This window comes from Phragmites australis, chromosome 14, assembly GCF_958298935.1.
Source record: "Phragmites australis chromosome 14, lpPhrAust1.1, whole genome shotgun sequence".
NCBI classification, from domain to species: Eukaryota; Viridiplantae; Streptophyta; class Magnoliopsida; order Poales; family Poaceae; genus Phragmites; species Phragmites australis.
This window is the reverse complement of record NC_084934.1, coordinates 2,550,901-2,691,954: the sequence shown is the minus strand read 5'-3', so window position 1 is coordinate 2,691,954 and position 141,054 is coordinate 2,550,901. Positions and strand designations below refer to the sequence as shown.

The 141,054-nt window shown below is 40.7% G+C and overlaps 11 protein-coding genes, 2 non-coding genes and 1 pseudogene across 26 annotated transcripts; 10 read left to right on the top strand and 4 right to left on the bottom strand.

The window, feature by feature from the left end:
* Positions 1–14,494: 14,494 nt before the first annotated feature.
* Positions 14,495–19,002, top strand: LOC133890472 (CBL-interacting protein kinase 23). The gene is made up of 14 exons (XM_062330851.1): positions 14,495–15,011; positions 16,277–16,339; positions 16,586–16,657; positions 16,742–16,849; positions 16,936–17,016; positions 17,209–17,262; positions 17,354–17,479; positions 17,563–17,652; positions 17,753–17,872; positions 17,955–18,071; positions 18,179–18,295; positions 18,388–18,444; positions 18,536–18,610; positions 18,721–19,002. The coding sequence occupies exons 1-14, from the start codon at positions 14,841–14,843 to the stop codon at positions 18,817–18,819; spliced, it is 1,350 nt and encodes a 449-aa protein (XP_062186835.1). The 5' UTR covers positions 14,495–14,840; the 3' UTR covers positions 18,820–19,002.
* An 11,884-nt stretch (positions 19,003–30,886) lies between these two features.
* On the top strand, positions 30,887–38,070 carry LOC133890471 (uncharacterized). 2 transcript variants are annotated; one of them, XM_062330849.1, is made up of 7 exons: positions 30,887–31,068; positions 32,110–32,356; positions 33,328–33,451; positions 34,914–35,257; positions 35,366–37,076; positions 37,424–37,674; positions 37,776–38,070. In XM_062330849.1, exons 1-7 carry the CDS (start codon positions 30,980–30,982, stop codon positions 37,824–37,826), a joined length of 2,817 nt encoding a protein of 938 aa, XP_062186833.1. In that variant the 5' UTR covers positions 30,887–30,979; the 3' UTR covers positions 37,827–38,070. The 2 variants fall into 2 exon arrangements, with proteins under 2 accessions (XP_062186833.1, XP_062186834.1); XM_062330850.1 differs by lacking the exons at positions 30,887–31,068; positions 32,110–32,356 and adding an exon at positions 33,572–33,632.
* An 8,071-nt stretch (positions 38,071–46,141) lies between these two features.
* On the top strand, positions 46,142–50,736 carry LOC133890887 (CSC1-like protein ERD4). 2 transcript variants are annotated; one of them, XR_009904119.1, is made up of 7 exons: positions 46,142–46,632; positions 47,167–47,324; positions 47,962–48,237; positions 48,384–49,228; positions 49,336–49,591; positions 49,939–50,390; positions 50,547–50,736. XR_009904119.1 is itself a non-coding variant. In XM_062331512.1 (6 exons), the coding sequence occupies exons 1-6, from the start codon at positions 46,359–46,361 to the stop codon at positions 50,317–50,319; spliced, it is 2,190 nt and encodes a 729-aa protein (XP_062187496.1). In that variant the 5' UTR covers positions 46,142–46,358; the 3' UTR covers positions 50,320–50,736. The 2 variants fall into 2 exon arrangements, 1 of the variants encoding a protein (XP_062187496.1); XM_062331512.1 differs by having other exon boundaries at positions 49,939–50,736.
* A 131-nt stretch (positions 50,737–50,867) lies between these two features.
* LOC133890888 (pentatricopeptide repeat-containing protein At4g21065-like) lies at positions 50,868–52,860 on the top strand (annotated as a pseudogene).
* Positions 52,861–53,000: 140 nt separating this feature from the next.
* On the top strand, positions 53,001–56,743 carry LOC133890889 (major pollen allergen Ole e 10-like). The gene is made up of 4 exons (XM_062331513.1): positions 53,001–55,566; positions 55,887–56,222; positions 56,323–56,353; positions 56,429–56,743. Exons 1-4 carry the CDS (start codon positions 55,512–55,514, stop codon positions 56,523–56,525), a joined length of 519 nt encoding a protein of 172 aa, XP_062187497.1. The 5' UTR covers positions 53,001–55,511; the 3' UTR covers positions 56,526–56,743.
* Positions 56,744–56,946: 203 nt separating this feature from the next.
* On the top strand, positions 56,947–57,049 carry LOC133891807 (U6 spliceosomal RNA). The gene has a single exon (XR_009904268.1). It is a non-coding gene; the product is annotated as a U6 spliceosomal RNA (small nuclear RNA).
* A 2,002-nt stretch (positions 57,050–59,051) lies between these two features.
* Positions 59,052–59,138, top strand: LOC133891845 (small nucleolar RNA U31b). Its single transcript, XR_009904300.1, has one exon. It is a non-coding gene; the product is annotated as a small nucleolar RNA U31b (small nucleolar RNA).
* Positions 59,139–60,584: 1,446 nt separating this feature from the next.
* Positions 60,585–61,338, bottom strand: LOC133891634 (photosystem I reaction center subunit psaK, chloroplastic). Its single transcript, XM_062332366.1, has 2 exons — positions 61,104–61,338; positions 60,585–60,987 (listed from the first exon to the last, which is right to left on the bottom strand). Exons 1-2 carry the CDS (start codon positions 61,269–61,271, stop codon positions 60,745–60,747), a joined length of 411 nt encoding a protein of 136 aa, XP_062188350.1. The 5' UTR covers positions 61,272–61,338; the 3' UTR covers positions 60,585–60,744.
* Positions 61,339–62,133: 795 nt separating this feature from the next.
* On the bottom strand, positions 62,134–77,416 carry LOC133891690 (187-kDa microtubule-associated protein AIR9-like). Its single transcript, XM_062332427.1, has 39 exons — positions 77,276–77,416; positions 75,802–76,579; positions 75,636–75,701; positions 75,359–75,424; positions 75,155–75,226; positions 75,013–75,078; positions 74,857–74,919; positions 74,714–74,779; positions 74,164–74,263; positions 73,629–73,730; positions 72,984–73,207; positions 72,008–72,122; positions 71,625–71,745; positions 71,318–71,493; positions 70,636–70,768; positions 69,825–69,925; positions 69,683–69,730; positions 69,387–69,571; positions 69,150–69,267; positions 68,464–68,591; positions 67,938–68,106; positions 67,613–67,731; positions 67,333–67,501; positions 67,069–67,153; positions 66,917–66,990; positions 66,686–66,805; positions 66,224–66,410; positions 66,012–66,133; positions 65,717–65,924; positions 65,179–65,252; positions 64,953–65,091; positions 64,700–64,881; positions 64,083–64,238; positions 63,790–63,921; positions 63,563–63,621; positions 63,209–63,241; positions 62,982–63,113; positions 62,702–62,887; positions 62,134–62,605 (listed from the first exon to the last, which is right to left on the bottom strand). The coding sequence occupies exons 2-38, from the start codon at positions 76,483–76,485 to the stop codon at positions 62,711–62,713; spliced, it is 4,971 nt and encodes a 1,656-aa protein (XP_062188411.1). The 5' UTR covers positions 76,486–76,579; positions 77,276–77,416; the 3' UTR covers positions 62,134–62,605; positions 62,702–62,710.
* Positions 77,417–97,699: 20,283 nt separating this feature from the next.
* LOC133891493 (WPP domain-associated protein-like) lies at positions 97,700–108,543 on the top strand. 10 transcript variants are annotated; one of them, XM_062332221.1, is made up of 10 exons: positions 97,700–97,962; positions 99,403–101,384; positions 101,795–101,921; positions 102,549–102,650; positions 102,926–103,023; positions 105,532–105,610; positions 105,754–105,909; positions 107,269–107,627; positions 107,821–107,899; positions 107,993–108,543. In XM_062332221.1, exons 1-5 carry the CDS (start codon positions 97,945–97,947, stop codon positions 103,007–103,009), a joined length of 2,313 nt encoding a protein of 770 aa, XP_062188205.1. In that variant the 5' UTR covers positions 97,700–97,944; the 3' UTR covers positions 103,010–103,023; positions 105,532–105,610; positions 105,754–105,909; positions 107,269–107,627; positions 107,821–107,899; positions 107,993–108,543. The 10 variants fall into 10 exon arrangements, with proteins under 10 accessions (XP_062188205.1, XP_062188204.1, XP_062188201.1 ...); XM_062332220.1 differs by having other exon boundaries at positions 105,750–105,909; XM_062332217.1 differs by having other exon boundaries at positions 105,461–105,610; positions 105,750–105,909.
* On the bottom strand, positions 104,928–107,510 carry LOC133891495 (uncharacterized). Its single transcript, XM_062332222.1, has 7 exons — positions 107,312–107,510; positions 107,021–107,168; positions 106,674–106,865; positions 106,407–106,535; positions 105,780–105,949; positions 105,442–105,572; positions 104,928–105,179 (listed from the first exon to the last, which is right to left on the bottom strand). Exons 1-7 carry the CDS (start codon positions 107,508–107,510, stop codon positions 105,096–105,098), a joined length of 1,053 nt encoding a protein of 350 aa, XP_062188206.1. The 3' UTR covers positions 104,928–105,095.
* Positions 108,544–118,895: 10,352 nt separating the features above from the next.
* LOC133891597 (probable receptor-like protein kinase At1g30570) lies at positions 118,896–122,758 on the top strand. Of its 3 annotated transcripts, none has more exons than XM_062332324.1 (3): positions 118,896–119,220; positions 119,417–122,090; positions 122,575–122,758. In XM_062332324.1, exon 2 carries the CDS (start codon positions 119,497–119,499, stop codon positions 122,047–122,049), a length of 2,553 nt encoding a protein of 850 aa, XP_062188308.1. In that variant the 5' UTR covers positions 118,896–119,220; positions 119,417–119,496; the 3' UTR covers positions 122,050–122,090; positions 122,575–122,758. The 3 variants fall into 3 exon arrangements, with proteins under 3 accessions (XP_062188308.1, XP_062188307.1, XP_062188306.1); XM_062332323.1 differs by having other exon boundaries at positions 122,571–122,758; XM_062332322.1 differs by lacking the exon at positions 122,575–122,758 and having other exon boundaries at positions 119,417–122,193.
* LOC133891598 (photosystem II 10 kDa polypeptide, chloroplastic-like) lies at positions 122,664–123,896 on the bottom strand. Its single transcript, XM_062332325.1, has 4 exons — positions 123,614–123,896; positions 123,259–123,316; positions 123,122–123,177; positions 122,664–122,824 (listed from the first exon to the last, which is right to left on the bottom strand). The coding sequence occupies exons 1-4, from the start codon at positions 123,654–123,656 to the stop codon at positions 122,664–122,666; spliced, it is 318 nt and encodes a 105-aa protein (XP_062188309.1). The 5' UTR covers positions 123,657–123,896.
* Positions 123,897–133,836: 9,940 nt separating this feature from the next.
* LOC133891557 (LRR receptor-like serine/threonine-protein kinase GHR1) lies at positions 133,837–139,938 on the top strand. The gene is made up of 4 exons (XM_062332281.1): positions 133,837–134,149; positions 134,515–135,800; positions 137,452–138,996; positions 139,237–139,938. Exons 2-4 carry the CDS (start codon positions 134,735–134,737, stop codon positions 139,818–139,820), a joined length of 3,195 nt encoding a protein of 1,064 aa, XP_062188265.1. The 5' UTR covers positions 133,837–134,149; positions 134,515–134,734; the 3' UTR covers positions 139,821–139,938.
* The last annotated feature ends 1,116 nt before the right edge of the window (positions 139,939–141,054 follow it).

Here is a 141,054-nt window from a genome sequence, read left to right as displayed (position 1 = left end):
GTTACAATTTTGTTGTTGAAGATGTGTGGCTTCCACTAAACATAACTTTATGTCTTTCTGAAACTCTGCCAATGAATCATGCATCTCGATTGTCAACTAGCTCTCAATGGATTGGTGGTTGTGCAGCGCGATCGAGTTGGCCAGTTTGAGGATGAAGATGCGCACCTTGGATCTTTGCATTATGGTCATGTTAATTACTCACACATTGCGCTGTTGCTTCGAGAACATTTCAAAAGAATATCATATTTTATGTGCAATGATTGCTGCAATTTGGTACTAATACTGGTTGGAAGAGAAGACCGTCGCTAGCTAGCCTTACTCATGAACTGTATTGGGTACAAACATACTAATGGTGCATCGTTACACTGGGACTGATCAAAGGTACACGTATATTTGTACGCTAGCTTATTTTTTGTGGAAACACATGTATTGCAGGGTTAGTTATTTGCATTGCTCGACGAACCGGTGTAAAGTTCAATTCCAGTCATTCTTGTTCTCGTTGTTTATCACAATTTCCTCGATCGAAATAATACGTGGGTAACCTTTTAAAAATATTTGGCCATAAATTCAAGTCTTTCCAAGCAGGTATATTCGTATTTTGAAGATAAGGAGTGCGGAAATGAGTGCGGTTGATTTCGAGTTCTCAAGGAGTCAAAGTATATGCTAGGCACAACTTAGGCCATGTTTGTTTCCACTTAAGATTATAATAAACAGCTTATAGATAGTGGATTATAATAAGTTGGATTATGGTAAGTTGGAGGAAAATAAGCTGTGAGCTGTTTGGCAACTTAGATTATTTAGAGTCTGGATTGTTGGTAAAAATCTGCAATGCTCTCAATAGGGAGCGAGTGATTCGAGTGTGGGGTGGGAGGAGTGATATTGGTGGGTAATTTCCTCTAAATTCAATGAGTAGTATAGTAAAAAATCGAAATAAACTGAAATAAGCTTCTCCTCCACAGCTTATGAGATTATTATAATCTGGACATCAGCTTATAATAATCTGAACAAATAATCTATTTGTTTGTTTCCACTTTGCACAAATAAACTAACTTATTATAATCTTAAGTGGAAACAAACAGGGCCTTAGTTCGCCTTTACGCACACTTTAAGTTACAATCTCAAAAATAATATAGTACGATCTACAAGATATATCAGTTACTATAAATATATAGTCATAATTTGGTACTTTCTCTAGTCATAATTATGTACTTCTATCATGTGATCGTAACTTGCTCACAATGCGCATACCCCCAGTTACAATCCTAAAAATAATATAATTACGATCTATAAGATATGTCAGTTACTACAAATATATATGGTCGTCTCAGTATTTTTTTCTTGTTGTAATTATGTATTTTTTGTCATATGATCGTAACTTATTCACCTCTGCACACATACCTAGTTACGATCCAAAAACAGTACGTATAGTTACGATCGTAACTGACTTTTTATCATATGATCGTAACTTAACTATATATACCATCGTAACTAACTATTTTCTTGTTGTAACTAGAGTGACACAACAGTAAACTACAGTTAGCTTAGACGCAAAATATATTTACCATGAATATATATATGTGTGTGTATACAGTAACTAATAATAAGCACAAGTTAGCTCGATTACATTATCTGCGCTTCTTTTGTCCTACAAAGTGTGTACATACATATATACATACACCACATAAATAAAACTGAAAATTCTTTTATCACTATAAGTATACTTATATACTTATTCTAAGATACTTCAATGTAAACTACATGAAAATATTAAAAAAGTTTATCAATTTTAATAAATTTTGATAATATATTTATATTTATACATAAAATGTATTATACTAAAAATGTGTGCAAACCATAAAAAATATACATACTACCCGAATAATTATAAGTTACAAGCTCATATAAAATCCCTACGGTATGATGAGGTACGGTCGTACGGATGCGAGAGTAATGAAGTGGATGATTAAAGAAGAATAAGTAGTAGCGTGCTCCAGTTAATTAGTTATAGCTATCTGGTCATTCCAACACAAAATTGGATAATATAATACAGCTTGAGAATCGATCGCCATGGATTTGCTAATCGCTAATTGGATAATAATTTGGTCGACCAGGTTGTACACGGAGGAGCCATCATCGTGTGTAGGGTTCGTTGGATAATGTATTTTGGCAGCTGCAGTAGCTCTTGACTTCTCTCGATCTCTACATCTCTCTGATCGTCACCGGCGGCGGGATGAAGTGGCCGATGCGGTGATGCCCTGACCATGTCCAATTGGTTGCGCGCGCGTACGTGTATATATATATTCGTGAATTTGTATGTATACATATATATGTGGGATGTTTTTTTTATGTCTAATTTTTTAGTGATAGTTGTGAGCCTTTAGATGTCACAATTGTCTTTAACCTCATACCGCATGTGTCTCGCGCCCAACACCGTCCAACACCGCATGTGTCTCGCGCCCAACACCGTCCGCCCTCCTCCGACCGTCTCCACCATTCGCTCGCTCCACCTTTGGCCGTCTCCACCATTCGCTTGCTCCCCCTCCTCTGGCCCTCTCCAGCGACGGCCTCGCCTTCGGATACGCGGCCGTTGCCCTCCCTCGCTAACCTATCATTTCCACTCGCCCCCGCCTTGGCTTGACCCATCGGTCGCCCTCCGCCGCTCGCAACCAGCGGTGGAACTTGTCGTATCGCAGCCCTACCTCGCCTCCACCTCCTCCACCGGGCCAACCGGCCTCTCTCGGATCTCTCTAAACCTGCCGCTGCTGGGAACCCAAATCCTAACCCTTCGTCGCCTAAAAACACAAGCAAATTTTACGCATATGCAATTTAGAAAATGTATGTATATATATACATGTATATATGCCCTTGAACTGCAAATGCAAGTACTTATTGTAGTACATCGGCTTAGAAGTCAGAAAGATTTAGACGCCAAGTTGGGAATCCATGAATATTCAGTCAAATACAACTTAAGCTATTTCTAACAAATACTCTAAACATTTATCATCTATAACACTATTATAACATCCACTAATATTATTATACTCTATATGTTTTCATCTCAGCAACTAACATATTTACTATTTTCTATCTCTCTTTAAACTCACAATTATCTTATATGAAAAGTGATATAGATCGGAAACAATACACTAAATATAGAGTAACTAGCCTCTATGCTGCATCACTGAAGCAATAGAAGAGTCCGTTAGAGACGTTTTGTGGGACAAAATGGGTGGATACCGAGTCAGCTGGAAATAGCCTTACGAACGCACGCACGACAAGTGGCAACTGTTGAGGTCGACGCATGCATGTCGCTGCACGTACAGTTGCATGCGCCTTGCATTGCATCTCGCAGAAATCAATCTCATCAGTCGATCGGCAGACGTCGCGCGCAGCGCAACCACCGACTCTGAAGCTACCATCATGGATCCGTACGTATATATTCAGTACTCATCCGTAGCTCAATTTCGTTTCCCGTCGTACTTTTCAAGCCTTATCGCCGTGTAAGTTTAAAACACGTTGACGAACTTGATTTTGGATTGATGAGATAGATGATCGATGCCTAGTTTTTTTTTTTTTTTTTTTGGTCGCCGGTTAAGGATGACGTATGCAGGCATGCGTATAAGTTTACAAGTGCGAGGTTTCCAAGAAATGGAGTGCAAATCAAACAACTACTCCAAGATTATTATTCATGATAAATATACGATTAGTTGGAATTGAATAGACCAAAGGAAGGAATCATCTTAGGTCACTAGATTGGTAGATAGCAGCCACTTGTCGGCACAGTGATCGGTCTATGATTTTTTTTAACGAAGTGAATACCTACCGAGTACCGACAGATTCAGCTCTCAAAAATCTATGAACCCAACATATATATATACACACGTTGAAAACCAAGTAGATGTCCTTTTTCCAAGAGTGAAAACCAAGAACATGTCCTTCGAGATGAAAACAAGAACAAGGATGGTCCCGAGTTGGTGCTAATGCTATTAGTCTAGCTGATCAGGATGTAGGAGATGACTTCTTCTAACATTATGATGTGCGTGGTTTGTTCGTAATGAAATCACACATTCGAATCGAAAGGTCTCTACGCTCAGTTCTATGCAGTTCTTGGAGAATTATTGGGACACATTGCTTGTCGTCCATCAACAGGCACTGCTACAAAAATAGTCATCAGTATCGGCTAAAAAACGTTTTCAATGTCGTTTTTTAATCGACACTGATAATGAGTGATAAGAGTATTAGTGCTGATCATAGTTACCAACCGGCACTGAAAACGTTCACAAGAGGCAAAAAGTAAACGAGTCGGCTCGACCGTTGCCGCCTTTGTCCCAATCCGAGAGTCAACGACCAAATCACAGAAGGGAACAAGAACACACAAATGTAAAGGTCGAGAAAGACAAGAGCTGCGCGAGCATAAGCTCTCGGGGGGGGGGGGCACAACGGAGCTCATCTCTCTCTGACGCATATTGGGTGCAGCAGCGCTGAAGCTTGTCGTCGGTGCCGAGCTTCTTAGCAGCGGTCAGCTGAGACCGGCGAGGAAGGAAATGGTGGGTGCGACATGTTCTATCTAGGGAACTAACGAATATGGGTCAAGATGATGTACTAGCTGAATGGAAACACCTAGACACAATGAATCGATGAGTAACTCATCGTGCTCCATGGATTTTGGAGTGGACTCGAGCTCAATGTGGCCGGCCATGGTGAAGACGAACTGCTCTCTCAGGTTCGGTTGCAAGAGAGGAGTGGACGGAGCCTACAAAGGAGCACCTGGAGGTCCCAATATGGCAGATCTGGACGAGCGAGAGGGCTCAGATCAGCCATAGCGGGTTGTCTTGCTCTGACTGAGATGGAAATGGGGATAGATGGGGCGACGACATGCTGCTCTGGGTAATGGGAATGCCAGCAAATTGGTGGAACCGAAGAGACAGGAGGGAGCAACTGAAGAGATAAGGGAGAGAGAGGAACCGAGCGGTAAGAGAGAGAGAGAGAGAGAGAGATTGAGAGCCGGATCTCAACAAACGATTTAAAACCAGAGTGAATCTAAATTTCAGGTCCGATCCAATATTCAATGTCGACCCTTCACATGAACCGGCATTGATAAAAAGTAGCATTGCCGATTCATGGTTACCAGCTGGCAGCAATTTTTTCAAGTTGTCGTGTACTCATTGATTAATCGATGATTACTCATCGTGTCAGTACCCCTGGACACTGAATTGATTTCTCGACTCGACCAGAGTCCTAGTCGACCGACTAGGACGACTAGGCATCGTCTAATCGCGACTAGGCATCTGTTTCTGATCGTCCAAGTCACGCAGAACATTGGCCCTTTTGAGCCCACTGCAACGTTGCAGCCTAGCCCATGTTTTCACTACCACTGGCTCATAATACACCCCTATTTTACTGTAACCCTAGCCAGTTTCACTAGCCGCCTCTAGCACGAGCGGGAGGGGAAATTTTTCTCCCGTCCAAGCTTAGTCCTCTCTGGTGATTGGTCACCACCGCCAGATCTTTGGTGTCGTCATCCTCCCTCCCTAGTCCTCCCTCTTCTGGCCGGCCTCTACCTTCTACGGCTCCGCCAGCTCGCCACCCTCCTCTAAGCCTGCTAGTCTACTACTCTGTTGTTGCTGGCTAGTGGCTACTGCTACTCTGTTGCTGCAGCCAAGAACAAAGATGATGAGCAGATCCTCCTCCTCCAATGGTGAGTGTTCGATTACAGGCCCTATAATCCTCCAATTGATGTGATATGCAAATACTCCCTCCGATTGTAAATGTAGATCGCTTTAGACTTGTGCACAAGGATTAAGAAAGTAGATCAAATGACCTTGTTGCCCTTCATTTATTCTGCATTGGAAAAGATAACTCATTCATTTGTGAGAGTGGTAGCATTTATTAAATAAGGATAAGATGGGAACAAAAGAGAAAAAAATGTATAGAAGTTTGAGAATGACTTATATTTAGAGAATAGTTGAGGAGGCTAAAACAACCTACATTTGCAACCAGAGGGAGTATGTGTTATGCTTTGTAAATTGCAATTGTGCTATGATGAATCAGTGAATATGATGAAAAAAAATTGATTCATTTGTGATCTCATCTGTGCTATACTGCTATGTGATGGCAATCAACTACCCATGTAGTCATGTTTAATGATGTGCTAAAGCCTTCATGTGTGGAATTTGTGCTCTGCTAATGTGCTTCTAGCCTGCTGCTAATCTACCACTTGCCGATTCATGTTGTAGGCTATTTCATGCTCTACTAGTCTGCTACTTGCTAGTTGCTTGCTTGTTCATATATTCTGAAATATGAATTCTTGACCATAGGTACTCGTGCTAGAAGAGGTAGCGTGGTAGAAGTCGAAGTGGAACGACAAGATGCAGCTACCGATGCTGCTACTGTTGATGCCTCTAAAGTTCCATCTGATGCTGCAACTTTTGTTGTTGTTGCCCTAGCTAAGCTGCTACCATATGTCAGATCCCTAGCCAAGGACCCAAAGAGGAAGGCCTTTTCAAAAGACCCAGGATGAAAGTATAGTTTCTAACTAAATATAGGGAAGAAGGACTATATAGAATGTATATTCTGTAGCGAAAGAAACCATGGTGGAATTAAGAGATTCAAGCAGCACCTTGCCGATGGTTATGGTGATGTGGTGAAGTGTGAAAAGGCACCTACACTAATTAGGAGTGAGATGCAAAACTACTTGGTCAGAAATTCAAGGAAGCATCATATTCCCATGGAAGAGGGTGGGGGAGGATGAAGAAGTTGAAGCCGATAATGCAATAGTTCATCCAAGTTCTGGGACAGCTACAAAGAGAAAGGCTCAATCATCGATAGCATCTTTTGTGATTAAATGGCACCCACAAAATCACATCAAGACAGTGGCTTCCATGCTTTGCAAGACAACTGAAGAAGTTGTTGCTGAGCGGCATAGCTCCAAGACTACTCAACCTACTATTTTGCACTGCACAAAGAAGAGTAAGGAAGCCAAACAGATTGTTGATGATCATGTTGTTAATTTCTTCTATGAGAATGGCATACCATTGAGTAGCATTAATTCAAGAAGCTGGCAGATCATGCTTGAGTCCATATGACAATATGATCCTGGATACCGATCACCTTCTTACCATGAGATAAGGAATCCATTGCTTGATAGGCAATGAATAAGACAATAGAATTGAAAGAAAAGCATGAGAAGACTTGAAAAGAATATTGTTGCACACTCATGTCCGATGGGTGGACTAACACAAGTCACTGCCATTTGATCAACTTTTCTGTAAACAGTCCAGCAGATACTTTCTTCCTAGGCTCAGTGGACGCTTCAAGCTGGATAGCTGATGCACACATGATAGTAGAGTTGTTGGAGGAACAAATCGATAAGGTTGGGAAGGAATATGTGTTGAAAGTCATAACAGACAATGGATCTAACTTCAAGGCAGCATGAAGAATTTTAATGGAGAACATCCTAACTTTGTTTTGGACCCCTTGTTCTGCCCACTGCTTAGATTTGATGTTGGAAGGCATTGGGAAGATTGATAGTTTCAATAGTTGCATCGATAAAGCAAAGGTGGTGAGCAAATCTATCTACATCATGGTAGGATTCTTGATGCAATGATAGCCAAAATGGGTGGGGATCTTGTGAGGCCTATTGTAACTCACTTTGCTACATCATTCCTCACCTTGGTAAGTATGTACAAGTGCAAGCAAGGTCTAAGAAGTCTATTTGTTAGTGAAGAGTGGCATGAGAACATATTGTCTACACAAATTAAAGGTAAAAGACTTGAAAAGTTTATACTTTCAGTGGACTTTTGGACAGATATGGAAATTTTTTTAAGAACTTGACAACCACTTCTTATTGCTCCAAGGTTAGCTAACGGTGATGAGAGGCCGGTAGTTGCTGAGATTAGTGCAACCATGGATACCACAAAGAATAGTATAAAGGAAGCTTTGGAACATAAATCGGGATTACTCAAACAGATGCTAGGCTACTTTGGCAAGATGTGGGAGAACCAAATGGAGCAAAATTTATAGGGGGGCAACATTGTTCTTGAACCTAGGGAGGTTTTTTGCAATTAGGGAAAACAACAAAAGAGAAGCTTCAAGGTTTAGGTCAATGTTCAATGATGTGCTATGGAAGATAGGGCCCAATGATGACAGACAAAGCAAGATAAGTAAGCAAGCGGATGATTATGAGATGTCATAAGGTGATTCCTTCTAAAAGCCAACGATAATAAAAGACCAGGAGAGGAAGAGTCCTAGTAAGTAAACATAATTGAGCATGTTACCTTTAGCAATTTTTTTTCTTTGTTCTCTATGTGATGCTAATTATGTTTTCTAGTTCTTTGGTGGAGTGCATATGGTGGTCTTGCATTTGAGCTCCAAAGTTTAGCAAAAAAGAATAATTAGTCTTTGTTGTTCGGCATCAGGATGTGAGCACGATTGGAGCATATTTGCTCATGTAAGTAACTCAATCTTTAGTTGGAGCCTATATTTTGCTTGCGGCCTCTTTTGCAATGTCAATTTGCATTTTTTTTTTCCTTTGCAGATCCATACCAAAAAGAGGAACCAATTAGAGCACAAAAGGTTGAACAAGTTGGTGTTCGTTAGCTACAACCGAAAGATGGCAAATAGATTTCAGAAGTTGTGCGAACTTGGTTCAAAAGGCAAAACATATAACCCGCTGCTCCTAGAAGAATTTCAATGCGAGAATGAGTGGGTGGACATCAATTGTGACCTAGTTCATCAAGGTCATGCAAGTGCTGCCCCTGCCACTGATAATATAACTTGGGCTGAAGTTGATCGAGTTATGGGTGCATCACAGAGTTTGAGAGGTTGTAATGTTCCTAGGGCAGCTCGTGGTGATGTGATCAAGTCCACCTCTACCAACCAGCAAACGAAAATCACTTATGCAAAATGGAAGAAGAGGTCAAGGGTTGCAACTAGAGATGAAGACAACAATGAACATGATGATGATGGTGGAAATGACCCCCCTTTTCTGGCTAAAGCTGAACTACATGATGAAGATGAAGAAATGGATGACCATGAGGAGGAGAAGGATGAAGCTACAACTGCCTTTGCAAGTTCTGAATAGGGAGGGGTCCAGGGGGATTTCAGTTGGATGATGCACTGGATGTCTGAAATCTGAAAGCTAATGTTTAGCTAATATGACTTAGGATGTTATTTTACTACTCTAGTCTATCTTAATTTAGCAGTTAATCTTCATGGCATTTGAGCTATCTATTTGAGAACTTGTTTATTTAAATTGTGAACTGTAATGGGTAGCACACATGTAGTCATGTATGACTGCTAAGTGCTATGCCTAATTGACTATGCGACATGCTAGTATGCTTGCGGCTTGCTTAATGGTTGCCAAGTGGGTTATTTATGTGCTGATGTGAGTTGTCTTCATATTTTCTATTTCTCTTCAACTTGTTTGATTGTTTCACATATTCCTCTTAAAGTCTTGTTCAACAGTTCAGTCATTAACTTTCTTTATTTTTTGTCTTGCAGAATGCATATTGTTGCTTTCCGACTGCAAGAAGTTCAACAAGATATCAAGATGCCAGCAACAATTACATGTTCTGAGGGCTCAAAGCAAGTAAGTTACTATTATCCAACCTATGAAATTATTTGTGTAATTGTGTTCCATTGATCCCTCGTCCAGCATTGTTTTGAAATTGCAAAAAAAAAAATTACATAAATAGTACCTATATAGACTATATATGGTATGCCTAGTATACATCATCTGGTCAGTACAGACCTACACCGAGTAGCATTGACTAGCGACTGGCTATCGACTAGTCGTGATTAATCCACAATTAGTCGTCCAAATCGATTACTTGGTGGCCAGCAATTCGATTCAACTTTTTGTCGTAAAAAACATTGCTGGCACTGAAGTATCAGTGCCGATTTGTGCCAATAGCCGATAGTATCAGTGTTGGTTCACCTAAGCTCAATCATTGATCAAGCGCAGGATATTACAAACCGGCACTGATACTTCATCAATGCCGATTTTGGCCTAGTCGGCACTGATGACCCGGCGCAGATGACCACTTCTGTTGTAGTGAGGATCCGACGAGGCGTAAGGGGAAGAGTATAGTAGGCAGATTAAGGGCCCGTCTAGCCCCTAATCAGGCAAAGCGATTAATGTGTAGTTTGTCGGAGGAGGGTTGGATCAAAATTAATGTGGATGGTGCATTCTCGTAACATTGTGGTAAGGTAGGGGTTGGTATTATTAGAGACCACACTAGGAAGGTGATCATGTCTGACTGGCGTGTCCTATTCCATGCTAGCAATGCAAAGGAGGTGGAGGCTATGGCTTGCAGGGAAGGTCTAGCGTTTGCAACATAGTGGAATCTTGCTCAAACAATTATGGAGTCTGACTATAGCTCGGTGATTAATACTATGTGAAAAAACTCATTAGTGACGAATGATAACCGTATTAGTGACGGGTCCCGTACCCGTCACTCTTATCACGTTACTAATGATAGGTTATTAGTGACGGGTTATTACCGTGACCCGTCACTAATGTTCAGTTATTAGTGACGGGTCGTAACAGTGACTCGTCACTATTGACTGAACATTAGTGACATGTTGTAATCTTGACCCGTCATTAATGACCGATGAACATTTTTCATATTTTTTGGATAAAAAAGTCAAAAAAAAAATTTACCCAAACCATCCCAACACAGGCCCATCCATATGCATCACAAGCCACGCTTTTTTTTACATTGTTTTCAAGTTTGCATTCTATGACAATCGAACACGCGACCTCCTCCTCACGTGTGTAGCCACCTTACCACCTCTGCTATCACGTAGTTGTGATAGAAATTGGATATTTTATCTTTTTAACCTTTTTACCGAAGATCATTAGTGACGCGTCATAACCATAACCCGTCACTAATGACTAATTTTGCCAAATTTCGTCGAGGATTATAATTTGATAGGTGATACGTACTGCATTCGGTAAAACGGGCATAACTTTTGTATATAGACTCCGATTTCGACGTTTTTTTTACTTTACGGACATCTAAAAAAAGTTATATCCGTTTCTCCCCCACTTCGTCGGGTTTAAAGAACTTTTTGAGGCCAAAAACGGCTTGGAAGATTAAGTTCTCACTCTCAGAAGTTTATGCACCGTTTACAGAACGTGCATTTGAGTCCATAGCCGTCATACTTTACATCAAACTTGAGCAAAAATATATAATAGTTCATATTCTAGTGCTGCTGAGGTGGAAAAAATAAGAAAAAAATAAAATAAAAATAAAAAATATTTGCGAATACAGTCATTAGTGACTGGAGTTGGTCATTAGTGATGGATTACAAGTTGACCCGTCACCAATGACTGATCTAAGATTACTCATCACTAGTGACCTTATCATTAGTGACAGGTCACAACTTGACTCATCACTAATGACTGGCCTAGGACAACCCGTCCCTAATGATCTTATCATTAGTAACATCACTAATAACCGACATAGAACGACATGTCACTGATGAACTAATTATTAGTGACGGGTCACAACTTGATCTGTCACTATTTTATCAGTGACAGGTCATATATCGGGCCCCGATTAAAAGGGACATTAGTGACTCACTAATGAACTCTTATTAGTGACGGGTCTATATCGGATCCCGATTAAAAGGGACATTAGTGACGCGTCTTTATTAAACCCGTCACTAATAGAAAGTGACGCGTGTTGAGCAACCGTCACTAATATAGTATCTGTTTTACTGATTTCTTATTTAGTGTAAACATCTTTCAATGGGAAAGATTCAGAGACACACAATTTTTTTTCATCATACATGAGACATTAGAAGAGGCAAGTTGTCTTCCTAAGATCATTATGAGGCATGTTAAGAGGGTCAGAATCTAGTAGCCTATGAACTCGTTCAGCTAGTAAAACATTTATACCACAGTATAGTATGCCGTGAACGGCCGCTGTTGTGTTATAAAGCATCTAGTTGCTTATGATTATAATTAAATTTTGAATAATTAATAAAGAACCCTCTTGATTTGAAAAAAAAAACCAAGAACAACCATGCTAGAGACTTAGCGGCGAAGAATTCAGAGAGACAAGGACATGACCTAACATGGTCCATATACGATGGACCGAACAGATTCCAGATCGGCTGGCTCCTATCGATTGACCTATCGATCTACCCATGCGTAAACAAAAATATCAATCAGATGCCAAAATTTTTTATGATGATAATTAACAGTATCATTAATCCAATGCAAGTTCTAATGAGGTAGCTAATTAGATACTAGTAGATTCTTTGCTCGAATAATCTATTGATATTTAGTACTCTACTCCAGAAGAAGTCGTTGGAGTTATTCCGCTGGAATTTGGAGCATCTCAAACGTGCACGTGTCCGCCAAAAGTCCATCCTGCGGATTTGTCCACCTCAAGTGCAATTTGCTATGGGTACCCAGGCTGGGAACAACTTTGCAATGGGCTACAAAGTTATCGACTTCGACTTCTCGAGGGGTCCAATCAGCAAAGCCAATATGTGGATCAAATAATTGTAGTACATATGCTAACGTAACTTGATGTGATATGTATATAGTACCTAAACTTTTTTATATTACATTGCTTTATATTGGTATGGGGTGATGGGTTATATGTGTTAGCTCTAGTGGTCAAAATCTCACTTTGATTTTTCTTATAGTGTTGAAAGTTGTCTTCTTCTAGAATTTCAATATATTCTTTTCACGTTTTCCCATGAAAAGTCCAAAAAATAATGTAATTATTGAAAATAACATCCTTGCTTATAGACAAAGGAAGTAGAATTTAGAGACATCGTGTACATACAAGTGCATGAATCAGGAGTCTTTTTGACAAAAGAGCGGTGCAACATGTCTAGAAGGAATAAATTCAAATACAGCTGGAACACCAACAAGCACACATATGCCATATTTGTTCTATTTGTTTTTACACATCAATGCCAATTATAAAAACTAACACAAATTAAAATGAAAAAACGTCATGCAGAAAACTGAAGAAAATAAGCCACTAACTTCTAAAACGAACCAAACATCACGTATCACAAAAGAATAGCAATGCCAACATAATGGACAGATAGCTTAGACGCCACGTAAAGATTTCAAAACAATCTAAAAAATGACGCATCACCTTTTTTGTTAGCAATCATACTCAATGCGCAAAAACCAAATGTGGATGGAGCACCGAAGAACCATCCGTATATGTTCAATATTTGGTGTACTCGTTTTTATAGCTGATATCATGTATATAAGTTAAGATAAGTTAAAAAAAACCAATAAACATCACTGGCATATAAAACCAAGTGCGCATCATATTACCACTCACCAATATTAAATAAAGCGGGAAACAAGAAAAACAATAGAAAAGCCTACCCTAGTCTAGCACTGATATATCACCAAAATTTCATTTTCAAAAGTAGGTGGGAGCAGCACATCCTCAGACACCTCCCTACATAAATGACATTTCACCTATGGAAATTCACTACCTAACTATGATTTTGTGTTATCTAAACATAACAAAGATTTTCTATTTTATTTTAATACGAGTAGGATCGATCAAGGTGAAGGTGAAGTAGACGCAGTGAGAAATGAGGAACCAACCGGGGCACTTCTGCGGTGTCCCCAATATTTTACTCCTCCCGGGCCCACGTCATCACCATCAGCCGATCGCTACTGCGCAAGACTCCAAATTAAGGATTACACACGCATTGAACGCAGCATTAGCATTAAACAAATATAGTGAGTTAAATTAAGGATTAAACACGCATTGAACGCAGCATTAGCCTTAAACAAATATAGTGAGTTGCCCTCATATTTGTTAATATTATAAGAAAAAAATATAAAAGTACTAGAAATATATTTACTTTTACGGTATATTACTTATCACAGTTGAGCCCTTACTCATGTACTACAAGGAAAAATAACAACCTTTCTTTGAAATTTAAAGGACAATGTTTTACTATGACCGATGATATATTGAATGGTTCGACAAAAGAGATTAACATTGATTAGTTCTAGTAAAAGAAGGTCTCTCACTGTACTGGTTTCTTAGATACTCCATATTGATCAATTAGATGTTCAACTAAAAAAACTAATATGATCGAAGTACTGTGAGACCATACTTAAGTATATTTCTTTCAATTTTTTCCCTTTCTGATTCCCTTCTTCGTTCTCGTTTTTTATTTTATTGTTATTTCTAACAATTTCTCTTCGAAAAAATTCGTGAAAAAAAATAACAGAGAATCCGAGAATAATTTTGAGAATCTTTTCGTGACAAGAACCGTAAAGAAAAACAGTTAAAACGTTAAAAAGAACGAAAATATTTTCGTGATAAAATTCTCTTCCATAATGGGACTACTTTGGATGGTCTAATTTTGGTTACCATTAACCGATGGGTAATCACACGATTTACGAGGAAGCAGGAAGTGAAAGAGAAGGCTCGACGAAGCCGCCGCGCCTGCCTCCGTCGCACCGCATCGGTCGTCACGCTTTCCTCCTCCTCCTCCCTCCCGCGCCTCGGATCCGGATCCTCTCGGCGCCTGCCTATACATACCGCCCTCCCCTCTCCTCCCCAACTCCCCTACCCGCCAGCCATGAACCGCCTCTGCACCACCGCTCGCCTCGGCTAACTAGTCGCTGTTTCCTCCGGTTCCATGCGCCGCGTTGAGTGAGTGAGAGCAGAGCACCAGGCCTGATGCGGCAGCGGCAGCAAGGGGAGGAGCACCAGGAGCTGTTCGTGCAGTGGAGGTCCTGCGACAAGAAGAGGTCTTAGGTCCGCCGCCGCGCAGATAGGTGGACAAATCCATTCGGATCCAGATTCCATCGATCGGGATCGGAAGAGAAGATGAGCGTCTCCGTGGGGCGGACGCGGGTGGGGAGGTACGAGCTGGGGCGGACGCTCGGGGAGGGCACCTTCGCCAAGGTCAAGTTCGCGAGGAACGTCGAGACCGCCGAGAATGTCGCCATCAAGATCCTCGACAAGGAGAAGGTCCTCAAGCACAAGATGATCGCGCAGGTATGTACCGCCGCAGCGCCAAATCCGACCCAATCTCTCTCACATACACACACCGCTCTTGTTCTTGTTCTCTGTTTTTTTTCCCTGCTCTATTCATTTCTTCTTCTTCTGCGGAGTTCAGGATTGGAGCCAAGGCGAAATTTTTCTCTCTGTAATCTCGATGCGTTTGTTTTTTTCCATTCGCGAATCCTTTCCGGTGCAGAAGGTGGCCTCGATTTGTCGCTTTGTTCGTGCATCTTTTGATTACACGATGTTCCTCATCTGGTTCTTGATCTTTACTGATCTCGCCAAGTCTGTGATAGGATGAAAAGGGAAATCTTTTGTTCCTTTCCGCTGTTTTTCCGCATCCTAAACTTTTCTTTGCTCGTCAACTTCTTCAAAAACTTATTTTCTTCCAGATGGTCTATGTAACTTTTCTCTAATCCACGCGAGATCATGTGAAAAAGGGGGGAATTCAGGAAACAGCACCATTCCTGGCGGTGCTCAGGAAATAGCACTCCAAATCGAGCAATTCACAAAACAGTACCTGAGTCATCCAATGAATTCACGAAATAGCACTTCCTCTCATTTTCCCTCTATTCTATCTTTTCCACCGTTTCCTCAAAAAACAAATAACCGATTTGCCCATCGCTAGTTATTGAGTCGTTCTCATAGGTTCCCCACGAGTCGATTTTTTTACACTTGCCGCTGTAAAAAATAGCAAGTGACTAGGAAGTTTTGCTTTCATGCTTTAGCTTTCATATAAAAGGAGAAAAATATTGGTATGAAGTAAATTTTGGTTTCAAGTTACTACCACCTTAAAAACAGGATCAGGGAGAAAACGAAAGAACATATTTAAGGCAAGCTATGATTCTATGAATCTATAAGAACGACTCGATAAGCAAGTCGGTCATTTGTTTTGGAGGGAAACGGTGGAAAAAATAGAATAGGAGAAAATAAGAGGAAATGCTATTTCGTGAATGTATTTGATAGCTCAGTGCTGCTTCGTGAATTGCTCGATTTGGAATGCTATTTTCTGAACACCGCAGGGAAGAGGTGCTGTTTCCTGAATTCCCTCTTAAAAGAGCTAATAGTATTCATTGGTGGCGTTCTTTTTCTGCCACCAATGAATACGACGCCTGGGGAGACAGGCAGGCGAGCACGGGCGTCTCAATCTCGTCAGTGTTCGTTGGAACGTGTGCGTCTTTTTGTTGGGATGGTCAAATTTGTTCTCTGACTTGGAGGATAGTTTCTGCTTTTTTATGCGCGTGATGTTGCTATTGCAGATAAAGCGCGAGATCTCGACAATGAAGCTCATCAGGCACCCCAACGTCATCCGGATGCGCGAGGTGCGCGTTTTCCCAAGCATTAATCCTATATTACTCTGCAGAAAATCGATAGATAAATGGATTTGCGACTTGTGCAATCTGAAACTAGGAAAGCGGAGTACTGGGAATGAATTCATGATAACTTTGAACTAGTGCTCGAAAAAAATTGATAACTTTGGACTAAACTATGTCTTCTTTGTCCTAATTATTTGTCTCTGTCAAGCCTTTGTGTCCATGTCCACTTACTGGGTGCTTCTTCTCATGAAGGTGATGGCCAGCAAGACAAAGATTTACATAGTGATGGATCTTGTCACGGGCGGGGAACTTTTCGACAAGATTGTGAGTGATAGGTCTTTTCATCCATATCTGAATCATGCTTTCAGCTGTGGGCATGTCATCAATTTTCTACGATTCTTGGCGCAGGCTTCGCGTGGGAGGCTGAAAGAGGACGATGCAAGGAAGTATTTCCAGCAGCTGATCAATGCTGTCGATTACTGCCATAGCAGAGGCGTGTATCACCGTGATCTGAAGGTGAGTGCTGCTTTAGTGTTTATACATATGGTATGCAGGTGAAGCAGAAAATTGTGCTTAATAACGTTTTTGATTTTTTTTTTCAGCCTGAAAATCTTCTGCTTGATGCTAGTGGCACTCTCAAGGTGTCGGATTTCGGATTGAGTGCACTATCGCAACAAGTCCGTGTAAGTAAACTGATGTTGTGTATATTCAGGTTGACTAAAACAATTGCAATGAAAATTGTAGTGTTTTACAGCGTCTTGTGTTGGTTCCATGTTTTGCTCTCTCTCTCTCTCTCCCCCTCCCTTTTGACAGTGGTAACCAAGATTGTTTCAAATCAGCTGATTATTTTTCCATATCTTTTTGTGAACTTGAAGGAGGACGGTCTGCTGCACACAACCTGTGGAACTCCCAATTATGTTGCTCCCGAGGTCCGTCGTGACATCCATGCGTTAAATTACACGCTTATCTTCATCCGAGTGAATATTTTGTTCTCATGTTACAATTCTCTTGGATGCACAGGTTATCAATAAAAAAGGATATGATGGAGCCAAGGCTGATCTTTGGTCATGTGGAGTGATTCTCTTTGTCCTCATGGCGGGGTACCTCCCGTTTGAAGATTCGAACCTCATGTCACTTTACAAGAAGGTTGGTCACTCTACCATGACAAAAATTGCTTGATTTTCTTTTTCTGAATGAGTGCTTGAAATCTAGTCTGACCGTTCATGCAGATCTTCAAAGCCGACTTCAGTTGCCCATCTTGGTTCTCCACAAGCGCAAAGAAGCTCATCAAGAAAATACTAGATCCTAATCCTAGCACTGTATGTTATGCTGTTCGTTGCCATCATTCCAGCATCTATTTTAAGCAACATCTATTCTATGTGATAGATAGCTCATGACATTTTTTATGGCCTTGTGCAGAGAATAACTATTGCAGAACTTATAAAGAATGAGTGGTTCAAGAAGGGGTATCAGCCTCCTAGGTTTGAGACAGCAGATGTTAATCTGGATGATGTGAACTCTATTTTTAACGAATCTGGTGTAAGTTTTTGCACCATACAATTCATATCGTGCCTCACAACGCGGTGTTTGGGCATGGTTAAAAAAATTGCTTCCAATGCAGGACCCAGCACAGCTTGTTGTCGAGAGGCGAGAAGAAAGACCGTCGGTGATGAATGCTTTTGAGTTGATTTCTACATCTCAGGGCCTCAATCTCGGCACACTCTTTGAGAAGCAAATGGTACGATTATGTAAATTGGTTACGCTGAACTAAAGATGATGAGAAAAATTGACAGAACTACAACCATGATACTTTTACCTAACTGAATGTCTCGGGATGCTTACTAGGGTTCTGTTAAGCGAGAAACAAGATTTGCATCAAGGCTTCCTGCAAATGAGATACTGTCAAAAATTGAAGCAGCAGCGGGACCCATGGGCTTCAATGTACAGAAGCGCAACTATAAGGTATAAGAGTTCATATGCGGCACCTTGTTTACATAATGCCATTTGATCTGAGCATTATTCTGACGACAATTTCCTGGTATGAACTAAATCAGCTGAAGCTGCAAGGAGAGAATCCTGGTAGGAAAGGTCAGCTGGCCATAGCAACAGAGGTACTTCATGATTGTCTTTGCTTTGCTGAATGGTCTGTTCTACTGTTCTTGTCTTCAACATAGACTGAAAAGTAGCCACTTCGTAACTAAGGTTTTCGAAGTCACGCCTTCGCTGTACATGGTTGAGCTCCGCAAGTCTAATGGCGACACCCTCGAATTCCACAAGGTAATGTGCATGATTCTATAGCCCGCACTCCACTGGAATCACTCCAGAAATGAATAACAGTCCATCCTGGGATCCAACTGATTTGGTCATATATCCATCGCATTGCGCAGTTCTACCACAACATCTCAAATGGCCTCAAGGACGTGATGTGGAAGCCGGAGGGTAGCATCCTCGAAGGCGATGAGGCGCGGTACCAGAGGTCGCCGTGATTAGCGTCAAAGTTTTAGAAGTAGCAGATAACCAGACAAGGAGCTGATGAAATGAGAAGCTTGGACTGTTTTTTTTTTCAATCTTCTTTTCAAGACTTTATCTAGCTAGAGATGCTTGTAAACCAAAGTATGGTGAATGTGAATGAAGGATGTGCTGGGTTGCTTCGTTAATTCAGCAGCAAATTAACATTGCCATGCTCTTGAATTGTTACCTGCGTAACAGTACAGGTGAAGATTGTGTTACCCTGTCATAGACCTGCTCTCGCCTATGGGTATCTATGCATTCACTCTAGTTTAACTTAATCAACTAACTTAGACAACAAAAACTGTTTAGTGATTAACTAACTACAGGTGAAGAGTGGATCAATGGTCGATCCATGCCCATCCCTTGCTTGTATGGCTGCCAGGTGGCAATTACCGAGTCATGACGAACTTAAAATCCAACTGAACCAGGTTAATCCCAGAAGAAAAATTACCGCATGCAAACCTGAAATCACAATCATTAATGAAGAAACAAAATGATTCAGATGTTGTGTACCTGGGGCATGTGCTGAGATAATGCAACAGAAGATTGCTCATGCAAGTAGCTATTGCCCTCATGGTTTGTGTACTCTTGAGGGTTGTGTTGGACTGTTGGTCACAAAATTATTTCCCACTTGCAAATTTTACAGAAAGACCCTATCGCCTAACCAACTGGTGACATTTGCGAAAATCAAGAAAATATTGGCTGATTTATTAGGCGACATTTGCGAAAATCACAACCACAAAACACCATCAAATTATTCTAAAAATTTGATGATGTAGATTGTAGAGGATAACACTTATAGTGCTCCACAAAATTTCAGCTTAAATAATGGCTTGTACAATGAGAAAAAAAAAGGCTAGATTCTATTTCCCTGACATTTGTCTTTTCTGCTTATGATTGGACAAGTCATATCTTGGGCTCAAATTTTGCCAAGTGCTTTAAAACAGCATACTATACACTACCAAATGTTTTCCAATTTTTCCCTAACTATTTGGATTGTGTTTTAATGGTTGAGAGCAAAGGAACCTATTTTTTTTCAAAAATAGCCTAGTGGTAGGGCAATTAGGCCTTGTAGTCCGGGGGTAGGCGGCATGGGTATGGATCGATCATAGATACCTATAAATCTATTTTAGTTTAATTTAATCAACTAACTAGATAAGAATGGATTAGTAGGTCGATCCATATCCATCATAGACTGCCGGGTGGCAATTACCGAGTCATGATGAACTTAAAATACAACTGATCGAGGTTAATCCCAGAAGAAAAGTTATCCCAGGCAAAGCTGACATCACAATCATGATTGAAGAAACAAAAGAATTCACAGTAGGTGGGCATGTGCTGAGATAATGCAATGGAAGATTGCTCCTGCAACTAGTTGTTGCGTTTGTGTACTCTGGACGGTTGTGTTGGGCTGCTTGGTCACAAAATTAGGCCCGCTTGCAAATTTTACAGAAAAAACCCTATGTCCAACCAACAGGTAATAAAATCTAGTTGCCCGACCACGGATTTTTTTTTTAGCAAAAAGTCAAAACGTTGGCCTATTTATTGGGCAAGATTTGCGAAAAATCAAGAAAATACTGTGTTCCTTTCGCTCAGAACCATCGAAACACCATTGAAACAGTAAAAAAATTCTGAAAAAATTTGGTGACGTAGAGGATATTACCTTACAGTGCTACACAAAATTTCAGCCCAAATAATGTCTTGTACAACTAGAAGAAAAAAAGACATATTTTGAATAATATTATTTTATTAGAAAATTGTAAATTGTATGAATAGATACATGTCAATACGCGAAGTAGCAATAGGTCACCTGTCACTACTCCGAATACCGATATCCTACGTGGCACTTAGTCCAGGGACCAGTCGACACGCGAAAAGCTCTACTCCAAATACCGACATCCTACGTGGCACTTGACTCAGGGACCTGTCGGCACGTGAAAAGTTGACAGGTGGTGGGCTCAGCTAAAGGGGTGTCACGTAGGCATTTCATGCAGCGTAGTGGCCTGTCTGCATTCCACGTGCTGACAGGTGACAGTTCAGACCTGTCGGCATGCGGAATACCGACAATTCTATAATAATTAGGTGGCCACTGATTTCCCTCTCGGTGTTCCGTCTTCCCCCCACACATGCGGGCGCACGAGGCAGTGAGGTGGCGTGTAGTGGCAATGAGCTACAATGTGGTGGCGGGAGAGGGAGCAGCGGCTCGTAAGGGAGGAACCGGTGGCGCCATACATCTACATTCGTCGGTATATTTTTTCTTTTTTTCTTTTGTATTTAGATTAGAATAGGAATAGTAGTAGGTAAAATTGAGATAAATTCGGGTAGATCAAAATTAGGTTAGAGATATAGTTGTGTAGAATAATAGATAGAAAATTTAGAGTGTGATATTTAGAGTGGTTAGAAATTCTAGTGTAGGATTTTTGCGGTGTGGATAGAAAATTTAGAGTAGAATTTCCGCAATATATGTTTATAGTTGAATGTTAAGAATATTTAGACTAGAAATTGTAGGTAGAATATGTATAATTTTTTAGTAGAATATTTAGAATTTTGCAGTACATGTAGAATAGGAAATAGTGTAGGTCTATAATTTATGAAATTTTGGTATATTCAGAGTAGAAATATTTAAGATTGGTAAGAGTTGATACAATGTAAATTAGGTATATTTATTTAAAAGATTTTAGGAGAAATTTGGTAGTGTTTGATAAAACATTTTTTAGGCATATTATTGATTAGGTGCCGCTTATTATTAATTTATAATTTTGGTTAGATTTGGTACTTTTATGTAGTAATATTCTAGAATGCGACGTCAATGTTCATCGATATATTATTAATTTATAGGTTTGGTTAGAATAGGAAATGTATATACAAAATTTAGGATTATAGAAATTTAGATACAAACATATTAATAGAGACATAGACTTATAGTAGAGGAAATGTAGAATATGTAAAGTAAAAGAGTTGCAATGGAGTATGTTTAAAATGTTGAAATTATTTAGAATATATTATGTAGTAGTACTTCATTTCAATTTAGTACAAATCTAGGATTACAATATTTAGGAAAATTTAGAAAACTAGAGGAGAATGTTTGCAATAGGTACTAGATGTTGGTGAACATTATAGGTGTAGAATATAGAGAGTATATAGGAATATGCGGTATGTTTAAAATCGATTTGTCGGTTGGAATATTTAGGTAGCTGGACATAATATTTTTTAGCATTTTATATTTATTTTAGTATAATGGGTAAGGTAATTAGAGTTAATTTAGTTGACGGAATACTGATATTGTATATTGAATCAGTGATGTCGATCGTAGTGGGGTTTAGGGTTTTTTACGACACTGGATATGTTATGCATTGTGACAATATGGTGGATTTGAGTAACTTTCAGTATGTGGACACATAATTAAATAGTTCGGAAGAGTTGTGGTGGACCCAAGTGTTAAGTTGATTGTATAATCTGCTACAACTTAGTTCGGCACATCAGCGGTTGACGGTGAAGATTCTGATTCCTAGACGTCGAGAAACCGACTGACAGTGGGAGCTCTAAGAGTTTACATGTTCGAAGCAATCGCAGCAATTTGTGTCACTGGGGTTAAGACGAGGTTTTTCTCACTGCATGCTTGTAGAAGCGAGCGATGTTGGTTTGATAGAAGCCGGGCCTAGCACTGTAGAAGTTGTAGGTAAAAATGGTTTCCATGAAGAGGAGCAGGAGAGTGTGGTTGTGGAGGAAGCCCTGCGGACTAGTGCACCGGTTGAGATACATACAGCAAAAGAAGAACATAACGATGGGGAAGATAATCATGCCGCGATGTGTGCTGATCTGGGAGAGCGGAGCGAGGCACTTATGGACTAGATGGAGGCAGATGACGATGAGTTCCGCACATTTGAGGATTCAGGTGTAGGAATCTCGAAGGAATGTTCGATTTTTGCATTAGAGAAGTTGACGGTGAACGATTGACACAAGTCGGTATGAGAGTATGATTCCATCATGGTGACCAAAGGCCAGGTGTTTCATGACAAGGTCTATTTGCAACATGCAGTGAAGAGATGGTGTTTCTCAGAGCAAAGGGGGTTCAAGGTGGTAATTTCCAATCATCGGACATACGACGTGAAATGTTTAGGTGAAGTTTGCACATGGCGAGTCCATGGATTCTTGCCGATGTCTGGCACTATATGGGTAACATCAATTGTTGAGCCGCATACTTGCAACTTGAGACGACCTCTGCGCACATAGGAACATGATCATTAATTATGTTGCAAAGGATATGTACCAAGAGATTGTGAAGAAGACTAGTATGTCCCCATTTGGAATTATGAATGCTATCGATAATAGATTTGGGTATGAGATTTCGTATGACATGGCATAGAGAGCGAAACAGAAGGTGTTAGAGAAGAGATTTGACACATATAAGGACTCATACCACAATATACCTTTATTGCTAAAGATTATTTAGGGGAGGAACCCAAGCACCTGTATTGCTACTCACAATTTCGTGAATCAAGATAGAGATTGAGTCCTTCAACGTGCGTTCTGGTCATTCGGTTGTATGATCAAGGTAATCCGACATTGTTGGCTGGTGATATTCATGGACGGGACATTCCTCACATGCAAATACAGGGGTTAGATACTCACAACTACCGGGGTAGATGGTGAGAACCAGATCCTGCCTTTGGCTTTTGCATTTGTCGAACACGAGTCTATGGATAGTTGGATGTGGTTCTTGCAGTGGGTAAAGATAGGAGTTGTTGGCAACAGGCCTAACGTGTGTGTCCTCCACAATCGCTATGCAGACTTGCTGAATGCTATCAACACATTGCAGAGTTGTGTGAGTGAGGTATTGCCGTGGCCAAATTTGTATAACCATTGGTACATGTGGCATCTCAGAGCAAACTTCTACAAGCAATTCAGGAGCAAGAAGTTGATGGATCTTTTTAAGAAGCTATGCAAACATAACCAAAGGAGTAAGTTCGATGCTTTGTGGGAAGAGCTGGATAAACTAACTGGTAAGCACATGGACGAAGTTTTGAAGAAGCCAGTTACCAAGGGAGGAGAAGCCCGAGGGCCTAGAGCCTTTACCACTTGAGCTGCAGAGTGTGACCAGGAGAAGGAAGGGTGGAAGGAGGGTTAAGTATTTCTCCGACTGGATTAGACATGAACCATTGGAGAAATGAGCACTGATTGCGGGCACTGATGTTCACGTTATGGGATTATGACAATTAACCTTGTCGAGGTTTACAATTGGATAATGAAGGGGAATAGATCACTGCCATTTGTAGCAATTTATTTATTGAGTCACTCGTAGGACGCAACGTTATCTTCGAAAGCATTTCAGTAAGGTCACGCTACATATGGGGAACTCACAAAGGGTGCACACGGATAAGATAATATCTTACATGGAAGAGAAGAGCAGGAAGGGAAAATCCCATATAGTTCATGTTGTTGGTAATCGTCAGCACGTCTTCGATGTGATATTATGTGACAAGGGTAGACTAGGTATCGGAAGGCAGGAAATTACAATGTAATGCTGGTTATGGCCAGCAGACAACAAGTGTCAGGACCTTGATCTCGAGTTTCCCTGTGCCTCCTGTATCAATCTCTGGATCAAGTAGCCGATACGCACAAAATTCAATAGAATGAATCAAATACATACTTCAAATAGAATAAGGAAAAATAATTACCTGAAAGGCGCAAAAGATGGTCTGGTGGACAAGGATCCACAACAGACCAGCCAAGCAAAAGAGACTACAGCATAGTAGAGCAAAACGAATGATGCAACCTAATGCCACAAGCAACTTGGGTGCGGACACGATCTTAGACTTGTTCTCTTTGACTTCAACTGGATTGAGGTTGATATCCATCTCAATAATCCGAAAGTAACAAGACTGAGTACGAAAAGTACTCAACAAGTCCTATACTACTTCAAGGGGTTGATAGATGCATAATGGGTGTTTCCAAGGATAAGACTTTATGGTATAGTTTTAAGCGTAAAGCAGGTTTTATGCAGGTATCCAGTTATATTCTGTATTGTTATTCTTTTGAAACAAAGGTAACCTGGTAAAAAAGCTTTTAAAATAATTTAAAACAAGGTAACTTGGTAACAACAAAGCTTTTGAAACAATTTAAAACAAGGTAACCCAGTAACAAAGCTTGGAAGACTGAATAATTGAATTATATATTTGAGCTGGATTGGAAGAATGAATTTCACGGATTGATTTGGAAAAGGAAATTACCGAAAGGAACTAAAACGGATTCGAATTTTGAATCACCACAAAAGAACCATAAGAACAATTAAACCAAAATACATATGACCAATTTATTGCAATGATTAATTTAGAAATTAATTTAGTGATCTCTGGAATACTTAGCCAATATAATATTATTGAATGCACACATATAAGTATATACATATTCAAATATATTTTTTCTTGATTTTATACTTGTTTAATAATTAGAAAATTTTTAATTTAGAGTGAATTTTACTATTTTTCTAAAATACTAAAACTCAAGGTGTTACAACAAGTGACAGTGCACTTGCAACAAGCTATCATTGATGCATTTGCCTTATCTCATGTGCTTGCTTGTTGTGCGAAGGGCAACATAGAGCCGGAGTTTTTCATGTCACTGTACTACCATAAGGAAGCCGTAGAAAGTATTTGGGCTAGCAAATTTCTTGGGTGGCGGACAGTAAAAGATTTCATGAACCCACCTAAAAATGGTGTGTGTTGGATTCTAGATCCAAATAGCAAGGTCGACATAAAGGGGCGACGCAAGACTTGGCATATCAGGAATGATATGGATGATGCTGAGGGAGCGTGACCTCGCAAGGAGTGCCTGGTATGCGAAGGTCCGCATTCGAGGGGGCATTACGATAAGTATCTGGTGGATACTCTGGCGTCAAGCGAGGAGGTTAGGCGTGTCCCGATATACAAGGCGAAGAAGAAGAAGAACCCTTTGAACGAGACTATTATTTGAAGCAAGGGATCACTGTTTTATGTTGCATTAATAATTTGATGGTGCCTTATGTTTGTAATACTTGGAGAATGTTGTATTATGTGCTATTTGAAATTAATGGACGACCTGAGTATATGATGTTATATTTTGACCATGTTATATTATGTATTATGCGTAGTACCTAGCAACATTAGTATTTGGTGTAATGTTTGGACCATATTGTAATATTTAGACCACTTGGGTATGTTATATTCGTACTACCTGGCTGTTTGTTATAATATTGTGAACTTTTGGAAGTAATTATAATTTGTTGTACATAATTTATTTTACTATATGATGTTTTCAAGCAACCTGCTATGTTTCTCCTCATATCATGTTTCATTTATGTATTAATTATTTATGTTTTATTTCTCTTGAGTTCCATTTTTGTTTTGCATATTCGCATTGCATTACTATATACTTATCGTATTCATTATGTCATGCAGTACAATATTTTTTGCTTCTAGGTATGGAGACATCGATCTGATGATTGATGCGACGCATCAGACACACTTGGACAGCACCCAGCTATACCCCGCCTTACGTTTACGTACTCTAGACCACTTCTGGAGGTTTGACCAGCGTTGGATCCCGAGGTAATAAGTTCATTCATTATATGTTTGTTGTTCAAAATAATCTGATAATTTACTCTAATTACTTAATTTCCATAGGTTGAGGTCATTGGGTCTCCTTCCGGTGGCGCGTCTCCTCGACCCGACTAGGGATCAAGCCACCCGGATGTCCCTTGACTGGGCATTGCTTACTGCACTGGTCGACATAGAGGCCAGAGACACATACATTTTACCTGCCCATAGGTGAGATGACTATCACCCCGCAGGACGTCTCCATGCTACATTTCCCATAGAGGTGACTGTAGTGTTTGGCCTGGACTTGCACGCCAAGTGAAGGGACGAGCTCCTTGCTACGTTCAACGGAGTCATCCCTGAGGGTTAGCAGCTGTGAGGAACCGATCAAATAGTATTCCAATTAATCATCAGGATGATTATTTGCTTAACAACGACATGATGATTAACCAGAATATCATCTTGGTAGTCCCGGCATGTATTTCATGCTCAAGATCAGAACACATGTATTTTCAACATATAATATCATAACAAAGCTTAAGAAAGAGCGAATAATTAAATTATATTATAAGTTTTAAAGCATTTAACCATTTACATAATTTACAACAAAAGGAAGCTCGGAGGATAAAGAACAGTTCACCTGCTAAACAAAATAGAAACTACGCAGCAAAAAATTAACATCTATGAACCAACAAAAGCTAGGTGAAACCATATGCCCTTAGGCTCCACCCAAAAGCCTCGCCACACGAGTACTTTGCACTACTCATTCCCACCACCTGCATTGGCGGGCGTGAAGTAGCCAAACATGAGCTCCTCTTCACCGGTAGAACCTGAAAGAGCAGCGTGAGTACGAAGATACTCGCAAGACTTAATTCGTAATGGGTGCATATAATAGCTCAACTTTAAGGATGATGCATTGAGCCATTAGCAAGGAGTATGCCACAAGGTTAAGTAAATTCATATGCGTAAGCAACCTTAACACATGTGTGTGAGCACCTAAATTTAACCATATATATCTTTCTACTCTGTAACAATTGACTTACATATAAATGTAAATAGAACCATCTCATGAACATAACTGTAAAACAAATCTTCTCAAACCCATCTCATCCAACCATAACACACATCCCACATTCACAACTCTACGACTGCTGCAAATAGACAGAACATACTCATGACCAAGAACGCGACAATTTGAATTTTTCTTACACCATGCAAGGGTATAACTTTACCCACACGACTCGAGGGTCATACAGCTTGAGTGACCACACAGGTCCACCCAAGAGGGTACTCATGTCAACCTTTCTCAATTAGCCCTAACCATTTAAATCAGGCATCGCTCGGTGCGGAGCCCATTTAGGTTAACTCCCAGAGAAACCACAAGTGTCTTTACAACCAGGCCTCCTCACACCGTCGATGTGCAAGCCCAAATGATCACAACTACATAGGTATTCAGCTTATCTTATCATTAGATCAACATGTGGTTAGTACGGAAAGTGCTAGAGCCAACTGCAACAACGGACGATGCTTAAACGATGCAAGCAGTCTATGGTATCCGGGTTCCTCTCTTGAACTACACTGAGGAACTCATCCGATGCAGAACGTACCCTTAACACTGCCCACATCTCGCATCATTCTCACATGTCATACAACCCACATCGTTGCCATTGTATTTGTAAACATCAAGTAGGCCCTAAGCTCGTGAACAATAGTTGCACCATCGCTCAACTTCTACTAGGGACCTATGCATTACTAAGTATTTTTGTATAAATCTTAAGTTAGATATCAACAATGTTCTCAAGGCTATAAGGATATGGATAATCAACAACTCAGGGTAGAGGTAATGCAATTCATCAACATAGGTTTTGTAGAGAAAATGACTCTATTAGTCCATGATTGTAATTTTGATGATTAATGACAACATAGTCATTAGGACTAATATGTTTGTTAAGGATATATGTTAGTAGGTCTCATGGATGCAATACATCAAAAAGCTATTGTAGTCGGGACAAAGTTTGGTTGAATTGAAGAAGTTCTAAGAAGATTTATCTCACCAGATAGTCTGGTGCAGAGAAGTTTGCACTCAATGGAGCATTGTGTTCAGTGGTTGTTAGCTCACTGGGTGCTCTGTGTGTTGAACTCATCGGAGCTTTCATGTAACAAAGTTACCTTGGGGCAGAAAGATTTGAAGACACCGGATAGTCCTGTGATGAATGGTATAAAGTATCAGAGCATTTCTTGTAGAGGCGATTCCAAGTGCTGAAGAATGAAGAATAACTTATCAGATAGTCCGGTGATTACAGAGATAGTTGCACTGGAGCATTTTTAGGGAAAAGAAGAGAAGCTTTAACTCACTGGATGGTCCGGTATGGATGGAATAAACACAAGATGAATGCACTAGAGCATTTTACACAGAGAGGCTACAAATGCTCTGATGGCTCAAGATAACTCACCGGAAGATCCGTGATAGATTTAAATGTACATGCCATTATAACTTGTCATAGATTGTGTACTACATGTGATGTACATTACTTTCATCAATGAAATGGTAGAGATTTATAATTCTACCAACACGCTTTTTCTAAGCACGATGCTTGCATATGATTCCCTACCTTCTATGCTGTGGCAACAATAATTTCTTGCTGAACTTTTTAATAATAAAATGACTACACCAAGCAACGGCTTTCACAAGGAATCTTTTACAAGCATCAATGTCACAACTTTTTTAGCTTTCATAGGGAATTTTAGGTCATTTATCCTTATGCACAATACTCACATGTTCCAACCCCTAGCCATACTCATGCACTCAGTCCACACACAAGTTCCCAGTCACCATAAATAACCTCACTCTCAACCATGGATAGATCACTCAATCCCCAGCTCTCTCAACTACAATGTCTTCCTTAGCTCCACCATGCCCGCCCAAGAAACATTAATGGATTTTCATCCCTTAGGAGGTTAAACCACCGATGTGCTTCTGTGGCGACCCTTGTAGGCTTCACGAGTCCCAGAATATCTCATACACCTATGACAAATGCTTCTTCATATGTACCAACTACCAGTACGACCCGCCTCGATATGTACCGTATGAGTACCCACCAATATAGCGACATAGATCACTCATATGGCACATTTCATACGATACCATGCACTGTCTTACTAATCTCTCCTCTTATTTCATTTCTCCAGTTTTCTCCACCTATCCGTGACTTCATGGGATGGCTGGACATGGAGTAAGCTGAGGACCAAAAAGCGGTGGATCGACATAAGTATGCAGTGGAGGAGGCAAGCTTACGAACGCTAGGAGTACGAGTAACAACAGGACAAACTACGGCTCAAGCGTCATGAAGAGGAGCACACGAGGAAGACAGCGAAAGAGCGCGCTGCGGTTGAAGCACGCGAAGCAGAGAGGGAATGAAAGCGGGAGATGACATGTCGCGCTAAGGCGAAGGCCCCCGATGCCCTGCAAAAGGGCAAATATCATAGTTGTATTCAGTAGAGAGCATCTATTGTGTTCCGGTCTATTTTTATTCCCTTAGGCATGTTACGTTTAGCAGCGACACACTATTAGATTAGTCTTTAAGCGTATCATACGTACCAACGTTTGTTGTCCTCATCCGTGCCATATGTAACATTTGTGCCGGATTCTACGATAATTGTGCTTCATTACTACTATTGTTCATGATACCGTTTAGACCACTATTTGTATAACAAATATTTTCGATCGTTCAACATCTGTGCGCCTTATTGAATTAGTCTCCGTGTAGCCGTAGTTGATATTTTCGATAGAGTTTGATTTCTTTTATATGATGTACACTGAGTTCTGGCAGTATCTCAATAATAATTACATGATATTTCTTAAAACGGTGTTGTTGTTATACGTCGTGTCAACGGGCCTATCGGCTGTCAGCAAATGTGACACCCTTATCGGTGTTTAGCCGTGGGCTTATCGGTACACGGAATGCTGACAGACCTTTTATCCGTATACCGCATGCCGACAGGTCTCGAGGTCAGTGTCGACATGTAACTATTCTTTCAAATTTGTAAATTTAGCTATTATTTTTAATTTTTTAATAAAATAATATTATTAAAAAAATTCAAAAAGACAAGCTCCTATTTCCCTGACATTTATCTTTTCCGCTTATGATTGGAGAAGTCATATTTTGGGCTCAAAATTTTCCGGGTGCTTTAAAATAGCATACTATACACTACCAAATGTTTTCCAATTTTTTCGCAACTATTTGGATTGTGTTTTAATGGTTCAGAGCAAAGGAACAAATTATTTTTCTTTTTTCTTTAAAAAATAGCCCGGTTGTCGGGCGATTAGGCCTTGTCGTCGCGACATGGGTCTATTTATGTAAAATTTATTAACAGGAGTATAGTTTTGTAATATTTATTTAAAAAATAAACATATTTTAAAAAATTCAAGTCCTTTTTGTGGCCCTGAAATCCTAGCAACGAGAAAAAAAAATCGCGGTCGCATCGCACACCACACCAGACGGCGCCTGCTCTGCCCGGCCTTGACCCGACCCGACCCGACCTTTCCCCGAGGGCGAGCGCGATGCGCGAGGAGGTGCGGAGCTCGTCGGCGGCGCCCCCCGACCCGCCGCCCGCGAGGTCGGCCTCGCCGCCACCCACCCCGGTCGCCAGGTACGCCGCTCCCCTCCGCCCTGCGCGGGCGGCGACCTCGCTTGCCGCTGGGTCTGTGTGGCTCGGCTGTGACCCATGGGCGCTGGTGAGGGTTTGGCCACCGGATCGGGGTTAGCGCGGGTTGGACCGGCTGTGCAGTGATTCGGGCCTGGAGGGCTTTGAATTTTTGTTTCGGGTTCGTGGCCCTGGTAATTCATGCTAGGTGTGTAGGTCAGATTAGGGCGTTTGTTAAACCCTATGGATGATACTTATTCATCAAAGAGCGATTTTTTTTTTGCTGCACAACTTGGGAATTGGATTGCAGATGGTAGTATAAGCTACTCTAATGGGGGAATCAGTCTTCTTTACTTCGGTGTGCAGTGTGTGACGCTCTCGTGACCTTATCTAGTTCTTGCTGGATTGGCGAATTCATGTTGTTTCTGTTGGGCTGTATTGGGCGTTTACTTGCTATCCTTGCACCAAGTATGCAGCTTTTGTATATTGTTTTATTTACACTGATGGTATAACTCTAGCTGGTTTTTGCGCAAAAATATGCGTTTTTGGCATGTTGTTTGGACAATTTCACCTTGGTAGCTAGTTAGATAGACAACAAAGGAACTAATCTGGACTTCTGGGTTTGGTTTGATGTTTTGTTGTCATGATTGCTACCAAATCCCCAAATATGAAAATTGATGACTTCTTTGTGTTCTTGGTCTACCATACTTTATGGCTCGTGATGTGCTATCTAACATGATTAGCACTACTTTAATCGTCAATTCTCTGGTTTTCCTTTTTCATTCTGCACCATAAAAAATGCCACAAAGTGGCCAATAGATCCGTTTGTTATTTATCTTGCAGTAAGTATATTCGTATCCTAAGCAAATGGAATCAGGTCTATTTTTCAATGATTAGGAGAGCTGGAGGGAACACAAACTATTATCGAAGATGAACTAAAGTGGAATCACATAATGCTCTGCTACTCCATGTTTTAAATGTAAAATACTGATATATCATTCTATTTTCTGCTTGCACTGAAGCTCCTTTTTTCGCCCCCCTTCCCAGTTCTGCTGGTGCTTCATCACCTCCTGGACAAACTAATGTAGCTAGCATAGATTGGTTGGGTGGCGATCAAGTGTCCAAAGTTGGATCATCTCATGTTGTTCCACATGCTTCTCAGCCTTGTCTTAGTACTAATGCTGCTGGAACTGCTGCGGATTTCTGTCAACCATCATGTAGACCGTGGGAACGAGGCGACTTGCTTCGTCGACTTGCCACATTTAAGCCTTCAACATGGGCTTCTAAACCAAAGGTCATTTATTCTCTTATTGAACTCATGGTGGCTTGTGACATTGTAATTAACCATCCATTAACTGTTGATTGCTAGTGTGGTGTTTGTCTTGCTTTTTATTGCATGCGTATTGGTTTAGAATTTATCTTCCTTAAGGACGATTTAGAATAACCGAATTATGAGAACTGTAAGGAACTTGGTCTAATGTTCGTTTCTGGCAATTGCAACCGAATTCATACAATTTTTTGTTGGAATAGTTGTTACAATGTTACTATCCTTGTTCTTTTCTGTTAGATGATTTGGAATTGTGCACAACTGCACACTTGCACGAGGTGAACACACACCCAATTATATTTGTGTCTCTCTTTACCTCATTGAATTGGTTTGTCTCCTAAACCCATCCACTGTGACCCATGAACAAATAGATTGAGTATTATAAAAATGTAACACATTCAAATGAGTCAGGGGCACTTTAGATAATTGGAGGTATGTCAAAGAGAAAAAATAACACTTTTTCAATCCTAGAACATCAAATGGTGGAGGGAGCAATATTGTCTCACGTATGTTCAGACTTGCTTGGAACTAAGACTTTGTTGTTGTTGTTGTTGTTGTTGTTTTTGTATGTTCAGACTTGAAAAGGTGCTATTGTTCGCCATATTTCTTTTTTTTTTCTTCATCAAGGCATTATCAAATATATTTTTTCTTCTTAAGCAGCTGGCTACATGGATAGTTATGATATGTGTATGTATATAAATGCCTCTAAATGTAATTTATTTCACAATAGAAACCTAGTTAATCAGAACAGACATGTATTAGATAATTGTTGAAACCTGGGCATCTCCTTTGACACGTCCAACTTTGATACTAGTAACCATATAGAAATTCTTCTGCATTTCTGAGTTCTAAAAATTCAAAGAGGATAAAGCAGACACATAAAAATAAAAAATGGCAACCCCAAATTTTAAAGAACACTATTAACTTAAGTTTTACAGGCTGCTAGTTCGCTTGCTTGTGCTCAAAGAGGCTGGGTGAACATTGACATGGACAAAATTGAGTGTGAGTCGTGTGGTGCACATCTTATATTTACGGCATTGACATCCTGGTCCCCTGCTGAAGGTATGTCCCGAGTCAATAAGTTTTGTTGTACATTTTTTTTCCAATTTGAAACTCGCCAGTATTTCTACTTTAGATCTGATTTGTGGAATCATAATTCATAATTTTGATTTTTTCTTACAGTGATAGGTTTTGTACCTTTCTGAAGTGGCAAGAACACTTTTGCAGATGTTTTTCACACTATGTGAGAAACCAATCTTGTTTATTTGTGACTAGCCTTTTGTATACCTCTTGCTATTCCTATTTATCGAGTCCTTGGGTCAGATGATCAGCTCGGAGCTTTAAATTTACTGATTCCTTTGTGATTGGCATAATTTGGCAGTTAGTACTGCAAAAGTGTTGTTATAAACTGTGCAGACTAATCAGAATTAGTGAATCTTGCAAATTGGGGAACTGTTGCTTGTTGTAATTAAGTCCCGCTTTTGTTATATGATCTGTTGCATAGTCAACCTTTTTCTTTTGGTGACTGTCGCATGCTTCTTTTCTCTGAAATAGACAAAATGCCAGTAACCCGATTTGTCATTTACCTTTACCAATTTAGTAGAAGTGATATGATATTTTGTGTTACCTCAGTTGAACCCTCATGTTGCAAGGAATGCATTTAGGTGCCAATGGTGCCATTCCTGTTGGTTGCAAGTTGGAGCAATCAAACTTGTTGTTAGGATTTGGGGGATTATGGTTCAGTCTGGTTTTGTATGATAAAGCTGGATCCCCTCCATGTACCTGGATCTTCTCTGTTTTACTGTAATACTTTGTTTTCAATGGAAGAAGGGTAGGCTTCCTTCAGTCCGAAAAGATTTTGTGGAAGAAGGGAGCATTTGCCAGATTTTATTTGTTAATGACAAGAACATGCATCAATGCAGAACTCATAAATGCATCGGATGGTTTAAATGCATGGTTGTACTCGAATTGTTCTCAAATGGTTGTACGCGAAGCATTTCCCCAAAGGAATACTGACTGCTTAATCAGCTTGTCCATTTTTAGTGTATGTTGGGTATTTTTCCCAGCAGGAAGAAAATCCCGTGATATTGTTGCTGCATTAGGTCCTGTTTGTGTGGGCTGGGGGTGCTACATTCGTGAAAATTATGCATCAGAGGGCACTGTGTCTATTTCCTTGTGTGGATATCTTCTCCTGACTTCTAAATTAAATGAGTTTAGTTTGAAAACTGCAGTAGTTGATATTGGCTGAATTTTTTCCTACCTTTTTTTTTGCATACTCAACTAGATAAATGCTACTCTTTCACGGAATGGTAATAGAAGTTATTTCAGGTTCTCACTGCTGCTTAAAAAAAATAAGTTATTGATGGAATATCTATGCTGCAATTTTTGCATTTCTGTCTGGTGTTATGTTTTTACTGCTTAGTTAAGCTTGTCATGTATCGCTAGCATCTCTGTTTACAAATTGAAACATTGTTCAGCTGTGGGACCTAACTTCCCTTGTTGGGATCTTTTTGTTATGTTGTAGTTGCAAATGCGGGGGAAGCCTTTGCTGAGCAGCTTGATGCAGCACACCAGGATGATTGCCCCTGGAGAGGGAATAGTTGTGCTGCTAGCCTAGTCCAGTTCCACCTTACTCCATCAGCTCTTGTTGGTGGTTTTAAAGATCGCTGTGATGGATTGTTGCAGTTTATATCTCTTCCCGTTATTGCCTCATATGCAATCGAGAGTATGAAGCTCACTAGAAGTGTGGAAATTGATCGCATCTTATCCCAGTCAGTTACTATTTTGTCTGGGGAGCTGGGCTACAAGACAGACAGTACAACAGGAATTGATATCAATCATCAAGATGAGACCTGTGGCTACTCTCAAGTATATCTCTTATCATTGATGCCTTCTTCTTGTTTTTTTCGTTGCTATAGTTATTATCAGAACTTGTAGCTTTATTTAATCTAGGCCACTCCCATCTGATTGATATAGGCGCAGAAGCTTATTAGCCTTTGTGGATGGGAGCCTAGATGGCTTCCAAATGTTCAAGACTGGGAGGAAAATTCAACACGCTCTGCCAGAAATGCATGCTCAGCTGAACCAAACGATCAGTTTCATTCCCAATTTTCTGAGCATCATCAAAATTCGTGCTCTGCATCAGTTAAGAAAGAGAAGGGAAAAGGAAAAATGCGTGTCAAAGATACTGGATGCAGCATGAGATCACCTTTGCTGGATTGCAGCTTATGTGGAGCTACAGCGAGAATCTGGGATTTCAGATCTGTGCCACGCCCTTCTCATTTTAGTCTCAATAACATTGATGTGCCTGACACAGGAAGGAATCCTGTGTTGACACGTGGAATTAGTGCTACAAGTGGGATCATTGGAGGGCTTGCTGAAGGAGTAGAGCGAGATAGTGTTGAAGGACGTGATGAGGCAGGTACCGATGAGGAAAAGTCTCTTTCAAATGCTCAGGTTGACCTAAGTCTGACAATGGCAGGAGGGTTACCATCAAAACATTCTGCAATGCCTCCAATGCCTGAACATCTCAAGTATGGAGGGATGGGAAGAGATCTGATGATTGGGCAACCTACAGGAATTGAGCATGGTGGCCATGCAGCCTCATTTGAGTCTCGAGGTCCCAGTTCGACGAAGCGTAACCTGGAGGAAGGTGGGAGCACAACTGATAAGGCAGTAAACATTCTTCAGCCTGCTGACAGCATAGAAGGAACCGTCATTGATCGTGATGGTGATGAAGTCGATGCTGTGGCACAAGATTCTGGTACTCGGAACAAAAGGCATCGTGGTTTCAATCTTTTTGATGTCAATCGCCCATCTTCTTCTGGAGCTGGTCCCGGCAGAAATTTAAGTTTTGATCTGGATATAGATGTCAATAGGTTTGATACATCTAAAGCTGAAGGTCCATCTGCCCTTCAGAATCCATCTGTAAGGGACTCTATGAGGGCATCTTCTGTTATTGCGATGGATACTGTTCACAGTGTGGAGGAAAATTCAATGGAGAGCGTGGAATACCATCCATGTGATGGTGATGATGTTAATAAGCCTTCTAGTGCACTCGGGAGTGGTGGAATGAACGACACATTGGATCTCAATTATAGCAACCAAGCATTGCAAAGCAGTTTTGTACAGCCTGCTGCTGAAAGTAATGCAATAGAGATAGGAGGGAGTAGTCTGAATGGAGGGGAAGAAGTCCTCAATGCAGAAACGATTCCTGCTTTTGCTAGAGACCAGCTTAGCCTGGGAGTTAGTGGTGGGAGCGTTGGGATGGGTGCTAGTCATGAAGCTGAAATTCATGGCATTGATGTTTCTGAGCATAAAACTAGCAGTGTTGTTGGAGATGCAGATCCAATTCCTGAGCTCATCGAGACTATGGGTCACACTGATGAGTCTGCCCCTGGACCTGGGTCGATGGATGAATTTGCCCCTGAAGAAGTTGGTCGAGAAGATCCTAATGGTGATAGCCAAGATATGGCGTCTCGGTTAGCAGTTCGAGCTGACAGTGGTTCAACTAGAGCTGATTCTGTCAAGAGTGGAGAGAAGATGAGCCATGCCCTAGGTCAAGAAAATAGTGCACATCCTTCCCTTTCTTGTAATGCAAGAGTTTATTCTGGCATTGATGCGTCTAAAGAGGAGGTTACTGGTATAATGCTCACCGATGATGACTATGATCCAGGAAATGGTCTAGGTACTTCTGCATCTAACTGTTTGCTACCGTAGTCTTTACTGTTATTTTTTTGCTTACATGTTGCATATGCCTGCTTCTGTTGAAATATATTCCATGTAGAAAATTCCTTAGTGTTAAAAGACAAAATTACCTCTTTTATCAACTAAAAGTAATATGATCAAGACTCAACAATGTTGACCTCCACAGTAGCAATTTGGCATCCCATACCTCAATGGAGTAGCTGCCAGGCTGTAAGTCCTATGTGAATATATCTTGCATGATCAAAACATGTCTTTATATTATGGTATTCGGATGACTTTTTAAATTTGGATATGTCAATTTTTTTTCTTCTTACATTTGATTGCCAGGAGCAACAAACAGAGAAAATGACTATGAAACAGATCTTCCAGAATTTGATCCAATAAAGCATCACAACGATTATTGTCCATGGGTAAATGGAAATGTTGCTGCCGCATGCTGTATTAACACTAGTTCCAGCACTAGCAGTACAGCGTTTTCTGGCTGGCAGCTCACAGTAGATGCTATCGAGACCTTACAGTCTCTTGGTCAAGCTCAAAATCAAACAATGCAGTCGGATTCCGCCGCTTCATTGTATAAGGTAAAGATTGGAGCGTCATTCTGGTTATCGTTTGATTTTATGGATGTCTTGCTGTTTATCATCTAATACCAGTCCACTACATTGTTTTCCACATTTTGCAGGATGATCACGTAGGTAAGCTGCTAAAAAGGGCAAACCACAGCAAGTGCTGATGGATCTGGTTATATAAGGTTGTCAGATTGATTGTATTATCTATTGTTCCAAAGGATGATTTCAGCTCCAGGAATCTTCTTGTCTTCCTCCTCTCATACACAATCTCTCTCTCCCCATGTGTTGGATGAATCGCCCGTTCCCCCTGATTCTGAATTCTGAAAGATTGTATTATCTATTGTTAAGCATAATCTAGATTAACTGCACCTTCTTGGAATTATATGCGCATTTTCAGATGCATGAACACACAGTTTGCAGTAGTTTGACATACATTTTCACATGTTTCACGTTACTGTAGGAACGTGGTAGTGTTTTATGCGCCTTGAGAGGCGAATTTCGGCTGTCATTATTTCATAAGTTGCTAAGCCGGTACTCATTCAAAATGAATCGCACAAAAAAGAACCACATGAACAAGTACGATAAAGCGTAACCATAATTTAGCAAAATTAAAACAAGAGAAAAAAGGCAATGTTGTGTGTTATGTGTCTATCAAAGAAACCTGACACTACAAGATACAAATCGTAGAACCGTAGCAGCTAAAAGATAATTCGTTTCCAAGTACATGACCTTATCAGTATAAACCTGACCGGGATCGCACAAAGGCTAGAGCAGATAGTATGTAACACTGACCTTCACTAGTATATCAGCTGTTTAGCATGCTAGTCTTTGAGTAGGAAGAACAAACAGTAACATAATCTGATCTTTCCATCATACGGTTTATCCTTATGGTTAACATCAATAGCTCTAGAAGCCATCACACACTGGATTTGCAGCTGCAAACTACCTCACCAAATCCTTAGCAAGTTTCTACACTGTTCAAAGTTCAAACAATTGGCGAATGAAAGTACTGAGCACGCTGCTAACATGTTTTGCAAGAATATTAACCAGTACCGTGGACCATACACTTGTACCTGTCAGAAAAACAAGCACACATTTTAGGATAGAAGCTGCAAAGATTGGCGGGGAAATAAATAAATCAAGAAGTAAGGTGTGCTATACCATTACTCTTTCGGGATCCAATTGATGCCATCGTTGCAGATGAGTCGAAAGAAGTAGATAGCAAGGCTGTGAAATAATGTACAATAAGTTGAATTGGGAAATTGCATTTGTAGCATTCATCAACTGAAATCAGAATGATCATAGTGACCTTGAATCTTCATAGAAGGACAATCCCTATCACAATCAGACTCAACTTGACAGAAAGCAAAGCAACGTAGCCTTTTTTACATTTAAGCCAAGCAAACTTCAAAGACAAACTGGTTGGCTCCATAATTATTCAGGTTAACGTAATGTGCACACCAGGTAATAGCAAATCCAGAACCTAGTTGTCGCATCAATACAATGAAACTGCAGCATACAACGAACCAGTTGCAGATTTACAACTCAATTTTTGTTTATCTAAACTTATGTCTGACTGAACTTTACTGAACTCATGCTTCTATTTATACTCTTCTAATGTACAAGGAAGGTTTCTGGAAGTTCTCGTCGTCAAAGATTATTTGGTTCTGCAACTACTTTTACAAGTTCTTATAGAATACTACTTGACAAAAAAAGCATGAGCAGTGTCCGATATCATGGTCATAATTTAACATGTGCGCATAAGTTACCTCTGATTAATTGTCTAGTATCCTAAATATTTAGTCCTTGAGCCATTAACTCTAAATATTTTCCAAAATTTCATCGGATGAACACAAAACAACAGAGCAACCACGGTTCTTGCAAAGAGCAGATGGATCAATCACGGTTCTTGTTGTTCATGCAAAGGCCACATACACTGTCACGAGACTGTTCAAAGTAACATAACACATAAATTATCCCAAAAAACCTACAGAGTGACTCATAACAGACTTCAAATCAATAGACTAGTGAGTACCCATATTTCGCTGGCACCAACCGCATGCCTAGGCAAAATCTTGCTACCAATGTACCCAAATATTTGATCCATTACATTCGTCATGGCCTCCTTGGTCTTCTCATCTCCAGAGAGGGCGTGCGTCTTCTCCATGGCCGGTAAATGAAATGCCGTAAACTGATAAGAAACTGGAGGGCTTAATGCGATAGCATCATAACCTAATCAACATGAACACCTAAACTAATTGCGGAATTAAGAGGACTAACCCATGCGTGTTGATGTCGTTGTGCCGGTCAAGACGCTTGGGGAAGAGCTGCAACATGGTTCGGTCTTGACCTTCTAGCCGCTACCGTGCTTGTACCCGACGATGGGTTTCGGTTTGGGTCACCCTTTTTTATCATTAGGAGTCGTGACCCATCTTTATAGCACGAGCGCTAAGAAAACAAGCCAACGAAACAGAGTGGTGGCACTTCTGATCATGCGCGTGTAAGTGGGCGTGAACCCTTGTTTTCTCGGTCAAAATTGTTAGCCCGAGATCACCGTACCAACATTCTCCCACTTGATCGAAAATCTGATATCATAAGCTCCATACTCAATAAAAACTGTTAGCCTAAGATCACCGTACCAACATTCTCTCACTTGATAAAAAAAAATCTAACATCATAAACTCCATACTCAATAAAACATCATACTAAGATACAATGTTACGACAGTTGATAATGACACTACTGAACCACAGCATCTGTAGCATATTACTCTATCTCAATAGGATATACACTTATACTTATTTGGAAGATGGCTTATACACTTATGGTCCTTCTGTGTAGTTTATTTTCATTTATCATTATGTGCAACATTGAAAAGGAAGAACGAACTTTATAGTTTTAGAATCAAAATTTGAGATCTCAATTATCCCAGTACTATATGCTTCAATTATTCTTATGCTGATAACATTTTGAGACAAGCCTTTAGTGAGGGAATCAGTAAGCTTAGACATGATATCTAATTCTTATAGGTTGAACATCAGAATGTAAACTTAATTTATTTAAAACATAATCTTAATACTTATGTATTGAACATCAATTATTTAATTCTGGATTCCATCTTTCACAACATAATATTGAAGTAATTGGCATCATCATTTGACTTGTTGTTACACGAAGGGAAAGTTGCACTCTTGTATAATAAGCCCCAGGATAAATTCTTAAGCCAAAATAATTTCTTGTTCTTAAACCACAATAGCTTGATGTGGATTTTTGTTATCCAAACAACCTTACAATATACCACAACTTAGCTTACATCGTTAATGATGCTTTAAGAGATCGATTAGTCATTCCACAATATGGCTCTTCTCGCAAGGGTGAAGATTTGACTTAATGTGGATATTCTTAATATCAAAACACCTTGCATAATCAGCATCTGAATAATTCATAATTTTATGGTTATCAGACTTCTTATGTGAGCATGTAATCATTAGCACCTTGCGTATGATGCATAGCTATCTTTAGTAGTTTTCTAGTAGTCAAGTCCTGGATCTATAGCTGCCAAGTATCCCGGTTATAAACATTAAGTTAGAGCACATACAAACTTAGGTATACATAATGCTCATTACAGCGGTAGCGTAAGGAAAACTTTATTATCGTTAACAATAGGAGTTATATAACAAACTCTCTTAATCTTGGACCTATCTTGGTGAATCTTAATATTCAAAATATAAGAAGCATCACCAAGATAAACTTCATATCTATCAAAAAAAGAAATCTCTGAATTTAAACATTAACATCCCTATTAATGATTATCAACAAGATATTAACAGTTAAAACTATTAAAACTGAATTGCATAAAACTACAAAAATTGTGCTATTTGTCACACAAAACTACAAATATTGTGCCTAGTAACACAAAACTAAAAGTATTGTACACTCATTTCACATAAAACCCGATTTTAATTGAATTAATCCAAAATGGTCTTATATTTCTCCAAAAATCATAGATTTTTTTATACATGTTCCATAATTCATGTGCAACCCATTTTAATTGTATTCACTCAAAAATACTATGTATAATTTAAACTAAAATTATCCAAAAATGCTACTTTATAACTCCTAACAATTGTTAGGGACTCAAATAAAATCCCAAAAATCTAAAACAAAATCATTAATATTATTCTTATATGATGGAGTAATTTTTAAAATTATTTTCAGACCTAGTTTATATGGTTAAAAAGTGAGTTCCTTTGTAAGTATATAAATGGAGCATATAAATAGAGCTTACAAAGTATCTCACTTTTTCATCATATAATCTAGAGCCGGAAATAATTTTAGAAATTATTCCATCATATAAAAATAATATCAGTGAAATTTACCATATTTTTGAGATTTTATTTGAGACATTAACAATTATTAGGTGTTATAAAAGTAGCATTTTTGGATAATTTTAGTTTAAATTCTACACAGGTTTTTTTGGTGAATCCAATTAAAATAGATTTAACATAGATTATGGAACATGTAAAAAAGTTCTATAATTTTTGGAGAAATATAAGATTATTTTTTAGGTGAATCTAACTAAAATCGAGTTTTGTGTGAAATTAGTGCACAATATAAGACTATTTTTTGGGTGAATCTAATTAATATAAGCCTGCATGCTAGCTTATTTGCGAATTGCAAGCTCAAGCCCTATGTTTATCTCCGTGATACATATATGTTTATCTGTTTGTACAAAATTCTTGACGAGGTGTCACTTGTGTAGAAGAGTACTGAATTACTACTAATACATGTATGTTTGAACTTCTTACTGCTCTAGTTTATGTTTAAAGCGAACAACTTGGACAGACCTTAGAGTCCGTCAGCACCATATTTTGTGCTCCAATTTGAAAAACCCCTATCTGTACTGGTTTGTGTTGAACAGGTAAGAATGAATCGGCTGCTATGATCGCCATTTAATTTGGATGTTTTTTTGTCAGTTTTCTCCCTGAATTTTGCATGAAAGTGTAGCTTTGGTCAATGGGCATGCATGTTTATTACTGCAATATAATGCTGGTTTGTGTTGAAGTGGACAGGTTAGACAGACCTAAAGAGTCGATCGGCACCATGTTTTGTTTTGTGCTGCAATTTTTGCAATGGAGGTAATCATCCTGTCGTGGCTGTGTTCTTTTGTCGACGCATGCAATTGGCTGCATGATTTTTCCTTTTCCTTTTGTCCATGTGTACGTGTACACAGGTAGATCACAAGTGTTGCTCGATCAATTTTGAGGGAACATGTGAAGGAACAAGTTGGCAACCCAAAGAAATGGCAAAGACAGCTAAAGATCGAAACAAATCATCAAAGGTTCTTTTTTTAACTATCGGCAGAAGCTCTGCCAGATTATATTGATAATAAAGTAGAAATAATCGTCAATGGTTCCTTCCTGGAAGAGGAAATAAAGATTATGGGGCCGGCCAGGTCTACACATTTGCAAAGATATTATTTCCGCCATGAGTGGCCTTCAAATCAACAAGCACTTGGCCATTGCCCAATATAATTGAATTATATATATATCCCTAACCAATATAATTGAATTATATATATATCCCTAACCAACTCGTGAGCGATCTTTTTCGTCTAATTAATTTATTTAATTAAACGGCATTGTTGTTTTTTATTAATTGGCTGAAGAAAACGACATGATATCACGTCAGTAGTACAGTAGAAGAAAAGGATAGGTTGTTTTTCTTTCTTCCAGCGAAGCACGATCTTGAAGTGTGAAAGACTACTAGCCGCATTTTGCAAAGTCTGTCCCTACTTGAAAGGAAGACGATTAGCAGCTGATGCCTTGCTTTATTTATATTCTCCACGGTTTTTTCCCCCTCAACTTGCATGAAAAGGAGCATGATTATTGCTTTGTTGTCAATGAAGGAAGAAAAATATCTCCCTCATCTCAATTTTCGTAGTTCAGTTATACACACCATGTTTTTCCTTCCTGTTAATTATGAAACAGAAGCCGAGACGGACCCAGCTCAGAAATTAAGTGAGATCCATTAGCTACAGTAACATTAGAGCTGCAATAAAAAATATCTACAATCCAATAAACCAATAAAAATAAGTAAGAGCATGTGCCCCCACTCTTATAGTGTTGAATCTGCCCAAACTGCGTACAGAGTTGCTGTGTTAATTTATTCACCGTATGAGATTTACAAGGCTTAAGAAAGATACACATATTTTCGAAAGAAAATCTGAATTTAACGAATTTCTGCAGCTGACTGGTATAAAACCAAAGTGCTTACATACAGAAGATATAGCGGCATACATTCAAGATGCAATGTTTATGCACGAACGTTTTCGTCTTTCGTTCATAGAAAACAAAGTCATTCTGTTCGCAGGTGAAGCGTATCAAGCGAGCAGTAAAGTATTCTTATATGCCGCAAAATTTATAATTCATGTAGCTTGTGCAAACATTCTCTAGTTTTCCTCGTGTTGCAACGGGATTTTTTTTAATCTTTCCCTGATCCGTTAGTTAGTTGCCCATCACCTTCTCAGATCTCATTTATTTTTCTCTTGAAAGATCTTTCAAAAAAAAAGTTCACTTGAAAAGTCCAATTCGTTCTCTTACTACTCTATCTTCATTCCTCTAAAAGTAGGCGATATGTATTTAACAAGTTGTATAGCTAATGCTGAGCAAGACACATGTATTTCTGCTTTTTTTCCCATGACAACCACGTAGCGAAGCCTATAGTTCTGAAAAAAAAGTTTTTAAACTGTAAAATAGACCTTTTAGCATCCATCTCTTTCTCTCTGTTTTCTTACAACACCAGAGTCCTGACAAACATGTCCTAAAAATTTGCTTATGTCTCATTTATTTTTCTCTTGAAAGATCTTTTAAAAAAAAGTTTTTTAAATAGTAAAACTCATTTTTACTATTTTTTTAAGACAGGGACAAGCGAGACTGCTCCATCGCAAGAGCTCGAACACGAGCCGGCTCAAACGCTCATGCCATCCTCGCCATAAAAAAAACTAAGACCAATCCCACATCATCCTATTTTTCTCTCTCTGAATCTGCGTTTGATTTCAAGAAAAAACAGTAATGAATGAACACGATATGAGCACACGTAGGCAAAAATGACTGAGGGAAATCAGTGAGGCGCGACGAGCCCACCAGCGACGGCGACGGCGACGGCGATCGTGCGGACGCGGTGGTCGCACCTGGGCACGTGGGGCCGGGCCGGGCGGCGTGGGCAGCCCTGGGCGCTGCCGCGTAGAAACCGCTTCGCCCTCGTCGTCGGCAGCCTGTCTCCCACGTGGGGTGTCGGCAGCGCCGGCGAGGCGTCCCCTCCACGTGGCGCGCGGAGAAAGCGAAAGCAGCACTGCGACCCGGAAGCGAGGGTGGGCCCACACGCCAGCGCCTTATCCACTGGGCCTTTTCGGTCATTTTTTTTGTCGGACATAAATGACCCTGCGTGGTTTCGGGTGTCGGCTCGGCGATGTGACCAAACTGCCCCTGCCTGCAATCCGGCGAGGTGCAACGCCACGTGGGCCGGTGCACGGAAGCCTAGGATTCATCTCGCTTCTGTTTCTTTTTTTTTCATGCCAAGTTTGGCCGGCGTGATCATAGCTTTTTAAACAGGCATCGGGTTCGTGGATGGCAGCAGCATTTTTTAAACAGGCATCTGGATCTTGGATAGCCAACGTTTTACTTTGCCAGGGAATCACTTTGAACAACTAGCAGAGCTTAGAAAGGAATTATTGGCCGACACTATTTACTAGGTGGATTGGCGTGTTACGACGTGCCTATTTTTTTTTATTGCGTAGAGCATAATAAAAGAAAATTAAAAAAATTAAATTTATTAATTTTGTGTATCTCAATATTTATTTATAAATTTATCAATATTTAACATATTCATTTAATTATGAGAAAACAGTGGTACTTCATGCATGCATATAATTTTAACATGTAGACGGCAGTAATACGAATCTATTTTTTTTATTTTTTTTAGTTTTAGATATTTTCCTATGTATTTTATATTATTTCAGCGAATTTATCAATATAGCTATTATTCATTTTTCTATTTTTTAAAATTTCACAAAAAATTATGTATATATACATACGTCGATATTATGTACATATACATATATATACCTACTTATACATAGAACCACATAAACAGTACCTACAACACTTAACCCTTTAGAATTCCTCTAAATCTTGACCTTTTAATATATGTAATATATAGTCAATACAAATTGTGTTTAATTCCCCCCTAAGTTTTGTACTGCTCACGCACGTCTCCGGAGGAGACATCACACCTTTTGTCTGTTCCAAGAAAACATGCCTAGTTTCCTTTGCAAAAGCAAAAGTCTAGTACAGTATAAGCAACCAGGATTGAGCTAAAAAGAAAAATAAATAAATAAAAAGCCAGCAAGACTTTGAACTCAAAATAGAGGCATAGGGGTAATCCTGACATTTGCACACCTCCCTTGTCTCATCCCCTTCCTCCACGTCCTTAATTTGGCAACCTCCACCTCACCACCAATGCCTCCCCTCCCTTCCTTAGTGCCCCTCACTGGTTACTCCCGCCACCACTAAACCCCCTTCCTAACCCCGGCGCCAACCATAATCATCAGGGGTTTGAAGTCCGGAGAGCTCACCGCTTGAGGAAGCAGCCGCAGGAGCGGAAGGAGAAGGGACCTCGTCGTCGGCGGCGGCGAGATGGAGTTCACGTCGTTCGTGACGTCGCTGGTGACGTCGTTCGTGATCTTCCTGGTGTTGGTGCTATTGTTCACGTGGCTGTCGCGCCGCCCCGGTAACGCGCCGGTGTACTACCCGAGCCTCCTTCTGCGGGGTCTCGACCCGTGGGAGGGGCGCCGGCGCGGGACGCGCAGCCCCGTGGGGTGGATCCGCGACGCGGTCACCGTGTCAGAGGCCGACGTCGTCGCCGCCGGAGGGGTCGACGCCGCCGTCTACCTAGTTTTCCTCTCCTCCGGTACGGCACCACCTACTGGTTGCTCAATTTCTTTCTTTTTACAGGAATGTCTATTTTGCGCCCCATTGCTTGGGGCATTTTTTTTAGTAAAAGGATTTAACAGATGTCTTAGCTTTTCTGTAGTGGAAAGAATCTTTTTTTTGTTGCAAAATTTGTTTTTTTCCAAGTTATTTGTTCTTGTGTGATTTCGTCTTGTGATGTGCCCCTATACTGCTGAATCTTGTTCTGTTTCAAAGATGCCGTTGCTTTCCCCAATCTTGTATAGTTTTTTTCCTAAAAAATAATTTTTGTGTGTATGCACGTTGATGCATGTAGGATTGGTGGACTAATGTTGTTTGCAAGTTACAGGGTTTACTAGTTATGTTTATTCTGTAGATCGTCCTTGAAAAGTTTATTTTCAAGTAGACAAAGGTGGTTAAAAATAAAGAAGCAGGATGCATTTCGGTGGTTGGGGTTTGGTCGAGTACAAATTTTTGATGGGTTTGCAGCAATGATCAGTATTTGACTTTTTCTTTTTGGGCATTGGTGTTCCAGTGTTGTCGATCTTGGTGTACTCTGGGATCGTGCTGCTTCCGGTTCTCCTCCCGGTTGCTGGAACTGATCATGCCCTGGAAATTGCTGCTGGCGTACAAAATGGAAAATCGGCTCAGCACTTCTCGCCGATTGAAAAACTAGCAATGGGCAATGTTCAAGTAAGTATCATTAAATGATTAGTATTTGTTGCATAAATGAGTATAGGATGCTCCAATTACACAGCATTAATATTCTGGCCTTTTGAGACGGGCTCTTCCACCAAATCACCTCTGGAAGCATTTCTTTCAAATTCGAAGCATGAGACCATATAATCACTAGGTTCATAATCATGTATATCATAGCTATAATTATCAATACTAAATTGCATCGTTTGATGGAACACCCAAATTATTGTCGTAACAGAATCTTCTTGCTACTTACTCTTGTAAGTTTTGGTCGAGATGAATTCGAGCTGTGTGATTAGTATTCCTAAAATCAGTACCTGATCAGTTTCAGCTTGATGTGTTATTGATTGGCAGACCTCCTGCTCTTTCTTAAAAAAGAAAGTTATGCTTGCTTGAAAAAGAAGTTACAGCTTGATGGTCAATTGGCTTGTATCATTTTTTTTTAAAAAAAGTCACAAATTAACATTGTGGATTACTGATATGTGGAAACTCAAAGAAAAACTGGTGTTTTTAATTAAAAATGTCAATAAACACAGGCTTTCCATGTTCTGGTTAAGGCTATCATTAGGTGTCCTGAATGTAATATATTCACAATACAACTGAACTCTGCATGTCTTTACACTCTCTGCAGCAAGGAAGTATGAGGCTGTGGGCATTTCTGTTGTCAGTCTATTGGGTTTCCTTTGTCACCTATTTCATACTATGGAAATCCTACAAGCATGTGTCGAATATGAGAGCTACTGCAAGATCAACACCAGATGTTAAACCTGAGGAATTTGCGGTGTTGGTGAGAGATGTCCCTAGACCGCCTCCAGATCAAACTATCAAGGATTCTGTAGACTCATATTTCCGAGCACTTCACCCTGACACCTTCAGCAGATCAATGGTTGTGACAGATCACACAAAGGTATTTGTACTCTTGATGTCTATAGCGGATTGGTTGCCCCTTCACTATGTTCTCCATATGCTTGTGAGACATGTCTATATATAACTAGAGAGAGAGAGAGAAGAGAAATCTCTCTTCTGTTCTGATCACATCTCATTGCATTGCAGGCTGATAAAATTTACCAAGAGATTGAAGGTCACAAAAAGAAAATTGCTCGGGCTGAAGTTGTCTATGCAGAGTCGAAAACTGCAAATAAACCTGAGGGCACTAAGCCTACTCATAGGACTGGATTCCTAGGCCTTATTGGTAAAAAGGTTGACACAATTGAATATTGTAGTGAGCAGATTAAGGAATTACTGCCCAAACTGGAGGCGGAACAGAAGATTACCCTTCGTGAGAAACAGCAGCGGGCTGCTATTGTCTTCTTCAATAGCAGATCTGCCGCAGCTTCTGCATCTCAGACTCTCCATGCTCAGGTGTTTGATGAGTGGACAGTTATGGAAGCTCCTGAACCACGTCAGATAATATGGTCCAATCTTCAGAGGAAAATATACGAGAGGCAAATCAGACAGGCTGTGGTCTATGCCATTGTCTTTCTGATTGTGCTTTTCTATACTGTTCCTATTACTGCTATCTCTGCTGTTACAACTCTAGAAAACCTGAGGGAGAAGCTGCCCTTTCTGAAGGTGGTGGTGGACCAAAAAGAAATCAAGACTGTCTTGGAGGCTTACTTGCCGCAGATTGCACTCATTGTGTTTCTCGCCTTGCTGCCTACACTTCTTATGTTTCTCTCAAAAGCAGAGGGGATCCCTTCGCAGGGCCATGTAGTTAGGGCGGCATCAGGGAAATATTTCTACTTCATTATTTTCAATGTCTTCCTTGGCTATACAATCGGAAGCGCATTGCTCAACTCTTTGACAACCATTATCAATAACCCTCCTCAGATTGTGGATATGCTTGCTACGAGCCTGCCTAAAAGTGCAACATTCTTTCTCACATTCGTTGCACTGAAGTAATTCCTTTTTCTCTCACTTTTGCAATTACCTCCAAATTTCCAATCTGCACATGTAGTTTTGCTGCAGGTATAAAATATAACTCTTTGATTGTTGATGTTGACAGATTCTTTGTTGGTTATGGGCTTGAGCTATCTCGCTTGATTCCTCTCATCATTTTCCACCTGAAAAGGAAGTACCTATGCAAGACTGAGGATGAAGTGAAAGCAGCATGGGCTCCAGGAGACCTGGGATATAACACCAGGGTTCCAAATGACATGCTCATCGCAACAGTTGTGCTGTGCTACTCGGTCATTGCACCTTTGATTATTCCATTCGGTGTTGCATACTTCGCTCTTGGATGGCTTATAGCGAAAAATCAGGTGAGCCAGGTGTTATATAGTTTAACAGAAGTTCAGCATAGTGGGATCTAAAACGGTTATGATGTATTATCTCTTGGTTTATCCAAGTCTCTATAACCTAGGCAGGGCTTCTGAAAGCAAAATCCTGCCAATTATTGACTGGGAGGGATAGCAAAGGAGCTTGGGCTATTTGGCTAAAATGAAGAATAGATCCCTATCCTTTTGTTTATCATTCGAATCATCTGAATTGCTGTAATTTTTTGTGCTATCTGGGCGGATATTTTTTTTTCTACGATGGGGTCTCGTTTTGTTAAGAGGATGTCTGGTGAAGTTGGTGATTGATTTATCCTACTTTTCTTCCAATGCAGGTTTTGAGAGTTTATGTTCCTAGCTACGAGAGCAATGGGCGAATGTGGCCGCACATGCACACGAGGATCGTGGGAGCTCTGCTGGTTTACCAGACCACCATGATCGGCGTCATCCCCCTGAAAAAGTTCTACTATGCGCCTATTCTTGTGCCCCTCCTCCCAATGAGCTTCATCTTCGCCTACATCTGCCAGATGCGCTTCTACCCTTCCTTCTCCAGGACTCCTCTGGAGGTGGCGCAGCACGAGCTGAAGGAGACGCTGAACATAGATGCCATCTACACTGCATACATACCTCCATGCTTGAAGCCTGATAAACTCGAGGACTTGGATGTCTTCGAAGATGCTCAGTCACACACCACCTCCAGAGCCCCGTCCTTCTAGTTGTGGATTCCCATCCATCGCAAAAGCGCCGAACAAGATCTGGACATCTATCTGTTGTCAAATTTATGCAGGTTTCCGACGAATTTCCACGCTTGACGCTTCCACGTGAACCCTCTGAACTCGTTGTAGTGTTTCAGGATAGGAATGAAACTGATGTGAAGTGTGCAATTGTTCATAAGCGCTCGCCCTATTGCCTGCTGAACATGTGTGGTTTCTCTTCATTGTAGGTAGCTGCTGTGGATATTGGGATTTTAAGTTTCTCTTCGTTGTTACCCATGGGCGTGTGTGGTTTATTGTTAGACTATCTGCTGTGTTGCTGCGTAGCAAATCTGTGAGTCGATTTGCTTGACGCTCTGTAACATTTAACATAACTATTGCTGTGCTATTATTATTTGTTGCTGAAAGTTTACACTGTCAGGAACCGATCTAAGCTTAGTTTGTTGAGGGTGGGTGTGCGTCTACTTTCTAATTTTGAGTCTTTTTTAATATGAATTTAGATGTCTATTTCTTCTTAATATCAAAGCCACTAGTTCCACCTAGAATATCACATGAAATCTCTATTTCCCTCGAAGATAAGAAATTATACAGTATTTTGTGAGCCAAATTTAGTCAAAACTTGGTCAACCAATCAGGATTGTCCGCGGCAATTTTTGAAGTATAAACGTGAACCCGGAGCAACGCCTCACAGTTCCCTCCGGAACCGCACGGAGACGAGCGGTGCGGCGCGACGCCACCGTCCCATGCGCGACGCGGCCGGCGGGACAACGCCGTCCACGCACCCGGAGCTGCGGCACTGCGTCGCGCTCCTCCGCCTCCACCTCGCCGCGGCCAAGCAGATCGACGCGCGCGCGCTCCGCTCCGGGGTGCCGCCCGCCCACCCGCTCCTTGCCAAGCACCTCCTCTTCCACCTCGCCTCCCTCCGCGCTCCGCCGCTCCGCTACGCCGTCGCCGTCCTCACCTGCATCCTCCCCAGCCCGGACCCCTTCTCCCTCAACACTGTCCTCCGCATCGCCGCGTCCTCGCCCCGCCCGCGGATCGCGGATTCGCGGTCGCCCTCCACGCCCGCCGCCTCGCGCTGCCCAACATGCACACCTACCCTCCTCTGCTCCAGGCGTGCGCTCGCCTCCTCGCGCTCCTCGACGGGGAGCGCATCCACGCCGAGGCCGCCAAGAACGGCCTCTCCGAGCTCGTCTACGTCAAGAACTCGCTCGTCCACCTCTACGGCGCGTGCGGCCTCTTCGAGAGCGCGCACAGGGTGTTCGACGAAATACCCGTGCGTGAGCGCAACCTCGTCTCCTGGAACTCGATGCTCAACGGGTTCGCGGCAAATGGCCGCCCCAACGAGGTGCTAACCGTCTTCCTGGAGATGTTGGATGTGGACTTCGCGCCAGATGGATTCACTATGGTGAGTGTGTTGACAGCGTGTGCCGAGATTGGCGCGCTCGCTCTCGGGAGGAGGGTGCACGCGTATCTGACAAAGGTTGGGTTGGTGGGGAACTCGCATGTCGGCAATGCCCTGATTGATTGGTAAGCCAAATGTGGCGGCATTGAGGATGCAATGAGGGTGTTTGAGGAGATGGGGACGGGGCCGACCATTGTCTCATGGACGTCATTGATTGTGGGCTTGGCGGTGAATGGTTTTGGGAAGGAAGCACTTGAGCTGTTCAGTGTGATGGAGAGAGAGAAGCTTGTGCCAACTGAAGTCACGATGGTAGGAGTGCTGTATGCTTGCAGCCACTGTGGGCTGGTTGATGATGGATTTATGTTTTTTGATAGGATGAAAGAGGAGTATGGCATTGCACCGAGGATTGAGCATTTTGGATGTATGGTGGATCTGTTGGGGAGAGCTGGTAAAGTGGAGGAAGCTTATGATTATATTGTCACCATGCCGCTGGAGCCCAATGCCGTCGTGTGGAGGACCTTGTTGGGTGCTTGTGCAATGCACAAGAAGTTGGAACTTGGGGAGGCTGCTTGGGCACGCCTGGTTGAGCTTGACCCTGGGCATAGTGGAGACTATGTTCTCCTCTCGAACCTTTATGCTGCTGTTGGAAGGTGGGCAGATGTTCATGTGCTTAGGAAAACAATGGTTAAGGATGGAGTGAGGAAGAACCCTGGGCGCAGCCTTGTGGAACTCCGCAACTCTTTGTATGAGTTTGTTATGGGTGATAGGTCACATCCTGAGAGTGAACAGATATACCAAATGCTTGCAGAGATAGCTGAGAGATTGAGACGTGAAGGTTACATCCCTCGCACAAGCAATGTATTGGCAGATATAGAGGAGGAAGAGAAAGAGACTGCCTTGAACTATCATAGTGAGAGGCTGGCCATTGCATTTGCCTTGCTGAAGTCTCTTCCTGGTACTCCTATCAGGATAGTGAAGAACTTGAGGGTGTGTGGGGACTGTCATACGACAATTAAGCTAATATCAAAGATTTATGATCGGGAAATCGTCGTGAGGGATCGCAGTAGGTTCCACCATTTCAATGGCGGATCATGTTCATGTAAAGATTATTGGTAGTTGATTAGTGCATGGATTGACTATGTCCTATGATCAGATAAGTTATGCTGAATTCTGATTGCACAACAAATTCTGTCGAAGTTCAGCTGTGGCAAGTCATATATGGATTCAGCCACCACAGCCAATTTCTGCTGCACTGGAGGGGAAATGTTGAGGCAGCCTCATACGTTGTAGGTTCTATTCACATCCCCGCTCTTAAGTTTTTCAAATGAAAGGTGAAAAGAATGGATATTTCCTGATATAGCAAAAATGAGATCCAGAACTAGATTTGAAAAACTGCACGTCTCACAATACCATATTTCACTACCTTGTAAAATGGTAGATGTTAAAGTGCAAATAATAATTTTGACTCTGTTTGTATCCCTTTCACTTAACAAATAAATGTGGAATCTGACTGTTGCGATCCTGTTAATTCCAATTCTGATTCCAAAGAGGTACTTGCTAGCTTCCCTTGTGTAGATGAGCTATTGAATAAATGTTTGCACTCATGTCCACCGGTTTGATACAGATTTGAATCCTGATACCAGGTCTGCATGAAATGATCAAGCCATGCCTTTGTGACTTCCTTTCCAACAACATCAATGCAAGAACCTTACAACCTTCTAAAGCTTGTAGATACCAAGGTTAAAATATAATTGCTTTCTTCATGACACCACCAGAGGTTAACTTAATATTATACACTCTCTTTAACCTTGTTTAATGGATGTTGCTTTGTTTCCATATGTTTCAATTCATTGGGATTGCCACTGATATTTTCTGCAGTGATTTCTTTATCTCTTTTGGATGTTTTTGGGGGCACCATCAACACATCATTATTTTCCATCCTTCTATTCAGAATGCCAGTTTTGTTCCCGGTGCAGCTCAGGCAAAAATGTTAGCATTTTCTTTGTAATCCTGTTCATGGAACCACCTTCAGTAAGTATCGACGATTAATAAAGTTGATTATGCAAATACTTATTTAAAGTAGTGGTACATGTTCACTAATTATGTATATCAAAGAGGAGGACGCAAGATTTTATACAGGTTTAAGTCTCTCTTAGAATAATAGCCCTAAATCCTATTCTGCATTAATTAATTTCAAGAAAATACAATTATAATAGGGTGTGTTTAGATCTAACCCTGAGGATTTTGACGAGTTCTCTCGTGTTCTAAATCCTGAAGCTATTGTCGGAAAAATCTAATTGTGGCTTGAATTTGTTGTGGTTCTCAATGGGTTGTTTCTGCTTTTATATGACTAGGCTTGCTACATATTGTGTGTCTAGCTTCCAACCTCACATCCCTCGATCCCCATGGATGTACCCCTCCTCTCCTTATATAGTCGGGTCGGGAGACGTATTGTACTCGGAGTCTTTTAAGTGTAACATTTCCAATTCAATAGCTACAGTAACCTGATGACAGTTGTATTACTTCCGGATATCTAGATAACTTCTTCCTAACCGGGGGATGGTTTTCATGTGGAACACGATGAACTGCCTGAAATATTAGCACGTGCTTTATTTACCACATGATAGCTACAAAGCCTACTGTATCAGATGAATGACACATGTACGATGGTGATTTATCTTTAGGATATACCGTATTTCTAGTAAATCCTTAATTATTAATTATTAAATCCTCATCGGTAGACTTTAGTTTTATTAAATCCTCTTCCCTTACTGCACTACTTTCCTTTCTTTTAAAAAAATAAAATCGGAATATTTTCCAGCATCACCTCGGCTAGTCATTATTTTGCATCCTTCTATTTCAGAATTCTAGTTTTGTTCCCAGTGCAGCTCCGGTTAAATTCCTCAGCTTTTTCCTTGTAATCATGTTCACGAAATCCCCTTCATTAGGCTTCAGTCTTTGTAAAGCGAAGGTTCTTCCCTTAATACACAAGGAAAGCTCTTCCTCATTAATCTCCAACATATGGTACCATGAAACAACAAAGAAAAAGGAATGAGAACATGCACTTGGCCCCTTCAAATCTCATGGAATCTACTGCTTAAATTTCCTTTTGTCCCTTTAGAAATCATGCCCATGCATGCAAATCAGCAGCAGAATCCCATGGTTTCCTGGCCTTCAAGTCATTCTCCTCAATATTCTATTGTATTCATAAAGGTCCCTGTACTGGTTGTACAATCTAAGAACTGAGTGCAGATGCTGGTATAATCGTTTATAACCTACTTTGCTTCAAGCATGTTGAAATAATTGCAATACCACCTTGGTAAACAATCTGCATGCATGATTCTTAAGCATGCTAAAGTTCACTAATTTCTTTTTATTCAGTGGCATGAGTATCAAATGTCAGTAGTAAATTGTGTTAATTAGAACCAAGTTAGTCAAATTGAGACCATATGGCCAGATGATCCAGTAGTGTCCTCTGGTAAGTGCAAAACGCATCTCTAGCTAAACATTGGACCTTTGCGCCTCTTTCCTTGCCACCTCCTTGTCATGGCTATAAATATGAACCATAGTGAGCAGCACCCTGGGGGACTTTCTGGGTACACGTCTTGTTTAGTGATCCGGGTGAAATCGAGCCCTTTTTCCATGAACAGTGGCTGCTTTCCTGTCGATACGTCTGCTCTTCACTCATACTCTCGTTATATTCCCTAGACACTCGAACACGGGGGACGAGTGCTGAGTGATAAGCAGGAACTGTTTTATTCATCTGCAATCTCTCAGCTCTGTTTCAGTCATGAAGAGAAAGGAGCTGATCATGCACGGCCTTCTGATTATTGGATGGTTGATAGGTGAGCATTGCTTGTATTGATCTTGTTCTTTGCTCGTTCCTTTTTCAACCGTGTTTCTCATGTGTTGAAGTTTTTTCTTTTCTTTTGGAGTGTGTTTTATGCTGATCTGTCAGTAACCTATTACCGACAATGCAAACTATACATCTATGATCACAGAACTCTGCATATTGTATGGTTAGTGGTATCTATCAACAGCCTGAGTTTTTCCTCCATGGTGGTTTGGCATGCGTAGTGTAAATGTTTATGTAGTTCGATCACAGAGACAGAGTCATGTCCTGATTACATCTGACTCTGCCGCTTCCTGTGTGAATTGTGACCAGCCTCTGCTGCCGGCGTCGCACAAGAGAAGGCGGAGTCGGCGACGCCGATCCCGACACTGTCCCCGCCGGAAGGCAACACGACGTTCGTCAACGGCGTGACGTGGTGCGTGGCCCGGCCGGGCGCCTCCCAGGAGGACCTCCAGAATGCGCTGGACTGGGCGTGCGGCCTCGGCGGCGCCGACTGCTCCCAGCTGCAGCCGGGCGGCCGGTGCTACCAGCCGGACACGCTCCTCTCCCACGCCTCCTACGCCTTCAACATCTTCTACCAGCAGAACGGCAACTCCGACATCGCCTGCAACTTCGGCGGCGCCGGAGCCGTCGTCAAGAGGGACCCAAGTACGTGAAAAATCGAACCTTCCACTCCATCTATCAGTGCTAGCTTGTTCTGGTTCTCTCATTGTTCAGTGATCCGATGATATGTTCATGTTCTTGGCAGGCTTTGGGGCATGCAAGTTCCTGGCATCTGAGTAAGTGTTCTTCTTTTACCACTCACTTGTGGTAGATGATTTGTATGACGGGTAGATCTTGTTGCGATGGTGCAGGACCTCTGCTGCTTCCTCGCCGATGTTCGGAAGGACGTGGATGACCATCGTCGCTGCGTCTCTGATCGCTGAGATCTTAGAATTCTCGTTTCTGTGATTCTGCGTCTGATCGAGCAGTTGATGCTTCGGAAGAATGTGATGCAAACCAAAGATGAGTGTCACGGTGCTACTTTTTTCGTGTAAAATAAATTTCGTTGAAGAGCATGTATTACCTATGTTTAGAAATAAAAATCATAATAGTTAGCAAGAGGTCATCAGGATTTAATTCACATTTTCTCCTTTTGTTTGAGGAGATAATACTTTTTGCAAATCGTTGTTAAGATTGTCCGTAATTTATTTGCAAATCGTTGCCGCGTATGAGCCATATTGTGTCACAGAAAGGCCATGGAGAAAACGGCCCACGGCCCAATAGAAGGTACCGCGCTGATATTCTGGGTGGGAGAGCAACATTTAGTACCACCTCGGCCAGGCAACAAGAGAAACCACACGTTATATACCAAAACGCAGGAACTAGCGTTGTCTCTTCGGAGACATCCGATAAAATTGGAACGATACAGAGAAGATTAGCATGGCCCCTGCGCAAGGATGACACGCACAAATCGAGAAATGGTCCAAATTTTTTTGCGAATTTACGCGCTGGTCCCTGGCGTTGCAGATTTCCCTTACAGATATGCCCCCGTGACTATCTTTTTGGCCCTTCCGCACCAGTTTTCATCACGATTTAGTCCCCGAAGGTTTCTCACGGCTATAGCAAATTAGCAATAAGTTGATGTGTGCACTTAGACCCCTGTTGATGATTTTCTCTTACAGTTATACCCGTAAATCTTTCTCTTTGACCCCTTGACTTTTTTCTCTGTTCCCAGCCCGTTGGGTTTCCCTTACAGATGTGCCCTCGGGCATCTCAGTTTACCCCTTCATCTGTAGTTTTTTTGGAGATTTCGTCCTCGAATGCCTCTCTACAGTTTTAATCACTTGTTGCTCCTTGCACTTGGGCCCTTGGGTATGACTTTCTCTTACAATTATGCCCTCAAGACTTTCTTTCAACTTCCATTAGCTCCACTATTTCCTAGCAATCTTGTCCTATTGGCCTATCGGGTAAGGTTGGTTGTTTGTGCTCAAGTCCTCGATTAGTGTTGCCTTTGACCCATCATGTGATTTGATGCATCTAATTAAGCTCTTGCCTCTGCTCTGCCCCTCGTTTAGCGGCGAAGCTAAGATTTAAATTAAAAGAGCTTATTTACAAGTGCTAACATAAGACAACCGATCCGTCACTATACTCATAATATGTGCTTTCTGTTAGATAACCTTCATCTTCTTGCACCGAATTAGTTCATTTTTTCATCCATCTCAAGGTCTTAGCTGCGGCTTTACCAGATATCAAGCCCTACATCGTCACTGAACTATTTTTCCGTACTTGTCATTACCATTTTCTTGCAGTTATGAGCCGTTTTTTTTTTCTGTATTGCCGACGATGTCTTACAAGAAGGTTGCCTAATTTTTGTTTGCCTCATGCCGTCATGCGATTCTCAACACACTAATAAATTTTTTGTTCATTCTGTGAAAAAGGATACTAATGTGATCATTTAAGGTCTCCAGTGTAGACTTCGATTTTACCGGTTCGGGGTTCGATGCCGAACGTGCACCCCATTTAAAACCTCTAATATAGGTTTTGGAAATGGGATCTTGCTGTAAAAATATATATATGTAGATTTCGAGCAGGAAGGACCTAGCGTTTTTCAAGAGACTGAAGATTTTTTTTTAGGCTTGGGAGAGCACTGCGACCTTGGGTAAAGACGGATCGATCCTGACCGTTGGTAGCAGGATCCGGCGGCTGCCAACCACTCCAGCCGTTCCAGAGATCGACGATGCCTTGGTGGCATCCACGTCATCCTTCCTCCTAGAATGGGCGACATGGACCTTGGAAAGCTCCTGCGCCTCACACCCATTCAATAAAATTTGCAGAAATGTAGTGCATGTTTGGTTCAAGATCTTCTTCAGTCTCAGTTGGGGGAAAAGGTATAACTGTCAGAGAAAAACATGCTCCTTCGTTGATCGTTTCATACTTTTCAGGGGAATGAGTTAACGTCAAATTTACTGTAAATTCCACCCTTCTTCTCGTGTTTCGATTTCTTTGGTTTCTTGTGGTTTTTGTTTGATTTTGAGTTGGGGGCGTGACCATTTGACGACGATTTATCATGACCATATGACGCATGTACTGCTCATCAGGGATTACTATTTCGTCGAAATTCGGTGGAATTTCACAAATTTTAGGAATTTCGGAGAGAAACAGAATATCTAATTTTGGAATTTTCTTTCACTAGCATGTGGGACTCATAGAGCGGAGGACGAAAACTAACCAAAATTTTGATGAAATTTCACGAATTTCAGTTTTTTCACTGGTGAAAAAAATTGTAAAACAAAATTGAAATTCCTAATGCTGATTGCCAGTGTCCAGATCTGACTGTGTCACGCCCTGCCTTCTGGCCCTTCTTACTTTGTTCTTGATCAGCTGCTGTTCATGGTTTTCCTTCTCTTCTCCTTACCGGCTGGTTTTAGTTTTCGCAGCCTTTCCTTTTTGTCTCTCTGTTAAGATACAGAAACATTTTGGGAGTGAAGAGAGGGGGAGGATGATATGATAATCACACTGACGCCCAGTCTTATGTCCGTGTCGCTTGCGGATCGATGGCGACTGTCATTCCGTTTCTGACTCGTCACCTGCTTGTATGTTTTTTCAAGAACATCTTCGATCGATCACCTTGTATGTTGTATGACCCGTTTCTGTTCCTTCTGATTTTTGTATTCCTTCTTTCTTCTGGCTGGTGCCGTTTTTGTTCGCTTTGTGTGTTTATTATATTCGCTCTGATGGTAATCGTTTTTGGTTGTTGTTTCAGCAAATTTGTCCAGCCGAATAAACTAGCCAAACAAAGCTAGGCTCTATTTGCAACGCTGGAATAGTTCCCGAACTATATTAACTAGCTAAGTACTTGTAAGTTGTAATAAAAACATAAATATTAGACATAGTAATATCAAACAAAATTTAAGATACGAACATGTGAATGTGCTATGAGAGTGCCGTCGAACAAATATATTGGAAAAGATGTTGTAGTTTGATTTCAGATAGAATCTGAAAAAGAAGGAAACGATTATCCCCTATTTTTTTAATTTTTATTTATTTTTATTAATAAAATGATCTTATATTCGTAGCCGGTAAGAGACGAGGATGCTAGAGAATGAGAGTGAATGACAAACATGGTACATTATTTGAATTTTAAAGATTTTTATTAAATAGGGGAGAGTAGGGGAAGAGATAACATTGGAACCAACTCGTATTTTATATAGTAAAGATCGTAAGTAAATTGTTTTTTTTTTAATTCTTGCAGATTCTCAAAAAAAAAGAGTTAATTACACAAAACTACAAGTATTGTACTATTTGTAACATAAAACTACAAATATCGTACCTAGTAACACAAAACTATAAGTATTATGTACTAATTTCACATAAAACTTAATTTTAATTAGATTCACCTAAACATAATCCTATGTTTCTTGAAAAATTCTAGAATTTTTTGTACATGTTCCATAATCCATGTGCAACATTTTAATTAGATTTACCAAAAACCTTGTGTAGAATTTAAACTAATATTATCTAAAATACTACTTTTATAACCTAAAAATTGTTAGGGCCTCAAATAAAATCCCAAAAATATAGAAAAATTCATTAATATTCTTTTTATATGATGGGCTAATTTTTAAAATTATTTTTAGTCCTAGTTTATATGGTGAAAAAATGAATTACTTTATAAATATTTAAATAGAGCATTGCAAAGGAACTCAATTTTTATTGAATCTTCATGGAAGGAAAATCCCTATCACAATCAGACTCAACTTGACAGAAAGCAAAGCAACGTAGCCTTTTTACATTTAAGCCAATCAAACTTCAAAGACAAACAGGTTGGCTCCATAATTATTCAGGTTAACGTAATGTGCACACCAGGTAATAGCAAATCCAGAACCTAGTTTGTAGTTTCGTGTTACTAGCACAATACTTATAGTTTTGTGTTATTAATAATATAATACTTATAGTTTTGTGCAATTCACACTCTCAGCTCCAAAATTGTCATGGACTGAACCCAGGTAATGAGATAACTCGCCAACAAGATCAACAAGCTATGGGAAGTCCATTGGAACAAGATGCATGCACGCACGCACAAGCACAAGCAAAAGCAATGTACACACGTTACATAGGCACCGGCGGCGCGATCAGGGTTCTGAACCACTGGCGAATTGAATTGAAGCAGTTCGATCGGTTAATGGTTCTAGCCGATGATCTGGTCGAGAGCGCCGGTGTTCTTGAGGCCGAGGACGATGCCAACGCCGAGGATGTGGCCGACGGCGCCGCAGGCCAGCGTGTCAGCGAGCGTGAACCCGGCCGGGTCGCCCGTCTGCAGGCCGGAGTCGCGCGCCTCCAGCTTCAGCCCCGCCGTCGCCTTCCGGTTCGCCGACGGCGCCAACCCGAACCGCCCCGCGAACAGCATCAGCGTCGTCGTCGTCACCATGATCTGCCATAGGACGGGCATGCACGCATAGATCATCACCAGACTGCATGCGTGCACGTCGATAATGTGCGAGTCACACACAACACAGAGAGTATAGTGTACAGCATGTTCACACACACCAGGTTGGTGGCTGAGCCGATGTAGTCGCACCGGATGCCCTGCGATCTCTTCCTGCCCACCCTCACCGACGGCAGCGCCACCACGGACCTAGGCGAGGCGTAGCCCCGGAGGCCGTGGAACTGCGGCACGGCGGCCATGGCCGCGGCGGCGGAGAGCTGGGAAGCCATGGCGCCTGTCGTCTGTGCTGCGTATTCTCCCGGGTGCAGAATGCTATGGTGGTCGTGGAGAGCGTGTCTTAAAATTAAAGCTTGGCCATGCGAGATGTGGTCATGTGGATTGGGAGCCACAAGGGGAGCTTGTGGCTTGCAGTGGCCACTCAGGGATAGGTTCCAGATCCTCTCTGCTGACGTGGCGTCCCCTGGTTAGAATAGAGGCTGCCACTTGGGAACGGGATAAGATACTGCTGACTAGGGTTTTAAAATACGTCAGTAACCGCTCGATATTCATGGTTACCGACCAATTTGCTGCGGTTCGTATTCAGAAATCGACCGGTTTTCTTTTAAATTCAAATTCAAAAAATAAAAATAAAAATAAAAATTTGACGGAATTCGACTGACTTCTACCGAATTTCACCAAATTACTGTAAAAAACAACGAATATCGAAGAAATTGCCGGGGCTCGGTAATCAGTCTTGAATTGAATTTTGAAACCTTACTGCTGACTGCTCCCTTTGCCAGCTGATGAGATGCAGTGTGCCGTCGATGTTATGTTTTTTTTTTTCGAGTATAAGTTGGACACACACATACCATACTCACGTCTACGCATCTAAACCAAATTAGAGGCCTATCGTGCATGGTGAACAGGAAAAGGGATTAAACGGGACAGTAACTAGGAAAAAGAAACTCATCATTCATCCACATTAAAAAAATGACCTTTGCTCTGCAATGTATGCGAAATAAATCAGCCCAAATACGCGTCAAACATGACCTTTTTTTTCTCTCATTACCCTAAGAACAGATGACCTTATATTCACATCATAACAGAGATGGATTTGTAATCTCCTTTTTCGTATGCTTTTGATCTTTGACCAGATATACTTAATACAACGATATACAGCTCTCTTGAGTATTTCAGAAAAAAAAACAGAGACGGATTTGCGAGTGTGGATCTTTGTTGGTGCATCTTAGGGTTGCAAGTTGCAACCTTACATATATAATGGCAATAGAACTTCCTAGAGTACTCATAGTACTGACCAACTAAGTGGATAAGCAGTCAAACCGGGATTCGTCCAAATTTCTAGCTTCATGCGCCGAGGATCACGAGAAAAATAAAGCAAATACCTCATCAACAATATGACCTAATATCCTCGGCAAAAAGAAAAAAGTGACTTAATATGAGAATGACATACACCACTCTCTTTCTCACTCCGACACCCCTATGTACATTTCATGACTCTGAGTCAGGGGCAACCAGCTCCTGATTTGAGGAAAGAAACAGAAAAGTGTAATGTAACACGCTCAGCCATCCACACACATACACACCAGCTGCCACGCTACAAATCCTACAAAATATGCGCACGCTGATCACAATTAGAGCATTGGTATTGAAGAACTTCCCTAATTGGTTTTAAATTGTCAGGTATATCAGGTAGGTATACCTCGATCTTTCATGCCTCGATCTTGAGAAGCGTGTTGAGGGAGATGCTGTTGAACTTTTGGGCAAGACCTCTGATCACGAGAGTGATGACATCTCTCATATGCCGTGTTTGCACCATCAAGTCAGCTTCATTCTCACCGTCAACGACAATCTTGAAGCGGTGCTGATCATTGCGATACAGCTCAACCTGAAAGGTTCAATTCAATGTTATCTACATGTAAGAGCTTCGTAGTATTAACAGCAAATTCTATCCGACGGACGGATTCACAGGAAGATCTCACATGGAAGGGTGGAGCATATGTTCCTCGCACTTCAATAGTTGGGAATGATGTCTTGGATCCAGGCTTTACAACTTTAATCCTCTTTCTGTTGACCTCCAAAATTCTCCGCTCCAAATGTCCCATTACTTGTGCCTGTTATTTTTTTCCGAAAAGTAATCGTTAGTGCTTATTATGCTGATGAATTGCTAAGTCCAGGATGAGCAGGCCAGGCTGTGGTACGGGGGTACCTTTTTGGGTGTTCGATCCTTGTCACACAAAACCTGTTCAAGGTAAACAAAGAATAAAATGCATTGAACATAACAAAATGTATAGCATTACTGTGAAAATAGAATAAAATGGGCGTTATTAGGCTTGAAATTGCTGCTTGTGAAAGTAGTCACTCTGCTGTGGAATTTATCAGCACTCAGATTTGGAGGGGGAAATAGCCTACTAAGAAGCTTATTTCTCAGCAACAGCAGTGAAAGTAGCTACGAAAAACAAGATTCTTCCAGGTTCTAACAGTTTGATGAATTGAATATTAGCTCATCATGATGGTTCTAAAATAACAGCAAATAAACCATTCTGAATGAAATCAGTATCACCTCAAATTTGACTGAACCATCATCAAGCTTCTGTTTCACTTCCCTGTAAATTTCAGGCTCTGCATAAGATGGAAGCATCAGTTAGTACAACATGATGAAGGTTTTAAAATTATAGTGACAATAATGGCCAAGACAGCATCAATTAATGCTTAAACCAAAAAAGATTGCAGGGATCAACAATAAGAGCACATGAATAGGAAACAATAGGGTAGGTGATCTGACTGTACCAACTGCAATCGGCTCTGTTGAAACAGAAACAGGTCGTCCCTCAACTCCATCCTCTCTCACAGGTGTATAGATTGCAACAAGTCTATACCCTACATCATCAACATTAGCTTCATACAGTCTTTCAATTTCGCCTGCACAAGTGCACAAGAAGTTGGTACAGTTAAAAGATAAGTGCATGCATAGAAGCACCATAAATTGGGTAAACATTCATGTACATCAGAAGTTAAGCATTAAAGTATTGTTAAAAGTTTATACACATCACCAGTATTACAGATTAACGAAACAATCATACCAGGTATGGAGATAAGATCAGGGCTTCCGACCAACGATCTGAGCCACTGGATTTTACTCTTGCCTTCTTTGCCTCCACTGTAGGTACCCCCAACAGCATATAGGTTAGTGTGGAAACCTCTTCCTTCGATCTCCAATTTTTCAATTTTAGGTATTCCTGTTAAAATCAAATATCAAACTGTTTACAGACAGTGCATACTTCATCATTCTGCGTAAAAGTGGATAGTGGCACAATCATCAAGAGCTGCAATTTGATCTTCAAGTCAGAGTTCAACATTGCAGACATTAACCCAAGAGTATTTTCTTTAGTATGCACAAGAACAGCATTAAAGATGACAGAAGCATACATATGCTGAACTAACAAATCAAAGTGCAAACCAAACCCCAATGGGTAATCAAGGATGCAGTGGTATGAGCCTATAGAACAGATCCTATTTGGAATAGGTATACTTCTTTAAAATCCATATCATACTGATCTTAAAAAAATGAAACTCTTTTCTGGAAATACAAAGGTACAATGGTTTGCTGATTACTGAAATAACAATAACTTTCATGAATTATATATGCAAGTTAATTTGGTGTATTTTTAAAAATAGGCATAAGCAGAAGACAAAAAACCTGGCGCGATAGGAGCAGTCACAGCTGATACTAGTTCACTGGATCGTCCAAATAGATCAGTGACAAAGTATTCACATTTCAGGCAACGACCGATATCCTCAAAGCGTACTTTGTATGAGCGAGAGCACTGGGTAGCCAATGGTTCAAAAGACTGATCCACTCCTGATCCATCGGAAATAAACCTGCATCCAGAGATCCATTAAGTGCTACGTACATATTAACCAAAGTAACAAAAGATGTTCTCTTCTCTTACCATTGATATTTCATCTCTTTCTTATAGTTATTCCATATATGTTGTTGAATCTCATTGCTTGGAATTTGTTCAACAGCAATCAGTGTTTCTCTCTCAACCTGATTTCCCTTGAAAACGAGCGTCTCGATCCTGAGTAGCTCTGAAAGGAAAGTGAAAAGGAATACATGTGGTTACACAAAATTGCAAACATAAAGCAGTATGCAATGGGTTCAGAGTTACAACTTACCTGGAAAAATTACATCAGACGGTTCAGACAGCTTTTCTTCACCAATGATGCCATCTGAACGGACAGGAGTATATCTGCCAATGAAAAAATCATGTATCAAGCATCAAATAAGAACGCTCTACTAATTTGTGACCAAAATATTCATCAGATCGAGAACAATTTCAAGTATATCTATAATATATGTATTGTAGAACCCAAGAAGAATACTACAAAACAAGCAGCTACAGTTTGTCTGCCATATATGATATATATGTGACAAGTGAGACTTAAATATAGAACAGCAGTAACATTCTGCAGACAAATCCTTTGAAAAGAGACAAAGAGTTTCGTCGTGAATCACAAACCACGATGTATTTGAGTAAAACAAGAAATTTAATATGATAGCTTAGAAAATAAAGCACTTAACAAAGACCTAGAACGCCCGCCTAATATTTAGAGTGGGCTATTTTATCTAACCACTATGAAATAAAACAGTGCAACTGAGTCATACCAAAAGTGCACAAATACCATGTCAAAATAGACTATTGAAGTAGTTTACCCAAACAATAAACGGCAGCTGTAATCTGCATCTGTCACTTCATATGTGACTGAATCAGCACCATCTATATGAAGCCTGGTTCCATCACTAGATTCCCTGTACCACCTATACAAGCTTGATCCCTCATATCCACCATAATAAATGCCTAGTCCATGATATACCTCTGAACTTTTCTGCTCCAAGTGAACATCCGATACAGATGGAAAAGCTGCGAGTATCAGGAAAAGAGTAAGGATCTGCTGGCAGTGAATTGAACATAAAAAAAATGTCAAGTAGGAACATATCAAGTAGCAACCTGCCATGACTGGGTCATCAGTGATAGTCATCAATGGATCGCCGGTCTTTCCATCACATCGTGTAGGAACCCAATAAAGAACCAGGTGGGAACCAACATCATCCAATGAAGGCTTGTACTTTCTGTTACAAATTCCAATATTTCAAGGGATTAGTTCCTTATATGAATCATTCAACACCAACAAACTTGATAAAATCAGTAAAAGAACGCACAAGGTTTCTCCAACAACTTCTGATGATGCAGCTACCAGATCAAATTCCATGTTATCAGGTTTCTCTTTATTTCGAAACCATGTATATGTCCCAGTGCCTTCCTTGCCACCAAAGTAGGTTTTGATGGGAGAAATTTCATTATCCTCAAAACACTCAGGTAGAATAAGATTGACACCCTTGGGCTCCCCTGTGTGAAATGATAGGTTAACATATAGTCGATGCTTAGATTGGTAGAATAACATTATATATTACATTCTGCACACACTATGCTTAAAGCTATGTTTATTTATATTCTTATCATTTGTGTACTCAATACAGATTGATATTTCTGTATCACATAAAATGGTCCTACTCCAAGCAACAAAAAACATAAGAAAATACTAGTCATGCCATGCTTTAGATAACTAGATTAAGCTTCTCCAGCCAATGGAATCAATGAAAAATTTGTGAGGAAACACTAACCAGGTAAGATTGTGTCTGACATAACACTTCTAGGTGACCCCTGTAATCCGTCTTCTCGTGCAGGTGTATACACGAGTTCAATCCGGCAACCGACATCAGCTAGCTTAAGATCTAGACATTCTATTATGAGAAAAAGAAATAGAAGTTAGTTCTGCTAAGAGAAAACAACAAACATTGGAGCTGTATGTGATAGTATAAGCATCAGTCTTAAAAGACACTATATATACTTACCATCAACAGTCAACTTGTCCTTGCGACCATCACCATGTAATCTAAACCATTCGTGGATGCAACTTCCCCTCACACTTGAATGAGAAAAAAAATGAATTCAGCAAGCAGATAACTTTAGAGATAACCTGGAACAGCAGTAGTGTATCTCTCACCCTCCAGTGTACTCAGCATGAAACGTCAAACGGCCACCTTCGACCATAGAGCCGGCTAGTTCAAGAGATTGACATGTTGGTGGCCCTGCAAACAAGTAAATTACAGAAAGGTGTTGGCTTCTCTTTATCAAGTTTGTTTACCCAGTGTTATTACATCAAGTTTATAAATGCCCACACACATGCAAGTGCATGTGTGCACAGAAATACACGCAGTAAAGAAAAATGGTTATTTTCCAAAGAGATAACAATTGTCAATTTATCTACCAGGTATAATAGGACCGATCACTTCTGTCGACACCAAAGAACCATGAGCTCCGTCATTTCTAACAGGCTCACACAAGACAGATATGTAGAAGCCAATATCATCGCATTTTAAGGTGTACGATGAACTTGTTGCGCCTTCAATTTCTTTCTGAGTTCCATCAGAACTTACCTGCAAACACAAGAATTCATATGGAGGATGTAATTAGTCTAGGTATAGCCTGGCACTTACTAGTCATTACCATGTGAAAAAGAAAATTAGTATTTAATAAAAGCACCCTACCAATATCCAGCGGAATACCGTGTCCCCTTCTTCTCCTCCCCAATATCTTCTACTGGCAACCATAGTTGTTCCTTCAATGGCCTCACCAGTTAGTTCAAGAGAAAGTAGTGTTGGCATTCCTGTTAGCAGTGCAATGAAATTGAAACTAAGTTATTATCTATGAAGAATTTTATTTCAATCATAGATTCATAGGTATCTAGAACATATGACATATCACAACAGCAAACAAGGAAAGATATATGGATTCCATATATATAAAGAAGAAAATAAATAGATGTCTTTCATGACATAGAATTGTTTGAGGCAAAAAAGAAAACAGAAGCACCTGGAGTAACTCTGTCCTTTCCTATGAAAACTCTCGGCTCCCCAGCAATACCATCATCCCTGATAGGTGTGCATTTGAAAGAAACAAACTTTCCAACAGCTTCCTTTGTAACACAGTACTGTAGCAAACAGGACGCCTCCAAAACTGGAGAGCCTTCATCATCTTCAGCCTGGCAAACTTTATATCAGAAGCAACAGTGGCTAAAGAACATGCAATTCATCATCTTCAGTCTGTCAAACTTTATATCAGTGAAGCAAGAGTGACCAAAGAACATGCAATTCATCGTCCTGTCTAACTTTATATCAGTGAAGCAACAGTGGCTAAAGAACATGTAATTCATCATCTTCAGTCTGTCAAACTTTATATCAGTGTAGCAACAGAGGCTAAAGAACATGCAGTGCTGCTCATATCAGTGGCAACCAGTATTTGTTAAATGTTACTTATTTCTAGAAGCACACTATACGATCAGTGATATTTAGTCAGTACCAGTAGAACTGAGTTACAACCAAGAAAATACAACACATACCTCATGAAGATGCCAACTATATAAACTATTTCCTTCATGCCCCCCAATGTACCCGTATGATGCTGTCAATATCTGACCCTCAGAGAATTCACCGGTGACTGTTAAGAAGTTAAGGCTGGGTGGCAGTGCTGCAACAGAGGAGAAAGGCTTTTTTAAGGGGAAAGATAAAGGTAATTACGTTGTTTAAAGAAAGAAATGGCAACAGGACTGTAAACAAAGAGGCAAACCACAAGTTTGTGCTTCCCTAAATAAAAAGTTCAAAACAAAAGGACTGCCCATAACTTTTTAAAAAAGAGCATTGCTTATTACTTGATACATCTTCAGCGAGTTCCACTTATCCTAAATCTTGCAAAACGTGAGCTGTAAAATTCTTGATTTAATCCAATTCCCACTGTGTTCCAACGATATCCAAGGCAAAATTACTGGCCCGGAAATGTATGGATAACTGAACATACTCCAGTAGAAGAATGGGCACCATCATTCTCCCCTTCTAGGAGATCATTCAAATGAAGTAATCAAGATAGTTGCCTTTGCTTAGCGGAGTGTGGGAAGATAGGGGATCAGTGGGCTGAACTATGCATGGCCATTGGGCGTACTTATGAACAGAACAATCATAATTACCCAGAATGGACACTGAGAAGAAGCTTTTTAGCACCAATAATAAGGTTGACTGACATGGCACTTACTTTCCACAACATCATCTGATATAGCATAGGCGGGTTCACCGGTTTCACCATCAGGAGCCACAGGAGTAAACTTCGCAACAATATAGTATCCAACAGCACCAAGAGGAATCCGGAACATCTAATGCAGAATCAAAAGAAAAATGCAATTCAGCTCTGTCACCTTAAACAAAATATAACAAATAAACAATGAGTAGAGTTTATGCAGTTAATAGTAGTAGAGAACAAAATTGATCTTACTTTAGAAACTTTTGATGTACTAAGAGCTTCAAGCACATGTTCTTTCTTAAATTCTGAGGAAGATGCCTTGTACCATTGAACCCTGCTGGACCCTTCAGTTCCACCTGTAACAGTAGCACTAGCAGATACCTTGCTTCCTTCCCTTGCTTCCCCAAAAATCTTCAAATTGAAGACTTTTGGAGGGGCTGACCGAATAAGGAGGGTAAAGCAAAGTAATTTCAATTCACAGTTTTATCCCAAAAGGAAAAAAAGTGTGACTTTATGACACAATTGGCGCAAATGCCAAACATTACTACCTTTCTTAACTACATCGGTTATGGCGCAAGCAGATTCACCCTCCTGACCTGGAGAAGTCATCAATATATGTTAGTGCAACAGAATATTTGTGCAAACAAGTAGTGGACATGTTACAGGCTGACGCCTGACAATTCAACAAACCTTCAAGGTTGATGGGGGTATATACAAATTTGAGGCGCCTCCCCACGTCCTCCTTGGTTAGTGTGTACTCCGTGCTATTTGACAGCACTAGAAGAAATTCACTGCATACAAATAAATACCCCCATCATTCATTCTGCATGAATTTATAGGATTACTTGTGTTCACCCAGTTCTCTAGCAGTTTAAATTAGCCCTTCTAGTTGGTAGTGTTTTTTGTTTCCTATTCAGTTTACAAATCAGTATTCAGAAGACCTGAAATTGACTTCAGTTGTCAAAAGTTGCTCCATAAAATCATATAGCTACCAAAGTTCAGTCAACAGACAATGCGTGATGTGTCTATCCATCTAATTGGACAACTAAAACAATAGAGGATGTTTAAACATAGGTGTCGCAGGTAATCTTTTCTAGTGAAATCATAAGAATGATTCCTTTCAATCCCGAAGATATCTTATAGGACTAATAAACATGTCATTTGAGATTTGATTTTGGCAGCACAAAAGTCTCAGAAGGGCATTTCTTAAAAATATGAAGCTCCAACATTTTGTTCAACTGTCCCTGGTTGTTATTATTCGACCATTAGACTTTCTAGAACTGCATAAATATATAGGGAAGACTTCACTGCATAACCAGGATCCGTGGTTCAAGAAGCATGGAAATGTGCACTTCCGATGTCATGCATTAGATTAATCCTTGTATCTCATATTGCCAATGATTTTAAGAACTGTGATGCTTGCTAGTGATGAAAAATCTAGCCAACAAAACAACTTGTTCCTTTATTCAATACTTAGAGATGACAAACTAATGGTGCATACCCATTTTCCTTCTCTCTAAACCACCGGAATTTGCTTAGTCCCTCTTTGCCACCAAAGTATTTGCCCTTCCCATTGATAATGTTGTCTTCAACAAGCTCTCCCAGAACATGTACGTTGCTAACTGATGGCGTTGCTGAAACAATATCACAGGCAAACAGCTATAAACATTAGAAAATGGTAAAAATGCTAGTATCAGTTCCCTACAAATAGACCCTATGAACACCTTTCTTGAACTTATAAATTGAGATTGACACTCAAATAAAAAGAATCCTTCAAATATTTGAACAAGTGAACAATTCTATGCAAATTTGACAAGTGTAGCCAGATGAACCATCATCAGTTAATTTTCAACTGCCAAGGCTGTATATACAGTTATACATACATTCTTGAAGACATACTTTCTGGAGAAGTTTTCTAAGAAAAAACTAGAGAAAATTCTTCCATCAACAGGAATCCTATAATATATGTCACGTGAAAGGATTTATACAGCACCATTACTTTTGGCCTAAAACTAAAATGTGTCGCTACCCTTTTACAAACATAGTAGAACAGAAGCTTTCAGATATTTTACCCAAACGAACATGTGAAACGCTACTAGAAAAAGTAAAGAGTAGTAGAGTACTATCAAAAGGAGAGGAAGGGTTCTAACTTCTAAGATAATTGCAGGGACAAAGTACATTACCAGCCTTTACAAAATCTGTCATTGTACATAGTGGCTCTCCCTTGACACCTTCATCTGTAACAGGGGTGTACATAAATACCAAACTTGAATTGATATCATCGACAGTCAGCTGATATTCCATCCCATCAGCTCCATCTATTACTACAGCGTTGCCGTTCCACCTCTGCCTTAACCAACTAAACTCAAAAGGAGGTTTAGCAAAATCAGTGGCATTCCTTAAATAGGAAATTTTGTTTAAGTAGAATTACATGCATTTAGAATGCTCATTCGGCCAAGAAAGATATGGAAGTAAACAGGGTAAACAAACCTTGCAACACCTTTCCCTGGTGTCCCACCACACCAGGCAATTTCAGGAACTCCACTGACTATGTTTCCTTCCACTAGTTCACCATTGACTGTCAGATTGATGACCTTTGGACATCCAGTTCCTGGTACACAAAAACTGATTGAGAAAAGAAACATATAGCCCCGCTTTACAGTTTTGATTTTAAGTGAATAGATGACATCAATTAGACTAGGTGGTTTCATTAGCAGCAGGACAGTAAAACAGTTCCCACCCATAAGACTGCCAAATCACCTCCCTACAAGAACCAGAAATATTGTGGACAGCAAATTGGCCGCTATCAAACAACTAGCCAGACAAATCCGGCTTACCAAATACTGTTAATATAAGATGAGTCTTCAATCTACCTGGAGAAACAGGTAAAGATACAGCGAAAACAGGCGGAAATTCAGCATCATTCAGTATCGGAGTGCATTCAACTTTCAAACATCTTCCAACATCCTCGCGCTTTGGCCAGTACACCTTATGTTTAGAAATTGCAGGGGTTTAGAGCTTGCAAAAAGGTAGCATACAAGCAAAAATGGTGCGACAATGACAGCAGGGACTTAGAATTTGTGAAAGATAATAACAGTGCCATGAGGTACAAGTGTTTGTATTTGATAGGACCAAAAATGCCAATTACATGAGATAAAATGTGCACTAAAGGCAGTTTAAAAGCCATTAATGTGGTCTCGTTTTCATGTCATGGGATTGTGGTTTGAATCTCTTGTCCAAACCACATATAATAGTAATTAATCACTATGGTTAGGTATTTTTGGTGAACAAAAGGACCAAACGATAAAAGTGACCTTACTGCTAGGGTCAATTATCTTTAAGATCATTTTCAATAATAGAACCACTATTGTCTATACGCCCATGCCATGTTATCTAGAGACAACACTAAAGACAATTAATACAATGAGTTGTCTCTAAGATTGTTTCTTCAAATGGGCCACTCTTTTCTTTCTCTCTCTCGCCCTTGGAGCACTTGTAGAGCTGGGCTCCTGCATGAGAGCCCATTCCTCTCTTTTTCTCTTGTCTCTCTCCTCCACATGTGCAAAAGTGCCATGTAAGCAGCCTATAAGCCCCTTATTCTACTTGCTCTAACCATCTTAGTGAGTACACAAAATACCAAGGTTAGGTCTTGCCTTTTCAACCTCATTCAGTCCATGTTGGTCAAAATAGATGAAGCAGGGCTGGAATTGTGATGGGTACAACCATACAAGTGATACAACTAATGCAAATCGCAAGTATTCCTTAGAAACTAGAAGTAGGCATGGATGACTGTACAAAAGTCTAAAACATGGTTTTGTCTGATGCAAATTACTTAAAGGAGTACTTTACCTCGCTCAATGCTTCAGGAATATGCACAAAATCGGTTGGTGTTTTGCCACCCAGAAACCATTGGTATTTGAGGACTAGTTCACCCTCACTACCAAGATTTGTGAAGCTAAAATGGCAATGGCAAGGATCTTCTTCAAATGGATGGTCAACAAAAGCTTTCTTCACTATGTAATCATGAGGCAAGTTATTCTTCCATTGCTCAAGAAGGAAGGAAAATGTTGAATCTGTCCAGGCAGCATAATTGCGCACTTAGAATTCTCGAGGATACTTATGAACCAGGTAAAAATAGATTTACAACTTTTCTTTAGTCCATGCAATGACGTTAAGCTTTGACGTGCCACATTTTTGTTTTGATTCATGAGAAGAAAAACCTAAAGGAATACAAGAAAAAGCATTTTTTTCAAAAAGAAAAACCAACATGCATGCATGCTAACCTCTACATGGTTATAAAGTTCTCATCTGTACAACACAATTGTCTTTAAGCCTTGAGAAGAAATAAACGGTTAACTACTACTTGCTTCATTATTTGTGTCAGAATGAAGACAGCTCTAACCAAAACATGTCTTCGAAGTAATAAAATAGCAGGATCAGTCTTGATGATAAAAAAGGACCAACAAATAGTCTTTCTTCTCCATAAAACCATACCAGCAGCAAGTTCAGGGGAGCAAAATTCCCAGCCATCACGAATGCAAATAGCTGTATGAGCAGGATAGTGCTTTGCTACCTCAGCCTCGTTGGGGTTCAGATCTGCATCAGAAGCCCACTTTAGAAATATGCATGATATCAAAGTAAATTTGATATGCCGTTTGGGTTGCACCAAACAATCTAGTGTATACCTATATTACATCAAGTAGTAAAATAGCAATTTTGCAGATAGTTGGAGCTTTAGAGTAGACATTACTAATGTCATACTCATATACATCCAGATGAACCATTGAAATTGAGCTCCTTTTCTCACAATTTGAAAAAAAATAACAATAATTATGTGTGACCTTTCTTATGGAAACATAAAGTTGGATTATCTGGAAATATCTCATCTTTTTATCCCCACTAGTACCAATCTGAATTGGATGATGCGCATAATAGCACCAAGCTTTTAGTGCATTAAGATGAATATTTCTCTCTACAAATTCAGCCAATCAAACAATGTGTAGGACAATGAAAACATGCTTGGACATACTTCGGTCGTTGAACTTTTTCAAAGTAGGACCTATAAGCAGAATAGAAGCAGCTTCCAAGTGTGGCATGTCAAACAGTGGATTCTCCTCAACACGTAAATGCTGCAGTAAGTTCAATATCCAAGGTGAGCATATTGTGCCAGGCTAGCATCTAAGTACATCAACAGTATTGATTAATTCATATAAAATTCTTATATAGAAAACTCATTCTAAGTGTTTGTGCCCCATAATGGACTGGTAACATCTGATCATGGATAATGTGGGTTGTTCCTTCATGCATATAAGTTGTCCATAACATCGTAGTTCAAGAACACCGCAGTTATTCTCGATTCCAATTAGTGGACTACCTAATATCTGTATTGACATCTTTCATGCTTTGTTAAGCAGCAATAGTAGGTTGTGGTTTTCATGAGTTCACCTTGCTATAACAGAGGGATAAATAGCCTGGAGTTAATAGCCAGCATCTAAGAGACTTCTATACTTGAGGAAATAGTAGTTTGATAACAAAATAAGGAGTGTAAATAGTTCATGACTACAAAGAGAAAAGCAGACCTCCAGAGAAGGCAAATGTGGGAATCCCTTCAAAGTTGATATTTTGTTTCTGCTGGCCGCTAATACCTGTAAAAAAGAAACACCGATTAGATCTTCATGGAAGATTCGAATATCTTCAAGGCAAAGAAAATCAGCATACTCACTTGCAGCCGAGGTTGACGAGCCATACAAAGTGACTTCAGCCTGTTTTGAGCAACAGAAAGGAACTGGTGCAGAAAGAGAGATAGGTGGAAGATATTTATCCATGTCAGAGTGAGTAAAAATCAACTGCTAAGACCAAGTTGGCAATAGTGGCATACCTCCAAGTTAGGAAATTCGGGAAGGCTAGCAAGTGAGGTTATTTGATTTCCAGCAAGATAAAGTTGCTACATGGTACAGTATACATGAAAATCAGTGCATGTAAACCATAAGCTCAATCAATATGACGGGAAAAGCACAGACCTGGAGGACTTTGCAATTCCCAAGAGGCTCAAACCCAGGGTGCTTAAAATCATTAAAGCTCAAATCAAGAACCTGCAAATATTACGGCAGACATAAGCTAGCAAACCCAGAATCAACAAGCAATCAGCATAGGTATGGCACATAGTGGAAAAATAACATAAAGATAAGCTCCGATAAATCAAAGAAAAGATAAACAAGGCATACCTTTACCCCCTTGAGAATCTCAATGCCCTCCAAACCTGATAAAAGGTTGTCCCTGAGATAGATAAACTAGAAACAATAAAGTTAGTCAGCAGCCATTCCTATTATTTCATATTCACAACTTATGCTGGTTGTCTGCATTACTGCATACTTCCTAGATTTTGCAACTTGCAATCTTGCATAAAACCAGCAACTTTGTGCTGTTTAGTTATCACCAAAGCACAGAAAGCAGACAGAACTAGGGAACAGAAGAGAAAACAAGAGGTTGAATAAGCTTTACCTCAAGAGCAGGCGATAGTCTCAACTGCTTTAGACTGCGCACCCTATGACCTCTTGAATCCAATCTCTACAGTAGCAGAAAAGGTGTTGAATGGACAAAGTCAAAAACCACCAAATCATGTGATCATCTGGATTATTCGTAAAAATGCAGAAGAACCTGCACTAACCACTTCACCACTAGCCTTCAAATCCACCTGTGGCAGCATCATGAACCTGGAATCACGGCTATCAGCAGTTGAGCTCTTCCTCCGACTAGACACAGAACATTTGTCTGCCGATGATGCCTGAGAACGCAATTTCTTTGTGACACCGCTTGAAATGGAAGGTGAACGTGGTGAGTGCAGAGAAGTGTTTGAGGCCACTCTCCTGGTGCTGCCACTGCTGCCATTGGAGCTCTCTGTCTTGGACTGGACCTTCTTCAGTGTAGAAGTTGGGGATGCCTTAATAGCAGGTTTCTTCATCAAATCCGCCTTGATTCTCTCAGACGTCAAGGATGTTTTCTTTTCCACTGAAGGCTTTGAGCTAACAGTGGGGGCTGACACCGGTTTACTCTTCTTCACCCCACCCGACAGTGTAGGACTAGCCTTCTTAGCAACAACTGAGCCCCCATTCTCCTGTTGCCTCCCAACACTTCCAGTGCTGCTTCTTCTCTGCACCGAACTGGCATTCACCGATGAGGTAGACTTCATCAGGGAAGACCGGGACACACCCAACTCTGCTGAAGCACCAGCGTCAGCCCGCTTTTTAATTGACGAAGCAGTCCCCAACGCAAATCTGCCGGTGGGTGCAGCTGGCCGTGGCTTCACCGGTTCAGCATCTGCCGGCTTTGAGGCCTCTGATGGAGTTTCCATTCCCCTATAACAACAATGGAAACCCCAAGCAATTCACCCAAATGCCTTCTAGTAGTCAAGCCCGGAATGCCCTGATGATTGATTCATGAGCGACCTGATTGGGAAAATAGACCCGAGCTAGTGATTGAGAGGTGAATTATTGGGCAGCCACTCAACACTTTCATGCACCAACCAGAAAACTTGTATATAGTTTGAAATTGCAACAGAATTCGTCAACGCCTTGACAGAAATTACGAGGACTACAACATGTGGTACTGGTACCGATTGGCACGGAATGATGCAACCGTGCAAGCACGATGCCACTACCTATGGCCCGTACAAAATATGCGAAAACATTAAAGCTTACCACACAGAGGCGCAAAAAAAAAAGTTTAATTGTAAAACCAAAATAAATACGGAAGAAGTAACCGTAAGTTTCGGTTTGGAATTCAAAACAAAACAAACAAAAATCCGCCGCGACGGATCGAAATCCCAAGCGAACATGAGAGGCGTCAAAAGCAAGCTCAAATCCGGCCCCAAAAATGAGCGCCGATGCTTCTAAAACCCTAGCGCCCAGCCGCGTAAACCTCCGGCATTTCGCGAGAGCCGGACCGAAATCCCCAGCGCTACCACCACGGCGAGACCCAACCCGACGAAATTCCGAGAAACTCGCATATCGATTCGACAACCAGCTGCGCAGGAAATGCGGCACCAAACCCAACTATACTAAAAAAAACACCAAAAACTCGGAAGCGATAAATCACCCCGACGAAACAGCACGGCGAGCACGGGGGATCTCAAGGCCTCTCACCTCTCCGGTTCGACCCCTGGCCGACTAGCTCCCCCCGCCGCCTCCGCGACCAGCAATGCAGCCACCACCGGAGCGCGGGCGGCGTGAGAGGAGTGGGACGGCAGCAGGCACGGGAGGAGTATAGAACAGTATCCGAGTGGCAAGGACTGGCATGTAATAGCTGGGTATCTCAGGGGGGTGGCCGCATAAACGCGCACCCGCTTTCGCGGTTTGATTTGATTTGGGCCCGGGGAGGCTAAGGGGCCCGCAATACACAGTGAAATTACGCCTTTGCCCCTCCAGCTCTTCTCGTTATTACTGTAGAGCCCCTCGCGGCCGTCAGCGCCATGTTGTCCGCCACGTCACTCATAGTTGGCATGCCAGATGTCATCATCGTCACCTCATTGTCAAACCGCCTATTTGGACGTGTTCGGATGGTTGGCTCAGCTCGTGCATGCACCCGTCGATGCAGTTCGCTCACGCAGAAATTCGTTTGGATGCCTGGATCAGCGCTTGAGGTCTGCATCCACCCATGCAGTTGTATCCACTCAGCCAGGCTCGGGGAAACGCTGGAATCGGCCGTTTCCGTCGGGCCTGGCTGGAGAGATGTAAATATGCTGTGTATATGAATTTTTTTATTTAACTTTCGATTTTATTTAGAAGTCTAAAAATTCTAAATATTTTCGTGAATAAATTAGAAGTCACTAACAACCCATTTTAATTAGTTTGATCTAAAAAGCTCAAGTCAATATTTAATTAAAATTCTCAAAAAATCGTAAAAAATTCATTGATATTTTTATCCAGTGATATACTAATTTATAAAAATATTTTCAACCTAGATTATTTGATAAAAAAGTGAGTTCCTTTGTATTACAACATATATTCGTGCAGACAACCAAACATAACATCTTCTCAACCAGACTGAATACATGCAGCCAACCAAACAGACCCTACTGCATCTCCCCAGCCTGTCTCAACTCAGCCTGTATGACTCATACAGTCAGACTGAGAGCATGCGGCCAACCAAACATGCCCATACCAGCCCACCAGCACCCAAGTACCAGTGAGGCGTTTGATTTGAGACCGCGGTGAAACTGGGTCAAAATTTAGAGAGGGATACGAAGCTAAATGTTTTTCAACTGAGTCATAAGAGATTGAATTAATAAAATATGAGAACTTAGATTAAAATATACTATAAAATATATAACATTTGTTAGGTCAAAAGGGATCAGGTCTACCCTAGCAACAACAATGCTCCACCCTTATTTGAGAGATAAACACGTTCCAGAAGGGATGTACATCATGAGTTTAGCTCATAATTTTTGATGGGACACACCATTTCTCATATATATATACTATGTATTAAAGCTCCAAGAATCAGAGCGATTCTAGGGCTCAAGCACTGTAGCTACTGTTTATGTAGGCACTATATATATATACATGTATATATATACGGATATGGATACGTATATGTATACATATATATATGTATATGTATATGTTTGTATATATGTATCCATATATTTATATGTATAATATAATTTTTTGGAAAATTCTAGAAAAATAGTGAAAGGTGTAATAGTTATATTGATAAATCGGCTGAAATAATCTAACATACACAGAAAAATATCTAAAACTCAAAAATATATGAAACAAATTTGGTTAGGTTCATATTACTGTCGTCTACATATTAAAATTATGTGCATGCATAAAAATAATATTGTTTTTCCTCTAATTAAATGAATGTGTTAAATATTAATAAATTCATAAATAAATATTGAGATGCCCAAAATTGGTGAAACTAATTTTTTTAGTCTTCTTTTGTCATGTTCTGTGAAAAAAATAGACACGGTGTAAGCGCGTCAATCCGCCTAGTTTATATTAGTTATGTAGTTGTGAGGAATGTGAAAGTGCATCTAGCCCCTATGTGTGGTTTTGGTAATTAATGACAATACATATGGACTAACAATATTGTTGAGATTGTTAGTAGGTTGTTCAATAGGTGATGCATGGAGAAGAGACATGCATGAACTCTAGGTGAATGGGAAGATTGAAAGTACATCAAGATGAATGAGCTCAAAGTGATGCTCGGAAGAAGAAGAAGCTCAATAAGATTAGCAATAAGCTTGAAGGCTAAGTTACTTGTGGAGATCAAGTAACTAAAGGTATGCTTGTCAATAGAGTTTTATAGACTAACACGTGTGCTATGTGTTTAAGAATGAGTGGGGTTAGGTTCTATATGAAGATTGACAATATGCATGAAGGCTAATAAGTTACTTATGGAGATCAAGTAACTTAAGGTATAAAAGTTTCATTTAGATTTTATGGACTAACCCATGTGCTTTGTGCTTAAGAGTGAGTTGGGGTTAGGATCCATAAGAAGGCATGAGTTGAATTGAAATCATATATGCCAAGAGTGAAGAACAAGAGTGGACTCCATATATGAAAAAGTGAATTCCTTGAAGATGTCGAATACAAAGTAGTTTTCTATGGCAAGACGGTGAAGGACAAGCAAGACTCAGCTGCGATGGACCATCCGTGGTGAAGGGCAAGCAAATGGTTTGGCGCCGAAGGACCAAGGCGGTGGTGAAGAGCGAGTGAAGGCTTTGCGTCGATGGACCGTGCGAGGCTATGGGAAGCTATGGATGATTCACATCAATCATATGAAGAATCAAGAAGAGATGGAGTGAAGAATATATGGAAGTTGGCAACCCTCAAGGTTTGAAAGAAAAAGAAGCGGTACTTGAAAGTTTTCAAATGCTCAAAGTGGTTCAAACGAGTTTTATCTTTGAATTTGAGTATAGGTATGCCGCACTATTAAGAGGGATGCAACGTGAGCTAATTGTCGCGTCTCAGTGCTCAAGAGTTCCCAACCAAACCCAAAGTGAGAGTTTGTTGTTAAGAGTCCGGAGCGGAAAGTGCGGAAGTGTCCAAAATGGGTTTTGGAGTGTTCCTAATTTGATCCTATGTGTTTTAGGTCATGAATTCAGTTGGGATGTGTAGCCCTCTGAATAAGCTTTCCATAGAGTCCAAAATCGTCGAAATCGGACTCCGGAATCAAAAGTTATCGCCGTTTTTCGGAGGTCAGCTGTGCTGTACTCGGAGACTCCGGTGAAGACCGGATTCTCCGGTACCTGGAGTGGCCGGAGACTCCGGTGTAGGCCGGATATTCCGGTAAGTTCCAGAAAAGAGCCCAACGGCTAGTTTTTTGAAGTGGGCTATTTATACCCCACTCACCCCATCCTTTGGGGCTGCTGCAAGGGCACGGAAAGAACATCCTCTAGAGCCAAAAGAACATCTCCCACTCCATTCTAGTGTGTGATTTGAGAAGAAAAGTGAGTTGGGTTGAGAGATTGGAAGATTGAGTGCATGAGAGCTAAAATCCAATCTTGAGCACTTGAGTTCTTGACAAGAAGTTCTCGAAGCGTTTGTTACTCTTGGAGGTGAAGCCTCCTAGCCGGCTAGGTGTCGCCGGTGAGCTCCCGTGCTTGTGGTGAGCCGCGGGAAAGTTTGTGAAGGGCTCGATTTCGCCTCCGCAAGGAAAGAAATCAAGAGTGGATCGAGGAAAGCGGTTGAAAGAAACCCGGCTCGTTGGAGCTTCCTCAACGGAGACGTAGGATTCACGGTGGTGAATCTGAACTTCGGGAAACAAATCTTGTGTCTCCTCTCTTGTTTCTTTACTTTTGAGTTCTTGTTCAAATCTTTGTGCATATTGCTCGATCTACTTGTTTGTGTATATTTGAGTGTAGGTTCTTCGTGGATCTACTTGGAATCATCTCCGGGAACACACGACATCACTTGGTTTTAGCTAAAACTCTCTACACATCCATTTCATTCAGTTTCGGGCTCTGTTCTGTACAGAACCCGGAGAATCCGGCCTTTACCGGAGTTTCCGGACCTGTACACACCGGAGTATCCGGACTACACCGGAGTCTCCGGTGAACAGTAATTTCAGGCATATGAACAGTATTTTCAGCCTTTTTCAATTTAAGTTTTATTGCATATCTCTTGCTAGAATTGAGTAATTTTTGTCACCTTAGGATTGTAATTTCCACACTTTTTAGGGTGATTGTGCACTAGTTGAGCCTAGCATATTTAGGTTTTTCTCTTGTGAAAAACTCGTTAGTTTATATTCCGCTGCAAGTTTAGGCCAACGGTAGAAAGTGTTGAATTTTTGTAAAAACGCCTATTCACCCCCCCTCTAGGCGACATCATTGTCCTTTCAGAATGAGATGATATAGTTGAAACTATTCGATTCCTCGAACCAAACATATTTACTTCCGTTTAGATATGTTTTTTTCTTTTCTTCGAAAAAAGCCAGAAGTTCTTCAAATGGTTGGTTTTTGTCCCTAATTTCTAGTGATTTTTGGTTGGGCAAAAAAATAGTTGTGGTTGAAATAAACTAAAAGCTGAAAAACAAGTTGAGATAAGCTTTTCTGGTTTTTGTTATACTGAGAAATAAAAATATATTATAAAAACTAAAGACTAAAATTCAACCGTCACAGCCGCTTCCTCGACTAATCAAAAGCTCTAAAGCTACAATATATCTAAAAGAGCCTTAAAATGCGTTCCAAAAGAGATCCTACATCACGAGATCATCTCATAAATGTTGGTATGACAACACTATTTCTCATATTTATATAGCTACGTAGTCGTGAGGAATCTATTCCATTTCTCAAATTGAACACACTTATCCCTGTTTAGATAGATTTTTTTCTTTTCCAAAAAAAAGCTAGAAACTCTCTAAACGGTTGCTTTTTCTCTAGTTTCTTTATGGTTTTTAATTGACTGAGAAAATGACTGTAGCTGAAATGAACTAGACGTTAAGAATAGACTGAAATAAACTTTTTTGACTTAATATATTAAGAAACTAAAAGCTTATTCTAAAAGGTAACAACCAAAATTTAAACACTCAATTATTTTCTTATCTAATCAGAAACTCTAAAGCTACCGTCCATCTAAACGAACCTTAAAATGTGTAGCTATAAAACGGTGATCAATAAAACGGCAATGTTATTCGATTGAGGGGGGAAGAAAAGGACGACGGTCCGTCAGATTTCTCAAACTTTATTGCAAAAGGCTACACGATTCCCGAACTAGACGAGCCCATGTTTACGGCTCTTGTGTGCAGTTGTCAACCGAGTATCAATCAAGTATAGAGATAGACATATAAATTATAAATTTTCGTCTCTATCCTTAATCAAACATATAAATTATCAAATTATTAAATAGAACAAGAAGCGTGAGCTTCGAACCAAGCTTAAGCTCGGCTCATTTAGGCTCACGAGCTTTGAGTCAAATATTAGATGAATTGATCTCAAATCAAACTTTTTATGAGCCAAATTGGAATAGCTGAGCTTTTTTTTTTTTTTTTTTGACGAGGCTGCACGCAAATGAGATGACATGATTGGTTTCCAGCAGCTAGCCGATCGAATTTACTGGCCACCCTCACCTATGCTATGGAGCTGGACTGGCACAGAGGCTCGCCATCGAATTGGAGCTCTCCCGAGGGTGTGTTTATGCAAGAAAGACGTTGACGGGGCATTCGCTTATTTGTCATGGTGATTTCTGGATGGTATCTTATTTATCACTCTGTCTCACGTGTATAGATTCAGAAAGCTCTATGTGTCAGACTGAGCAGCAATTACCACGACAAATGAGCAAATATCCCGAAGTCGACAGAATTTATTTAGAGGGTGTCGACGGGAACTGTGCCCATTAATCAGCTGGCTAATCATAGATTAGAGGCGTTGGTCGGTCGGTTGGTTGGTCGGACCGTCGGTCGGTAAGACGGAGGAGCTGACAACCAGCGACGTGCCGGCGGCCGATGCCACTACCCTTCCTTCCTTCGTCTCCTCTTCCGATGGGTGGGTGCATGCTTCGTGCAAATGGAAAGCCGGTGGGAAACGCCGCCGACACGGCAGTAGATTGTTGGATTAGGATAAGCGTCCATCAGTCTGCTAGTGCTAAATAATGGCACTTCTTCAGAAAACGATACTGCCAAACAGTGCATGCTTAATTTGTTCAAGGTAATAATGCTACCGCATGCCATCTGCAACTTAATCCAGAGAAAACACTGCTAAGAGCATGCATGTTCTGACTTGTAAGCATATATCCATACCAACTTAATTGTATGATTTGGAACTCATGGACCCTAAGAGATTTCAGATATATATTGTTCCAAATTATCGAGCTGAATGTCAGAATAGCTAGGAAATTACTCCAGCAATCCAACACAGCTAGCCAAACAGGAAATTACTACTATATATTTTACTTGTCGTTTAGGATATCGATACGGTCTCCAACAAATATATTTAATCATTATTTTTAATAACTAATTCTTATTAAAGTTGATAAAAATTAGATGATATCAAAGTATTTTTCATAATAAATTTACTATCATCATTTTAATATGTAAAATTCTAATAGTTTTATGTATAATAATGATCAAAGTTTCTAAAATATGACTATACGTATTCTAGAGTAATATTTATTTAAGAACGAAGGTAGTATATAGTTATCTTCCAAGCACGGATGGAGGCCGCCGTCGCTGTCCACGACGGAGAGGGTCCAACAATCCCGGGAGCCTGCTGCTATCACTTCACTCCAGCTTGGAAACCCAGCATGCGTGTGCCTGTGCAAATTTAGGTGCAATAATTATTTTTACGATAAATCGAAATAGACAATGTTGCATGATCTTTGACAAAAGGCTAGCTAAAGTTGCCGTTGTTCAAGGCAAGAATCCACTGATGAGCCCAGAAAGGAAGAGAGAGAAAAGAGAGATGGTCAGGCTCAGAAGCAAAGAGAGACAAAGGTGAAAGGCGAATGAAGAGAGAGAAATTAAGTACGACTGATTACTTAATCGATTATCCTAATTTTCTATTAACAAAAGTAGACAGAGCTGAAAGGATCGATGGTGCAGACTGCATGCAAAGGAGAAGATATTGTTTCTGGACGCGCCTTGTGAGTAAGACGGTGCAGCGACCATCGCACAAGGTTCTATACTCTATAGTATGGCTGCGAGATCTCTTTCTTCTTTGGTTTTATAGGCGGCCAACTCATGAGTCATGCATGATACATAAACAAAAAATATTGCTGTCATGCAAGTGGTACTGTACTCTAGTATGCAACTTACAAATCGGACGTTTTCTTTTTCAAAAATAAAATAAATATGTGAGTTGAGAGAGCTTTCTTCCATTGTACTGATGAAATGGCTCACCGACTAGTGCAGGCTCCACGAGAGAGGGCGTTGCATGCAGTACAGCAGCCGTACAGATACGTGACAAAAAGAAAAGAAAAGTACAAAGCGAACAGCGTTTTATGTGGAGTCGAGTGGCTTCGTTTGCATTGCATGGCGAAGATTGTGAACAGGAACGACACGTCAAGAATCATGGCATGAGGAGACTCGAGTGGTCTCTATCTCTCTAGGCGTCGTCTGCTTGTTGTAGCCCACGCGATAGAAATGGAGGCCCATGCATGTCTTAAGTCTGGCACGGCAAGGCTCAGTATGCCCGTGTGTCCACCACACATACTCAAAGAGTAGACCATTTTCAGGAGATACCTCAACCTCACTAGACATCACTAACGTCTTTGATTCAGGACAACCGAGCCTTCGTTTGAATGGCTGGTGGAATTGGTTGTATGTTCTGTTCATTAGGGATTAAATCTTGCTTCTTGTGTATTTTATATAAAAAAAAGGTAGGCGACGTATCTATTGACAACTAGACGTTTATGGTGACTTTGTCAATCTTTAAGCTCCGCATCTCTGAACTTTAGTAGACGTTGTGTGAGGCGTAAACGTAGTGGTGTGAGTGAGAGCATGTATCTATGAGTTGGATTTCTAGAAAAACATCTTAATTTAGTAAAAAAATTGGTTTACAACTTGACAACAGGATCAAGAGACATAAAGGGTGTGTTTGACTGCCTGCACGAGGTTTCATATAGCTACAACGTATATCTTGGATGAGAGGAAGAAATGTGTTTGGTTGACTGCAGCTGTGAATGCAAGCTGAGTTGAGATTTTGTTTGGCTAGCTGTATCTGGGGCTGTATGAACGGGTGCAAAGTTCTGAGATTGTGATTGGCTGCCCGCATGAATAGAGTACGGTGACCCTGCACCTGAGAAGTGGTGTGCTTACCCCCCCCTAAGGTTGAGTTTTGCTGGCATCTAAGTCCTAAAAGTTGTTGTATGTAGTTTGTATGGGTTAAATTTGTGTAAATTTAAATTTAGCTTCATTTTTTGGAAATTTTGAAGCATTGTTCAGGTAATATACTTGAATGAGGTAAGTTTGGCTAAAGTGTTATAGTTTATATGTGCTTGAGCCGAATTTTGCTAAGTCCTTGGATGTGGTCATGATGCACTGTTGGATAGGTTGAAATTGGCTAAGTCCCCGGCATAGTATATAACAGCAACACTTTGATTTTTGCACAATATTAATCAATTTTCAATGCACTAAAAAGTCATGTAAATTATTTCATCATCTGCAACAAACATATGTATTTGACATTTTTTTAAAGGAATAGGAACATGAACAAACTCTCATATCTCGACACAATCTCTCTACACCTCTTTCGTACTTGAAGTAATATAAGCACATATATTTGAAATGAACAACGAATTTACTAGTTCACATGAGTTTATTTTTCATAGATCATATTTTCCGTGTTTATCTTCTTCCGTTTGTAAGTGCTGGGCTGCTCCTCACATAGATCGTCAACACCATCACTTCTTTTTGCCCCATGCACTGCCTCGAGAGTCCTGATCTACATTCCGAGTGACATGATGGATGGATGGGTGGATGCCCGTCTGCACAGACACTCTCCCCATGTTTCACGACTGTCATCAGTCAGGACTCAAAAACCATCCCTCAAGCTCAAAGGACAAAACTATGCTTCAGTGCATATCAACTATCAAGCAAGACATTCCCCTGTTTTAAGCTAGCTGGCTTCAATTCTTCCTCACTCTTTTCCCGCCTTCTTTCTGAGCCCTTGGGAAAGCTGTCTTATAGAGGATGGACAAGATTCAATCCTCGATCACTCATGTTGAATGAACCTCTGGAGCTAACCAAACTTTCACCTTTTTGTCCACTCTAGCAGTCGCTAAAATAAACACAGGCATGCCACCTGAAAAAATAACAATAATGTGACTTAGAAATCATAAAAGTCATGTTTTCACTCAGATAAATGGCATTTTCAAGATGGAATTCTTCCAACTAAAGGGTACATTACATAAAAACTCAAGTTATAGAAGCTAATAAGGATGGGAGAACATAAGTCGTGAAATGCATATCCATCAAATCCAAACAGAAACTGCATTTGATATATGGATACAGAGAATAGCCAATGATGAAGAGATGTTGTTAGCAAAATGTTTGTTTATCAGACCACAACTACAATGTGCACTATCATGACTAGAATTGGCATACCCTGCATATCCAGATATCCAGTATACAACATACATCATTTTATATAAAGTGCTAACCTAAATGAGTTTACAAAGGATCAAAGTAAAACAAAATAAAAGCAACAAAGACCCGGACCATTGTAATTCCTAAACAAGGATTGCGAAGACATATGAATTTCTAAGTGTTTATAGAGATCTCCTTACCATTGGGATTTGTCCGTGGAGCCCAATCAATACCAGCTATATCACCTGCGTACATGTCAAAAACCATTGCACGATATATCAACATTAAACAGCTGTCAATCGAAAATAGGCTAAAATTCTAGATATCTAATCTGCAAGTTTAGATTATAATCACCTAAAGAAAGTTGCCATGGTAAAATAAGCTTAAACAGATTTTGCATACATTTCTTGTAATACCTGCAGAATTTTTCTTTGCCTCTAGACTTCAAACGACCCCTGTAATTGTTTGAACTTTTACATTTGTGGCCATGATGCGAATTCTTTTCCTTTGTCATGCTACGCACAATCAAACATTCTTCAAGTCGAGCCATCAGTAGACATCATCTGTTTCATCTTTTCTTTGGTATGCAAGGCCTCATAAACTTATTTCAAAGTTAGTGTATCATGATTGTATAATATGTTATCTCTAAAGTTTACAAAAGAACTAGACAATGATCATAAAAGAATAAGACTCAAGTCCTCATTATCATATTTTACCTCTATGGACTGTAAGTCAACAATAATCTCCTTAAAGGCCGAAAGATGATTCAACACAGAACCACCCTCTTGTAATTTGTGTGTTAATAACTTCATTTTCAGATGCATTTTGCTGATCAGATCCTTTGACATGCAGATCGATTCCAGCTTTAGCCATAAAGCAACAACGGTTTTCTCTTGCAAAATATTATTTGATAAATAAAGATGAATTTATGACAAAACCTTTCAATCATTTCTCTCTTCTTTATGAGATCAAGACTTTTGATTCTTGTTCTCAAAATTATCAAACGTATCATTTAGATCAGTATGCGTAAAAATAGCCCACATCTTTACTTACTATACAGAAAACCTTACATCTCGATCTAATAGTGGAATATTATATTTCATAGAAACCATGACCGGGGAATACCAGAAGAAAATAATCTCAGCCTGTGTACATGAAGCAAGGAAAAAAATTATAAAAAACCTCCTGGTAGAATCCCGTGTGCACCTAGCAAAATTGAATTTTTTTTTTCCCCTTCACGGTGGCCGAACTAACCAGCAGCAACTGGCGTTTTGAACTCGGTGCGGATGGTTCGGACGAGGAATCCAGGCGACGTGTGGATCGGCGTAGTCGACATGTACTGATCTTGGTGGTGGTCTTAGATAAATCGTCGATGTCTTAGGGTCTATCTGGTTGGGAGATAAAGTAGAATGGGATAGTGTCGTCCCTATTTTTAGGATAGAATGATCCTCTTTTTGTTTGTTTCGTTGGATGGGAAGGGTCTCTTTTTTGTTTGATTGGAGGGACGAGGACGGATGGGGATGAGAATCATCAACTAATTATATTTTTTAATTTTAAATAATAATTATTAATAATACAATAATCAACATGCACCAACATGTATTAATGTTATTCTTGTCATAGTCATTACTAATTAACAATAAAATATACTAATTAACCATAATCATACTCTAATTAGCTCATTAATTAGCAATACTTAGTACATTAACCCTTACAAATTCTAATCTCATAGTAATATGTACTAATAAGTAATACAAGCATACTAATATTATTAATCATTTTACTAATGTGCATGATTAGCAAAGATGGATGGCTTCATCCCACCAATTTTGAGGGATATCTTCATCCAACATATTGAGAGAATATTTCTTATGAGGAATCATCCCATCACTGCTGCCCCTGAATCAAACACCACAAAAACAGGAATCGCCCCATCCCATCCCACCTCATCCCTTAAACCAAACGGACTCTTGGACACGACCAACGGACGGCGGCCGGTAGATGCGTCGACGGATCAGAGGCTTCGGCAAGGCGAGACGGACGGTGAGCACAGCGGATGAAATGACAACTCGGGCCTCTCACTCTCAGGCAGTCCCGAGTCGCGCGTAGGGATATAGGGCATGTTTGGTTTTTTTTTCTAACGGGTCAAAGTCAAAATTTGATAAGAAAAGAGGCAAGTTAAATCCGAGCAGTGCTAAATTTTGATATTAAAATAGTGTTTAGCGCGTGACTAAGCTAAATTTAAGATAGATACTAAAATTAGAGAAAAAATGGTGTTTGAATTGCAGTTATGTTAAAGTATGACAAAACTCTTTATGACATGTGGGTCCGAGTTGTCAATAAAAAAATTTCACTAAAATATAGTATATGAAATTGTATTTTGTAGATCTAATTATAAGAAATATTATGGTGCAAAAAATCATAAATTAAATATACAGTTTAGATGATAAAATGGTTTGAAATTGTTAATCCTCAAATTTTGAAACCCGTGCGACCTCTCCCATGATGGCACGTCACACAGGGCAGCTGGGCAGCTCGGGCGGCCGATTTGCTGGCCCAGGACGCGCCCTGGCTGTGTGAAGCAAAAAAATTGGCCTGCCAAATTTTCTTTGGGTTAGCCAAAATTTGGCTCCTAACCAAATGGAGGCCGAAATGACCGGGCAAGACCAAAATTAGGTTTGGTCAGCTTTGGTCACCATCCAAACAGCCCCATAAACCGATCTGGCTGCTGCAATTCACTACAACAACGCGATATCTTGCTATGATAAAGCCTTATGTTGCTGTTTACCATTTCAATAAAAACAGAACCAAAGCGTTTTAATAATAGGCACTGCAAAACTGCAAAAGTTTGCAGTGCCCACACCAGCACTACTTTCAGCTTTTGATACTTTTGGATTTCTAAAATAGAACAAAAATAAACTAGGGGAAGGATCCTTTTATACCAAGCTCCTCATCTGATGCATTGGGTGCCAGTTCTCTTAGATGCTTTAATATGATTATTATATGTGCGGAGCATACTCCGAGAGTATGGTATATTTTTACAGCATAACATTGAAATGTGGTATGCAATATGGAATTCTTCATGGCATGAGAAGCCGGTGATGATCTGCTGCTGACCGGTCATCAATGAATTTTTACATTAACTTTGCAATTAGTTCATCCCAAATGGCCTCTAAAGTTTTAAACAAATCTGAAGTCCCTTTGAGAAACTAAAGCTAAATAATAATTCAAGCAGTAGCAAAGTGGCAATGCTTGGCAATGCTTCAGTGGTCTACAGTATTGCAGAACACAACAAATTCAGCGGTGACACAAAACACACAAGTAGAGGCTATCTAAGCCCATGCCTCCAAACTAATTCTAAAACCCGCGACCACACCCATTACCCATCATGTGTAAGAACCATATAAAACATATAATATTAATTTCGTCAATTAAAAACTCATCACACTTATACCTGACATGCATCACGTATAATTATCAACGAGCACCTCACACATACTTTATACATACAACATTATATTGATAGTTCACACACATACAGACGTATAGTTTAATAATTGTCAAAGTATTTAGAGAGCGGGTATAACAACGAAGTGGGCACAAATAAGAACGGTTTTCATGTTTTTCTACTTGTCGGGCTCAGAATCAACCGCGTAGGCAGTAATAAGATCTAAACCCAAGCCAATTAGGATTTTTACTGATCTATCTATACCCTAGCAAACTCCTATTGTAGTAGTCACCGTCTCTTTCCTAAATAAACTCGCTCATCTGAATAAATTTGCTCACCTCCCGCAGATCAAAACCCTAGCAAACTCCCTCGCGCTCATGTCAATCGACCATGGCTTCCTCCGCCCTCGAAGCTCAGGTACGCACACCCCCGCCGCGTGCGTGATGATGGGCTTGTCTTTTGCTGCATGCGGCGCAGATTAATTAAGCTTCAACCCAGGGACGAAGCTAGGAACTTTATACGAGGGGGCCCAAGGACAATAAAACAAAAGCATGTAGTCACATAGTCACATAATCACATAACAAAAGAGCCTCTAAATATTTTAAGGTTAAATCGTCTCACGAGGCACAAAATAAAAGTTAAAAGTTTCAAAAGACACTAAAATACTTGGTGTTCACTTCAGGCGTACACGTCGATGTTTTTTTTCATTGAAATCATCTATAATTGTATCAATTGTGAACTCTAGAGCTATATCATTCTCAATGTAGATTATGAAGCAATCTCTTAGGAATTCGCCCTTCATTTTATTCCGAAGTCTCATCTTAACAAGTTCCACGGAAGAAAAAGCTTGTTCCGTTGTTGCGGTTGAAACAGGCAAAGTAAGAACAAGTCGAATTAACCTGCCAATTACAAGCAGTTTGATTAAACTCTAGTCCACACACACACACACACACACACACACATATATATATATTGAAGAAAACTATAGTGTATAACACGAGTAAGAAATAACATGTCAATCAGATGATAATCATTAGATTTCTCGCTCTCCACAAGTTTCCAACAAAGAGCAGCAATATTGGATAAATTCTGAAAATCCGGATTCCGTAGCACATCAAGCACATAGTGTTGCAATTGATACCTCAAATTAATCATCTCTTGTTTTGAAAAATCAGAAGGATAAAATTTCGTTGCTAGAAGACATACATGGCCTTTGCAAAGCCCCAATTTGGTTAGCTTCACTTCCTGTTTCAAGCTCATTAAGTTCAACCAATTTCTGAATTTCAGTAACTTGATTAGCTCGTAGCTCATCATTTCTCTTACAAGAAGATACAATGGCATTGACAACAATAGCAAGATGTTCAAAAAAATTATGAACTTCAGTAACTTCCTTAGATGCAACAACAAGGGCTAACTGCAACTGATGTGCAAAATAATAAACATAGTATGCATAAGGACATTCTTTAGTAAACTTCCATTGAAGTCCATTCCATTCTCTGCGCATATTACTAGCACCATCATATCCTTGTCCACGAATATTTTGTACATCCAAACACTGATAAGATAAAAACAGAACAAAAGCTCTTGCTTGAGAGTTGCAACAGTTGTATCAAGAACATGTACAAGATCCAAAAATGCTCTCGAATAAAACCATCAGCATCGACCAAGCGAACTACAAGAGCCATATGCTCTCTTTTAGATTCATCCCGTGCTTCATCAACAATCAGCAGAATTTTACATCACCAATTTCTCTCCGTATTGAAATCTGCACATTAGTAGAAATGATATGCAGGATTTCTTTTTGAATTTCAGGTGATGTGTACTTAGCATTACCTGGAGCATTACCAAGTAACATTGCATTGACCTTCTTATCATATGAACCTAGAAGTTTCATCATCTCAAGAAAATTTCCTTGAATCAGGACCCTCATCATTTCCCCGAAAAGGGCAAGCCTGCAATGCCAACCATTTTGCAGCATCAATTGATGTATTGAGACATAGCCTATTTTTTATAATCACCTCATCTGATACTTTCATCATCACTTGTTCAATGCGGCACCGCCCACTCTTCAAATTATCATAACATTGGACTGAGAAATTATGAGCAAAGTTGGAATCTTTTCACATGTGAGATAAAAAGGCACATTCTCTTCCACCATTAACTTTTCTCTAACTGCAAAACTCCTTCACTGTAAACGTGTTTGACCTAGGTTTCCCTCTTGGTTTCTTTGAGAAAAGAAAGCAAGGGAAGCAAAATGCAACATCTTTTGAAGGTGAATACTCCAACCATGAAAAGGCTGTAAACCAGTGATATTGAAATCCGCGTTGGTAATTCTTTGGACCAGAAGGAGGATACACATCTTTTTTGGGCTGGTATGGACCAAGCTTCATGTAAGCCTTTACGATTTCATTTTGCTTATCAACTGGACATGCCCAAATTTGATGACATAATGCTGGATCACCTTTTACCAAATCTTGAACATCAGAATGTTATTTTTGATGTTCACATTGTTCATTTTGGTGTTCAAATGGTTGTGTACTAGAATCCAATTGAGGATCTGAAGTAGAAATTGGCTGAACCAATTGCAGTACATCTTGAGAATTAGATGTAGGAATTGGCTCAACCTCTTGTGCTACATCACCATCTTGATCTTTCTTCTTGTAAAAGGAATAAAGTGTTTTCCTCTTAGGCATGATTATCCTAGAAAGAATTGTATAATAAATGACATGTATCATGTTTTTTAGAAAAATAGGGATGATGAATTGCTGACTCAATTAGCATACGAAAAATTGTACCTTTTAGCATGTAGGTGCTAAGACCAAAGGATGAAAGGGATTAGATCTGGAATAATCTTTGCATCCGGGAGTTGGGGGATCTCTAGAATCTTGGCCGGCCATAGGGAGTTAGGGGGAGAACTAGAGAGTCGAAGAAGAAAATGGCAACAAACAAGAGAAAATAAGAGCAACACCGCTGGAGGTGAGAGAGGAGTCAAGAATACAGGAGTAACTTGTGGCTTTTGCTGTGAAAGATGGCCTCCAAAGTCAAAAAGTATGTTGCCTTTGGAACATGTGCAGTTAATCACTTGTATTGGTATTCTGTGCACACAACTATACATTCTATCCAACAGAAATTGATCATTCAAGACTAGAAGGGGGCATACATATGGTAGCATGAAAAAATCCCACATGAGATCCACAGGGGCCTAGAAATTTTCTCATGCATGGGGGTGCCAAGGCCCGTGCTAGTCCCCAGCTGCCTCCGTCCTTGCTTCGGCCGCTTTGGTGCCGCGCAGGTGGCTGCAGCAGCCTCGGTGCCGATCGGGTCGGACGGTTTCTGCAAGGGTTCTTCGCTCAAGGTATGTGGCTTGGATGGTTTGGTTCGTTGGGAAATCTCGTGGTTGGGTTTGCGTTGGCACTGTAGAACAGTAGTTCAGAGAGGCGAAACTTTCAAATTTCGCAGTTCTTGGTATAGTAGTAATAATACAAGTTGAAGTGAAATGCATGTCACTGAGGGCCTTCTTTTGTTGCTAGAGACATCTGTGGTTTACTAGAATTCATTAGAATCTTTCGGTGATACTGCTTGTTTGATTTAACAATCCTACCCGGATTTCCTGCCAGGTTGGTATTTAGTGAACTAGCTTACTTAGGCGCTAAATAGTTTGTATGGAGTGCGGGATTTTAGTTGTTCCCTGCAATTGCCGACTTATGGATGAAGTAGCTGATTCCTGCTGAGTTCACTTTCATGCAGGCATACTATTTGTTCATATCATTTGGAGAAATGGGTATTGAGCATAACTAAGGACAGAAACCCCTTCATTTCTCAAAGACCATGCATGCCTATGACTGGAGTTTTTATGGGATGTATGGAGGATGGGTATTAAGGCTTTGTTGTACGGAGGATGAACATTATAGGCACACATGTAGTATCACAATATTCCTGCCCAAGTGGGTGGCAGATGATGGATTTTTGTGCCCCTTATATTATCCTTACAGGATTCACTTACTATATTCAGGGTAAAAGTAATCTACACTTCGGGAACACGCCATGGATTGGAAAGACATTAGCATGGGAAAACAAGACCCAGCAATCAAGGCATTTGAACAAGGTCTTTTGCATGTCGGTTCGACAAGCAAGCAAAAGCAAAGTTGCTGTTCAACCTGTTGACTTGGAGAATGCAAAGGAGCCACCACTCAACTTATACAAACCAAAGATTGAGGAGTACAGTGATGAAATTTTCAAGCTGTTGGAAGGTGGCGCGCACATCTACTTCTGCGGTCTGAAGGAGATGATGCCTGGGATCCAGGACAGGCTCAAGAGGGTGGCCGAGCAAAGAGGTGAGAGTTGGGACCAGAAGCTGTCACAGCTAAAGAAAAACAAGCAATGGCACGTGGAGGTTTACGAGGTTATGAAGAAGCCAAGGATTGTGATTGTTTCGTGACCGAGATGAAAAAGTAGACAGGTAACTGAATGATTCTCGTTGCGATGTAAAATTGCGGATTTTATTCATAAGCTTCTGCTTCAAATGGTGAATAAAACGAAGTACGTTTTTTTTCTTCTGAATTGGTATTACTGTTAAGTGGAGTACACCTGCGTTTCTTGCTCATTTCACATGAGTGTAGTAATTAAGTTGTTTTCTTGGTTACCTCTCCTTGCTGTATACATATTTTAACATTCTATTTGTGATGCATTAATGCATTATACTGTCCATTTGAAATTATATAACTATACTGGCCCAGTCAACTTCACCTTCCCCCCCCCCCCCCACCATCAGAAGACAGTTTTTTTTAATAAAAACAAAGTCTATCATCTCCTCTGGCCTCACTTTATTCCACTGGGCAAAAAAAGAGAGAGTAAATTATATGTTAATCTCATCATCCTGCATGATTGCCATTTTATTTTATGGTTGCTTATTCAGTGTCCCCCAGATCATCTGCAGCAGTTTCAGGGAAAAAGAGAGAGAGAGAGAGAGAGCAAGTTCAGCGAACTCCCTGCCTTTTCATTACCTTTTCCACTGCTGTTCTCCATGTTCTCCATGATCTGTAAAGTTTCACCTGATGTGACAAAAAGAAGAGCTTGTTTCACCTGATGTCTCTACATCTCATGGTCTCCATGACCTGTAAAGGGACTGTGCAGCTACAAGTGTACCCAATCTCGCAACAGGTTCTGGTGTTCTGCGAGTAGTAAATAAATACAGGTGACCTACCTTTCCTGGCCTCATGCAAATCTTGTTGAACATCATCAAGACTTGAGCATTGCTGCCTGGATTAAAAGGATCCTTTCAGTTCTTTCCTGTTTATTTCGCCAACAATTAGTTGATTTAACATTATCTCGAAACGAACACGCAGGAGGACCAGCTAATTTAACATTTGTGACTTTGTGCGAAGCTATCTCCAAAAATTCTTTGAACTTTTCTCTTGGTGACATGAAGTTCTAAACCTTGCTAGCTATACCGAGAATCAAACTTATGAGTTATGGACCCCTCACAGCCATCACTTGGTAACAAAAAGTGCTTATTTTTCACTCAGTTTGTCGCAATAAGGAAAAAGATCACATGGTTCCTGTCACTCGTGTTCTGTCGCCATGCTCAACTGACAAGGAGCCATCGTCCAACGTGAACATGCAAAGTACCAAAGTCTCTGGATCCATAGTACTATCAGGTTGCTAACGCACCAGATCCAGCTCCAATATATATTATATCACATTACTCCGTATCAGAGATCGATATGGCCTCTCAAATTAAAATGTGTTCCCATAATGTGGTGCCATTTGACAACTCTGAAAAAATGTGTTGCCATTTAAATAGTTTTTGAAATAAATTTCTGATCTTTTACATGAATTTCATCTTTTCTTTTTTTGTGAGAGAAGACAGCCAGTGAATGCCAATTGCAAAAGCCATGGAATGGAAGCAACAAAAGCCAGGTGTCAAGGTAAGCCGCTGGGCTCCACGCCCACTGCAGCCCTGGCCCCACCACGACCCCGCCGATCCCACGGCCACCCTCAAATCCCGCACACATCGCGAAGCATCCTCGTGTCCCTCGCTCCCTCCCTAACCTACTCATGCCTGTTTTTAGATCTCTTCAAATTCAAAATAATTATATAGTTGAAAATAATTTTCTAAAATAAATTTTATAAAAAATTAATTATACGGAGAAAGTGAATAAAAGGAAGTTGATTTTTCCAACTCTTAGTATCTAATTTATTTAACAAAATCATTTTTATAGAATTACTATGTAAGCTAAAAACTACAGACTACTATTTAGTAGATGTTCCGGGTTCTACTCTGAGAGCTAATCTCGAAGGTACAGGACAGGGATGGCAACAGTACCAATCTCCATCGAGGAATACTTTTCCATCCTCATCCCTATTTAGTTATCAGAGAAAGGTTTTATTCTATTCTTATCTTCATAGGGAATTTTACAGAAATCAGATCCAATAGGAATATAAAATTGAATCACAATTGATTATTTCTATATATTAACAATATATTCATAGTATAACAAAGTAATTTATTGATACGTATAAGGATAATTAATACAAGATGAATTAAATATAGTACATTAGACAAAAAATGTAAGAGTAATTTATTATTTTATTTATCTAATGTAATATATATATATATACACACGGCGAGGCTATTCTGCGCCTATGCGCAGTTGCTATTCGCAATGCGCATATCCCCCAGTTACAACTCGAAATACTATGAGTTACAACTTTACGTCCAGAAAATGCATAATTGCAACACGAGAAGCTAACACTGTGAGTTACAACTTATTATTTGCACTGCGCACATTCCTCAGTTACAACCCGAAATAATATGAGTTACAATTTGTTAGGTAGACCAGTTACAACTTCACGTCCAGAAATGCATAATTGCAACACGAGAAGCTAACACTGTGAATTACAACTTGTTATTCGCACTGCGCATATCCCCAGTTACAACTTAAAACACTATGAGTTACAACTTGTTAGGTAGACTGGTTACAACTTCACGTCCATAAATGTATAATTACAATACGAGAAGCTAACACTGTGAGTTACAACTTGTTATTCGCACTGCGCAAATCCTCCAGTTACAACCTGAAACACTGTGAGTTACAATCCGAAACACTGTGAGTTACAATTTATAGAGTGTGTGCAGACATGAACTACAGTAAACATATCTACAGAATATACATTATATATATATATATATATATATATATATATGATATTGGGATATAGGAGAAAAGGAGAGCACCTTTTCATCCCGTCCCATATAAATTAACAGAAATTAAATTTTTTTCATACTCACCTCGTGATGAAAGAATTCTTCACAGGTTACACGGAACGGAGCCCCATTACCCTCGCTAGTCGGGAGCTATGCACCGTGACCCATCCAGCTCAACGCCCCACGCTCTCTCCCACTACAGCCGACGCCCGGGCCCCACCTCCCCCATCCCGCGGCCATCACGCATCCCACTGTCCCAACTACCACTCTGCTTAATGGGCCCATTCTCCGGTGGGACCCACGGACCAGTCACTCCTACTCCGCCTACGTGGCCGCCGATTTATTTATTCATTTTTTTTCACCCTCCTCCCGGCGCGGCGAGGTGACAACTTGTTCTTCTCTTTGGCCGTTGGCCGCGAGTGAGAGCGGCCGCGTCGTCTTCCTCGTCGCGATCGCCGCTCAAACCCAATCCGATTCATTGCGACCAGTCTCCGATTTCAGCACCACCGCCGCCCGACTCTATCCCCAAAGCCCTAGAGAGGAGGCCGACCGCCACCGCGAAGAAGCGCCGCGGTTGGCCACGGCGTGGGGCGAGAAGGGAGCGGAAGCGGCCACTCCGGCTGCCGTGCATGGAGAGGATCCAGTCTGTAAGTGAATTCGGTGCCGCCGCGCTTGCGTTACTGATTTTGTGGTGATTTGGGGTGTTTGGTTTGTTCGAATTGGTCGGTGCGGTTCGGAGCAGGCGTGGTGTGGGTGTGCTCTGCGCCCTGCGCCGCTGTGGCTGGAGAGGCTGCGTGGCCGTTTTGTTCGGGTTCTGGGGACTGAGTTCCAAGTGCGAATCCAGTGAGATTGCAGTGCGTACTCTGCTTCTGGTGTGTGGCTTGTTGGTGGGGGTGAGTTAGGACAGGGACGAGCGAGCAGGGCAGTGGTGAACAGGGTTTATCTTGCAGTGTAGCGTGAACTGCTGTTACTTCGGAAGTTTTTCACCGTAACTGGTTGTGAATCTGGACTGAGTGCGGAGGGGAAAGGAATAGTTGATTATGGTCTAGGAGTTGTGTTTCCTCCCTGCTGTTGTCATTGTCGGATGTTACTTCTCATCCATCTTTGGAGTACTCTTACCTTGTTGAATAGCAGCCAATTTGGTATTTGATATAACTCTAGGACTGATGCAAATGCTAGTAAATTTGGGAACACAAACGCATTTTTCTAGAATCCTCAAGCTAGAGCCAGTTCCAGGCAAGTGTCGCGCAAGTGTTACATCAGGTGATATTGTTCTCATTAGCAAGAATTTTATATCCGTTCAGCATTCAGTGTCGTGTCGGTCTTTTTTGGGTGTTGCGCTAAAGCATGAACCATAGTGAAATATTCCTGCCGTAAGAAAAATTATTAGCTCCTTTCCTTATACTATGTGAGTAAAAGAAACTGATAACACGCATAATAGACGATTGCACATTTTCAAGATCACTAGATCAGGTTAAGGCAACATTACACTCCAGTGATGGAAGTTTTCTACGACTACAATACTCAGAACTAATTATTGTGTACATTTCATTCATAAGTATTACTCCCTTCGGTCAAAAATATATGATGTTTTGTACTTTTTACGGTCTTCGATGTGCAACTTTGACCATTATTTTCTATTAGAATATAGTTATAATATCTAATAAAAATATAATACTATGAAAGTATTTTTCAAGACAAATCTACATGTGTGATTTTTATGTTTTCAAACTAAATATTTTGAAAGCTATTGCCCGTCAAAGTTTAAAAAGTTTGACTGGATCTTAGTCAAAGCGACAAGTATTCATGACTGGAGGGAGTACTTATTTTCAGTTTGCAATGTTACTGACAAATCACCTCTGGCAGATCTACTATCTAATATCTATTGTCAAGAATTTTATTTTGACTCAAGACAGTAACTTGCATGATTAAGCATATTACTCCCACTTCCGATGAAATTAAGTATTAGTGGTTCTCATAAGGTATATCATGTTTATTTACATTGATTGTTAAATTACTTTTGTTGCAAGTAATTGGCTTTCTGAGTTTGGCATTGACTGTTAAATCTTAAACGATAACTGCTGCAGGTGTTGGATGAAAGAATGGACCCATTTTTCACTAGATTGACTACACCAGTGGCTATTGGCCAATCACGATCTACTGCTCAGGGTGGTCTGTCCTTGTTCAATGGACCTTTTTGTGACACACGGACTTCTCAAGGAGAGCTTAATAATGGCTTAATGAAGTTTGAGGATACAACAATGCTACCACCATGGTTGTTGTCCTACAATTGCAGCTGTGACATCGCCAACAACTTCGAAGCATTTGCAACTGTAGTGTCAAGGTTGCATCAACACCTTCTGGATGCAAATGTAGAAATTAGTTACACAGAATACCTAGATTTGATGAAAGTGGAAGTTGATCAGCGGCTTAATAAGCTCAATGAAGATATAAGAGTCTTCAAAAGCTATAACTTGGCCCATGGTAATGATGCAAATGGTTCATGCTCTTTGGTATGTTGTGATGGGAAGCTGATTGAGACAGATGAGGGGTTCAACAGCTTGAAGTTACTGCTGACTGTGGTGTTCCGACAAATTAGGGAGATGCTCGGATTGGTTAATGCTTCAATTCATGATCTTCAGTGGGAGCATGAGTTGCAATTAGAGGTTACCAGCGTCAATATTGGAGACTGCATTAGAGGTCTCCAGGATGAGCTGGAAAGGAAGTTGTATGAGCAAAGTTCCATAGTGAACAGTCTAAGAAAGAACTGGCAGGAAACTGTAGCTCAGTGTGCTTCCATCCGCGAAGAGCTGATTGTTATTTCCAATATGCTATTACCTTCGGAAGAGGAATCACATATTTCCCATAGTAATTATGAAACTTTAGGTAACAGGAGCGACAGATGGAAATTCCGTTTTTTTGGAAAGAGAACATGTGAGGATCACTCTCCATCTTCTGGTGAGGAAAACGGAAATTCTGCAACACAGAAATCTGTAAGCCCCAGTGAAGTTGTTTCAGAAAAATCTGACTTCCGACATCTGAAGGGTATGACTAGACAAGAAATGCTTAACTATTTCAGATCTGAGATTAGTAAGTTAAAAAGGCTGCATGAATTGGATTTGCAAGAGAAAACAGAAGAGCTGTTCAAATTCAAACGAGATAAATGGTCATTAGCTCTTAAGTATGATGTAGAATTCGAGCCATTAAGGAAGAAATTTCCTGAGGTCATTTCAAGATTTGACCAAATCATGTCCAATGGAATGGCAGCACCTACAATCTGCAGTACTAGTGGCGGCCTTGATGAAAAGAGCAGATTGAATAGTACAATTGATTCACTATACTATGAAAACAAGCATCTTCGGGGTTTGCTTGCAAAGAAGACAAAGGATGTTCAGGAATTATCGTGCCAGTTATCAGATGCCAGCAGGAAAATTTCACTTCAATGTTCATTAGAAAAACAACTTTTGAGACAAGTCAGCAGCATTAAAGGAGAGTATGAGGATCTCTATGTGGAAAGCACTATCAGAGATGAGATATACCAAACTGTTACAAGAAAATTGGTTGATAATCATAGGAACATCGTGGAGGATACTGTGCGGAATTTTCGTGCAAAAGTGTCCTCATTTGAAGCTACCCTCTCAGGAAAGGACAAGGCATTCTGTTTAGCTAATGAAGAAAATCAGAAGTTGAAGGAAAAGTTGTCAATACTAGAAAAGGAGCATTTCATCCAAAATAATCAGCAAGATCCAGAGCTAATCAAGCAAGAGAGTGAGGAAATGATACTCCGTGATATTGAGATGGAGCCTCATGTATCACCACGAAGATCATATGATATTTCTGATCAGGACATGCACTACGAGGAGCTCATCAAACTGAATCAGACTTTAGAGATCTCTTCAACCACCTTAAAAGAAGTTGAAACGAAAAAGTTGGATTATAGTGATACCCTAGGTAAAAGAGAGCAAGAAAAGCAGCTAGATTGCATCCTGGTATCTATCATGGATCTGTCAAAAGAATTTGCAGAGATTGAACATAAAATGTTGGAAGATATAAAAGGAAATGAGAAAAAGTATGTGCATCTATCTCCACCTAGCTGTTTACTATTCATTTTTTTCTTTCAGAACACAAAACAAAACAGCTCAGTATGCTTTTTTTAATCATTGTGTATCATGCTGAATGACTTGGTTTCTTTTGAAACCGTACATAGGTTGTTCTTTGTTGAGACTGGATGTAAAATAATGTCCGTAAACCCTTATCATGACTGTAATTTGTAATATGAGATTGCTTCCATATATAATAATTGAATTGGGGAATTAGGGTTCGTGTGTGTGTTGCCCCGCACACACACCTCCCTCTCTTTTATTAGCACATTTGCAGGAAGGTCCCTACATACATACCAACAATTATCCATAATATTTTGTTTTGTGGAATAATCTATAGTCTTGATGGCAAAGCTGATACGGGTATTGTTGAATTCAGGACTGAAAATCTGAACGATCGATGCAACCATATGGTACAACAGGCAATTGTACTAACAAAGAAGGGACTATGGTACAAGCAAATGCTTGACACAAGACGTTCTGAGCTCCAAAAGGCTGAATCTGAGGTAATTTTTTTCCTGGATCTTGTCCAATGTATGTGTTTCCAGATCTACTCAAATAAGATACTTTTTTGTATTTTTTTTTTGGCTATACAGTGCAATACAAAGTGATTTTTCTCTGTTGTAATGATGCACACATACATGCAAGAATCTTTACTGAAGGCTTATGCTCATTCATGTGTCAAATGACTGCATGTAGGACTTCAAACAACCAAGTTTTAGCAAGCTAAACCACTCTCAGCTCTGTTCATTTTCAAAAAAATAGGCAAGATCAATTCGAGTGATTTGCTAGCTGCATCGAATTAATTTGGTCCCTTCTGAGATTTTTTTATTTCTTCAGTTATTTATCTTGTATACTTTTTTTGGCACTAAAAATTAATTTTCACAGATGTTTACTTGAGAATGCTCATTTGTTATTTTTGATAAGAGGTTGGCAATTATTTGACAAGAAAGATATTGTTAATTAGACATTGTTGTCAGCATGCAAGTGAGTCACTGCCGATTGAGCCCCTTCTACTTCGATATTGATTCATGACAGGGTTTTGTTTGAGTATGCTTCCATTTTACTGCAACAACATATGTCATTCCAAATTTATCTTACAACTTCTTTAAATGTTTTTCTGTTTGATTCAGGTTGACATTTTGGGAAACAAGGTTAATGAACTCTTAAGTCTTGTTCAAAAGATATATGTAACTCTTGAGCATTACTCTCTTGTTTTTCAGCATCATCCTGTGGTAAGTATCACAAGTGGCCAATATTAATTTTTCATCTTCCCTAGCTCTCAATCATTCTACACTTGAACTGGTGCTTTTTTACATGTGAATTACTTTTTTTTTAAGTTTGTTGCCTGTGGTTGCTTTTGTATTTTGCCTATCATACTTGAGAGCTCATAGTATAATTCTTCTATTTCATAATGAAATGCTTGTATATAGGCCCCTTATGTTGAATCATCGATAGTCAGAATGGCAGAGTATAATCCATAGTTAATGTTGTGTATGGCTGTATGCAGTTACTGGATGCTTTCTTGAAGACATGCAAGCTTGTTGCAGGTATAAGAAGTAGGCAAAAAGAGGACTTACAAGACACAACATAAGTCAGAGCAGCTAGGTGAGCTGGCACTTTGTTTATCCATCACTAAATGGACATCTTCCAAGTTGTAGATTTCATAGAAGCAAGGCTCCAACCCAGTTGGTTGAATTTCTAATATTGCTAGATGTCTATTACAAATTATCGTGATGCTAGATTCTATGTTTTCATATCACATCGTGACTTCTTAACTCATAGGGGACAACTAAAGTAGTGTAATCTCTATCAGGATAAAGGTGTAGCATGCTCTTCTGGTGTGTTTGTCTAAGTAGTGTAATCAATACCTCAAAATCCCCATACAGTACTGTCTGTTTGATTACTGAGACATTGTATCATCATTTTTTTTTTTATCGAATACGCAAGAGAGCTGTGCATCATTGCATTAAGGAGGAAAAAAGAGTTTGAAAATACAACACACACAAACCCAAACACACACACACACCCAACCATCACTTTAAGCACACATGCGCCCTTAAAAAGAAGAAAGAAACGACCAACTACAAAAACAAACTGCTGAACTGACCCTCTGTCTAGCTGTGCTAAATCCCTAGCACCAGCCAAACCCCAAAGAATCGCTTCCTCACTGGCTAAATGCAAAACCCGCTGTACACTTGGCAAAGCACTGTTAAAAACACAATCATTCGATGCTTCCAAAGCAACCAAGCCCTAAGTATGATTAGGGAGTTCAGACCCTTCTTTAACGGCTGGGCGACCAAATCAGTAATCTTGATCCACCAAGTACTAAACACTACGTCCTCCTGTGTTGGGGATAAGTCTGGGATACCAAATTGTCGACAAAAAGAATACCACAACTGTCTTGAGAACACACAGGAGGTAAGAATATGCTGAATAGTTTCCTCCTCTTGATCACACAGCGGGCACCGCTCTGAATGGGGCATGTTTCTCCGAGCAAGTCTATCCTTCGTCCAACATCTATTATGCACTGCAAGCCAAAGGAAAAATTGACACTTCCTTGGCGCCCAAGATCTCCAAATCAGCTCCCAAGGCTCGAAAGAAATAGCACCTATGAAGAAGGCCTTATATGTTGATCGTGCCGAGTAATTGCCAGAAGCTGAAAGTTTCCAAAGATGCTCATCCTGCACCTCAGGTTGAAGCACACCTCAGGTTGAAGCACAACCTCGGATAGTAGGACCCACAAATCAAGATATTCTGATAGAGCAGCCACAGATAAAGCCCCCCGAATGTCTTGAGCCCAGCAGTGTTCATCCAAGGCATCCCGGACAATACGTTTGTTGGTCCGTCGCTTCGGAACAAGGGCGAACAGATGGGGTGCAAGATCAGCAATCGACTTATCATGCAGCCATTGATCTGTCCAGAAAAGGGTGTTACATCCATTACCAACATTGGTAACTAATGCAATTACCAACATTGGTAACTAATGCAACTGAGAACAAAGCCTTGACATTAGTATGCACCGACACTGAGAATATTGCCCAAGGTTTATCCGGCTGCGTTTTCTTATGTAATACATTTGTTCATTTTTGAAGAAGTGCACCTTTCCAGGGCTATAAATTTTGGGTGTAATGAGTTACCTCAAGTGGCTCAATCTATAGTTATGATTGAAATTCCATTTTTTATTAAAAAAATGATTGAAATTCTATGGTAATTGTTTGACTGCTACAACTTCTATGGTCATTGCTTGACTACTGATTTTCGGAGAGATGTGCGCATGTTTTACTGCTACACTTTTATGTTCACTGTTTGGTTGTTTGCTTGAGCAACAGATTACTGAGTCTGAGGTAAGTGCAGTTACTTTGCTTACTGCTAACTTCTGGAGTATCTATGTCTCTGTGCATGCTTGCTGTCAAAATCTAGATGTTAGTTTCAAATTTTATCGGAGCAAAGTCTCACATAAGTGCACAGGTTTTCTTCTGCTAATCTTATTTTATCCAAAGAAACATCAATCAAACTAAATTTCTTGCATTTATTTTTTCTAAAAAAAAGATTGTGATGTAAACCCTTTTTTTTTTATTGGGTTACAACATGATCAAAGCAATCTGTTACAGCAAATGTAAAAGACTAAGTTACAGTTTGTCACTAACATAATATACAAGAATGTGTAGGAGATTGCATTATTGAACAGTTCTAATGTCACCATCTAATTCGCTTGCTATAGCATTCCATGCTAATAATGCTGCACCAACAGCTGGCTCCACCTGCAGATACAAGCAGATATAAGTCCATGAGCATTTAACAGGAAACATTTTATAGTAGGATCTGAAGATGTGTCAGTTTGTCAAGTGTGTTTATTTGATATTATTAAAGCATTATACACAGCTTAACACTTGCTTCCTTGTGTCAGTAAAATCTTCCCCTATATTCTTGTTTCCACTGATCTGTTCATTAGTTCTTGAACATGGCATAATCTGAAGAATATTTCTTATGGTCTGATGCAAAGCTAGGAGTAATTCTGCTCACCTTAGGGTGTATTGGATAGGCTCCTGGATAACTCTTGGTAACACAATCTATCACTTCCTTCCCAATGTCCCACCTCTTGTTTGCCTCAAGGACTTTACCAACCATAACAAGAGGAAATGGATGCTTGCCATCTGCAAAGGAGAAACATCTTGAGAAATTCTTCCATGAGGTATGCTAATAAATGCAACTTTGAGGGTTTTGTTATTTCTATATGAGCACTGTTTTCTTTCTGAAACGTCTTTTTTTTTTCTTTTCTTTCTGAGATAACTCTATGTATTTGATATATGTGTATTATACATGTATTTTAGAAAGACATTCAGAGAAGATTCTTGTGTCACCTTCACCGCCAAGTTCAAGTCTTCGCACTACAGCCTTGACACTGGAAGCTAGTTCACCAACTGAATTGTTTAAGATCTTAATTGCCATCTCATCACCACCTTCAGCAGATTCTACCACTACTGGAAGAAGGTCAGCAATACGAGCCCACGATTGGTCTTCATATGTCCATCTGTCATGTGAAGAATGAACAACTAAGTTGTCATTTATGCTTAGTAACACAGCACCTATATTCTGTGCTCTTCAATCTCTAGTTAGCGTTATGTGATGCTCACAAAAATATTGACAAAATCGATATTTAGTTTTTTTTGGGCATTTTGTAAAAAAAAAAATCTTTGGCAAGCTTTTATTGACTTGACTAAATCTAGGCAACTGAATCTCACTTGTTTGTGAATTATGCTCCTTTACATAAATTAGAACCAAAAGTTGGATGGATGTAACTATTAATTCATCTTGTGATACTACTCTATAGATGGATGAAGTGCACAGTAGAGTCTTAGCAGATGGATGAAATGCAAGTTGCTTTAAATTCAGTTTACCAATTTTAATTTATTGAAACAAACTCTAGTGAAGTGTACTCTTTCAACATAAAGTGAAACCAATAAATCCAGTTAGCCAAAATGGATTACCCTATCAATTCGTCTGGCGATGCCAGTCTAAGGAAGTCAAGGATGTTGTTTGTAAGCACCGTTTCAGGACCCCGGCCATCATAAGCTCTCACCACTGCTGTCAATGCCTGTGCAGCAATCCCATACCCACTGCATATGAAATGCCACATAAACTGGTCAATAAATCCACTTATGGCAGCCACATAGACATGAATAAGCTTCCACAAACTAATTCTCTTCTATTAAAATTACAGTCATACATTAGAAAACATAGTCCTTTTGACTAACCTGCCCCAGTCACCAAGAACTGGCCCTGCACCTGCTGCTCTAGCTTCCCTGCCGTCACTGGTGAAACCATAGGCTATCGTCCCTGTCCCTGCTATCAACACGCATCCATGGAGCTTGCCCATGGTTCCACTTGCCAATGCCGCCACTGCATCGTTCTCCACGAACAGCTTGACATGGCTTGGAAATATCTCTCTGGAAAACAAAAACGAATGTTTGGTTCATTAAGTTTTCTTCAGATTTGCTGAAACAAGGCTGCACTTTCAGCTGACAACTGACTGACTAGAATTTAGAAGTGTATGGAAAATTCCCAATTGCAGTATTAGTACTGTTAGATTTGCAAGACTGACCTCAGCCAATCCAGCATTCTCTGCTGATCAATCGGGTGATTGACACCTGCTACGGCCAAGCAGACGGCGCAGACGTCTGACCATCTCCGGCGCACCTTGAGCAGCGCCTGCGCCATCACTCTTTCCAGTGTTTCCCTTGCCCTGCCTTCTGAACATTTGGAACAAGGAAAAAACACAACCTTTAACACTTTGCCTAATTTTTACTTCTGTATCGAATCACGATCATTGATCATCATTCATCACTGCAGGGAACTTGTCCGGAAGTAGCAGGTGATGCTCGACAGAAGTTACCTCCGACAGAATTGTGGTTGGAGCAGCCGGCGACGGTGCGTGAGAGGACAGGGAGCGGGTCGTTGAATGGCATGGCCGCCGGGATGCAGACGCAGACGGTGTTGCTGGCGCCGCCGTCGACGCCGAGGATGACGCTGCCCATGCGCGGGCTCTGGCACTCCTCCACGTCCCACATCTCCCTCCCCGTGTGCCGATGCATCTCTCCCTCTCTCTGCCTGTAGCCCCTGCCTGAACACTCCTTACACTCTTTACACACTAGAAAGAGAAGGATCCTGATGAATCTTCTCCTGCCACCAACTGCTATTCTGCAGCTGAGGTGAGTTTTGCTCCATATATATGTACGTATTAGGTGTGTGCTGCGGATGTTTAGTGGAGGAGAAAGGGACGGGGAGGAAGATGACACAGGGAATGCGGGGGAATGGCGAGACGGCCGAGTTGTTTACTTGTTTATGCTGGATGCCTATGCAATTCTAATCGGGTTGCGTTTGTTTGCTTGTCACTTGCTGCAGGGGGAAAAGAAATGCACGTTAGTTTACAGCTGGTTGTTACTGGCGTTCCGGCTACATGTTGGTGTTACTGACAGCACTGGTAAGCAAGCATAATTACGGTTTGGAACTCTGAATTTTTGTTAGAGACAAACTCTGGATCTTTATCGAGCACCTTTGTGTATATTTACTGCAGGTGTTGTACTTCGTGTGTTGTTAGCTGCGTCCTTGATCACACGTGTGGAGATGCTACAATTAGGCGCTGTAGATTCCTCGGTAAAAACAGGCATCGGTGTCAGACTGGTTAAATCCAATCTGATGCGATCTTAGCTTCACCAGCTATCAAATCTGAAGTCTATTTCAATCGTGTTGATTTCCATATGGAATTACGCAGGCACGCCTTTTTCTGAAGGAATCTTCTCCTGCCATATGTCTGGTTTCTGGTGAGGCAGAGCTACAAGACGTTCAGAAGAAGACGGTGAGCCGATGACATCGGATAACTCACACCCAAACAACCGAGGGAAGAGCGTATCTGGAGCAATCACAAGTAGTTGGGCTCAAATTTTGCGAGGTTTCTTTTTTCTTTCATTTCTGGATGTGGTAATTCGTTAGATACCACTGAAAGATCGTGTCTTTCGGAATATACCACCGAAGAATCCGGGTCCCTAAAATGCCACTTAAAGATTACTCCGTTTTGCTATTTTTTGCTCCGTCACATTCTGTTAGCCACCAGGGCGTTTATCTTCCTGTTTTTTTTGGCTCCGGACAGATACAATACAAAGATTCAAATCGGGCCTAGCAAAGGCCCGTTTAAAAGCACCAAAAGATAAGCATAAGCTTACTCCTTTGGGCTTGTGGCCTTTCATTTCCTCGAACCAGCAGCCGTTGCGTACAGTAACTCTTTTTCAGTCATCCAATCCTCTCAGGAAAAAGAACACAAGTACTGTATGTTTCGAAATTGTTATCACCCCACGAGGCTCTCCTTGTGCCTGCTTCGTGTTCGTCGGTGTTGCTCTGCTCTGCTCAGGCTCAGGCTCAGGTGCTTGGAACGGAACAGAATCTGTGCTTGTCTGTTGTGACCCAAACATCACCACATGTAACGTGGATCGACCTCGACGGCACTTGCGCGTCGAGCTCCTTTCCTTTCCTTCTTTTTTTTTTCCTTCTTATTTTCCAGATCCCTGTCGTGTTAGCCTAATGCTAGCACTCTAAGGACAAACCGCCCATGCTTAAAAAATTCTGAATTCTTCAAATGCAGCGGACACTGACAAATGACAAGCGACCATCATCGCTGCTGCCATTTCTTCCTACTCACACGCACTGTTGTTGTACAGGATGCCAACGGGCTGAGATTGCCATATTAGGCTCTGGTATAGTATCTTGGTGTTTCGATAATTAATAATAATTGTATCAATATGATTAATAAGTTTGTTTTGAAAGCTATTAATATTTAGTTTATAATAATGATTGAGTATTCTTGTTATATAAGTTGATTCTATGGACGATCAAAAGATACGAGCATCAAGATATCTTGTTGGAAGTGTCATAATAAGATAAATGCCCCTTAAAGTACTATATGCCTTTTTTTTTAAGTCTTTTGATCGTACTATAAAGAGGGATTAAAAGTAATAGTTTGATCTAGTTGAGTTTAGATTAGTTAGATGTATATTTATGAAATTCTAGCACTACGTAGCTCAGAAAAGCTCATGGTTGAAACGTCGAGAAGTTAGAGCTTAAGAAAATTTAAATTGGATGAGCTTAAAAAAATTTATTCTCACCGAATGGTTCGGCGTTTAATTAGTTAAATTCACTGGAGCATTCTTGGCTTAGGTAAGAGAAATGATAAGTACACTATATAGTTTGGCGATCAACAAGTTACTCTCACCGGAGCATTTTTGGCTGGAAAAAGAACCATTCAATACCGGACGGTCTGGTGTTAGTGCGAAGAGAACACCAGAGTATTTTACAGGGTTTGTAAATTCACAGGAGATGGAGTTGAATACATCGGATGGTCTGGTGTTCAATGGGATGCAACATCGGAGCATTTTTTTAGGAGAACTGTGTTTAGCGCAGTGGAGATGCTAGTCACTAGACGGTCCAGTGTGTGGAGAACAGGAGCACTGGAGCATTTCTCAATAGTAACAGCTAATGACAACCGGTAGTGTGTACTTTGAAAATTGTACACACCGGATGGTCCTATATGTGTGAGATGGTATACACCAAATCATCCGATATTCACGAAAAACATGGGTGGTTGGACAACAGCTAGATTTGGACCTCTAGCCTATAAATATCAGGAAACATGGGTGGTTGGATAACGACTAGATTTGGACATCTAGCCTATAAATATCCTATCATTTCGTCTCACTAAGTACTCTTACAAATCTAGATGAGTCTATATATTATGTGTGTCATCAAGAAGTAAGAGAGTGTACTAGAGTGATTTGTAAAGTTTTTAATTGAATATTAAGAACATCATTAGTGTATAGAGAGTGACAAGTGTGCATCTAACTGCAGTCTAGGTGTGATTTTGATCAAGTGAAGCTATTAGCTTGTTACTCTTGATGGTTGACAATACCTAACCGATTTTTGATGATTGGAGGTGTCTTGGTGAGCTTTTGGAGTTTTTGTGGGAGCTCCAAAAAGAGCGATGTAATTGGTTTGATGTCCGTCAATCCGGAGATATAGAAGTGGCAATCATGAGAGAGCACTTGAGTCTTGATGGCTCAAGGAGGAGCGATATCCTTGGTTGATGCTCCAACGAGGATTAGAGGGAGTGCTAACTCCTGATACATCGAGAAAAAAATCGATGTCTTCTTATCCATCTTTTTATTTTCCTACATTTACTCTAAGTATTTACATTCTTGTAAGCTTTCAAATTATGCAATTACTTTGTGTTCTAACTTGCTTGATACATCATATAGTTACATTTCTTTTTCATTTAGGCTAAGGTTGCGAATTGTTACACTAATCGGAATATCCAATTGATACATCAAAATTTCTGATACGCCCAGAAACTTTTGAAGGTTCCTAGTTCTTTGCATGTGTAAGTTTATATCTATATCATGTTTTAGGGTTTGTGCTTATACTAGTATATGTAGACTTTATTGCAATTTTGCCATAATTACATTTTCTTATCTATGCATGTCTTAATTACTTACTAAATGTACTATAATCTGTTTCTAGCACACCTAGTTTTTCTTGTCGACTAGCATGTGTAAGCCATATAACTAGTATGAATAGAATGCTTTGCACATTTATTTGTTGATTGTATGGTTTTGAAGCCTTACTTGATTTTAATCGTTTCTTTGAATTAAATTTGGTTTTTTAGAGAAATTAATGGATTATCATATTATGAGGGGTTTTATGCCATGTGCATCTCAAATACCGATAAATTGTGAATATTTCAGCAATACTATTTTGAATTAGTATAATTGTTTATCTAGCATCTATATGGTATGCCAAACCTATATAAAGCTCAATTTCGTAAATATCTATTAATTGATCCATGTTTAGTTTTTAATTTGAAACTTGAGATTCTTGGTTCTTCTTTAGTGATATACTTAATCTCAAGATCTTATTTGAATCACCTTCTCATTTGGATCAATTAACTATGGTTTTTATATGTTCACTTGTGATAGTTGATTTTGTGAAAAATGCATTTAAAGCATGGTGCTTATACATTTGATTTTCAGATTAGATGTATATTAATAACTTAATTTTTTTAATATAATCATCTAGTGAGATTATCAATAATTACCAAAATGGGGTAGATTGAAGGTTCATCTAGCCCTAAGTGTGGTTTTGGTAAATAATGGCAATACCTATAGACTAATAATCGTATTGAGAATTGTTAGTAGGTTATTCCATAAGTTATGCATGGTGGATTGAGCATGGATTCATTGATGAATGCCATGAAGATCAAGAAAGATGCATCGAGATCAACGAGCTCTAGGTGATGCTCATGTGATAAAGAAGAAGCTAGAGTGGAAAAGACCTCGAAGGTTGAGTATGGTCTCAATAAGATTGACAATAAGCATGAAGGCAAAGTTATTTATGAAAATTAAGTGACTAAATGTATGAGATTATCAATTGTACTTTATGGACTAACACATGTGCTATGTGCTTAAGAGTAAGTGGGGTTAGGTTCCATATAAAGATTAACAATAAGAGTGAAGACCAAGTTACTTGTGAAGCTTAAGGTATAAAGTTATCAATTGAGTTTTATAGACTAACTCATGTGCTTTGTGCTTGAGAGTGAATTGAAGTTAGGTTCTATAAGAAGATATGAGTTAAATTGAGATACTCAATATACCAAGTTGAAATAGTAAGATCAAAACAATCTTAGTGAACAACTTATATGCGTGATGCTTATTGTTCATGCATTGGTGGTGAACCAAATGAAGATGACACAAAGAGTGAAGTCTCATATGCTTCGTGCATGAGAAGCCATCAAGAGAGCTATGTATAGTGTATATCCATGTTTATGTAGAATAGATTCAACATGCGAGTCGAATCGACTGTGAAAAACCATCGAGAAGTTCAAGTCTGCCCAACCCAGATATTTCGGGTTAAACCCGGAGGGTTCGAGTAATTCGTGGTGCTTTTAACCGAGCACCCTTGCTTGGAGTCTAACCCGAAAAATCCGACCCACCCGGAGATTCCGGGTATAGCTCGGTGGTTCCGGGTTAATTCAATTTAGATTTAGCAAAGAACCCCCGTCTGGAGTACAACTCGGAGGTTTCGGAACCCGGATGTTTTGAGTTCAACCCAGAGTCTCCGGCCTCCTGTTAGCTTTTTGAAGTTGTTTAGATTGCTAAGTTTGCTATTATTTCGTATATCTTGCACTTTTAGCTTGTTGTTATGCATATTATAGCATACATTGTTGCACTTCATTCATACTCATCATTGCACGCATTCTTCTTAAGTGAACGAGGATCTGAAGCAGGATTGCAGGTGTGGTTAAAGGTGACACCAAGCCACACAGGTTCTGTGAATTCTGTGTGGGTAGCATCAGATAGCCGTCTGAGCAGCAAGGCAAACATCTAAGCATATTTCTCTCATTAATTTGGATCATATGTGTCTAATATGATAACATATGCTTTATGTATGTTTGCATGTTATTGATTCGGCGTCGGGTTTTGGTATATGTAGAACCTATATTGATGCATTACATCCCCTGTCTTGAGATATTGATTATGCATATCCTTGTAACCCGGGTTTAACTTGATGTTGTCTAATTCAAAGGCTAACCAAATTGCTTAGTCGTGCTTAGGTTCTTTGGTAGAAGTCGAGCAGTGAAATGAATTCACTATTTATGAGCATAGACTTTAATTACTATTATAATGATAACAATATTAGGTTTATGATGTTAGTTGGATGAGCAGTGAGGATGAGGCGAGATGTGAGCGTTGTTAAGGGTGTTTTCTCATGTCTTGATGTGGAGTTCCCCAGGGTAGGTCGGGAGAGTAACTCGGATGTCATAGATCGTTTGCACCATTTAAGCACCGTCTGTTGGTGTCGTTAACTTTAGCACTTTCCGTGCTCACCACGTGTCTATCTAATGCTAAGATAAGCCGAATACTATACACTGTGGTAACACTTGTCGTGCGTCCCTATGAAGCGTAAGAGAAAAAGAATAGGAGAAGCAAGGTGACGGGGAGCCCGTCCCTATGATGCGTAAGAGAAAAATAATAGAAGAAGCAAGATGGCGGGGAGCCGGAGGTGTTCGGGACACGCTCGCGGTAATCCCGATGCTATAGGGGCATATGAAAGTAGGTAGTTCCGGGCATGAGAAAGGTTGACATGAGTACCCCCTTATGTGGACATATGTGGTCACATGAATCGTATGGTCTTCAAGTCATGTGAGTAAAGGAGCATCCCCCTGCAGGGTGAAAAATCAATTCAAATTATCGCGCTCTCAGTCATGAGTATGCTTTTGTCTATCTGCATCGTTCGTAGAGTTTTGAATTTGGGATGATATGGTGGGTATGTTAAGATGGTTCTATTCACACCTATGTACACTATGGTTTCAGTTATATATATGTTTATGTTGGTGGCTATGGTTTAGAATAATACTTGTGGTATAGTATAGTTGCTCACATGTTCATGTCAAATTACGCTTTGCATCAATTTATTTAACCATGTGGCCGTATTCTTTCTAACATCCAAATACATAATCCTTAGAGTTAGATTATCTATAAGTACTCATTATGGTTTAAGTCTTGCGAATACCTTCGTACTCACGCTGCTCTTTCAAGTGCTACCGGTGAGAAGGAGTTAGTCTTTGGCTACTTCATGCTCGCCGAGGGTGGTGGCGGACATGAGTAGGAAACTACTCAAAGGCTTGCTTTTGTGATTGAGTCTAAGGGCATATGGCTCCATCCTTCTTTTTTTATTTATAGCTTTAGCTTTTGTTGCATAGTTTTCTCTTTTGTTTAGGGGTTGATTAGTTTTAATATCCTCCTAACTCTTTTGCTGTAAATTGTGAGAATTTGCAAATGCTTAAAAACTTGTAATCTAAGCTTAATTACTTGCTCTTCATTAAGCTATGTTGTGATGTTAAATATTGGTAAGGTATGTGTTCTGATCTTGGAAAAAAAATATGCCGGGACTACCAAGATGATATTCTAGTTAATCGTTGAAGTCGTGATTATGTAAATGATCGACTTAGTGATTAATTAGAATATTATTTGGATGGTTCCTCACATGGGTATTCTTGGTCTGTAAGTTGATTTTGTGGACGATCAAAGGATATGCATATCAAGATTAAGTATCTTTTAGTTCAAAGTGTCACAAGAAGATGAAAAACACTTAGAGTAGTATATGTCTCTTTTCTTAGTCTTTTGACCGTACTATAAAGAGGTACTAAGAGTAGTAGTTTGATCTAGTTGAGTCTAGACTTGGTTAGATACACACTTGTAAAATTCTAGCACTAGGTAGCTTAGAGAAGCCTATAGTTGAAATGTCAAGAAGTTAGAACTCAAGAAAGTTTGAATTGGACAAGCTTAGAAAAATTTATTCTCACTAGATGGTTCGGCGTTCAATAAGTTAAACTCACTAGAGCATTTTTAGCTCAAGTCAGAGAGATGGTAAGTGATGCACGTTTATCCGATCTTCCGAAGGTAATATGATAAGTCGATTGGTGGAGTTTCTATATTGATGATCCAAAGGCTATGAACAGAACAGATCGAGAACCCTCACAACCACTGCACAACTACTTTGTGGTTATCATAAGACACGGTTGACCTCGCCAAGAAGGTTTTTCCTGCAAGTGAATCGAGAATACAAGTAAGAACAGGTAGATGCAATCTGAATATTGCTAATTACCAATGAAGTACTCGAATTGAGGTTCCACAAACCGAACAAGCGGTGAAACTATATAAAACAGAATAATCTAAGCAAAACTCGAGCCTGAACTACGATTGCTATTGTGTACATATAGGGAGGACATGAGGAGGTCAACCTAGGGTTGTGCAGCCATGGAAAGAGGCGTACACAACCTGGACTCCGACCACGACATGATTACAAGACTAGGTCCAAAATAGTGGCATATCACCTTATTTCTTTGACTCTGACTAAACTTTAAGGAATATTTGGTCGAGTTCTTATCCATTGGAAAGGGCACGTCGTAAGCTTCCCTGAATGTCCAAGATTGCCTAAAACGGACTTCGTATGAGAGAGTTATGCCTGTTTTACTGACGTGATGTCCTGCGACTCGACCACGATCACGACTTCGACCACGACCATGACTAGAGCTCAGCCTCGAGTCCGAGTAGACTTGGCCTTCGAAGGGTGACATCCAGGTAAGGTTGTGGTGCTTTTTCCATGTTTTTAAGTTACAAAACAACACAAAATTTAGTAGTATTTTATTCTTTACGAAAAAAAATATGAACAATAAGTAACAAATTTACCATGTGTGTATCAAGGGAGCCATGAGCTCATCAGTAAGTACACCAGATGGTTCGGCGATCAACAAGTTACTCTCATCAGAGCATTTTTGGCCAAAAAAAGAACAAGTCAACACCGGATAGTTCGATGTTAGTGTAAAGGGAACACCTAAGTATTTTATAGGACTTATAAATTCACAAAAGATGGAGTTGAATACATCGGATGATCTGGTGTTCAATGGGATGCAACATCGGAGCATTTTCCAGAAGAATTGTGTTCGGCGCGGTAGAGATGCTACTCACCGGATGATCTAGTATGTGAACAGCAGGAGCGTCGAAGCATTTCTCAGCAGTAACGGCTAATGACAACTAGTAGTGTGTGCTTTAAAAATTGTACACAACGGATGGTCCGATGTGTATATGATGATGTACACCGGATCATCCATGTTGACAGGAAACATGAGTGGTTGGACAATGACTAGATTTGGACCTCTAGCCTATAAATACCCAGAGGAGTCTATATATTGTGTATGTCATCAAGAAGCAAGAGAGTATACTAGAGTGATTTGCAAAGTTCTTAATTGAAGATTAAGAATATCATTAGTGCATCTAGCTGTAGTCTAAGCTTGATATTGGTTAAGTGAAGTTATTAGCTTGCTACTCTTGGTAGTTGATAACATCTAACCAGTCTTTGTTGATTAGAGGTGTCTTAGTGAGCTCTTAGATTTCTTGTGGAAGTTCCAAGAAGAACGATGTACTTGGTTTGATGTCTACTAATCTAGAGATGAAGAAGTGGCAATAATGAGAGAGCACTTAAGTCTTGGTGGCTTAAGGGATAGCAATATCCTTGTTGGATGCTCTAATAAAGATCAGGGGGAGTGCCAACTCCTCGATAACTCAAAAAAAATTGATGTTTTCTTATCTATCTCTTTACTTTCCCGTATTTACCTTAAGTATTTATACTATTGCAAGCTTTCAAATTCTATATTTACTTTGTGTTCTACCTTACTTGATTACTTGCTTGATCATGTAGAATTCGATAGAAGTAATTTTTAATTAGATCATTCACCTTGTCTTGAACTATTCGATCCTTTCATCTAGCCCGATAAAAGATCGAGTCAAGCTCGAGTGAGCCTACGATAGCGGCCAAGCTTGGGGTCGGTCTCGAGCCCGGCTTAAGTTCGGCTCGTCTAAGCTCGATAATGGAAGAAACCATCAATAGGTCTTGCCATCTTGGTTGATTGTTGTGACATGATAGGTAGTTTGAGGATGATCTATTCCTTCTAATGCTTGCAATGTCTCCTTAGACTTAAAAAGATATACATAAGAAAAGTCATGACTATATAGATTTGGTAGGGTAGCAAAACTCAAATAAAAAGTATAATACTTATTAATTCGAGTTTTATTGAGCTCGAGCATGCGATGCCCACTAGTCTTAACCTAAGTTCGAGTTTGAATTGTTTGAGATAGAGTCTAGCTGAAATATATCAAACTCGACGTGAGCTTTGAGTTTTTTTTTTAATTTTTTGTCGGCCCTAGTTGTACAGGTGCAGGTGTATCTCCCTTGACAAATTTCAGACGCATATACTGAAATACAGTATCATGGCCCGATGGGACTGAATTTTACTGCTGCAACCGAGCTAAGCTAGCGTCCGTCCGGCGGTCGGCGCGATGCCGCGCCAATGCTTCCTGACTCTAGTCTGAGAAAGCGACATGTGCTCTTCGAGGGATGAGGATCGCTAATGTCACGCACCGTCGCTAACATATAGGATGGTATTCACGTGTCAGCGCCAAAATCTTCGTAACATTAACGTAATTAAATTCAGATTTAGGGAGCCTCGCTTTACAGTCCAGAGCTCGGTTTTTTAAGTTTAATTCAGCTGCAAATAGTACTACCGCCAACCGATCCGCCGGAGGCGCCGCGAAAACGAAATGAAATCCTTGCACCATCGCCATCATCATCCAGCTAGCAGCTGAGCTGAGCGCATCTCGTTCAAGGTTTACGTTACCGACCGGTCTCCGGTCACAGAGCTCGGGCGGTAACCGAAAATACGCGATAACCGCGGTTACTGATTAAAATTTCAAAAAAATTCGGAGAAAATTCATTTGGCAAAATTTGAATTTTGGAAAAAAAATCGCGATTTTGGAATAAAAATTCGGAGAAAATGTTCGGTTACCGAGCGATTTTCTCGCATTTTTGAATTGGTCGGTTACCGAGCGGTTTGGGTCGGTAACCGCTCGGTTTTCTCGATTTATCGAGCGGTTTTCTCGAATTTCAGCGCAGTTCAACAAAAAACCTAAAAAAGGGCTCAACCTTGTAAAATCAATAACTAATTCATCTGAGCTTCAAATCAATTGAAACAAATTTTGTTGGCTTCCTTGTAACATGATCTACATGATAAAAGTATTTATACTCATAAAAAGTTCAAAATTTTCTGTGAGAAATTTTATTTGTTAAACCAAGTTAAATGCATAGTTTACTCTTTGCTAATCCAAAAATCATGAAACTAATTTTGTTAGTCTTCTTACATGATCCTATGTCTTTTAAAAATACATGAACTCATGAATTAGTTATTGTAACATGCATGATTGTGTAAATGTGTTGCGACTAGATTAATTCATAACTGACCCATCACACCTTAAAAATTAGTGAAACCACTTTCATTAGCTTATTTATACTACGATGTACATAGAAAAAATAATAGTAGACATGAAAAAGTTAATTACAATGTTGTTTCTTAACATATTCACTTTATGCTTCTGAACTTTGTAAAAATTATAGAGAATTTAATAAAACTCTAAATAAAGTGAAATCAATTTTAAAGATTCTCTTAAAATACGTTTTATACAAGAAAAATATGTGTTTGCATGTTACACTTTTCCTTAACATGAGTTAATAACTGAGCCGTACGCTTCAATTTTTTCATTTTTTTAAACTTTCTCCCTATAGAATATGATGCAAACGACATTATTTTTTTAAAAAAATTAAACAGAAGGTCTTAGAATTGTGTCTAGTTTTTTTAAAAGATTTTTCCTGATTTTTTTGAATTTAAATTTTGATTACTGTTCGGTTTTTGAAATCGGATCGGATCGAGAAATTCGGTAACCGCGATTTTTGAATGATTACCGATGGTTTTGTACCCCTGATCTCGTTCCGTTTCACACAGTGACGGACAGCCTACAGGCCCGCACCTGATGTGGGTGGGATGCAAATCAAATCAAATCAAATCCAGCAGAATGGCAATCCCCCTCCCTCTCCCCTCCCCTGCGGATATGTCTCGCTGTCTGCCCCCAATTTAATGCGAGCCTGCAGCGCACCTAAATTATTGCTCTTGTTAGTATGAGTATCCTCCTCTTCTTCTTCAGGTCCCGTTGATCAGGGGTTTGCCATTTGTTGAGTCAGACACTCAGACTGCGATTCCAAACTCCAAGGTCTCTCTCCCCTGGACTGTTGCTTCTTGTGGCGGCGCCCGTGATCCCGGCTGCTGAAGCCTGGTGTGCAAGAATCAAGAGGCACGTCTCCAGAATCTCTCAGGTGAGTGGAAACAACAATCCAAAATCGCTTCCTTTTCTCCGTTCGTCGCTTTGATTCGGAGAAAGTTGTGGTTTTTTCTTCTCTTCTTCCATGTTCTTGATCTTGCTCTTCTATGCTTAACCTTGGTTCTCCCGTTTCTTCTCGATTTTTTTTTCTATAGATATAGAGGATAATGCTGATTTCGTTACGCTCGCAGGTTGCAGTTTCTTGGCCTAGGAGAGATCCTGGTGATTCTACTAGGGTTTAATCCCTCAAAATTGCGGCTCCAAGAGAAAGATGAAATCTTTTACATTCTTGCTGCTGATTATTGTGGTGTTCTTGACCCCGGAGAATGTGCGAGCGCAATCGAAACCAGTTCTGATCAACTGCGGCTCGGATTCCAGCACTGATGTCGATGGCAGGACATGGGTGGGGGACTCCCATCCTGTCGGCAGCAACTTCACACTCACCTTGCCCGGAGCCATTGCCCCAGCTCCAGAAAATGATGGAGATGAGGTGTACAGGAATCTCTACAAGACTGCACGCGTCTTCAATGTTACGTCGAGCTACAAGTTCGGCATTGCCGCTGGAAGCTACTTCCTCAGGCTCCATTTCAGTCAGCTGTTCACCAATCTCAGTGCCAATGAATCGGTTTTCGATGTCACGGCTAATGGTCTGAAGCTGCTTTCCAAGTGCAATGTCCCTGGAGAAATCTATTGGAGAAACTCCAAGATCAATTCCACCAGCAACATCATTGTGAAAGAGTACCTTCTCAATGTGACCTCTGGGAAGTTGGAAGTTGAGTTTGCTCCTGATGCTGGGTCATTTGCCTTCACCAATGCCATGGAGGTTGTGCCTGTGCCTGGCAACTCAATTTTTGATTCAGTTAACAAGGTGGGTGGTATTGAGTTGAAGGGCCCGTTTAGACTCGAGGGCAGCGGCATTGAAACGATGTATAGGGTATGTGTGGGAGGCGGCAAAATTGAAAGGAAGGAGGATCCTCGCTTATGGAGGAAGTGGGATCCAGATGAGCATTTCATATTCTCTCTGAATGCTGCTCATGCCATTGCAAATTCTTCCAACATAAGTTATGTCCCAAGTGATGATTCTACATCTGCGCCTCTGAGGCTCTATGAGACTGCCAGGGTGACGACAGAGAATTTCGTCATGGACAAGAAATTCAATGTGTCATGGAGATTTAACATAGACCCTGACTTTGATTACTTGGTCAGGCTTCATTTCTGTGAGCTGGAGTACGATAAGGCCGAGCAACGGAAGTTCAAGATCTACATAAATAGCAAGACTGCTGCAGAGAACTATGATGTGTTTGCGAGAGCTGGGGGGAAGAACAAGGCTTTTCATGAGGACTTCCTTGATGCTGCCTCATCACAGACAGACACCCTTTGGGTTCAGTTGGGTTCTGAGTCCTCCTCAGCAGGTTCTGCAGCTAGTGATGCACTTTTGAATGGCATGGAGATCTTTAAGGTCAGTCGGGATGGAAACCTTGGCCATCCAACTATGAGGATTGGGGTTATTGGTGGTGGCACGGTGAAACCTAAACGGAGCCCCAAATGGGTACTGATTGGTGCAGCTGTTGGTTTGGTAATTTCTATCTCAATTGCTGGTGGTGTTTATATCTGTTTTTATCTGCGACAGAAGAAAAATACTTCAGCTAACAAAGCCAAGGACAGCCCACCGGGTTGGCGGCCACTTGCGCTCCATGGTGCTACAGCAATGGCTACAAATGCCCGCTCCTCCCCGATTCTTCACACAACTGGAACATTTGGAAGCTGCCGGATGGGCAGGCAGTTCAGTATTGCAGAAATTAGAACAGCCACCATGAACTTTGATGAGTCCTTGGTGATTGGAATGGGTGGTTTTGGCAAGGTCTACAAGGGTGAAATGGAAGATGGCACTCTGGTTGCAATTAAGAGGGGCCACACACAATCTCAGCAGGGTGTCAAGGAATTCGAAACTGAGATTGAGATGCTCTCAAGGTTGCGACACCGGCACCTCGTGCCCTTGATTGGCTATTGTGACGAACAAAATGAGATGATCTTAGTTTATGAGCACATGGCAAATGGCACCTTGAGGAGCCATCTTTATGGAAGTGACCTTCCTGCTCTTACATGGAATCAAAGGCTTGAAATATGTATTGGAGCAGCACGGGGGCTTCACTACCTTCACACTGGACTTGAGAGGGGCATAATTCACAGGGATGTCAAGACTACCAATATTTTGCTAGATGGCAGTTTTGTTGTGAAGATGGCAGATTTTGGTATCTCAAAAGATGGTCCGCCATTGGATCATACTCACGTTAGTACTGCTGTAAAAGGGAGTTTTGGTTACCTTGATCCAGAGTACTTTAGGAGACAACAGTTAACTCAAAGTTCAGATGTGTACTCTTTTGGTGTTGTACTATTTGAAGTGCTATGTGCTCGACCAGTCATAAACCCGACCTTGCCTAGGGATCAGATAAACCTTGCTGATTGGGCTCTCAAGTGGAAAAGGCAGAACTTACTTGAGACCATAATCGACTCTCGGTTATATGGAAATTACACAACCGAGTCCGTCAAACAATTCAGTGAGATAGCAGAAAAATGCCTTGTGGATGAGGGGAGGAGCCGGCCTTCAATGGGTGAAGTCCTGTGGAACCTAGAGAGTGCTTTGCAGTTGCACCAAGCTCATCTGCAAAGTGCAACTGCCAATGATCTATCAGGACGTGAACTTCAGCTCTCTGCTGCATCTACTAATATAGGGTTCATCGAAGAAGTAGAGGAATCCGCTCATGCAGACTGTCAGGATGCAGATGACGAAACTGTCGATGTCAAAATTGAGGAGCCATGCTGAGGAAGGGCTGTTGAATTGGTGGTCCCAAGCAACTGAATAGGGTGAGTGTCCAATTAACAGCATGCTCAGATGCACTGCCATCTGCAGTATTGTAAACACCATATATGGTTGTCCCAACAATATACTGAATTTTTTTTAGTTCAATGGGGTTGATTCTTTCGTTTCTTGTAGTTTGTACTTCTGCTGATGTAGAAAGTGCTAAATGAAGTCAATTTCATTGATTATTTCGTAATACCGTGGAAAAATGTGTAAAACATGTGTTGGTTATTTCCTTGGCGTTAGGTTTAATGTTTTGGTTCAGACGATCTTTGTGTACCCTATACACGGCCTTGTTAGCTGAAGCCATAGTTTTCTTTGGCTTAGTGAATTTCCTCAGATTATCACATTGTACAGCACATAACAACATTACTTATTTATGGATTTTTTATTCACATATCGTATGGATTCTAGAGACATAACTGGGTACAGATCTATTCTAAACTATGTAACACTGCATGGTACATAACTTAAATTTGCTGCAGCCAGGCTTCAAGAAGACAATGCACTAGTATTGTAGACAAGAAGAGCACCACCCAGCAAAATTCCAGCAAGAGTGACTGCCCAGAGCAACAACCCTATCTTTCCTGCATAAACCAAGGGAGGAAGGTTATATGTGCCATGAGGATTGAAACATCTGAAATTTTTAATGCAGCAGTGAGCACTTCAAGATTGTTATTTTGAGAGAGTTTTCTGTGCATACCTCCAATGTAAACGTTACCACTTGGAGACCATTCTTCTGGGTTACAAGGAAAAGATTGATCTCATTAAAATTGAAGGATATAGATGGATTATGAATGCTATTCTGGTCTCATTTCATTTTTGTTTCCGTTTCAATGCTATTCTGGTCACAATTTCTTGCTGAAGAGTACAGTAGGTAGACCTTTCCCTTCTTACCAGATCTGTGTAATCTTGTATTTCTACATTTTTTGGAGTAATTTTCTAGCAGTAATATCAGGATTGTGTTTGGACTGAGATTTGGCCTTATATAAAAAAAAGTTGGTGATGTTGGCTGTTGATCCGGGGTGAATTTTACCTGTACCCATCAACATTTGCTCCGTATTTGCTGACAAACTGGTAGACGCCCTTCCCCTGATCAAAATGGAACAATATTAAGTGATGGTTATGCTTTTTTCTGTTGGTTTTCTCTTTATCTGCAACCACAACACTGACCTTGGCTGGCCTTCAGATGCGTCAACACCGCTCTTCAAGTTCAATCCTCCTGTAGGCCCTGTATATTAACATGAAAAAAAAAGTTTGTAAGTATTCAATTCAATGACAGTGCTGTATGGAGAATGCCAGCCAGTACACTAGTACTATTTCTTGCTTTATTCTATAAGATTCTTTAGAGATCCACTTGTAAGAATGGTATGCATATATTTTCTCAAAAATAAAAAAAGTTTCCTCCAAAAAAGAATTGTATGCGTATGCATGCATGAAGCAAGGAGCAACACGTTTACTGTGTCAGATACTTCAGCTTAATATCTATATTTTAATTTCGATGATAGATTCTGTTTCATGTACTGACCGAAAGGCTGAGAAGTCTGGATCTTCTTTGCTTTGTTGGCCATTACTCTTGAAGGATGATGATCTTGCTGGTGGCTGGATGCCTCGGAACCTCGATGGATCCGACAATGGAGATGGAAATGGTTTCGGAACCAAAGAGACCATGACAGAGGCTGCCATGTTTGTATGACTCAGACACCAGCTCTTCCTTTTGCTGTCAATCTTTCTTTCTTTTTTCTTGGTTAATTCATGTGCAATGCTTGCTTTAAATACAAGAAGGCAGGTTAGAAGTAGCAGCAAAAATACGAGAAGGCAGGTTAGAAGTAGCAGCAAGTGAGTAAGCTCCGTTTGACAAGTGTCAGTTGCTATGTGGTGCCGTAGACCCATGGGCCACTGTTGTTTGATCAATCTTTGTCCTTCACATGACTAACTGAAGATGGTGGAATTTGAAGGAAACATCTAGCTGGTGAACGGATAATCCAGAGATCTGCTTGCTTTCTCCCCTGACTGAGATTTTTTTTTTGTTGTTTTGTGAGTAAATTTTGCTAGGTGCAAATTCGGAATATTTTATCCTGTAAAGAGTTTCATAAATCCATTTCAATATTTTTATGTCTTGCTTGTCGTAGTGTCGTGGACTTGTTTGTAGTTGTTAGACTGTGTTAGGCTACTCGGTCATGTGGTCCATACCTGTGATTGTCCCAAATATTCCACACTGGCATGGTATCAACCACGATCGCTCCTATGACCGCACCCTTCCGCTAAACCCTAACCATAGGTTGCCGCCACCCCGTTCCCTCCTGCTTCCATGCCTGGCGATGAAGCCATGACCGCCGCATGCCGCGACCAAGAGGCCACCACCACCACACGCCATGAGCAGGAAGCTACCATCGCCGCACATCATGAGCAGGAGGCCTTCACCACCGCCATTGCCTCTCTCCACATGCAAGCCTACGACGACCTCAACATCAAGGTGCTCGTCCCCGTCGTCCTTGACCTCGCTTCCCTAAACTACACCAAGTGGCATGGTCTTTTCCTCATCACCCTTGGCAAATATGCCTTCTTTCACCATGTTCTCTTAGATGTCGCCCGTCTTGACACCATCGACTAGGTCTTGATGGATTATCTCATCATCTCGTAGCTCTATGGAACCATACCCGTCGAGCTCCTTGAGATCGTGATGACTCCCTCCTCCATGTTGCGGCTTGTATGGATGGGCCTTGAGCAATGGTTCATCGTCAACAAGGAGACGCTACCCAATACCTAGATGTGGAATACCGCAACTTCGTCCATGGCACCCTCTCCATCTTCGACTATTGCCACAAACTAAAGAGCATGGACGATGCCCTTAGTGACTTGGGTGAACTAGTGCATGACCGTACCCTCGATATATCCGTCTTATGCGGCATGGAAAAGAATTTTGCTTACATGACTGCCTTGCTGAGGTGGTAAAATATGTTTCTCTTGTTCATCGAGGTCTGTTCTAACCTATTAATTGAAGAAATCACGATGGCATCGTGCTCGTCCGTGCCCTCGACCATGTTTGTCGCCACCACCCCCGTCGGGAACAGGAGTACATATGGCAGCTCTAGCAGGGGTGGGATCAATGCCTCTGGCAATCGCACCATGGGTGCGCCCCAGAGCGCCCCCTCCAACAGCACCGATGGTGGAGGTAGCTCCAACCATCGTCATTGTCATGGCGACGATGACGGTGGCAAGACCATCAACAAAAATAATAGCATGGGTGGAGACTTTGAGGGAGGCAACTCTGGATGGCTGCCCACTTTCTACAACCCCTAGACCGACACCATCCAGGTGTGGCTCGGGCAGCTTCACCCAAGCCAAGCGCACATCCTCCTTGGCCCGCGCACCCCTAGCATGTTGCCCCAACCACATCCCAGTGGTGCTCCCTAGCCGCACACACTAGCGGTCGGCCAACTCCAAGCAAGTTACATGACGTTGCTGGTTGCATACCCACCGCCTGCATTATGGCCTCCTTAGGCTACTCATGATTTATGCCGTCCAGTTTTGGCTCATGGAATCAACAACCATTGGTGAACTCCTTCAACACCATGACTCCTGCTCCCCCACCATCCACCGACTAGTACATGGACTCTGGTGTAACTTCACACATGAGGTCGAACATCAGTAACCTCTCTGGTTCCCATCCACTTAATTCCTTCACTCCTTAAACCATCATTGTGAATGACAGGTCACTGCTACCTATCATCTCCACTGGTTCCACTTGTTTTGGTCCCTTTTACCTTAACAATATTCTAGTCACTCTATAACTTATTAAGAATCTTATTTCAGTTTATCAGTTTACTATTGGCAACAACTATTCCATTGAGTTTGACCTTGCTAGCCTTTCTGTGAAGGATTTTCATTTCAGGAATGTGATTGTGAGGTGTAATAGCTTCGAACCCCTCTACCCCTTGTGTTTGTTGGTGTCTGCCTCCTCTTCATGTGCTCTTCACTGGCGCCTTCACCTCACTTTGGCATCACCACTTTGGTCACCTTAGCCATGAGACCGTCTCTAGACTTGCTAGTGCATCCGCTATTACTTGTAATAATGACACTTCTAACATTGTTTGTCACGCGTGCAAGCTTGGTCACCATGTGTGCCTACCTTTTATTACTTCACAGTCTCGTACTCTCAACAATTTCAATTTAGTTCATTGTGATCTTTGGACCTTGCCTATCGCCAGTGTGTCCGATTACAAATGCTACTTAGTTATTCTTGATGATTGCTCTAACCGTCTATGGACGTTTCCTTTGCGCCTAAAGTCAGATACTCTTGCCACTATCTCTCTTTTTTGTTCTTATGTGGCTACTCAATTTGGTGCCAAGATCAAGAGTGTTTAGTGTGACAATGAATGTGAATTTGACAACTCCATCGCTCGCACTTTCTTATGCACTTTCCTCACCCATGGCATCGCACTTCGCATGTCATGTCCATACACTTTTCAACAGAACGGCAAGGCCGAATGAATTATTCACTCCACCAAGAACATCATTTGGTGAAGGCCCTCATGCCGCTACCTACCTTCCCAATCTCCATCCCACAAAAACTCTAGATTTTTTAGTGTTGTTCCTTGCGCTTTTTGGTTTTCCTCCCACCTATTCACACCTTCATGTCTTTGACTGCAAGTGTTACCCCCAGCCTTTCTACCATTGCTCCACATAAGCTATCTCCCCGTTCCACCATGTTCGTATTCCACAGGTACCTGTCCGGCCATAAGGGATATTGATGCCTCGATCTCTCCTCCAATCGTGTCAGCATCTCTCGTCATATTACCTTAGACGAGTCGTCCTTCCCTTTTTTTGAACTTTCACACTACACTATCACACTTACTTTGATTTTCTATCAAAGTTTGATCACACACCGGTGCCTATTAGGCCACTGGCTATGCATATATAGGTGGTCCCCCCTCCCATGGTTAGGCGCATCGGGGTGCCTGCCATCGCACCTCCCGCGCTCAATGCCCGATGGTTGCCCCCCTCCTGGCATGGCACGCTCGTCGGTTCCTCCATAGGTCATGCGCATGCCCTTGCCAATGCCAACTACAACGCTCGATCATGCCCTCATCTGCGCCTACACCAGTCGTGGTGTCACCTCCCTTGGTGGGGCCTCCCCACCCTTGCCTGCCATTTTGTTTGACGCTGTGGTAGACATCATTTTGATTGCCTCTTCAGACAGTGTGCTCCGTTGGATGATCACCTTTCTCCAAAAGGATTTTCCTATGAAGGATCTTGGTTAGCTTCACCATTTTCTAGTTATGTATGTGAGCAGTCGTGATGGCAGTCTATTCCTATCACGGTCGTGAAAATCGAACAACCTCACAACCTGTCTCTGAGCAGCTACCTTCCTGATCACCACCTAACTTGCCATGCCATTTTATATGTTCATCATTGTGTGGCATGCATGGTTGGTTCAGAAATTGGCTTCTCCTTGTGGTTATCTTGCTTTGTCTCTCAAGACAGTATACACAAGTGACTTGTCTAAAACTACAATAACATGAATTAATCGATTAATTGTATGTATGCATTTTGTATTTTTGGTGTGTAAATATCTGATGTTGTCATTGTTTGTTGCTCATTTGGTCATAGATGCAAGTGATCTCTGATTTAATACATGCCCTTAATTATATTCGTTTAATTTTTATCAGCTTGATTGGAAATGTCAGCTCCTGGTATTAGTGGATCTCACGTTAGTGGCACTATTGGTGGTATTGTTGTTTCACCGCCATCTGGCTTAGTAGCTCAATTGGAATCTCAAGATACTCATACTGATGATGTGGTTGAGATAGAGGATGTTGTTGTTGTTAGTAGTAAGAGGAAACTAAAATCTACTATTTAGCAAAAGTTTGATGGAATTAAAATAAATAATGCATGGAAAGCTAAATGCACCTGGTGTAAGAAACTTCTAGGAGGAGTGACAAGAAATGTTACCAAACATTTGCATGAGGCACCTTGAGATTTGTCAAGATCGAGTAGTTAGAAAGGGCTTAAAACAGTCTAGTCTTAAGTTAACAACAAACCCACAGAACGGGACAATTACTTTAGAGAAATATGTCTTTGATCAAGATGTTGCTAGGAAAGAACTTACACTAATGATATGTGTCAATGAGTACCCTTTATTTATTGTGGACCATGTTGTCTTTCGTAAGTTTTGTGCTGCATTGCAACCTTCATTCAAAGTGGTGACTCGAAACACAATTAGGAAGGTTGTCATGGATATGTATGTAGTGCAAAAGCATTATATCATGAAGTACTTTCAGCAATGCCAATCGTGTGTTGTCATTACCACAGACATGTGGACATCAAATCATCAGAGGAAAGGCTACATGACAGTGACAGCATATTACCTTGATGATGAGTGGAGGCTGAAAAGTTTCATTGTGAGGTAATATTGAAGCTTCTATAGCCATTGTTGTTTCTTATATCTTTTTATTGTTTTTTTAGCTTTACTGAAGTTTTCTATTTTGTAATTTGTAGGTTCATTTATGTTCTGAGCCCTCATACCACTGCAGTTATAACTGATGATCTTCATGAAGTTCTCTTAGATTGGTATATTGAGAGGAATCTGTCCACTATAACCCTTGATAATTGTAACACCAAGGATAATCTCATAGAGAAAATGACAGATAAATTGTCACTTGCCACTTATATGTTGAAGGGTAAATTGTTGCATATGTGTTATGCTGCACATATATTAAATCTAATTGTGAAATATGGAATGTATGTTTTGGAGAAGGGGATTGAGAAGGTTCGAGATAGTGTTGGATTTTGGGCAGCCACACCAAAAAGACATTAGAGGTTTGAAATAATGGCATCCTAAATGAACATTAAATATGAAAAAAGAATTGCTCTTGATTGTAAAACTAGATGGAATTCTACTTATATAACGCTTAGCACTATAGTAGGGTACCAAGAGGTCTTTGAACGCCTTGCTTAGCAAGATAAGTTATGTACTCCTTGTTGTCCAACTAAGGATGATTGGAAATTTGCTAAAAGAGCTTTGTGATAGATTGAAGATGTTTTATGATGTAACTGATTTACTGTCAGGCACTAGATATGTCACATCAAATCTTTTATTTCCCAAAATATGCAATGTTTATTTGGCTATTAGAAAATGGCAAGCTTGCAGCAACCCTAAGGTAGAAGAAATGGAAAAATTGATGAAAGAGAAATTTAATAAATATTGGTAAAATGTTCATGGTTTGATGGTTGTTGTTGTTGTCCTAGATTCTATGTACAAACTGTCATTGTTAAATGCTCTTTTCCTCAATATTAATAGGACAGAAAATGCAGCTAAGGAAGTTGTTGAAAAAGTTAGAGATTTGTTGTACATCTTAGTGTTGCAATACCAAGATACCATGGAGAGTATTGCAACAGCAGATGGTGATGATACTAAGAGTTAGTGTTGTTGCTCAAACTGAAGACGATGATGATTGGATTGGCACGTCCGATGAATACATAGCAAAGCAACCAGTTCTGATGTCTTCTTATATGCGCACAGAGTTGGATTTGTACTTGGAGCAGCCACTGGTACTTAGAACACAAGATTTGGACATCATACACCGGTGGAAACATGCAGGGCTCAAATATCCTACTTTGCGAAAGATTGCTTGAGATGTTATGGCAATTCTCATGATAGCAGTAGCATCTGAGTCAGTCTTTAGTACTAGCGGGAGGATAATTAGTCCATCTCTAAATAGTCTTACACCACAAATGGTAGAAGCACTTATGTGTATGCAAGCTTGGTCTCGAGCTAATATGTTAGATAAAAATAGTCTACATGCAACTCTATATTTCAATACTTCGGACAAACTAACATGTGTATGCACTAACTTGTGAACATTGTGTTATTAGGACATCAATCCACCTTTTCAAGTGCATTGAAGACTTGTCTTGAGGATGAAGAGGAAGAAATGGTAATATCGTTCTATAATTTTTTGTAAATTGTACGCTCCGGGGCACTTGAGCTCTGCATGCACGCGTGAGTAGCTACATGCACCCCGGCACGCTTCATACTACTATGAACGAGCGGCCATTAGCATCAGCGCTGCCGAGGAGCGAAACGAACGGAGTATTGGACGAGGGCTTGTTTGCATCTGTTAAGTATGTCTTTATACTATTCGAATGACGCCTAATGTCACCTTTCCGTTTCAGTTGCAGCAGCTTGTATTTACTCACATGTAATTGAGCACTTACATTTGCTAGCGTTGTTTGATCCTTAAAAGGAATGCCACGTAGTGCAGTTAAATCTACTTCAACTCTCTTATGACCGGCGTTGCACCTTCTATTAGAAACATCAATCATAATACCTTGATCAAGATAACTTTTATACTGCTTCCAAATACGTTGAACAGATCGAATGTGAACTCTAAATAGTTCAGCAACATCCTTGGTCACATGACACTTTAGTTTTCTATTTGTGTTTCTTGCTAATAATACTTGAAATATTTCTTTCCGTATTGCATTTGGTACATCTTTCTTGCTAGAAAAAACATTAGTGTTTTGTTTTAGATAAGGAACCATGGCTATCGGCAAAGGCGAGAGAGTAATAAGATAGAATAGAATACCAGTAGCATTTTCTATGGGTGGTTCCAAGTTCAAATCAATCCCACCTTCCGAAGTAGTATTATCTACGGCGTCAAAAACATATGTATTTAGATTGAATAGAATTGTTGCATGGCAAAAAAAAAAATTGTATTAATCTAAAATTAACAAAGAAAAAAAGATACCGTTGACATCTTCTATGGGTGGTTCCAAGTTCAAATAAATCCCACCTTCTATGTTCAAATCAATCCCATCTATAGTACAAAAGCATGTATATTTAGGTTGAAAAGAATTGTTGCACGGCAAAAAAGAGAGAGAGAGAGAGAGAGAGAGTTACCATTAGCTTCTTCTACGGCACGGCAAGAACATGTAGGTTCACATCAAAAAAATTGATACACCACAAAAAAAGATATTATACCGCCCCAAACCAACAAAGGAACAAGAAACATATCATACTCTATCTCATCAAAAGAATCTTATTCATGTTCAAATCCATCTCTATTCAGTCTTATTTGCTCTAATGTCTATCGTGGCTGGCGTATAAATACTACACGCACGGCAACATCTGGCAAAACAAGCGTGGCAAAAAAAAAAAAAAGAATGCACGGACACTTCAGAACTATGGCAACGTCTGGAAAAAACAAGCGTGGCAAAAAAAAAAAAAAAAGAATGCAGTGCGGCAACGTCTGGCAAAACAAGCGTGGCAAAAAAAAAAGAAAGAATGCAGTGCGGCAAACAACACGGTAAAAAAAACACCAGAGTACCAATACACGAACTATGGAATCTACCTTCAAGAATTAGAAGCAAACCACCTGGGTTGCAAGCATTTACTGATACTGATTAGATATAGCATTGGAAACTATTTAATATGAACACAATAGAAATTTAGCACCTAATTAATCACTTTTTGGTATGTGATATTGTATCTAAAATGATAGGAAATATAAAACTGCAGTGAGTAGTGCTTACTGGTCATCCAAAAATACGATCTTGTCCAGGCAGCCATATGGCGAAGAATTTGTCTTCCCTGCATTGCATAATTGCATTGGGTGTCCTGGTCCAAAGGAGGCCTGAACAGTGAGTGCTCCATGTACTTGCTCCATGTTCGTTGAGCGCCAGCCCGCCGGCCCCGGTGTGGTTTTTCTTTTCGGCCCGGCGCACGAGGCCACGACCCGACCAATAAACAACCCCGAGCTACGGCGAGGTCAACTGGTTAGGGTTCTCTGGTGAAATCTGCTTACTCGGATTGGAGTCGAGACTCGGCACGGGTATTTTGTTTTTGTGTGGCTAAATTCTAACAATAATATATATATATACACACGTATATACATGAGTGTATTAAATAATTAAAATACATGTCTGTGTTAGATGAGGTTATGTCTTGTGCTATGATTAATTGTGAAGTGCATGAGTACGCTTGTCTGTAAATATGTGTGTATCTAACTTTTATTTTAGAAAACCAACCCGAGCTACCACGAAGATCAGCCCTAACCGCAACACGAGCCCTCTCATTCGATGTAGTGCAGGGAACGTCAACAAACGCGGGTAGGGAAGTCTCCGTCGGTTGGCGTTTTGGCGGGGGAAGAAAATTTTATAAGACTTTTTATAGAAAGATCTCAATGAAATACTAATACATGTTATTCTTCTTTTGATTCAACGATTGACACGTATGTGAGAGAGAAGAATGAGGATATGTGTCGTGTTAGAAGAGAAGTCTTTTCACGGGAATCGGCGCAACAACAACATAAAATAAAAAGGAAAGAGCAGCGTAAGGGCCGGGGCCCTGCCTTGCCATTTTGCGTCTGCGCGCCTTCCAAGCCGTGTACTATTCGCATAGCAATTTCCTTTCCTGACACGCTGACTAGAGGTGTGGTGTGGTAAGAATTCCAATTCAGGCTCCACTGTTTCGTTTCGCGCATGAATGTTCCACCTAGCGTAGTGCTTTATAAAGCATCTGTTTGTTTCTCAATCATCAGAAACTTATTAACTTTTGGTTAAAATATTAAGCATTTGGATGGTGATCTAACCAAATCGATTCAGACGTGAGGAATGAAACAAGAAGAATCGATCGATTATTCACATGACCCCTATGTCGACACCCACATCAATGCCAGCATAGTCTACCCCAACCTTCGCACCCGTTGGCATCACCCGCCATTTCTTCTTCCTCAAACACGCTTATGCTCTTCTGATCTCTACCCGGTGGCGCTGCTGCCGACCGGGAACACCATTGACCTCTCTCCTATACTCCGGAGGCGGTTGCACCGCCACTTCTCTATCCTTGTAAGGATAATGACTAGGTGGAGCTAACTTGAACCATCGGATTAATAGCGGGAAACAAGAGGAAATAACACATGGGGTCCTTAACCTTCTTTTGGATGATCGCCATAAGACCATCCTAACCATATACCCTTTATTTCGTTTCCTTTTCGATTCTACTTCCCGTTCGTATTCCCTTTATTTTATCTCATTTTCAGCAGCTTCACTTTGAAGGAATTTATGAAGGTAAAGGAGAGAGAGTCCCGTCCTGAAGGGAATGACTTAGGAAATTCCTTCGTAACGGAAACCGTGAAGTGAAACCGTTGGAACGCTAAAAGGAAAAAAAATCTTTTGATGAAGAGACTCTAGCTTTAACGAGAATCAATTGGAGATGATCTAATGTGTGGCTGGAGCTGACTTGAACCATCGGATAAGATGGGATGGCTGTAACTTCTATTTTTAGTTATTTGAAAAGTTGCAAATTTTATGGATTGCAAGAGGTTTGGTTATCATTGCCAGGGGCAAAGCCAGCCGGAAAGACCACCAGAGTCATCATCTTTGCACGATAAAATTAAGATGGGATGGTTGTAACTTCTATTTTTAGTTATTTGAAAAATTGCAAATTTTATAGATTGCAAGAGGTTCGGTTATCATTGCCAGGGGCAAAGCGAGCCAGGAAGACAATCAGAACCATCATCTTTGCACGACAAAATTAACAACACAGATAACCAGTTAGAAAAAGTAATTTTTGATATGATTCGTGGCAAAGGCTAGCTTGGTCACTGATAATTGGTTGACCAAAGATCAACTGCACCCATCCTCAAAGGGGTCAAAAACCCAAATTACAATACTCCGAAGGACCGCAACGCAAAAGGGCAATAAAATACCGGGAGGGAGAGACCAAAAGGCAACGGAGCGAGGACAGTCCCATCCCCCACTGCTGCTGCCACCACCCCACTCCACTCCATTCCCCAGCTTGACTCCCCTCCCCTCCCCTCCTCCTCCGCCACCCCAGCAGCAGCCAGGCACCCATCCCTAGCTAGGGTTAGGGCTCCGCATTTGCCGTCCTCCCCAGGGCTCAAGGCTCCTCCACAACCCCATTGCCTTCCCCACCTCCCCTGCAACCCATTGCCTGGCAGTGCGGTGTTGCTGGTGGGTGCTCGTCTTCGCTGCTGCTCTTGGTTGGTTTTGCATTGCATTGCATTGATGCACTAAGAGCGACCGCTTTCATTACTCGGTAAGGAGATGTATTCGCTGCTGTTCTTGGTTGGTTTTGCATTGCATCTGGGGTTTCTTGGATGTTTTGGATGGGTAAGCGAGGCTAAAATGGTGTGTGCTTTTTCAATTTGTGCTGGGTGGCTGTTTTTTAGTGGGCAAAGCCAGCACTTTTACCCCCGTGATTAAGAGATTAAAGCTGTGGCGTTTAACTGTTTACATCCTTAAAGATGATTTTTTTTTTCATCAGAAAGAGATGCATTTTTTTTTTGTTATTTATGCGTAAAAACTACATTTTTAGCTGCTTGGGAGCTCAAAGGTTCGGTCTTTAGTGGGTTGTTAAAGAAGGGATCTGTGCATAACTTGGCATTCTTGTGCTCATTTCAGGTTTAACGGAGTTAAAAGGAATCTGGGGTTTTATGGCAGTGTGGATTGCTGTGGAGATCAGGTGAAAGGGACAAGTGCAGTGACTATTAGTAGCATTGTACACTAGCAGCCGTGTGATAGGTACACTTCACGCACGCTCACTCCAATTTCCTCCAAGAAATGCCTCAGGTGCTGTGTTCTTGAGGCCTGACAGATTCTGGTCTTTTCGTGGAATAGAGCTATGGGGCTTCTTGGGGGTTTGTTGGTGTTGGTCCTGCTTGCTTCCCCAGTATTTGGCCAGCTGCCTTCGCAGGACATCCTCGTGCTCCTCGCGTTCAAGAAGGGTATCACGCATGACCCTGCAGGCTTCATCACCGATTCTTGGAACGACGAGTCAATAGATTTCAATGGCTGCCCGGCTTCCTGGAATGGCATTGTGTGTAATGGTGCAAGCGTGGCAGGGGTTGTGCTTGATGGCCATGGAATCTCTGGTGTTGCTGATCTCTCTGTGTTCGCCAACCTCACCATGCTTGTGAAGCTCTCTATGGCCAATAACAATCTCTCTGGGAGCCTCCTGAGCAATGTGGGTAGCCTGAAGAGCTTGAAGTTCATGGATATCTCTAACAATCGGTTCTCAGGGCCAATCCCTGAAGATATTGGCAATCTTCGAAACCTGCAGAACTTATCACTTGCTGGGAACAACTTTTCAGGGCCATTGCCTGAGTCCATCGATGGGCTTCTGTCGCTGCAGTCGCTGGATGTGAGCGACAACTCTTTGTCTGGCCCATTGCCTGCGGGTTTGAAAGGCTTGCGGAGCTTGGTTGCACTGAACATGTCACACAATTCCTTTACAAAGGGTATTCCTGCTGGGCTTGGACTCCTTGTGAACCTCCATTCTGTGGATCTGAGCTGGAACCAGTTGGATGGTGGTGTTGATTGGAAATTCTTGATCGAGTCAACGGTTGCTCATGTTGACTTCAGTGGGAACTTGCTCACCAGTACTACTCCCAAAGAGCTAAAGTTTCTAGCAGATATTTCAGAGACAGTTATATATCTGAACCTGAGCAATAACAAGCTGACTGGGTCATTGATCGATGGGGTTGAGCTCTCGACTTTTGGGAGACTGAAGGTGCTTGATCTGAGCAATAATCAGTTATCTGGTGACCTGCCAGGGTTCAATTATGTTTATGATCTTGAAGTTTTGCGACTTGCAAACAATGCATTCACTGGATTTGTACCTAGTGGGCTTCTGAAGGGAGATTCTCTGGTACTAAGCGAGCTGGACCTAAGTGCTAATAATCTGACAGGTATTAACTCTACTTAACAATTGTTCTTTTCAGTCTTCATGCTCCTTTTTTCCTCCATGAAATGCAATATCCATTCTGATTATGAAGATTATTGGAAGTTTCATCCTATACAGCTATACAGCTTGTGAAAAACTTTGAAAATACGTTCTCATCTAGCACTTAGTGTATTTGATCATTTATGTCATCTTATTTATCTGATGGCAATTATTATTTGAGCTGCTGAGTGCTGATTACCTAAGACAAGTGAACTCAATGATCTGTGGTTGAGTTTGCACAAGTTAGTGTATTCCGCTTTTGCTCGAGGTCGTTTGTGTAGAATATTCATTTAGCGTTGAAGATTCTTTGTGCAAATCATTGCTTGTATTGTTTCCTACTGTGGAAAATGCCTAACAACATTGTTAATTTTTCCAGTGCAACTAATGAATCTGTCCTTTTAAAAAAAAAAAAAAAAACAGTGACACTAGTGAATCGGTGATTGCAAGCTTAATATAGTTTTATGCATGCAGAGAGGCAGGTTGGTTATATACATATATGATACCCCAGGAGCATGATTGAGAATTGATGAATGAAAGGAGATAACACAACTGGCAACACAAATAAAAAGTTATGTTAAGTGGAAATGACTAATTATATTTATTTCACTGTTGTTCATGATGCATGTTAGGGGAATGTGCAAATAGCATGGTGGTAAGACCTCCAGGTGTAAGGCTACCAACCAGGGCTCGAACTCTGGTTCTCGCAAAAAAAGGCCTCTCGTTGTGTGTTCCCTGTGGTCGTGGTGCGGTCACTTAGCGGTAGCGTGCAGGTTGTAGCTGGCTTTCGGGGCCTTTTCTCGACCTTAATGCATTACCTTTGGGATATCTCTCCCCTTGGGTCGAGTTTTTTTATGATGCATGTCAGAAAAATAGATTGTTGATATTAGGTAGGTAGTTTTGGCATGCAGAGAAGCAGGTTGGTAGGGACATATATCCTGATGGCAAGATTTCTCACTGATGAAAGCAGATAATGTAACAGGCACACCATACAAATTGTCATGTTCAGTTAAACTGCACCGTGAATTTCTGTCTTTAGTACATCATGCCAGGAAGTAACATGTGACTCTGATGTGTAGTTGTTCCATTTTCCCTCTTCTGTACTAATTCTCTAGAGTTGCAGTGCAATGTATCTCCACCATTCTTGTTATAGTACCTTACAGCACTCTTAAGCTTCCCAAAATCAGACGATCAGTACCTCGTTCTGGCCTACAAAGTAAAGAACTAGGCCATCTTGCCATGTGGTTGGCTTTAAATGTTGACTCCTTTCTAATATCAGCATGTATCAAAAGGAGGCAGCCAATTGTATGCACAGGATTACCAGCTCCAGCTGTATAAGCCATGATTGTATTGAACTGTTGCATTTCATAACTATGGTGTTGGTACATGATGCCTTGTAGATCAATGGCTTACTTTGAGTGAAGTAAATTCATTACTCCTAGAACTCAATATATTAGCAGTCACCTCAACTGGTACACAAAGAACAGGAATATTACATGTGCAAATGCATTTACCAACATCTCTATATTTCCCTTTCTAGCATGTCATTCTCTATGATGACAGTACGAGACCATTCGTTTCTTGTCTTTTGGACTAATTGTATTTACTTTACTGTGCAGGGCATATCAATATGATCACATCGACTACCTTGCAAATTCTTAATTTATCCTCCAATGCTCTTTTTGGGGATCTTCCATTGCTTGCTGGGAGCTGCACTGTGTTAGATCTATCAAATAACCAGTTTAGAGGGAATTTATCAGTTATTGCCAAATGGAGCAGTGATTTGGAATATGTTGACCTTAGTCAGAACAACCTAACTGGGACAATTCCTGATGTGAGTTCTCAGTTCCTTCGCCTGAACTACCTAAATCTTTCCCATAATTCTCTATCTGACACCATCCCTGAAGCTGTTGTTCAGTACCCCAAACTTACTGTACTTGACCTGAGCTCTAATCAGTTCCGTGGTCCTATTCCTGCTGATTTACTCACTTCTTCCATGCTGCAAGAGCTCTACATCCAAGATAACATGCTTTCTGGTGGTATATCATTTCCGGGATCCTCATCCAAAATTTTTAGTCTTCAAGTGCTTGATATTTCTGGAAATCGCTTCAATGGAAGCCTCCCTGATGATATTGCCTCTTTATCTGGCCTCCGAGTTCTTGACATATCTACAAACAATTTCTCTGGTTCATTACCTGCTGCTGTCACTAAGCTTGGGGCGCTTACTGATCTTGACATATCAACAAATCAGTTCACTGGGCCATTGCCTGATGAACTTCCAGACAACCTCCTATCATTCAATGCGTCCTATAATGACCTATCTGGTGTTGTGCCAGTGAACTTGAGGAAGTTTCCAGAATCTTCTTTCCATCCTGGGAACTCAAAACTAGAGTATCCTTCTAGCTCATCTGGATCTGGCAATTCACCATCTGGTTCAGGAGGTGGCAAATCACTCAGTACAGGTGCTAAAGTAGCAATTATAGCAGCTAGCATTGTTGCTCTTGTCATCCTTATCCTTATTGGTATTGTATGCCACTACAAGCGGATCTCACAGCAGTTTCCTAGCTCGGAAAAGGTTTCAGACAAGAACCTCCACAGGGCTACTAAAGACGTTGCCAGTATGAAAGGAAAGGACAACAAAAGTGGTTTGGTCTCATCAGATGAGCTTGTTACTCCTCGAAAGTGCTCTACATCTGAAGCACTAAGCCAAGAAGAGAAGTCAGCTGTCGGGGCATTTTCGCCGTCCAAAGGCAGCCGTTTCTCGTGGTCACCAGATTCTGGAGAGGCATATGGCCAGGAAGGCTTAGCACGGTTGGGCGTCAGATCACCCGACAGGCTAGCAGGGGAGTTGCATTTCCTGGATGAAACAATCACACTAACACCGGAGGAGCTTTCAAGGGCGCCAGCTGAAGTTCTAGGCAGGAGCAGCCATGGAACCTCGTACAGGGCGACACTGGAGAACGGTGTCTTCCTGACTGTGAAATGGCTGAGGGAAGGTATTGCGAGGCCCAAGAAAGAGTTTGCAAAGGAGGCCAGGAAATTTGCAAACATCCGGCATCCAAATGTGGTGGGCTTGCGTGGGTACTACTGGGGTCCAACGCCACATGAGAAACTGATCTTGTCGGATTACATTGCGCCAGGAAGTCTTGCTAGCTTTTTATACGGTAATGCTCTCACTTCTGATTTCCCATTTCCAGAGGCATTATTATGACGAAGAGTTATTATTAATACAACGGTCAGTCCCGTCGGGCTTTCTTCTTATTAATACAACGGGCAGCCTTCCTGCCGGTTTCCTTCAAAAAAAAAAAAATATTATGGCGAAGAGTTCTTGCATACTTCATATGCAAAATCCAAGTAACCTCTTTCTTACTGACATACTGATATGTATCTCTGAAACCGAGCAGATCGACCAGGAAGGAGAGGCCCTCCACTGACCTGGGCACAGCGGCTGAAGATCGCAGTCGACGTCGCGCGTGGCCTGAACTACCTCCATTTCGACCGAGCAATGCCCCATGGAAACCTCAAGGCCACCAACATCCTGCTGGACGGCCTTGACCTCAACGCCCGCGTCGCCGACTACTGCCTGCACCGCCTGATGACCCAGGCTGGCGTCGTCGAGCAGATCCTTGACCTGGGCGTGCTGGGCTACCGCGCCCCGGAGCTGGCAGCCTCCAAGAAACCATCTCCCTCATTCAAGTCCGACGTGTACGCCTTCGGCGTTGTGCTGCTGGAGCTCCTGGCCGGCAGGTGTGCAGGGGATGTCGTCTCGGGGTCGGAGGGCGGCGTTGACCTCACCGACTGGGTCCGGCTGCGGGTGGCGGAAGGCCGGGGATCGGACTGCTTCGACGCGGCCATGGCCTCCGATTCTGAGAACCCACAGGCTGTGAAGGGCATGAAGGAGGCGCTGGGCATTGCACTGAGGTGCATCCGGCCGGTCGCCGAGAGGCCGGGGATCAAGTCTGTGTATGAGGATCTTTCATCAATCTAGCTAGCTAGCTTCATTCTCTAGCTTTAGATTAACACTGTTTGTGTTAGAATGTGTGTGTGGGTTGTCTGGAACTCTAGTACTGCTGTAGCAAATTCAAGTGTATGGCCTCACCTTGATGCCTGCAGGTTCATATAGAGTGTCTCATTGGTTGCCAGAGTGATATGCTGTTTGTGCAGTGCCCTTTGCATCTGGATTTTGCGATTAACCCAGGCACATATGCACAAGACTCGATCAGTAAAATAACACTCCTGTCAGATATCCAGGGATCTGCACAGATTGCAGCCAAAATCAATGCAAAAGGTTTCTCCACTCTCGGTCGCAAGCTCGCAACACAAGTCAGTGTACAATAATTGACAGGCGCCACGGGTAGCACAGTAGAAATGAACTGCGAAAAAAAAAGAATCAGGAAATGTTGACAGAGTGAACTGTGCTTTACCAAGAGCAATCAAGGAAATAGGTAAAAACAGCAGAGAATACTGAAATATAGTAGTATTACATTACAGTCTTAAAAGATAAGAACTCTGAGCCTGCAAAAGCAAGCTCCGTTGAAAACTCTTTTACTAAGCTGCTCATAACCAATGGTTCCTTTTAGAGCAGATGCGGACAAATTATTTTAACTTGGAACAACAAAAGATTATGAATATTAGATCATTCACATAAAAATGATAATAAAAACTAATAGAATTTTGAGTTACGATACAAACAAGGATCAAACTTCTGTTTCGGAAATAGCTGACAATGGCAAATAACCAACTAGATGATTGGAAGAGTGACAGGCATGACCGCATGAGCTTGCGTGGATGACGATTGCTCCCCTACACAGCAAGAGTTCAGTCACCAAGCAGCATAATATTCGGTGAACGAACACTTTCTTGCCCTTTCTGGATTAACAAATAAACAGGACAGCATCCCAGCACACCGAAGCCCTATTATGGTTGTGCAGAAACAGCAAGATGGCAAGATGGGATCAAAAGGTTCTGACTTAAATCCCAAGCTAGAGACAGACACCAGATATGTTCCATATCTAAAACATCGACCCAATCCCATCAAAAGGTATGTACACATGAAGAAGGCAGGGAAAAATGGTTAACATCGAACCATTTGCACATAAGAAAATGAATATATATATCTTATCTGCACTAGCAGAAGGATAACATCTAGCTGCCTTTCCCCACGTTACAGTGCAGAGAGGCGATTCTCCCGGCGATCATCGATTCAAGCCAGATCGGGCCCC

What these genes read in the sequence shown, in the direction of transcription:
- LOC133891690 (XM_062332427.1), bottom strand. Translation starts at nt 76,485, where the DNA reads ATGGAAACTCCATCAGAGGCCTCAAAGCCGGCAGATGCTGAACCGGTG. An exon ending in GACAGATTTTGTAAAGGCTG is followed by an intron (nt 70,769 to 71,317) that starts GTAATGTACTTT and finishes ATATTGTTTCAG; the next exon opens with CAACGCCATCAGTTAGCAAC. An exon ending in TACCCCCATCAACCTTGAAG is followed by an intron (nt 69,731 to 69,824) that starts GTTTGTTGAATT and finishes TGACTTCTCCAG; the next exon opens with GTCAGGAGGGTGAATCTGCT.
- LOC133891597 (XM_062332324.1), top strand. Translation starts at nt 119,497, where the DNA reads ATGAAATCTTTTACATTCTTGCTGCTGATTATTGTGGTGTTCTTGACC.
- LOC133890889 (XM_062331513.1), top strand. Translation starts at nt 55,512, where the DNA reads ATGAAGAGAAAGGAGCTGATCATGCACGGCCTTCTGATTATTGGATGG. An exon ending in GATTATTGGATGGTTGATAG is followed by an intron (nt 55,567 to 55,886) that starts GTGAGCATTGCT and finishes AATTGTGACCAG; the next exon opens with CCTCTGCTGCCGGCGTCGCA. An exon ending in TGCAAGTTCCTGGCATCTGA is followed by an intron (nt 56,354 to 56,428) that starts GTAAGTGTTCTT and finishes GCGATGGTGCAG; the next exon opens with GACCTCTGCTGCTTCCTCGC.
- LOC133890887 (XM_062331512.1), top strand. Translation starts at nt 46,359, where the DNA reads ATGGAGTTCACGTCGTTCGTGACGTCGCTGGTGACGTCGTTCGTGATC. An exon ending in TAGCAATGGGCAATGTTCAA is followed by an intron (nt 47,325 to 47,961) that starts GTAAGTATCATT and finishes CACTCTCTGCAG; the next exon opens with CAAGGAAGTATGAGGCTGTG. An exon ending in CTCACATTCGTTGCACTGAA is followed by an intron (nt 49,229 to 49,335) that starts GTAATTCCTTTT and finishes TGATGTTGACAG; the next exon opens with ATTCTTTGTTGGTTATGGGC.
- LOC133890472 (XM_062330851.1), top strand. Translation starts at nt 14,841, where the DNA reads ATGAGCGTCTCCGTGGGGCGGACGCGGGTGGGGAGGTACGAGCTGGGG. An exon ending in GGGAACTTTTCGACAAGATT is followed by an intron (nt 16,658 to 16,741) that starts GTGAGTGATAGG and finishes TTCTTGGCGCAG; the next exon opens with GCTTCGCGTGGGAGGCTGAA. An exon ending in TCATGTCACTTTACAAGAAG is followed by an intron (nt 17,480 to 17,562) that starts GTTGGTCACTCT and finishes CCGTTCATGCAG; the next exon opens with ATCTTCAAAGCCGACTTCAG.
- LOC133891495 (XM_062332222.1), bottom strand. Translation starts at nt 107,510, where the DNA reads ATGCATCGGCACACGGGGAGGGAGATGTGGGACGTGGAGGAGTGCCAG. An exon ending in GTTCTTGGTGACTGGGGCAG is followed by an intron (nt 106,536 to 106,673) that starts GTTAGTCAAAAG and finishes TTTCATATGCAG; the next exon opens with TGGGTATGGGATTGCTGCAC. An exon ending in ACTTGAACTTGGCGGTGAAG is followed by an intron (nt 105,573 to 105,779) that starts GTGACACAAGAA and finishes TCTCCTTTGCAG; the next exon opens with ATGGCAAGCATCCATTTCCT.
- LOC133891557 (XM_062332281.1), top strand. Translation starts at nt 134,735, where the DNA reads ATGGGGCTTCTTGGGGGTTTGTTGGTGTTGGTCCTGCTTGCTTCCCCA. An exon ending in AAGTGCTAATAATCTGACAG is followed by an intron (nt 135,801 to 137,451) that starts GTATTAACTCTA and finishes TTTACTGTGCAG; the next exon opens with GGCATATCAATATGATCACA. An exon ending in TCTTGCTAGCTTTTTATACG is followed by an intron (nt 138,997 to 139,236) that starts GTAATGCTCTCA and finishes GAAACCGAGCAG; the next exon opens with ATCGACCAGGAAGGAGAGGC.
- LOC133890471 (XM_062330849.1), top strand. Translation starts at nt 30,980, where the DNA reads ATGCGCGAGGAGGTGCGGAGCTCGTCGGCGGCGCCCCCCGACCCGCCG. An exon ending in CCACCCACCCCGGTCGCCAG is followed by an intron (nt 31,069 to 32,109) that starts GTACGCCGCTCC and finishes CCCCCTTCCCAG; the next exon opens with TTCTGCTGGTGCTTCATCAC. An exon ending in TGATCCAGGAAATGGTCTAG is followed by an intron (nt 37,077 to 37,423) that starts GTACTTCTGCAT and finishes TTTGATTGCCAG; the next exon opens with GAGCAACAAACAGAGAAAAT.
- LOC133891598 (XM_062332325.1), bottom strand. Translation starts at nt 123,656, where the DNA reads ATGGCCAACAAAGCAAAGAAGATCCAGACTTCTCAGCCTTTCG. An exon ending in CCAGACTTCTCAGCCTTTCG is followed by an intron (nt 123,317 to 123,613) that starts GTCAGTACATGA and finishes GTTAATATACAG; the next exon opens with GGCCTACAGGAGGATTGAAC. An exon ending in GCAAATGTTGATGGGTACAG is followed by an intron (nt 122,825 to 123,121) that starts GTAAAATTCACC and finishes CTTGTAACCCAG; the next exon opens with AAGAATGGTCTCCAAGTGGT.
- LOC133891493 (XM_062332221.1), top strand. An exon ending in ATAAAAGGAAATGAGAAAAA is followed by an intron (nt 101,385 to 101,794) that starts GTATGTGCATCT and finishes TGTTGAATTCAG; the next exon opens with GACTGAAAATCTGAACGATC. An exon ending in TTTTTCAGCATCATCCTGTG is followed by an intron (nt 102,651 to 102,925) that starts GTAAGTATCACA and finishes GGCTGTATGCAG; the next exon opens with TTACTGGATGCTTTCTTGAA.
- LOC133891634 (XM_062332366.1), bottom strand. Translation starts at nt 61,271, where the DNA reads ATGGCTTCCCAGCTCTCCGCCGCCGCGGCCATGGCCGCCGTGCCGCAG. An exon ending in TCGGCTCAGCCACCAACCTG is followed by an intron (nt 60,988 to 61,103) that starts GTGTGTGTGAAC and finishes GTCCTATGGCAG; the next exon opens with ATCATGGTGACGACGACGAC.